The sequence below is a fragment of the Onychomys torridus genome, chromosome 2 (assembly GCF_903995425.1).
Source record: "Onychomys torridus chromosome 2, mOncTor1.1, whole genome shotgun sequence".
NCBI classification, from domain to species: domain Eukaryota; kingdom Metazoa; phylum Chordata; class Mammalia; order Rodentia; family Cricetidae; genus Onychomys; species Onychomys torridus.
Genome location: NC_050444.1, coordinates 66,129,746 through 66,271,642, shown reverse-complemented (window position 1 = coordinate 66,271,642; position 141,897 = coordinate 66,129,746). Strand labels below are relative to the sequence as shown.

Below are 141,897 nucleotides of genomic sequence, written 5' to 3'. Positions count from 1 at the left end.
CTTTGGAGCCCTGCCCGGTGGGCTTTTACGGATCTTATGGTGGGAACTGGAGGGAGGCTGAGGCAATCTCTGCTAGGACCGGTTGTGTTGAGCACATCTTGAGTGATTCACTAAGGACTCCACACGTTTTGTGCACACTCTCTTGGCCCAACCAGAGAGCTGCTCGTCTATTTCTGGGAGGGGCCCCAAGTGCTATGTGCTTAGCTTCCAAAGATCCATCATGGGATCTGTCTGTACTGCCTGAGGGAAGCAAGCTCCCTAGGTCTCTAGATCCAGGGCAAGATCTGCCATGGTTCATGTGAAAATGTAGGTAGGTCCCCATCCAGCTACATTGAGCCAGCTTCCTTGGAGTGGTTTAAGGACCTCTGACCTACACTGTGGCTGAGGTAAATATACTACTTTATAGAATAGCAAAACTGGTTTGTTGGGAAAGCAAATTCCTGAGATCAGTGCCTAATAATAACATAAAAAGGCTATCCCCACCACAAAAGTGTCTGCAAATAGGAGCAAGTGGAAAGAGCCTGGGAGTTTACATGATAATAAAAGCCTGGGGCTTTGGAAGAAAGCAGTGCTTCAAGCTGGGCTTTGGGATATGCACTCACAGTACCAGAGCGAAATTCTGCCCAGACCTTCAGAGAAGGCACTTAGTCTTTGTTGCGCAACAGTTTCCTCCGAGATTGAAACATTCCATCCTAAGGGGAAACTCCTTAAACCAGAAGGTAAACAACTCAAAAGAGCTTCAGGAAGTCCCTGAAACTAATTGGATTCACTAGGCCCCCTCCCTGCCAGAGTAAGCAAGAAAAGCTGAGCCTCCCCCCTCAGAGGAAGTGTAGTTGAGCTGCAATGCAGACCTTCAGAGGAGAAAAGCTGCAAAGGAGACCAGGAGATCAGAGCAGCTGCTTGGAGGAAGTTTAGACCAACTGAGGCATCCAGAAAGCACACTCCAAAGTGTTGGGCTACCTAAAGGCTGTGCAAAGTGCTCCAGGTTTCCAGATTTGTGAGCTGTCATCCATGCTGGGGTGGGCCTTGATGATTCAGCTTGTCTTTGAGTCATTTCTGCTCCTGTAAGTAACTCCTCAGCCATATTCCTGGAAGTAACCCCAATAAAACTTTGGTTCACCACACTGGACTTTGATAGTATTCATAATTTGTCCTGTCATGGTTCCCAGCCTGGAGTGAGTAGGCCTGTGTAATACCTCTCTAGGAAAAGTTTTGTTACACAATGTCCAGAGACCGCAGATTGACTACTGTCTGCCTTAGGACACTCAGAATCCAAGTGGCCCTAAAACCCGAGCACTGGGGCTGGAGAGATGGCTCAGAGGTTAAGAGCACTGGCTGTTCTTGCAGAGGACACAAGCTCGGTTCCCAGCACCTACGTGGCAGTTCACAGCTGTCTAACTCCAGTTCCAGTGGATCTGACACCCTCTTCTGGCTCCATGGGCACTGCCCTCACATGGTGCACAGATACACATGCAGACAGAATACATAAAATAAAAACAAACCTTTCCAACACAATTGATAAATAAAAATAATAAAGCCCGAGAGGTTGATGGTCTCAGTGTGATTCCTGGAGCAAAGGTCAGAGGGCAGGACTGACTCCACAAAGCTGCACTTTGACCTCCACCTGTGAACCATGGCAGGAAGGCAACACACCTCCATTCTCTCCCTCCCTCCCCCCCCCCCCCCCCGTGCCTCTCTCTCCCTCTTTGTCTCACACACATGCACAATGGTAAAATGTTTAAAAATTAAAACCTGAGCTTAAGGAGTCCCTCTACTCACCATGTCTGGAAAGCCAAGTTCAAACAAGGGATCTAACAAACGCAGCCGCCTTCTCTGGACAAGCTCTCTACAGCATCTTGTAAATTCCAGCACCAGAAATTCTGATCACCCAAGATTCTCCCTCAGATCCTGGTACCCTCCCTGCCTCTCCACTCCGTGTCCAGCAGCCTCAGAGGACTCTTGGGATATACACCATGTCACATGACATTTTGATGAGGGACGATGAGGGAGATCAGCCAGCGTCTTGGCACACATGTGGTTTAGGAGATGGCTGGGCTCCACTCTCTTCCAGCCCTGGGCATCAGACCACATGGCTCAGGGAATCCTAAAAAGTAGGTTTCAGACTAACCTCTGCTCACTCACAGCAGGCATCTGTCCCCAGGGTCTGAGTTATTTTGGCTGGCTCAGCATCCAGTACTAAGCCCTAGACAGTAGAAGGGAGGGTAAATTGGGCTGTCTCCACCCACCCAGCCCACCTCCAACTGAGAAGGCCAGTAGACAGCCCTGTGAAGTTTTCACTTGCTCTGGGCCCTTTCCCCTACCCCATGTAGCAAAACCTTGAACGGCAGCACAGCTAAAAAAAAAAAAAAGAAAGAAAGAAAGAAAAGAAATTTTTCTATTCAAACAAATAGCAAAAAGTAGTGGGATAGAATCATGCATGAAAAGTGACTTTTAAATATTGTCTTTAAATAATTATGGCCAAAGAAAGAACTTGGAAATTTCATCAGAACCTGCTGCTTTAAGCCACGCTGTGGTGACGCACACCTTTGATCTCAGCACTTGGGAGACCAGACAGTAGTTCTCTATGAGTTCAAGGCCATGGTCTACAGAGTGAGTTTCAGGACAGCCAAAGCTACACAGAGAAATTCTGTCTTGGAAAAAAACAAAAACAACAAACAAACAACAACAACTTGCTTAGCTATAGCTAAACATTGAAGAAATCACTTTACCAAAGGGGTGTGGGTGTGTGTCTGTGTGCACACATATATGTGCAGATGTGCACGAATGTCTATGGAAGTCTTGTCTGGTCTTTACTGGACAGCTCTCAATCTTTATTTTATTTTTAACTATTTTTTTATTTTGTACATGTGAGTGTGTATGTGTGGGCATATGTATGCCACAGCATGAGCATAGGGATCAAGAGGATAGTTTGTGAAAGTTAGTTTGGTCCTTCCGCAGTGTGGGTGCCAGGGATCAAACACAGATCATCAAGCTGGGTGGCAAACACCTTCACTTTCCGAACCATCTGCTATTGCTAGGTTTCTGCTGTGGTGATAAAAACACTAACCAAAAACAACTTGGGGAAAAAGGATATATTTCACCTTACGGTTCCATATCACACACCATCACTCAGGGAAGTCAGGATAGGAACTCAACTCAGAAACTGAAAGGCAGGAACTGAAGCAGAGGCTGCGGAGGGGTGCTGCTTACTGGCTTGCTCCCCATGGCTTGCTCAGCCTGCTTTCTTACAGAACCCAGGACCAGCTGCCCAGGGCTGGGCCCTTGCATACCAATCATTAATCAAGAAAATACTCTCAGACTTGCCTAAAGCCAATGTGCTGGAGGCATCTTCTCAAATTTAGGATCTCTCTTCCCAAGTGACTCTAGTTTGTGTCAAGTTGACAAAAGCTAACCTGCATGCCATCTCTCTCCAGTCCTTCTCGATTAGTTTTGAGGCAGTCTTTCACAGCTATAGTGGGTAGTCAATGAGCTGCAGAGATCTCTTTCCTCCAGCGTTAGGTTATAGGTACACACCAACTCCTCCTCCCCAGATTTTTTATATGCATTTTTTTTAACCAACTGAGTCATCTTTCTAGTCCCCAAAGGCAAGTCATTTTTAAATGTTTTCAGATTTATTTATTTTATTATTTTACGTGCATAAGCATTTGTCGGCATGTATGTGTGCATTCTGTGTGCATTCTGTGTGCATGGCTGGTGCCTGTGGAGGTCAGAACAGGGTGTTGGATTACAGACAGTTGTGAGCCACTGAAGGGGTACTGGGAATCAAACCTGGGTCCTCTGCAAGAGTCACAAGTGCTCTTAACTGCCAGCTAACTTTCCAGCCTCTACTCCCAGGCAGGTCTTAAGTGTTTTGCCTTTTCCAGAAACTCGCATGCTTAGTTTAGACATGAGAAGAATCAGATTAAACTCTTCAATTGAGGATGCCTTTCTTGTATCCTAGCACATGATGTTATTCACAAGTAAATGCAGGTTTTCCATGTGTAAAATCTTTATGTCTCTTTTTGTTTGTTTATTTACATGTTTTGGATTGGGGTTTCCACCCACCACCTTCCACTTTCTCTCTCAGACAGGAACTCATGCTGCCCAGGCTTTCCCCAGTTTGCTGTGTAGCTCAGACCAGCTTTGAACTCCTTGATCTTCCTAACTCTGTCTCTCTGAGATTATAGGTGTGTGCCTAGAGACCTTTTTTAGTTGTTTCTGACAGTATGCAGGAGTAACCTTGGGGGGAAGTGGTGAGGGTCTAAATCTCGGCTACTCTGATGCTCAGATGTGGGAGGGAAGAGGAGGGAAAGGCTGCAGGGTTCTACAAGGATAAACGTCTATATGCAGAACATCTGGATTCTTGGTCATATGGTTCATTGAGGCCCAAGGTGAGAGTTCATATTTAGAAACCAAGCTTTGATGGCTCTCAATGGGATTCAATCTCACACACCATCACTCAGGGAGTTTGGCAGGCACCGAGAGAATCCCTGAGGTGGATAGAAAGGAATTGTGTGAAGTCCCCACTGCCTACCCTCCAGACAGCTCTAGAGGACAGGAGACTCACAGTCTGGGCACCTGGTATCCCCAACTAACCCATCCGTGGCTGAGACCTCACATAAGAGAACCTAACAGTGCTAATTCTATAGCTGCAGGTGTCTCTCTCAGCTGCAGAACAACGCTGTTCTGTTACAATTGCCACTCACTTCTTAGAACAAATTTATCTCTTCGTTCCCTGCTGCCACCTCCGCTGAGTACCCCGAAACGGGACAGAAGCAATGTCTGCTCCTGCCTCCTTGGCCCTGCGACTTCCGGGACTGTATTCTCTCTGCCTCTTTTGGGCCTGGTTCCTTCCTGGGCACTTTCACTTCTTGGCCCATGGGCTCCAGAGACCCTGTGCCAGCCTCTAGACTGCCTGACCCACACCCATGAACCCATGCTGGCCCTACTTCTGTTCCTTCCCAGCCCTGCTTTACTTATTCTTTATTCCCAATAAGCCTTGGATGCCCACAGTAACCTTCAAGATTGGCATGAGACTGACGTTTGGGATTGAAAAAAGCCACTTGCTCTCCGTGTATGTACAATCTCAGAGATGCCCCTGCTCCCTTTTCTTTGAGATAGGGTCTCACTGCAGCCCTGACTGGTCTGAAATGCACTACAGACCAGGCTAGCCTTGAATTCACTGAGCTCTGTCTGCCTCTGCCTCCCAAGTACTGGGATAAAAGATGTGTGCTATTCCCTGCTGATTGGCAACCTCATAGTTTCTGCTGCAGTTGTTAAGTGGTAGGGAGTTTGCTCAAAGAGAATTCTCCCTGTCAGTCCCTGCCAGTCATTTGCTTCCCCAAGGCTTCTGGGATCTGGCCCTACCTCTTCAGAAATGTGCTAATCTGTCTCAGGTTAGGAAATATGCTGGTCCAAGGCCTTCAGTTTGGAAGCCATTGTACATTCTGACCCATTTGTTTTCAAACTTGACTGTATACTGTGCTTGCTTAGGAAGTATAAAAGACACACACAGAGACAGAGACAGAGGTAGAGGCAGAGAGACAGACAGAAAGATGAGAGCAGAGGAGAGGAGAGCAGAGGAGAGGAGAGCAGGGGAGAGCAGAGGAGAGCAGAGGAGAGGAGAGGAGAGAGAGGAGAGCAGAGGAGAGGAGAGGAGAGGAGAGGAGAGGAGGAGAGGAGAGGAGAGGAGAGCAGAGGAGAGGAGAGGAGGGGAGGAGAGGAGAGCAGAGGAGAGGAGAGGAGAGGAGAGGAGAGGAGAGGAGAGGAGAGGAGAGCAGAGGAGAGGAGAGGAGAGCAGAGGAGAGAGAGGAGAGCAGAGGAGAGAAGGAGAGGAGAGGAGAGCAGAGGAGAGGAGAGGAGAGGGGAGGAGAGGAGAGGAGAGCAGAGGAGAGGAGAGGAGAGGGGAGGAGAGGAGAGGAGAGCAGAGAAGAGAGAGGAGAGGAGAGGAGAGGAGAGCAGAGCAGAGGAGTGCTGCAGACCATGAGTAGAGAGAGCAGTTGGTCTTCAGACCTGTCCCGACGTGAGACAAGAAGAGAATTGAGTAGAGGCCCCCCATCCCACCCCCAGAGCCAGGCCTGGGGGCGCAGGTTCAAAATCAGAGCCCGGCCTGGGGGCGCAGGTTCAAAATCAGAGCCCGGCCTGGGGGCGCAGGTTCGAAATCTCCACCTCAGGAGATGATGACCAAAGGTCAAGTGTTTAAGGTCATCCTTGGCTACATAGTAACTTTGAGGGTAGCCTGGGCTACATGAGATGCTATCTGAGGCAAAACAAACAAACTGCACCTGAAATAACCTGTACAAATTCTGATCCATTAGTTGGGATTAAAACTGGTTCTGGTGGTGGTGGCACACGCCTTCAATCTCAGCACTTGGGAGGCAGAGGCAGGGGGATCTCTGTGAGTTCAAGGCCAGCCTGGTCTACAGTTCAAGTTCCAGGCCAGCCAGAGCTGATACACAGAGAAACCCTGTCTCTAAAAAACAAACAAGCAAACACACTGGTTCTGGGTGCTTTCCAAGCTCTGTGGGTGACCCTAAGCCAGCCCTGGAAACCTCTGCATCTGTCTGTACCGTCAGTAGAGACCGGCAAGGGAGATGGTCTTCCCTATCCCTCAAAGTGGACCTGGAGTTGGGTCAGAAGAAAGGACAAAAACACTCAGTAAAACCTGAATTTCAGACAAACAGCAAGTACTTGGTGACCCTAAGCATGCCCCAACCAGTCCATGGAAGTCCTTTGTTGTTTGTTCTCTAACTTCCTCACCCTTACCCTGCGACTATTCTAAAACACTCAAAAAACACCTGGACCGGAGAGATGGCTCAGCCATTAAAGGCGCATACTGCTCTTACAGAGGACCCACACTGGGTGGGCTCACAACTGCCCATTAACTCTAGCTCTGGGGGATCTGATGGCTCTCTTTTGGGCTGTGAACACCTGCACAATCACACATGCATACACATAATTAAAAATGATAAAAATAAATCTAAAGAAAGACAGACATTGGCCTGTCAGCTCCCATTTTACAGACAGGAACACTAAAGTCCAGCAGTCCCATAGGAAATCAGAATAAGGATCAAGGTAAGGGCTCAGGGGTGTTGAGCCTAGCCTGGAAATGCTTTCTTTCCATTACACTTAGCAGCGTTGGGCTGCGTAGTCTTCTTCAATAGAGGGTTGCTGTCATTTAGTGGCCTGGAGGTGACTTCAAAAGGGTCAACGTGATTTATTCCTTTCTGCTGCACCCCAGGCTTCACTCGCACGCCCCTTTCTATGCCGTCTTGAGGCGTGGCCATTCGCAGGGCTGCATTACTAATGGTCCTCTCAGGGAGGGAGTGCGCAGGAAGTGGTACTGGCCAGGGGCAGCTGTGAGCGAGAGCACATAATTAGGCAACACAAGGACACGCGGGATTTGGCACCGGCAAAGCATGTTGGGAGAGGCCCACTTAATTCACAGAGACACTTGGAATTAGCTGTAAATTCTCTGGTAAGAGATCAAGGCAGCGGCATAAACAGCTCAATTAAGCTGTCGGCTCAATGCTCGATACACAGTAATGGTCAAAACACAGCCTTTAATCTAGATATAGAGGATTATCTTTGGATTCGTAATGAGATTCCTAAGATTAGCTGTACCTGATGTGGAAGAAGTGGCTGGCTCAGTGACTCCGCTAGGGACAGGCTTGCAAATCAGCAGGACTTGGACCCCCTGTGGGAGGGGCTACTTGGAAGCCACACCTTCCTAGAGCCCCCTCTGGGTGCCAGGAGGATGGGGATGAGTCACAATCTGCTTTCTCCATTTAAGAGACAGAGTCTGGGAACAGAACCTAGGAACAGACACATCTGCTTCAAAACCACAGCGAGGGACAACAGTATGGTGCTGGCATAAAAAACAGACGCATCGACCAGGGAACAGAACGGAGAGCACGGAAATCCGCCCAAGCTTCTACAGTAGCTTTCTACAAGGGCATCGAGAATACGGTGTGTAGAGGGGACAGTGTCTATAAGTGGTGTTAGGAAAACTGGATAGCTATCTGCTAAAGAATGAAATTAGACTCTTATACCAGACACAAAAAAGTCCAACTCAAAATAGATTAAAGACCTAACTGTAAGACCAGAAACTATAAAAGCTTAAGAGAAAAAGTCATTGACACTGACCTTGGTAATGAGGTCTTTGGATATCACTCTAAAACAGCAGTTCTCAACCTGTGGTCAGGGCCCCTTTGGTAAACTTCTATCTCCAAAAATAGTTACATTATGAGTCATAACAGTAACAAAATTACAGTTATGAAGTAGCAACGAAAACAATCTTATGGTTGGGGGTCACCACAACATGGGGCACTGTATTAAAGGGTCGAGGCATTAGGAAGGTCGAGAACCACTGCTCTAAAAACTCAGACCGTAGAAGCAAAAATAAACCAAAGAGATGACATCGACCTGAAAATTCAGCTGCTCCCCAGTGAGGGAAACAACATGAAAAGGCAGTGTCTGCTGTGCAAGCAGGGGGACTGAGTTCAGATCCCCAGAACCCGAGTGAGAGCCAGGAGCCGGTTTAGGTTGCATCTGTAATACTAGTGCTAGGGAAGGAGGGAGGGAGGAGACAGGGGGGTCTCGGTAGTGAGTTCCAGGTTTAGTGAGAAACCTTGTTTCAGAAATAAGGTGGAAGGCTGGGTAGGCATGGTGGCAGAGGTCCTTAACTTGGCAGATCTGTGAGTTCAAGGCCAGCTTAGTCTACATAGTGAGACTGTCAAAAAAAAAAAAAAAAAAAAGTAGATAGCAGAGGAGATGCAGATGTTGTTGTCGTTGTAGAGAACCTGAGTTTGGTTCCCAGCACTAACATGGCAGCTTATAACAATTTCAATTCCAGTTTCAGAGGATCCAATGGCCTTGTCTGGCTTCTGAGGGCACCAGGCATGCACATGGTGCACAGACTTACATGCAGGGCAACACTCATACACATTAAAATAAATAAATAAATAAATCGTTTAATCAGTAAATAAATAGATAAACAAATAAGGTACAGGCCAATTGAGGAAGACGCCCATTACCAATCTCTGGCATACATACACACACACACACACACACACACACACACACACACAAAATGGCCCATGTGAGTAGAAAAAAGTACTTAAATCACTAATCAACAAGGAAATGCAAATTAAAACAAAAGTAAGATGTCACTTCATACCTGTTTGGATGTCTATGATCAGAAATCTTAAGTATAGGTGAGGAGGGTGTGAGGAAAAGGGCTCTGAACTGTGGATAGGAATGAAATTGGTGCAGCAATTATGAAAAAACACGTTGGGGTTCTTTCAAATCTATTTTTAAAAGGACTATCAGGCCTGGAGAGATGGCTCAGGGGTTAAGAACACTGGCTGCTCTTCCATAGGACCCTGATTTGATTCCCAGCATTCACATGGCAGTCACAGCTCTCTGTAACTCCAGTTCCAGGGGATCTGATGCCTTCTTCTGGATTCTGTAGGTACTGCATACAAACCCATACACATTAAATAAATAAATAAATAAATAAAGAAAGAAAGAAAGAAAGAAAGAAAGAAAGAAAGAAAGAAAGGACTATCATATGGTCACATAATTCTTTCTGTTGATGTGTACACAAATAAGGGAAAGCCATCACTCTGTGAAGATGTCTGTACTCCAGTGCTCACTGAAGCTTTGTTCACAACAAGCTATGGTATGGACATAGCCTGAATGTATGATGATAGTGAACGTATGACACAGGGTGAGCTATTTTGCCTCAGGATGTATCAGGAGTTCAAGGCCAACTTTGACTACGTAGCAAGGGTTGAGGCTAGGCTGAGCTACATGAGATCCTGTCTCAAAAAACCAAAACAAAAGGTAGGCATGATAACATGTGCCTATAATCTGAACACCCAGGAGGTGGAGGTAGGAGGATTGTCTAGGAGCTGAAGGCCAGCCTGGTCTACATAGTGAGTTCTAGACCAGCCAGGGCTACATATGCAGACCCTGTCTCAGAGAGGTGGGGGGCAGGGAGCTCAGTCAGTAGGGTGCTTGTACGGAAACCTTGAGGACTTGAGTTGTAGATTCTCACAATCCACATAAGAAGCCAGGCCTGGCAGTGCATCCCTAAAATCCCAGCACTGAGGAGGCAGAGACAGGGTGGTCTCTGGGATTTGCTGGCCAGATGCTTTAGTTGCATTGGCTTCAGGCTCAGTGAGACACTGTTTCAAAAAATAAAATGGAGAGTGATTGAAAAAGGCACCTCATGTGGACCTCCAGCCTCCACATGTACCACACACACGTGCCCACACAGGAACATGCACACAGAGAAATACACAAAGAGCTCTTACCAGCTGTTATATAACACAGATGAATCTGGAGAACATTATAGAAATACGAATGTTACATGTTCTCACATTTATCTGAAAAAATGTAAGTAAAATACATGGAAACAACAAGATGGAGGCAGTACTTGGAGAATGAGGTCAGAGGGCATCTATAATTGCATATGAGAATAAGTCCAGGAGATCTAATGTACAGTATGAGCACTATAGCTAATATTGGAAGGTTGCGAGTTGAGGAGGCTGTCGATGCTGGATGGTGCAGGTCCATAATCCCAGTTACTCAGGGGGCCGTCGTCTTACAAGACTTTCCCCAGGGAAATACAACACACATGTCTACTCACCCCAGATAGGGAACTCATGATAGAGCAAATTATAAATACCACCAAAACCCACTTTGGTGAAGTAATGAGTTTTATTGGGGTTACTTACAGGAGCAGAACTGACTCAGAGACAGATGTATCACCAAAGCCCACCCCAGCACAGGTGACAGCACACAAAGCTGGGAACCTGGAGCACACTGAACATGTAGCCTGCAGGCAGCTCAACATATTGGAGAGTGTCCTTTCCAGGTGCCTCAGTTGGTCTAAACCTCTGCCAAGGAAGCCCAGCTGGTTTCTGAGGTTAGTCTTCTTGTTTGGCCTTAGGGTCTTCTTTGCAGCTTTTCTTTTCTTTTCTTTTTTTAATTTATTTTATTTGATGTGCATTGGTATTTTGCCATGGGTGCTGGGTCCCCTGGAACTGGAATTACAGACAGTGGTGAGCTATCATGTGGGTACTGGGAACTGAACCCTGGTCCTTTGGAAGAACAGTCAGTGCTCTTAACCACTGAGCCATCTCTCCAGCCCACTTCTTTGCAGCTTTTCAATCTGCTTCTTTGCAGCTCAGTTTCCTTCCATTTGAGGGAAACTCCTAGCTTTTATTGCTTATTCTGGCAGGGAGTGGGGCCTAGTGAACCTAGTCAATTTCAGGGACTTCCTGAAGCTACTTTGAGCTGCTTTTTTTTTTTTTTTTTTTTTTACTTTGGGCTTTTACTTTCCTGCTTAAGGAGCTTCCTTGAAGGATAGAATGTTTCAGTCTCAGAGGAAACAGTTCACACAAGAAGCAGGAGGATTACAAGCCCAAGGCCTGCCTTGGCAAGTTAGTAAAACTTAGTCTTAAAATATAAAATAAAAATAGGACTAGGCATATAGCTTAGTGATAGAGAGAAAACAAAGACGTCATGTCAAGTATCTTAAATATATCTTCCTTATCCCCCCAATCCATCAAGTTTGACATGTTTCTACCTCCAGGCCAAGAACGGCCACTAGAAGACAGAAATGCCAAACTATAGTCCTTCTGCCTTCTATGATCTCTACTGCACACACACACTCTGTCATCCAACAAACATGAACTGTTTGCCTACCTGCCACATGTCAGGCACTGTTCTGGAAATGGCAGTGAACAGAAGGGCAAAGATCCTCTAACCATGGTGGGGCAAGATCAAAAGCAAACAAGGAAAAACAAGCAAACATGCAGTGGGTGAAATGTGGTGAGCCACACTCAGACAAATTAAACAAGGACGCAGGACATCAAATGTTGGGACTACACTTGTGATAATGCTCTCAGGGGAGGCCTCACTGAGCATGTGGCATTTAAAGACCTCTGGTGGGCTGTGAAAGTAGGAAGTAAAGGGTCAAGAAGGCTGGACAGTTGTCTCAGATCTAGGCATCCAGCCCAGACTCAGGCCCCAAACTGTTGTGGGATATTTGTACACTGTGTGAAGTTGTATTGCTGTGGTTGGTGTAATAAAAAGCTGAACAGCCAATAGCTAGGCAGGAGGGATAGGCAGGACTTCCCAGCAGAGAGGGAGACTGGGAAGAAGAATCTAGGCAAGAGGGAGACTCCATTGAGTTGTGGAATGAGTTGGATGCACTGAATGGGAGAGAGATAAAAGCCACCTGGTAGAATGTAGACTAATAAAAATATGGGTTAATTTAAGTTGTAAGAACTAGTTAGGAACAAGCCTAAGCTATAGGCCAAGCTCTCATAATCATAAAAGTTTCTGTGTCATTATTTGGGAGCTGGCTGGCAGGACAGAGAAAGACTCAGTATACTAAACTTTGGGTGTTTATTGTGCAGTTGGGACTATATGTCCTTCCACAGTCTTGGGCCTTTGGACACGTAGTCTCCAGTTGGTCATGCTTCTTGGGGGATACTGGGGTGATAAGGCCTTGCTGGAGGAAGTACATCACTGGTAGCAGGCTTGAGAGTAAAAAGCCTTGCCCACTTTTGATCTGCTCTCTGCTTCAAGCTTATGGTTCAAGCTTGTGAGCTCTTAGCTTCCCGTTCCTGATGTCATGTCTGCTGCTTGCTGCCATGCCTCCTTACCTCCTCGGGAACTCTTACCATTCTGGAATTGTAAGCCAAAACAAACTATTCCCTCTATAAGTTGCCGTGGTCGAGGTGTTTTCACACGGCAACAGGAAAGTAACTAATACACGAGTGACTAAGGCCCACTTAGCCTCCCTTTCTCTTTAAATAACTCGTTTATCTTTCCTCCAGGATTACTTGTCACCAGGTAAGGGCTGGCTGCTCTTTAAGGAGTGGCCCAAGCCAGCAATCTGGGAGTTATTTGGAGTCCATTACTTAGCATTCTTCCACTACAGTGCTACTTATTCATTCAACAAAAAGGCTGGAGTACTTCTTGCGTACTAGATACCATCCTGGCACCACTTTTCTTTAATATTTAAAAGAAGGCACAGGCAAATGCAATAAGGCATAAGAAAGCAGACAAGAGATTGCTCTGCCTACCTTATGGCTCGCCCCCATGAAGTGCATCCTGCATGCTGCTCCCCAAATGATCCTTGTAAAATGCAGAAAAAAAAATTAAGTAATTTCCTTATTTTAGCAAAGATCACAGGCAGCCCGCACCCCCACCACTACTGACAGATGAAATTCCATTTTTCTTAATCTGGAAGCAGAGCTCTTTCTGACAGGCAGCCCCTCTTTGTACTGTTATCCATCATCTCTCAGCCCTCACAAATCCTCACATACTCACATTCTCAAAGTAGCCCCCACTATTGCCCCAGTGGCTCCCCCATGTCCTGCTTCTCTGCTTTTGCTAATGCCGAGTCTTCTGCCTGGAATTCCCTTGCCTCTTCTTTTTGGGGGTGGGGGTGTTGTTTTGTTTTTGTTTTGAGATGAGGTCTCAAGTAGTTTAGACAGGCCTTGAACTCACTTTATAGCCAAGGATCAACTTGAACTCTTGATCCTCCTATCTATACCTCTCAAGAGCCATTCTAGAAGCCCTGTGTGAGGTAAGAGAGAGAGAAAGACATCCATGGAAAGATGGACACAGTGCCTGGAGCTATTGTTGACAGACATTTCTTTCCCACCCTCCAATTCCCAAATAATTGACATGGAGACTTAATTGTAAGACAAATTGCTAAATGGTCTCATTAATAAAAACCTGGAGCCAGATATTGTGGTTAAAACCTGAGAGATCAGAGGAATAGGAAAAGCCATGCCAAACTCACCTTCCAGATGCCTCAGTCTCCAAAGAGACCTACTTCCTGTATACCCACACCTCTATGCCTTCCTGTTCTGCCATCTCATTTCCTCTCTCCACCCAGCTACATTACTTCCTGTTTGTCTGTACAGACCTCCAGATCTTTATGGTTAACTAGTGTTGGAATTTAAGGCATGTACCACCATGCCTGGATCTGTTTCCAGTGTGGCTTTGAACTCACAGAGATCCAGATGGATCTCTGCCTCCCAAGTGATAGGATTAAAGGCATGTGCTACCATTGCCTGACTCTATGTTAACTATAGTAGCTGGCTTCTTCCTTGATCCTCAGAGAAACTTCATCATGGTGCACGATATTGGGGGGACACAATACATCACCACACTTAATATTAATTACAAATGCTCAGCCAATAGCTCAGACTTGCTACAAACCTTACATTTAAATTAACCCATATTCTTATCTGTGCTTTACCATGTGGCTTGGTACCTTTTTCTCAGTACAGCACACCATCTTGCTTTTCTCTGTCCTGTAGCCATTTCCAAATGATCACTCAGAAGTTTATATTAATTATAAATGCTTGGCCAGTAGTTCAGGCTTAATAATAACTAGTTCTTCTACTTAAATGAACCCATTTCTATTAATCTATGTATCACCACATGGCCTATGGCTTACTGGTCCTTTCATATCTTGCTTCTTGGACAGCTCATAGCATCTGCCCTGACTCTGTCCTTCTTCATCTCCATCTTCAGTTGAGTGTATTGCCTAACCTTATTCTGCCTTGCCATTGGCCAAACAGCTTTATTTACCAACCAATAAGAGCAACACATATTCATTCACAGCATACAGAAAGACATCCCACAGTAGCCTTCTTCCTCCCAGCATTCTCAGTTTGGCTCTCCCACCTAACCTCATCCTGTTCAGCTACTGGCCAGTTGGCTTCTTTATCACGCCAATCACTGCGACATATATTCACATAGTGTAAAGAAATATTCCACAGCATTATTTGAGAACTGGCGGGTAGGAGAGAAAAGTCTGCCTACAAATGGCATTCTAACCTGGGGCCAGAATTCCCACATAAAACCTAACAAAGCTAAAATAAATTAAAAAATTAAAATTAAAAAAAGATTCTAAGCACACAAAAATGAAGCCAGGTGTGGCTTCCTAGTCTCGTGCCTCTCATGTCAGCTGTGATTAGGAGGTACATCTCGTGGGCCATGCCTCCAGGCTTGAGTTGCCAGCACACCAAGAGACAGGCCTCATGGTAGGTTCCTACAGTCTGCCATGCTGGCTGCAATACAGAAAAATATCTCCTGGCAGCTTCCAGCCGCAAAAACAGAGGCGGAGGTCCTAGCCAAGCTGCTTAGCAGTTTAAAGGCTTGGGAGAGAGAAAAGAAAGAGTATATACAGTCATAGATTTAAAAATATAGCTTTAAAATAATAAAATCCTTAAAAGGCATAAAGTAATATAAAAGAAAACAGCCACATAAAGATGGGAAATACACAGAGAGTATGGATTCTGTATGTTATTGTGTTGTCTTTAGATTTTCTGATTGCCAATGAAGGATTGGATTATGAAAACTGCTGGATTAAACCAACCTATATGTTCAAAAAAATTTCTTGCCCGGGGGGGGGGGGGGTTGGGGGGGTGAGGCATGCCTGTAATCACAGCACTCGGGAGGCAGTGGCAGGCGGATCTCTGTGAATTCGAGGCCAGCCTGGGTTACCAAGTGAGTTCCAGGAAAGGCACAAAGCTACAAAGAGAAACCCTGTCTCAAAAAACAAAACAAACAAACAAAAAAACCAAAAAAAACAAAAACAACAAAACAAAACAAAAAACAAAACAAAAAAAATTCTTGACTTCAAAATGGAAGTTAAAAAAAAAAAAGTTACTTTGGCAAAGAGGTTATGCTTTTATTTCCACAGGAAATGAGAGGCTGTAAATTCATTCAAGGTTAAAGATGATCAGGTTTGATCAAGGAAGACCTTCTGAAATCCTGGCTACAGACACAAAGAAATAAACCTAGAAAAACTACAAAACACATAATGTATATTTTACCTGCTCAAACATAAATCAAAATAATCATCTTTGGCTGACTTGTGTACATATAAGGCACAGTCTATATTTGTATTAATGCAGATATATATGTTACCTTTAAAAGTGAGACACCAATGAAAACAGATGACCCAGGTGATTCAGTATCTCAAAATGCCTTTGTTACAGTCTCCTCAAAATTCTTCATCCAGAATAGCTTCAAGGCTGCTGAGATGATCCAGCCTTACAGAATACTCCAGTCAAAACTTAACAATTATCCTGATTTTCTCAAGGTTCTCCCAAAGATACCAGTGCCCACAAACAGCAGGAAGCAGTCTAGAAAAAACAACACCTACATTCTCAAAAGATGGGTTATGGATATTTATCATTGTTTAAGGGGGTTGGTTACAAGTTGTTATTGATAATGATCAGGAAAAAAAGCTAAACAAATGAGATTAGATTCAGGGATCTTGTTTGGAAAAGAAGTGGGGGGGACATAGAAATGATAGGATATAAAGGTAGATTACTGAATCTACTTTAATCCAAAAAAACGACTATTAATCTCAAAATATTTTTACGTTGGTATGGATTTTGGTTTATTAATAGAAATTTAAAGTTATTTTTACTATATGTTTCTACTCTTGTTTGGGGTATTGTGCTTATGCAACTCATTTAAACATTTTTTTTTTCAAGACAGGGTTTCTCTGTGTAGTTTTGATGCCTGTCCTGGATCTCACTCTGTAGACCAGGCTGGCCTCGAACTCACAGAGATCTGCCTGGCTCTGTCTCCCAAGTGCTGGGATTAAAGGTGTGTACCACCGCTGCCTGGCTGCAACTCATTTAAAAATGTAACCTATAATTAAGAAATACAGATTAATAGTTAGTCATCTATAATAGTCAAACTTATAGTCTTGTTAGGTATGTTTTCAAGGTCATACAACAGATACATTTAGATAGATGAATAGATGATCTTCAAACACTTTAAAGACCTATAGGATTTGACTTTTAATATGTTTAATAATGTAAGGCTTTTCATGACAGTGAGACATGTCTGCTCCTAACAGCACCCATTTACTTCAAAAGAAGATGATGGGCATCAAAGAACCTCCATATGGAGTTTGCTTTCTTTATGGCAAAAGCTAGCCATGTGGGCAAAGAAATGTCCTTGCCTCAAGTGCTGATAGTATGCTGTTGAAACTGAACCAGCAGGATGCAAAACAAAGTGACTGTCAAACTTTGTCAAGACAAGGTAGGATAGTTCTTCAAAATTTCCTGTTTCTCAGCAAAGTCTGTCAGATATGGTAGACCTGGAGGCCAAAGATGGATGCCCCAATGTTACAAAAGAACTTTGGGTGACTATCTAGGCAGCCAGATGTCCCTATCTTTAGATAATATTACACCCTTTTGGGGTCTTTGATGCAGTTAAAGACTAAATAATTAGATTCAATGTTTTAAGGTAAATTAGGCATAAAACTTTAGACTCACAAAGATATTATCTTATAAGAAAATATTTTTTCTGATTTTGCCAAATACAAATGGACTGGATATTGTAACTGTAATTCTTACTTGGTAACTGTTTTGTTGCATATAATTTTACTATGTGAAAGACAAAACCTTCCTTTTTTATTTAGATAAAAAAGGGGAAAATGGACTATTTCTTTATACTGTGTTAATATATGTTGCTGTGATTGGTTTGATAAAGGAGCTGACTGGCCAATAGCTGAACAGGATAAGGTTAGGCAGGAGAGCCAAACCTCGAATGCTGGGAGGAAGAAGGGTGGAGTCGGAGGAGTCTCCAGCAGATGCAGAGAGAAGCAAGATGGGCATGCCATACTGAGAAAAGCTACCAACCCACGTGGCGAAGCATAGATAAGAAATATGAGTTAATTTAAATGTAAGAGTTGAGCTATTGGCTGAGCATTTATAATTTTAAGCCTCTGTGTGGTTACTTGGGTGTGGCTTGTGGGACAGAAACTTCTGTCTACAAGAAACAGAAACATAGCTATCTAAACACAATACCTCTCTCCCCATAACAAATTAAAGCAGGGCAGAGAGGAGGGATATAAACAGCACAAATACCAAGTCAGGGGTTAGGAGTACAGCTTGGTAGTAGAACCCTCCCTCATCTAGTAAAGACCTGTGTTGGATCTCCCGCATCTGGGGGAAAAAAGAGCCAAGAGAGATGGGCATACTTTATTTACAACATTACTTCATAGGGTTGGGTTTGTGGTGTCAAGAGAATGGTCATCAACTGCAGCTGTGCCTCTCGACTCAGTTTCTCTCTGTGACTGGTCCCAGTGTCTCCTCTGTAAAACCCATATAGCTGTAACTGCAAAGAGAGTGTGTCCACCTCCTTGGTGCCCTGATGACTGTCCTACAGGCATCTGGCTCCCAGAAACCCTGGGCATGATGCTTCTCCACCATCTTTCTTAATGTTTTCTTGTTTCTTTTGAGAATTGTTATTCCTCACTTCATCTCTGAAGGTGTGTCTCTCTATAGGTTCCCAAGGAAAACACCCATAGACTTTTTGCTTGTATCAAGTAAATACCATTTTAGGCCAGCCACCCCATCTGTAACCAGGAATAACATCAGATTGCAGGGATACTGACTGGGGTTAATTATATACAATGTTTAGGGGCCGGGCAGTTACACAGGGACTCTGGAAGTTCTTGGCATAATACTATAGCATTACAATAATTCTGGCTTACAAATTATAGCTCAGAAGGAGCATTACAGGCAAAAGCATCTCTGACTCCAGGGCCATCCGAAAGCAGAATGTAAAAAATAAGTTGTGAAATACAACTTCTCTTCCTGAACCTTCAGAAAAGCAAAGATAATGTTTCCATGTGCAGCCCACATGCAGGGAGCAGGGAACAGGCGTCCAGATTCTGGGGAGGACTTTCTTGGCCCAGGTGGCCTGGCCTACTGCCAAGATCTGGCTTCCTTTCCTTCCTGAGCCTCGAAGCTGAAGTGAGGGAGCTGAATGGAGGTGGGGCTTAAAATAAGGATGCCCTGGCCTTTCAGGTTTTTTCCCCCTTAATTGGGGCCTCCCTCCATGCTGGATGATTAAGTGCTTATGCAGCAGAGCAAGGCTTTAAAGGGTAATTTGAGACATTTAAGACTAGGGATACCCAAAATAAACATCTTAGCATCAACTTCTGGGGCCTCTTCCTATGCCCCAGACACCACACATGCAACCTTGTGGTGTGTGCACACTTTAGGACTATTTGCTAGGGATGCTAAGTGAATAAGTCTCAGGTAAGATTAAGTGTTATCTGAGATTGTTGGGATGTGGGTAACAGTGGGGTTTGGAAAATTCAACTAGCCACAGGGAATGAGAGAGGCAAATAGCTTGACTGTGTGACTGAGTAGATAGAGCATAGCCTCCAGAGTCCTGGGCCTGCCTGTTCAAGGTGGTCTCAGGCATGAATCTGGGTAGAGGGAGAGCTTGGAAGGATGACACTGTGGCCCACCATGTCCCAAAGTCTCAGAATGGGAGCCTGACCTCTTGCTCCGGAACATCCCTGGACTTGCTGCTTAGTTTAAAAGGTTACTATTCCTACAGGACACAGGACAAACAGTGTGCCAAACTCATATAAACAAACTCATAATACAGATGGCAGATGGGGATTATGGACACAGGGTTCTACTTTGGCAAATAACCATTCCTAAGGAATGGCTCAGCTCCCAGGCACTCACATCTTAGCCTTAAGCTATATTCCGGGGGTTGCCTAACCAAATTTCATATAGAATTAAGGTCGAGAAGGCAGGTGCCTTATTTTCAGGCAAGATTTTGGTCTTGAGGAGGATCATGCTTACCCCCCGCTGAGTGTAGACTCCAAGAAAAGCTACCCCACTCGGTTTCCTCACATTTGGGTAATAACCACATTGTTTTAAGTCACATCATTAAGAAGCCACCAGATCCCAGGGCTGGTCTCCAAGTCCACCCGTGTGATCGACCTCGGGGCCTCAGTTTCTCCACCTGTAAAATCGTCTCTGGATTAAATAGAGCCTCGCCAGCTCCTGCAACCTTAAGCGTTAAATGTTTACATAGCTGGTTCCACTAGGTTGGCAGTGAACAGGGTTAAAGCCCCACTTCCTGCAAGGTGAAAAGGTAAGCAAACATTTCGACCTCCCCTTAGCCTTGCTCCCGGATTGGTGCCCCGCCGGGTCCCAGCCGCCTATCGCGTCTGCATCCGTCATCTGGATTGCTAATACACTCATTAGCATAAAGAGTCTTTCGAAGACCCGGCGCCGGAAAACCTGAACCGGAGTCTCTGTCCCTTTAAAGAGAAAAGGGACCTGCACTCTTTGGTTAAGGGCATCTCCTCCGCACGGTCCTCACGGTCAAATAGAGAAGTCGTACGGTAGTCTACCCAGCCGACTACCCCGACGGTGGGCATCTATCCCTGGGGTGCACGGCGCGCGGGCCCCCGGGAACTGCGCAGACACCTTTGGTCTCGGAGCTGGGCAGTCTCAGTCGGAAGGAGGCAGGGCCGGGCAAGCAGCAGGACTCGGGAGCCCTCGGGCACGACCCGGGGGCTGGCGCCCAGGCGGCCGCGGGAGGTGGCTCTTGCGGCAGGGGTTGGGGGGTGTGGGGGGGAGGTAACCGAGTGCACGCGTGGGGCGGGGTCTTGGTGGAAGGGGCGGGGCCTACGGGGCCGGACCGCGGCGCAGGGCGGGCTCTGGCGGCCGAGTGTCACACACGCGGCGGCTCGGGAGGCGGCGGCAGAGGCAGCGGCAGCGGTAGCCGTAGCGGCAGGCGCCGCCGGGACGGGCAGGGGCGCGCGGGCTCCGCCGGGCGCGGGCCTCCTCCTCCCTCCGTCGCTCGCTTGCTCTCCGACCCGCGGAGGGGCCGGGCTTGCCCCGGCGTACTGGAGAAGCCCGCAGGCAGCCGCGGCTGGCACGGGGCAGGGGCGCGCTCCGCGGGGGGGTGCGCTCGGTGCGGGCGTGAGCGGCGGGGGGCGCCCGGCCTTCCGCTCTTCGAGGCCGGGGACCCTATGAGACGCGCCCGTGAGGGGCGCGAGATCCGAAGCTCGGGCGGCGCGCAGCGCGGGCGGAGGGCTGTGCGGCAGCGGCCGGAGCCGGGCGGCGGCCCGCAGGAGGCGGCGGCTGCGAGAACTTGAACTTGGCGACGGGTACCCCGCACGCCCCCCACCGGGGCCGGGGCGTTGCGGGACTGGGCGGCAGCGCTGCCCCCCGAATGGCTGCGGCGGCGGACGGGGCTCGCGCGCCGCGGCCCTAGGCGGCCTCTCGCCATGGCCAAGTGGCTGAACAAGTACTTTAGCTTGGGCAACAGCAAGACCAAGAGTCCGCCGCAGCCGCCGAGGCCCGACTACCGCGAGCAGCGGCGCCGGGGCGAGCGGCGCGAGCAACCCCCGCAGGCCTTACCGCAGGCCTGCTCGGCTTCCTCGGCGTCCTGTGGGTCGGCCGCCGCCTGCTTCTCGGCCTCGTCGGGCTCTCTGCCCGACGACAGCGGCAGCACGAGTGACCTCATCCGCGCCTACCGTGCGCAGAAGGAGCGCGACTTCGAGGACCCGTACAACGGGCCGGGCTCGTCGCTGCGCAAACTGCGCGCCATGTGCCGCCTGGACTACTGCGGCGGCGGAGGCAGCGGCGGCGGGGAGCCCGGCGGGAGCCAGCGCGCCTTCTCGGCGGCGGCGGGCGCTGCGGGTTGCTGTTGCGCGGCGTCGGGGCCGGGCGCCGCCGCCTCCTCGTCCTCATCCTCCGGCTCCCCGCACCTCTACCGCAGCAGCAGCGAGCGGAGGTCCGCCACGCCAGCCGAGGTGCGCTACATCTCCCCTAAGCACCGGCTCATCAAAGTGGAGAGTGCGGGTGCTGCGGGGGATCCCCCGGGAGGCGTGTGCTCCGGCGGCCGCACCTGGAGCCCGACGACCTGCGGAGGCAAAAAGCTGCTCAACAAGTGCGCCGCCGAGGAGACCGGAGCCGGCCAGAAAGACAAGGTAAGACCCCCAAACTACTGGTGCGCATGGGAAACTGAGGCACCGCCAGTCAACTTTGCTCTGGCACCCTGGAGCCTAGGCCACGGCGCGCACTCTGGTCCGACTCTGTCTCTTTGGCTTCTCCTCCCCATACGCCTCCTTACAGAGCCCACAGCCTGAGCGAGAGCACCCCGCCTAGCTTTGCCCAGAAGACAGACTCAGCCAGCCCTGCCTGCTCCCCAAGTAACGTCAGCTTCGGCGGGCCTAAAAGAGCATTTGCTCTTGTTTGCCCCGGGGTTGTGTGGTGGTCCTCCTCCTAGATGTGGCTGGGAACTGAGGTCCAGAGCGGGAAAGGGACTCTCCGGGGCATGCTTTTCCTTACTGGCTGTCCCTGAATGTGTGTATGTAAATGCTTCTAAACCTCGCACTCTGCGTGCCAGGTTTCCGAAGCCAAGCCAAGCGGCCTGTTGTACTGGAGCGGTATTGGGAACCCCCACGCAGGCTTTTCCGGTCTAAATGTCCGTCCTCCCAGGGAACTCACCGATCTGGTACTTCCTACCTCCTCTCCCCAGCTCCGGAGGCGGTCTGCTGAAAGGAGACCTACTTCTGCCTCCCCATTCTCTTACCTCATTCCACCCCTTACAGTACTACCTCGGGGATCGGGGACGAGAAGCCTTTGTGGCAACCCCCTGCCAGTCAGGCCTTTTAGTGGTCTCCTGCTTCGTAGCAAGAGTTAATTACAGCCAGGCTCCTCTGCTCCTTCTCTTCACTCTCCGGGGTTGCCCTCCCTTCCCCCATGAAATACTTGCTCTGTCTACTTGTAGTGGAGGCAGTGTTTTGATTAAATCTGGGGCCCAGTGAGAGATCTCGATCCTTAGGGCAGGGTTGCCTGGCTGTCGGGCCCCTGCTCTGGGTTCTCCCCCACATTCTTCTTGCAAGCTCAAACTTTTGCCCGGACTGATAGAGACTGGATCTCCAAACAGGGAGACATTTTTTTACCTGTCAGCTGGTGCTTGGCTAGGCTTCTTTTTATTTTAAGGGAGAGATGAGTAAGGGGATGCCCTCCTTTAATTTTCCTGCCTGGTTTTCTCCCTGGGGTCACCCTCTCCCCTGCTTTGTCTGCCCAGGATGGATGGTGCGTGCAGTCTGAAGGAGCCTGGTGCTTACTGAAACGGGGTGGGCACACGCCTTGGAAGCTTGTACTCTGGGCTTCCCAAGCATCCAAGATACCACACTTGGATGACAGCTGGAAGCCATGGTGATTGCACACCTAACAAGGGGGCAAGAGAGAGAGATGTCTTTGATGAGAACTGAGCGCTGTTGAGGCTTGTGGTTGATGTTTTAGGAAAGATGAGACTCTTACAGCTTCATATATGGTCAAGCTTGGTTTGGTGTGCCCACTGGGAGGACCTGGAGGCTTTTGTATATGAAAGTTATGAGAAAGCTTTCCAGAGAGGTTTGCAGCTCACTGCACTTGGACTCCTGTTACCATTGATGCCCAAGACCACCCCCCAGGGGGCAGACTTTCTTTGTCCCACTTAGTAGTTCAGCCTGCTCACTAAAGTTGTTTTTTTTCCTGGTGGCTTTCAAAACTGTAAGAAACATTTTTTTCCTAATTAGAGTTAAGACTTTGAAATGCTTAGTAATGATACTTTGTAGCTGGAATGTTAAGTGTGTCTAAGACTTGGCTTCATTGTCACCAGACATTTCCCATGGGTCTTAGTTCTCTCCTGCTGGCGCAGGCAGGGGAATCGTGTGCTGTGCCTGTCGGTATTGAGTGCTGTGACAGGTCATCCTGTGATGGGGCCTGGTGTTGAATGGGGGCCCCTGGAGGGCACCTCTGAGGCAAGGCCATTGTTGAATTGGAGCCACTAGTGATTGTGGGTGGCTGGAGAAGGGTCTGGTCCTTCAGAGGACTTCAGGCCGAGTCTTCTGTGGCTGGGAACGGAGAGGTTCGAGTTGGACAGGACCAGGATCCTAGAGGGGCTGCAGGGCCTGGTCAAGGGCTTGTAAACAGAGTTGTGTGGTGGTAGGGGTTACCGTTTTTAAGAAACTGTCTCTCTGGGCCGGTTTTCCTCTCAAACATTGTAGCTTTGATCTTTGAAGAGTTGTCTCTCTTGGGAGACAAGGGAGGAAATTCCCAGATGCTCCTATCAGGAGGAAAGAGGGCGGGCCGCAAGGGAGTGGTGGCAAGACAGTAGACTAGCTAGCACAGTGGTACTGAGTGTCCCTGGAAGCTGGCTAAAACACTATGGGAATGTAGGCCTGGATTTTTTTTTTTTTTCCTGAGACAAGGCTCAAAGAATGCTGACCTTAAACTCACGAGGTAGCCAAGGGTGGGCTTGCATTTCTTTTTTTCTGGTTCTCTGTGTAGACCTGGTTGTCTTGTAACGTGCCCTGTAGACCAGGCTGGCCTCGAACTTAACCTCTGCCTCCCGGAGTGCTGGGATTAAAGGCGTGTACCACTGCCATGCAAGCTTGAGTTTCTGATGCTCCTACTTCTCCCGCCCATACCTGTGAGGACTACGGGTATGGACCACCTGGTTTTATGCAGTACTGGAGATTGAAACCCAGTCCTTGGTACATGCTAAACAACCAATTCTACCTAGGGAGCTGCATCCATCCTCAGCTCCTCCTCTATAGTTTCTTCAGAAAAACAAAACTCACACATTGGTTTTATTGATTCTTTGACAATTTCATACGTATGTACAAATGTACCTTGATCACATCCGCTTCTAACTTCTCACTCCCCCTCAATTCCCCCCCCCTCCAACAATTGCTGCTCCTACCTTAATCTCCTATTTTAAAAAATTTCCTACTGAATCCAGTCAGTGCTGTCTGTGTGGACATGAGCAGATTACCAGGGCCACCCCGAATCTCAACAGCTATCAGTTTGCCAATAGCTCCTCAGCCAGCCGTGGAGCCTCATGAGTCCCTCGCCCACCCATGGTAGGATTATTGATTGGCTTGCTCTTGTACGGATCTTGTGTGGGTAACCGCAGTTACTGTGAGTTGATGAGTTCACAGCAGACGACATTTTAAACTGCATTCCTCCCCAGCCTCTGTCTCTGAACTATTCCAGCTCAGTCCCTGAAGCTTGTGACTTGACAGTTCTGGCCGGAGCCTTGAGAGTGCATTTTGACAAGAAGATCCCATGATGATGGTTCTCTACCCAACTCTCAAGTCTTGTGGCCAAGACCACTTTGGATGTAGGCTGCAGGTGCACATCTCTAGCTTAGTATGTGGCCAGTACCTCCCATCTAGCAGTCAGAAGGCAGTCTGGTTTTCACATTATTTCTAGCAGAGAGCATTTGGAAAGCCAGACCTACTGTGATCCAGCCTGAACATCCCCTGTACATCCCTGAACCTGTCTTCGGTCCCCACGGGTGGCTGCAGGGAAATCCCCCTTAGCCCGGGGCAGCATTGCCTCCTGTTGTAGACCTTAGCAAAGTGGCCTGTGCCAGCGTCCAGTTTTAACCCCAGACCTGAGTTGAGAGTTCTGTGCCGCGCAGTGGAGCTGGTGGTCCGTGCAGCCATGTTTCTGTGCTGCTCACACCATGGTTCAGATTTGGGGTCCCTTCCTGTCCTTCAACACTTATCCCTTGTTCTTTTGTTCATTCTGTCATCCCCCTGTTCTCCCAGGTGACTGAGTCCTGGGGCACATCCCTCAGCCACAGCCCCGCCCACCAGCACCACATCTGTTTTCCTTATAGACTCACCTTGGGAAAGAGACTTCACTGTTCCAGATGCTCCCCTAACATAAATTAGCTGACCAGCATCTTGTGCTGAGATGGGGTAGGAGAGTGAGTTGAGTGGGAAGGAGGCAGAGGTTAAGGGTGTAGTGATCTTTGGTCTGAGTTTCTGGAGGAAGTGGATGTGTTTTTTCATCATCCCCCCCCCCCCCCCCATGGTGCTTTTGGCAGACATGGGATTGAAGTAGGATGGGACCACTGTAGGCTGTAAGGGGGTTTGTATGTCAGACTGAGTGTGTGCCTACATGTTCACCACCATAAGACCGCCTTGTAGGATGTGTTCTTGGAAGCCAGAGCACATACACAGTGGGTCTTCTTGGGAAATGAGAGGTGACAATAGAGGAGACGTGATGGGGGTGTGTGATACCAGGTGGGGGCCTCAGGTTAGGTCTCCCAGGTGAGTTTGTTACATAGGGTAGGGGAGGAGGGGGTTGTTGTTAGAGCGTTGGCTCTGAACCTTCCTAATGTTGTCCTCATGTTGTGGTGAGCCCAACCATAAAATTATTCTGTTGCAACGTCATAACTGTAATTATGCTACTGATCCCATTGTAAGTATCTGATATGTAACCCCCCACCCCCCATGGAGTCGTAACCCACAGGTTGAGAACCACTGGCTTAGAGCCTTTAGGCATGTCTGGAGGAGATAGCCTAGAATTAGGGGCACTCGTAATTATTTCGGGTGAGAGGTAGTAAGGGTCTGAGCTCCTGGGAGAGAAAAGAAATTGTAGGGTGAAGTGGGTAGAGCTAATCTGCCTTCAGGAGGCAGAGGCCGGAGGATCTCTGTTGAGTTCAAGGCCAGCCTGGTCTACAGAGCTAGGACTACACAGAGAAACCTTGTTGGAGGTGAGGGCAGGGAGAAGCCAGTTACTTTGTGGGTCTCCTTCCATGCAGCTAAACCGGTCTCATCCAGTTAGGTTTTGTGCTGGTGTTTCTGTTGTCATAATTAAATGGTGTTTCCAGTACACCTGGGAAAGTCAAGATGCATCATGACATCAGTTTGCCAGAGTTGAAATACATGCTAGTGTGTACCAACACTTGGTATTTTGTCAGCATCCACAGAGTTGAGGTTTACAGAATAAATAATAATAATTTTTAACTTGAAAAACACCTACCAGTTAGTTTCTGAGCTCTTTGCTAGGTGGGAGGAATTTAGAGAGAAGTGTGGCTGAGGAGGTGTGCCAGGGTATAGAAGAAGGCTGTGTGTCCTGGGCTTTGCACCTGCCTGTGGACTTGATCATAACCCTCTGGCGCTCAGTGGGGAGAGAGGGAAAACCAGGTCTGTATTCCCAGCTACTCTGGAAGTTGAGGCAGAAGGATTATAAAATCAAAACCTATCTGGGTGGCTACAGAGTGAGGCCAGCCTGGTCAACTTAGATTTTGTCTCAAAGTAACAAGACTGGGTCTGGAGAGATGGCTTAGTGGTTTAGAGTACTCCCTGCTCTCCAGAAGACCTGGGTTTAATTCTTAGTACCCACGTGGTACTCATGTATAAACTCACAACCATCTGTAACTCCAGTTAGGGGGTCCAATGCCCTCTCTTGATCTCTGCGGGCACCAGGCACATACATGATGCACAGATAGCATGCAGGCAAAACATAAAAATAAAAAGTGGAAAAAAAAAAGTTCAGTACAGAGAGGGCTGAGGTGTTGCTTAGTGGTAACATGTTTGTCTAGCATGCACTAATGTGTGACGAAACTTTCCCGGGGAGACAAACACAAGTCTTGGCAGTTTTCTCCTCTGAGAATCTTTGCAGCTCCGCTTCCTTCCTTCTGAGGAGACTCAGGTTTTCTTGTTTACTCTGGCCGGGAGGGGCCTAGTGAATCTGGTCAGTTTCAGGGACTTCAGGAAGCTATTTTGAATTGTTTACCTTCCTGCTCAAGTTGCTTCCTGAAGGGTGGAAGGTTTCAGTCTCGAGGAAGGTTTTGCACAACCACCAGGCCCTGGATTCAATTCCCAGTACCTTGAATTCCCTCCACCCCCAAATTGAAACAAAATTATTGACCTTACGTGGACTTGTGTTTTCTTACTTCCTAAACCATAAACAGTTGTGTAGCCATGTATGTAGTATTACTTTGTATTAGGCCTTATGAGTCAGCTAGACAGGGCTTCATATACCCAAAAGGCAAATATCACTGTGCCTTTTTTCTTATTTTGTTTATTCTTTAGAGACAGAGTCTCTATGTAGATCAGGCTGCCCTTGAACTCACAGAGAGCCTCCTGCCTTTGTCTCCTGAGTGCTGGCTTAAAGATGTGCGCCTCCATGCCTGGTCTTCTACATTTTATATAGGAGCCTTAAGCATCCTTGGTTTGTGGTATCTGAGGAAAGTTCTGGAGACAACATCCCCTGGGTATCAAGAAATGAACATGCACACTAGGTTCTCAAGCCCGAGACGGTATCGAACCTAAGGAAAGGCTGACAGGTGTGCAGAGGGCTGGACAGGCCTGAATGCTGGCAGTGAAGGTGGGTGCCAGGTGAGCTGACTCTTGAGGGATGAATGGGAATGCCTGAGCTGCTGCTTGTGTGGAGGATGGTGGGCCTGTAGGCAGGTGCAGAGAGGACTCAGAGTTGGCAGAACTGGTCTCGTGGGCCTTGCTGCAGGGGAGTTGACCTGCTGCTTGGTCTTTTCACATAAAATCACTAGTCAGGATCAATGGAAGCCAGGGTCAAAATGTCAGCCATTTCTATTTGATTGACAGTCATCTTCTCCAGTCCTTACAAAGTCCTTTTGGGGGCAGGGGGAGCGGGGGAGGAGTCCTTTTTGGAAAAGGTTAGGACCAAAGTTTATTGCTATAGTTTGAGGACAGGTTCCCCATTCATGTCCCAACCCTTGAAAGCAGCGTGAGAGAAATGCTGGCTACCAAAGCTGTTTCCAGTGTTAATTCTGCAGGTCAGAGTCCTCCCAGTCATTCTAGGTACTAGGTCCAAATACTGTGACAGCTGTTGCTCCATCACAGGTCACTGCAGCCTCCTGGCTTTTAAACTAGAAGTCAGCCACCCTTTTTTTTTAAGGGCCGGAGCCAGGTAGAGCTAGATGGTCTGGTCTCCCTCGCAGCTGGTTGGCTTGGCCATTGCAGCTAAAAGCCGCCTTAGAGAATATATTAGTATGCATACTTGTGTTCGGTACAACTTTATGTTCAAAGCCAGGCAGCTGGCCCCTGGGTTATAGTTTTCTGCCTAGGCATCAGACACTGAGTATCATTTCCGGTCTTGATGGGGCTCACTGATTCCCCTGCAGTACATGCTCTTACGACAGGGTGGGGTTCCTTGAGGTTTTCTTGAAGTCGGAATCTGGGACAGTGTCCCTTCTGCTGAATGCTGTTTACCAAAGCCAGTCACAACGCAAGGCCAGGATTCAGAGAGGCAAGCTGCAGGGATGCAGGCAAGCCGGCAAGCCGTTCTCCCGGCTTTCTTTCGGTACTGTCAGCCCATCTTACAGATAAAGACGATGAGGTAGAGAAGTGTCACAACTTCCGAGTATCAGGACACGGTGCACACCTGTGCATTCTGAGTCGGCTGCCCACGGATTAGGCCCACGGTTTCCAGTTAAGTGGCCGTGGGAAGGCCCTGCTGGTCTGTGATGGTTGTCTTGTTCCTCTGCCCTTCCACTAATGTTCTCCTTCTTAGCTCCCCTCCTTGCTTTTACCCCAGCTGGATTCTCTCTCCCCATCTCTCCACTGCTGAATTCCACAAAGGAGATGCCAATGCTGCACTTGAGTTATTTTATAGAGAAATTCGGCACACAGAGTAGGCGCATCCCAGAGGAGAGCTGCACAACACAACGCGTGTCTTGTAACTGTCATGGCCTCTCACTCTGACACGAGACCTCCCCTCCCCCAAAGGATTGGCTAGGCTGTGTGTGCTCTGCTGTGAGATGAAAGCTGGTGGCACCTCTCTGACCACATCAAGAAAGAACTTAAGTTTCCTAAAAGGAGATCAGGTGGCCGTCTTCTCTAATTACACACTCTCAGGAACAAGACTGATTAGGGCTTAACCCCAGGCTTGATCCTATCCTCTCTCTGCTCCCAAAGCATTGCTGTTCTCTAACCTTGGCTTTAAAAGGCAAATCTGAAGCAGGTGTGGTTTCCTCTGGTCTTGCAGCCAAGCCCTCCTCTGGTGAGTTTAACTTGTGTTGTAGAAGCAGAGGTCAGCTTTGGTCATTGAAAAAAAACCTGGACTTGGGGCCCAAGAGATGGCTCCGCAACCTGAGTTTGATCCCTGAAACCCACATGGTGAAAGGAGAGGACCAACCTTTTGAGGTTGTTGTGTGGCCTCCACATGGGTGCCTACACACACACACACACACACACACACACAAAAAAACGAACCAGAAGGCTGGGGCTGCTGACTGGTTGATGGCACCCCATTGGGTTAGGAGTGCATTGATAGAAACAGATTGCAGTGGTCTGATTTCTCAACTTCTGTTGGTCCTGTATCGTCTGAGGACTTGCTATATGCAAGTCATTGTCCAGAGCCGGGGACATGAGGATGGGGCAGGAGCTAGCTAGCCAGTGCCTGCACTTAAGGAACTCCCCGTTGGGGACACAGATCTGTCTGCAGGACAGGAGTGATGTGTAAACAGTCTGTGGGTGAGCTGAGAGCGATCCTGCAGAGGCTGGTCTGGGCAGCACTGTGGAGCTGAAGGAGGGGAAATGCCTTCACCATTGGGAAGCCAGGAAGGTGCCTCTGAGGAGGAGATGCTTGGGCAGGGAAAGAGTACTTACTGGTGGTTCAGGGAGTTTGCACGGGCGTGCCAGCTGGTTGTCCTGCATGTGTTCCGAGCCAGCCGCCGTTCTGTGGGCTTAATATGTAGTTCCTCTCACTGCCTGCCTTTGATGTGTGGGCTGCTATCATTTCCATTTTATTTATTTTGCTTGTATAAGGCAGAGATGAGATTTGAAGCTGGGGCCAGAGGCTGTTTCTAAGCACGGTGCTGTATCACCTCAAATTGCATAATCTCACACTTGAGTTTTTCTGCTTTGTTTGTGGTTTATTTTACTCTGTAATTTCCCTAGACGTAAGAGCGACTGGTACTGTGATCTTGTAATTATTCCACAGCCTGATGGTCACTTTTTTTCCCTGTAACTCATTGGCTTCTCAGACCCACTTTGAGGAAAGTGTGGCGTTCCCCATTAGCCGATGGAGTGTTGGAGCAGAACCTGTCCTGCCTCTCTGCAGGTTCTAGCTGGACTGGCAGCCTTCTCTTCTGAGGCCAGTGCCCTCTGAGCCAGGATGGGGAGGCGACTTGGCCAGAGCTTGAGTTGGCAGGAAGGGTGACAGTCTGATTGAGTTCCGTTTCTTCCTATGTTTTGATTCTGAACCGCGCTGCTGAGACCATTGAGGCGCATGGACGGAGGGCCTTGCTTCCACAATGGAATTTTCCTTTGCTTCCTGTTTGGTATTTTCCAGTAATATTTCTATTAATGTTTCACTTTCAGAGGTGCTTACTTCCTGAGAAGCGAGAGCTTTCTCAGTGCTGAGCCAGGAAGGACTGACTTTTCCTCTTGGTCATTCAGTTCCTTTCTGTTCTCTCCAAGGAGTCCTCTGGATTTCCCATCATGCTGGAATGGAAAGGGGTGGGGGCGGGGGTGCTCTGGTGATGGAGAAAGGGTTAGTCAGGACCCTGGGGGTGTGACTCAGCCCTTGCTGGTGAGGCACTTACAGTAACTAATGGTCAGAAAGTGGCTTCCCGAGGCCTGGAAGGAAGAAATGGCTTGACAGGTGTAGGGTGTGTGTGTGTGTGTGTGTGTGTGTGTGTGTGTGTGTGTTGGAGAGTGGAGGTCCTCTAAGTAGGACTTGCTGGCTGAACCCAAAGTCTCCAGTTGGAATGACTTTGTTTATGTATTCTTTTTTATTCAGTATCTCTTGCTTAGAAGTGCTACATGCTGGGTGCTGTTCTGTGTAGGTGGTACGGTAGAGCTTTGCACCGGACATGAATAGCTCACTCTCCCTGGAGTAGATAGAACTTAGAAGGGACTTTACTGAAGGGCCAGGTAGTGTGAGCTGTACCTCTCCAAGAGAGAATTGCACACAAGAGAAGGACCAGGCAAGAGGGGGAGGCAGGAGCTGGCAGGGTGATTGAAGGGGCAGTGCAGAGGTCAGCACCCTTGGGCAGGGCAGGTTGAGACTGGGGCATGTGGAACAGGCAGAGCTCTTGAGCCTTATGTGTAGAAGTCTTTCACTTGAACTCCAGTTCCATAGGAAGCCAGAAGAAGTTCTGAGCAGAGTTGTTGCATGGTCTGGTGCAGGTTTAAAGAGGATTGCTTCAGGGCTGGCATGTAGCTCGGTGCTAGAGCACTTGGCTTATTGAGTGAGAGGCCTTGGTTAGAGAACAGAGTGGAAGGCACAGGCAGGCCATTGGAACTGGGGTGCCCAGCAGCAGGTGATGAGAAGAGGTCCAGGTCTCGAGAAGAGACCCATGGTTTCCTGACAGATGACTAGCAAGACAAAAGTCAATGTGTTTGCTAGTTTGGGCTGCATGCTAGCTGGGAAGATGAATGGCTACTGGCTTTGTTAGGGGTTCCCGAGGAGACAGGAGGCAGGGATGGCCTCTGTCTGGGACTGCAAAAGAAAGTGGGAATGCAGGAAGAAGAGGAGGCCATGTGAAGGATGGCTACAGAGAGGGGGTAAGATGGGCATCCAGACAGAAGGAGCCATCTCCGACTGTGGGACTGGAAGCTGAGCCTGCTGTGTGCATTCAGCTGTGGTCAGAGCTTAAGAGGCCCTGCAGGGTGCTACTACAGGGTCCTGAGAAAGGGGACAAGAGGTCCATTGCTTTGGGGAGAAGAGGTGCTGGTCTGTGGTCAGAGCCTCTCTCCTGGAGAGGGTGGGTGGGGTCAGGGCTCCACCAGGGCTGCAGCTGCTCCTGTGCACTGAGGAGAGTGCCCTGCTGCTGACCACTTCTGATAAGGCCCATGGGGTGCAGGGAGGAGGCCATCAGTGAGGTGTGGAGTAGGACTCCCCAGTTTATAACATACTGTAAACATAAAGATGACCAGAAAGTTCCCGATGGTGAAACTTGACCATCTCGGCAGCCATGCATTCTCAGAAGGCCAAACAGCCCCAAAATCCGGATCTCTGGTTCATTCTAAGCCACAGCATGTGATTTGGGAGTGCATAGTATTCTGGGAATGGTGGAGCCCCTACCTGCCCTTCTGTATGTGGTATTGTGAGCTAGCTCTGCCCAGAGGCAGGACTTGGCAATCAGTATGTGGTGTATCAGTGTTGGTGGTAACTTTATCTTTTATAAGAAGATTGAAGTTTGATACAGAAACATAAAACTAAAACAGAAGCCAACTCTGACTGCAGAATTCAGAGAAAACCACTACTGTTCCCTACCTGTTAGTGTTCTGTGACTCACCATCTTCAGTATATCTATCAGTCTGCTTTTCTTCCATGTCAGTTACTTCTTTCTGCCTTGTCTGTTCATGGAATGGTGTCTTCATTGTCTCAAATGTGCAACAGCAGTGGTTTTTGCCTCTCTCTTGCTTGCCAGTTTTCGCTAACTTAGCAGGTCTGTGATGGTGTCCCTGGTTAAAGGAGAGTTGTTGGGTACTATGGTAACATGCTTGGCTGCTCAGAGTGTTCTGGAAAGGCGTTTTCACTTCAGGTCCTGTTCACTCTTCTCCACACAATGGGGAGTTGGATGCAGTTTGGTTTGGTTTGTGGTTTCTTGGTTACTGATGCATGTGCACATTAGCTATTGGTTGCCTTTCTAAAGTTGTTTATTTACCTCTGTCTTCTGCCCATCCACGCCCACTGCCCCACTGCAGGCTGATCTTCCTGTTGGCGTGTAAGAACTCTGCAGTAAGGATGGCAGCCTGCTTGTTTTGTAGAACGCTTTTTTAATTTTGGCAGTTCAGGTTCTATGTCTGACGCTTGTGTTTTCTTACAGTGAATTATTTTCTGTGGTCATATGGGGCTCAGTGCTCCTCGTGGTGTCTTACCCCTTACTCCAGTACTCACCTGTACTGATCCCATGGTTTGCTGTGGTCTTTTTTCCTTTTTTTATGACTAACTAGAGGTGTGACTCTGGGCACCCTCTCATGCTTGCCCCAAATCTGCCTCTTTTCCTTCAGGTGCCTTTTTAAACTAAAGTGTCTTGGCTTTTCTTGTCCTAACAGTGTGTTAGTTCACAGGTGATTACAGTGACTTTTATATAAAATACCTTTTATCTGCAGATACCCTGGCACGTAGTACAGTTGTGACTTGTGACACCAAGGGAAGTAACCCAGTATTAGTTCTTAATTTTATGCCAGACCTGTTGCGTGTGCGTGCATGCATAAGCAAGCAGGAGAGCTACTCTATCTCTGGTTGTGTTGTGTGGGTGTCCCTTCTACACTACGGGACTGAACTGGCTAGGTATGTTTGGGGCAGTCACCCACAGTGGTTTGCTCTGCCTCTGTGACCTTAACCTGAGAAATCTGCTTCACTTTTGGACAGTGAGTTGGTCAAGGAAGAGATGAGTTGTTCATTTGTCTGAGGAGCTGACTTTACGAGGCCAGTCATTGTTCCAGCCCTTAGCTGATCCTTGTAGGAGAATCACACTCTATGGGTGAAGCCTAGGTGCTGTCAGAGCCTGGGACAGTTGGATGCTGTATAGAGATGCAGTTAAATGACTTGCAGAGCAGCAAAGAGGCCTTTACAGACAGTGTGGGTTCAGGCAGTGGTGAAGTAGCCTGTGGGTAGGATCATTTGCATGTGAAGGATGGATGAGACCTTGGAAGGTGTAGGAACTACAGGTCACTTACACTTTTTAACACTTTAACGAAATCCAACGCAAATAGTATTCCCACATTTCTCTCGCTTCCCTCATTTTCTCTCCCAGGTGTTTGCATCCTTGTCAGAGGCCTGTCTCACTCCTGGCTTCAGCTAGGTCTAGTACATCCTACCATGTCTGCTATGAGGACTGTGACAGTAATGAATTCATGCTGGAGTGCCAGATTAAGACCAGATGTGTTTGGGGGTGGGGGGATAAACCTGGGGAAGGACAGATGTTTGAATGCTTGTAGCTTGAAGAGGCCATGGAATGTCTGTCTCATCCGTACACTTACCCTGTGTAATACTGTGCCATTCAGCTAGGTACCAGCCTGGTAGCCGTTAGGACCAACGGGAACACAGATTTGTAAAGTTTAATTTGCTCAGCTCACACCTTAGTAACTATGCCACAATTCCTCTTAATTATGTGTGTATATGCATGCTCACATGTGTGTGAATGTATATGCACATGTTAGCATGTGTGTGTGGCTCTGTGCACACATGTGCTCATGGGTATGAGCATGTGCCCATATTTGCTTACATGTGTGAGTGTGTATGCATGGGTGTGTGCATGCATGTCTGCGTGTGTGTTGTATGCTGTGTTTTTGTTTCCTTTCTCCCTTCTACTATATGCTCCTCCGCTTTCTTTTCTTCTCTTCCTCCTCTCTTGAAACGGGTCTTGCTATGATGTCTTAGCAGGCCTGGAACACACGATGTAGATCGGGTTGGCCTTAAACTTTTGAGAGCTTCCTGTTTCAGCTTCCCAAGTGCTAGGATTATAGGTGTGTACGGTGCCTGGTTTCTAAGCCTGAATGTCAGTAGTTTTTAAGAATCCCATGGTGGTTGATTGTGTGACCTGCTCTCCCAGATCCATAGTCCCCTGGGAGTGCCTGGGGATCTCTTAGTCTGACCATCACCCCATCCATCCCAGAAAATGTCAGCGATAAGTACATTTGTCCCTTACCACCCAGGTCAGCCTTTTGCACAACTTGGATTGAGTTTTTTTTTTTTTTTCTTTGTAATTTATTTTTATTTTATGCTTATGGGTGTTTTGCCTACGTGGTATGTATGTGCACCATGTGCATGCCTTGGTACCTTTGGCAATCAGAAGAGGGTGTGGGATCCCCTACCTCAGTCCTGTGCAAGATCAGTGAGTGCACTCAACTCTGAGCTGTCTCTCCCCTCTCTCTGAAGAGGGTGGTGTCTTCGTGCCATCCTGTCGTGTGTCCCCCCCCCCCCCCCCCCCCCCCCCCACCTGTGATTGTATCTGCTGAAGCTCTGCTGGCCAGATTCCTTTTCCTCCTCTGTGGCACATAGTACAGCTTGCTAAAACCAGTCTGACCTTGCCCCTTCCACATGAAGACCTGTGGATGTATGATGATGATATCGCAAGCTCAAGTGCTAAGGACAGGGACTTCAAGATTACAATGGAGGGCTTTGATGAAGCCCAAACTCAGGAGCTTGCTATAAAGTAGAAGGACTGGTCAGAGCAGGTTCCAAGTTGGTGGGCCAAGATAAGTGCTAAGAAGTTCTCTTGGGAAAAACAACAACAACATCCCAATGATTGGATGAGGAGCAAGGCCTTAGGGGTGAACTGGTAAGGATTCAGAAATAGAGGGGAGCCACAGGCCTAGATTCCAGAGGAGCAGAGGAGAGACTTCAGCACTTAGCAGGCAGCAAGTGAGGAGGAGATTGCCTGGCTGAGTGCACGGTTGTTAGGAGCTGCACATTCTCTGTCTTTGCCCTCCCGGCTAGCCAGCAAGGCCATAACATGGGAACTCAAAACTGTTGATCCAAACACTGCAGGACCCTATTGGTGGTCCATTGATTGTGCCATGAAACCAGCCTTGGCTTTGGGAACAGAAGCCTGATCTCACATGCTATGCCTGGACTTACGTAACTTAGAATACATAATTAGCTTTTCCAGGCCTGGAATGGCCCACTGTTACATGGGGTTAAAGAGATGACATTGCCTGACCACTCACTGTATGGTATGCTTTTGCCACATGGAGCTTCATGATTGGTCTTTGTGAGGGGGTACCATGAAGATCCCCACTTCACAGGTGGCAATATGAGATGTTTAGGGGAGGTGAGCCAGGCACTGTAAAGGTTAAAGCCATTGCTTTCTGTGGCAGAGCACAGGGCCTGGCCTGTGGAAAGAGCCGTATGACTTTTGTATTACTTTGACTGTGCTTGTCCTGGTGCTTAGCCCAGCTTTAAACTTAGGGCTTCTTAAAGCCACAGCAAAGCCAAGCATGGTTTTGCTTTCCAGCCCCCGGCTGTCCTCAGAAAGGACCCTGTCCTTTTCCTTCCCTGAAAGTGGAGAGCAGAAGGAAACGCTTTCCTGGGACCAGCCCTGAGTTCTAGGGCTGTGTGTGCTGCTTGCAAGTCCCCACACATGCTTTATGTATGAGGCCCCATTTTTTTGAGGAGGAAACTGAGGCTTACAGGTGGTGCAGCTAGTAGTGGGCAGAGCTGGACCTGGGGCTGTGTCCACCCCTCACCTCCTCCTCTGTGCTGCTTAGGGGCAGGGGATATTGAGAGGACAACTCTGTGTCAGCTCTGGTAGTCTCAGTACTGTGAGGCCGGCCAAAGCCCACTAGTCTTTCCATGGTGGGTGATGGAAGACACTGGAGCAGGAACCTGACAGGGTCAGAGCTGTGCTTTGGAAAACCTGTGTGTCTGCAAGCCCAGGGGGATGAGCTAGAGAGGCAGGCCTCGGTGGAGCCCTGAGGTGGAGACCTCAGTTAAGCGAATGTCAGATCTGTCGGCAGGGGCAGCAAGGATCTGACCCCAAGTTTGCCCCTTAAGCCATGAAACACGTGCCTGGCCTTTCGGGCAGCTCTTAGAACAGCACTGGTCAATGGAGGGGAATCGATCAGGCACTTGTCAAGGTATAGGCTTTTCTGGATCACTGTTGTCCATAGCCCAATGCTCTCTGTGGAAATCTGTAAGTTACTTCATCTTCAGAACAGCTGTCCACATCTGTCAGGATCCCAAAGTCTAGGTGAGAGTGGAAACACATCACACCTTGATACTGCTGACTGCTCACCTCTGAAGGACATAGAGCAAAAAGGGCAGAGCAGCTGATTGGCTCATCTACATGGGGCTCAGGAGCTGGTGGAAACAGCCACGTGTGTTCTGAGGATGGATGGAGCCGGCCATTGAGGCTTGGTTTGGAGGCTCTGCTATTGGTGAAATTATTAAGGCCACTCCACATAGTTAAAAGGGAGGTTTATTTTGCGGGGTAACTTACAAATAAAGGGATAGGTTGCAGGGTCTGGGAAAGGGATGGCGCAGTCCGGCGGTGTTCTCTGGAGAACTCTGCTCGGTCTACCTCCTGCGTCCAGGGTCCCGGAACTAAGAAGAGCCTCTCCTCTCGATCCTGGGTCTTCAGCATCCTCCCTCAGCCCTGCCTTGTGGGTGTGACCATTACTGAAGCCTCAATGGGGGTTGGAACTTCCAGGCCAAGGCTGGGATGGCTACCCACTACACTCTGCTGTCCCATCTGACACCACATGGAGTTGGAAGCATTCTCATGTGTCAGGACCAATGATGACTGCTAGAAGGGAGCCACAGGGAAGTCACCCCATGGTCCTTGATGTCCTCTGAAGAGGAGAATGCAAAGGGAACACGTAGCATGGGATGCTAAGCTGATGCTGACCTGTTACCTGTGGACACTGTCCTCCCAGGGGAATGAGGACTTTGAGAAACAATAAGTGCTCAGAGCCTTTGGGTCACCAGGGGAAGCAGCAGCCTCTGGAGGTGCCTGCTGGTCTCGGAGACACCCTGAGGATTCCCCAGCCAGTTCTCTCTGCCTTTCCAGTTCTGTCCCTGGCTAGTCTGTCCAGCAAGGGGCCAGAAGGAAGACTTCAAAGATGGAGGTATTCTCCAGCTTCTTATCAGGCTTCCACAGGGCCAGATCCACTCGAAACCCATCTGTGGTGATTGTGAAGTGACAGGGTGGTGGGAGTCAGTGGCATCACCTGCCAGTCAACTGCAGGACAGCTGAAAACGCTGTGACAGCCTGGATTCCATCGCCAGAACTTGGGCTGAAGCTTGTCCAAGTGCGGAACACTGAACTCGGGTGTGTGACTGGGTTTGCCTACTGTCATGGCACGGTCTGACTGGGTCCCTGTGGGGTAAGGTGGCTGTGGGCCTGATTCTGAGACAGGAAACTATCCAGGCACGCCTTTTGTTTGGAGTTCTCTGAAGGTTTTAGCCATGACGCCTCTGGTGGTAGCAGAAACGTCTGGTAGTGACAGCCCACAGTGCGCTGCTGCTGAAGTAGTTTGGTCAGTTTGTAGTCCATAGATGGAGACTGTTCATTTTTTGAGCTCCATTCATTGCATCCCCTCCCCCATCTCCTTAGTAGAGTTGCTTTATTTGATTTGTACTTTTTTGTGCCTTCCTGACCTGGTCTCAGACACCTAGACCCTTTCTTTTTGGTAGCACCTCCACCCTCGTGGTGCTGGCTCCTCCGCCTGTATGAAGTGCTAGCGGGCGCTTTGGAGGCTCCGGTTCCTCCCTGCAGTTCAGCAGCCTGTGGCTCGTTGGCACTACAGCCTTTTGTGCCAGGGAAGTAAATGTCGGTGGCATGCTCTCTCTCCTGTTTAGAGCTATTTTATACCTGTGTGGTAGAAGTATACTGAAACGGGACACCAGGTTCACACATTCTTGTGCCTTCCGTAGACTTTTACAAAATTCAGACAGGAATCAGCTGCTCTGGCTGAGACCTGCCTTCCTCTGAGATCTATATATTTGACTCTCAAAGGCTTGTGTGAATAGGACACGGAAGTGCCCTTACATTCAATCTAGAAGTCAGAGACCCGTGAGTAAGATTGTCACCCTTAGTCTGTCCCTGTGGCTGTGGAGTGACACCCTGCTCCTTAAGGAAAGACTTTTGAAAGGACTTGTGGCATTTACCAGCCGTGGTCCGGAGATGTTCAGACATTGACTGGCATCTGTGGGTGGCTCAAAATCATGCGTTTGACTTAGGGATTTATACTGTATCAGGCTGTGTGTGTTGCAGATTGTCATGTGTCATATTTGATTTGAAAACTCCCCTGCAGGACTGTAGAGAGTTTGATCCCAGGACCTATGTGGTGTAATGGTATGTTCTTGTAGTCTCCGCACTAAGGAGGCAGAGGTGGGCAGATCCCTGGGGCTCCATGGCCGGCCAGCCTAGCTTACTTGACAAGCTCCTGCCAATGTAAGATCCTGTCTCAAAAAGCAAGGTGGACAGCCATGGAGGAATGACCCCTTTAGCCTTCACCCACGTTCCTGCATACATGTGAACAACATGTGCACATACAATATATATATGTAGTATAAAGCCATGGGTTCACTCTGCAGCGGGGATAAACTGGGTGTGGTAGTGCACAAATGTATTAAATTTTAGGACACACAAGACTTTGTCACAGAGAAACAAATAAAAAGTTGTTGGTTTGGTATAAGGTCAGTAAGAGCGGCCACAGACAATGAGGACATGGTGACAGGGTGAGAGGGAGGCACTGTAAGAGTCTGAGGACTTTATTTAAGATTAGAATGAGGAAAGCCTGAATGATTTAGTGACGGTCGCCCAGAGCATTGGGGAAAAATAAAACCCCGGGAATTCCCCAGCACCCAGGAGTCGGCCAGTGGGAGGGGCGTGCCTGTGATGAAAAAGGAGCAGCCAGTTAAGTGATGCTGTGGGACTGTGGAGAAGCTCGAGATGAAATGCTGAAGCAAGATAGAAAAAGCCGGATGTTGCCAGACAGTGGTGGCACACGCCTTGAATCCCAGCACTCGGGAGGCAGAGCCAGGCGGATCTCTGAGTTCCAGGACAGCCAGGGCTGTTACACAGAGAAACCCTGTCTTGAACCCTCACACACTCCCCAGAAAAAAAAAAAAGAAAAGAAAAAAAAAGTCACGTGTTTGTATTCCCCTGCCTTTCCCCGATTCCCACCCGCACTTGTAGGCAAAGAGCTGGAAGCAAATAGGCCAAAAGGTCAACAATGGTTGTCACAGGAAAGTTGGATTATTTTGCACTTTCAAAAACAAATGCAGATTATTTAATCACAAAAGCCAATTAAAAAAACAAATTAAAATAGAACATACATACAAACAAACAAACAAACAAGCCCAGTGCGGTCTCAAGCGCCCTATGAGAGAGAAGTGAGAAGGTCAGGAAGTGTAGGCAGCCCCAGCTGCTGAGGCTGGCTGAACGAGTTGCTGAACTTCAAAGCCAGGGCTGAGCGTGTCTCACTGTGTTGGAATGCTGGTGATCACAGGAAGTGGTGACAAGCCCTTTGTTATATAAGCTCACCAGGCTTGCTCATCCACGCCAGTGCTAGCTAGCCCTTGGTGCTGGACATGGACTGACATCTGTCTCCGATCTGTGGCCTCAGCCTGTGCTTTGCACTGTATGGGAACTGCACCGTCAGGCCCTGGAAGGTGGGGTTTACACCCTCCCTTGCCTGACCCCTTCAGGCGCAGTGGGCCGTGAGAGGAGGGAAGCCACAGCGGAGGGGTCCACTCCTGACCCAGGAAGGGGTGGAGATTATCTTGGCTACTTGCCAAATCAAGAGCCTGCTTTTTGATCTCTTCTGTTTCTCAAGTCCTATGTGTCTGTCCTGCCGTGACACCTGTGGTCATGCTGTGGAATGTTGCTGCTCCAGAGACGGGGTACAGTGTACAGTTTTCCCCTTCTCAGCAGGAGGCAGGCAGAAGCACATGGCAGGTGCCTAATGAAGTTCCCTCTACGCCTCAGTGTTTTCTGTGCTACAGGTGTGTCTGCACAGGTAGATGGGAGAACCCATCTCAGAGGGAGAAGACATTTCAGCTTGCGCCCCGGTTTTCAGTTGCTTCCTGGGGTCCTCAGGGCATGACACACTCTGCTTCTTGAGTTCTCTGCATTGCCCTGTGGTGATCCACACAGAACTGTGGGAGGAAGGGACCTCCATTTTTCTTCTATGCAAAGTGTTTTGGAAGGTCAAGGGCCAAGCCTGAGGCCTGCCAGGCTTCTCTTTCTTATTGACATGCCTGCGTTATCTAGACTCCAGGATTGGGCTCCTTGAGAGTACATACTTATTTTGGGTTGACCCCTTACAGCTGGTACGGAACCTTGAATTTGGTAGCTACTTTGGGTGAGATGAACGTTGAACTTCCAGGGCCAGGTGACTTGGAGCAGGCCCCGCCCTCTCAGGGCCACTGCTCCTGCATTTGTAAAATGGACAGGTGTTAGGCTTGTTCACAACTCTTTCCTTCGGCCATTCCAGACCACGGGTTCCTATGGAATGCAGTTGGTTTTGTAAGAGGGGGTTTCGAACCTCAAGCCAGTGAGGGTTTCTTACTCTCAGGCCAAGGCCCAAACACCAGATGACTGTTGTGCATGTTAATGAGACCCAGAAGGAAAGTTTCACAACTGCATAAGGAAGCCGTGTTTGCCACTGTGATTGCCAGTCCTCCTGGGTGGAGGGCACACGCCCTGCTCCTGGAAGCCTGTGTATTAGTTAGCCATCACCCATCTTTCCAACTGAACAGACTGGGAAAAGCCTTAGGCACTTACCTTCTAAAATGGCAGAGGATGAAATTTCACCAAGGCAAGACCTTCAAAGGAATGTGAGGCTGCCTTGGGGAGGTGCTCGGATAGGAAGAACCGACAGGGTCTTTAGGTGTGAGTCTCTTGCCCTGAGGGTGAAAACGTGTTGACAGGTGTTACTTTCTCATCTATGTGACACGGAGGTCGGCAAACTTGTTGTACAAGGCTAAAGATGAAGAATTGTAGGGTTTCTGTTGTAGCCGTTCAGATCTGCCCTGGCCCGTGCAGAGGGGGCTGTAATGTAAATGAGTAGGTGTGACCGGGCTCCAAAACACACTGCTGAACCAAAGTGTTGCTCATCCCAGGTTGTATTAGTTACCCCTTTGTAATCACAGCCCATATTGTCTTGTTCTTGCTAGGTTTTGTCCAGGCCCATTTGACCTTCTGAGGAGGACATGGAGAACCCCACCCACTCCACCCCTCAGTTCTTTGCAAGGCACCTCTGGTCCAGACATGCAGAAGGTCTTTGATCTCTCCTGAGTTGCACCTAAGTTAGCCACATTCTCATGTCAAAAATGTTTTTTAAAGAGCTACATCATTTGGTCTTTTAAAAATGCTGTTCTCTTGGCATACAGTCGGACGTATTGTAAAGGGCTAGGAAACAGATGTAGTAACAGATTGCTTATTGTTGCGGCTTTTCATTAAATGGTGTCAGAAGAAAAGCCCTATGCTTGATAGCCCTTGTTGCTTTTGTAAAAATTCACTATTGGTATGCACCAGTGTGCATGTGTGTGCTCACGCAGGCAGGTGCATGCATGCTGTGGCACACATGTGGGAGTCAGAGGACGGTTTTCAGGACTTTGTTCTCTCCTTCCATGTGACATCCAGGAATTGAACTCAGATCATCACACTTGCCCAGCAGGAAAGCACCTTCACTGTTGAGCCATCTCATTGACCTGTTTGTTGATTTTTCTGGTTAGGCCTTCGTTCGGTCTTCTGAAAGTGACTCTAGGTAATGTCATTGCTTAATATTCTCCATGACTTCGGTTAGTCCAGCCTCCTAGTGTGACACCTAGCTGCCCTTTGCCTCTTGGAAAGGCTTCCTGTTGCCTCATTGCTTTCTGGGCCAGACAGCGGGAGACCTCTTGCCTTGCCTAGAGTTACAGTGCTCTCCTGCATGCCTCTGCACCACATTGATGCCCCTTAGCCTGCATGTCCACTCGGCTGCCATGTCACTCAGGCAGCTTCCCGTCTCCTTTCTCTGTGTGCATGTCTGCATCTCTGGGTTCTGGAAAGAGGCAGCGAGAGCTCCACACCTCATGCAAGTTGACCCTAGAGAGGACCGAGGGCTCCTTGTCAGAAAGTGCCCTCCGACCAGTGAGCTCTGTGATTTTCTCAGTCCCCAGATTTCCCGTAACTCCAGCCCAGGAAAACACCTAAAAACCCAGAGTCCTGTCCAGGAGCCAAGACACGCCCCATCGTAGGCATCTCTGGCTCAACAGGCTGAGTAGCCAGCTTGGGCTGCCTGCTTTTCTGGTGTGGTGCAGAGACTTGGTGAGTGTGTCAGGTAGGCGTCTGGGGAGAGCGGCTTTCTTCTTCAGCAGTAGGTGGGAGAGGAGCTAACAGCTGCCAACCACGGAGACGCCCAGACCCCGAGTGGGGGAAAACATGTTGAGCTAGGGATTTGGCCCTGATCTGCTCAGGGTTCCAGGTGGGTGGGATGTAGGTGCCCTTCAGTTGTTAAACACAGTACCCAGCACATCAGAGGCACTCAGCAAATATTTTGTGAATGAACTAGGCTAGAGATTTTTTTTTTTTCTTGCGTCGGGGGGAGCTATGTTGTGGTCAGATTGAAGGAATTAATTGAGCCTTTGCCACATAGGAAATGGGGACTCAAGGACCGGTTTGTGCAGGGAGGGACCTCACAGTGCAGTGTGTGTCATTCTTAGCCCATTATTTGCCCTTTCCGGTGTGACAGAGATGCCAGATAATGAGGCGTTGGACTCCATAAAGTGCTTCCTTGTGCCGGAGAGAGGCAGGGCCAGTCTGAAGCCAGTTGGCCACCAGCCTCCTCCCTGTAATTTATGTGTGGTGGCAGGTTGGAGTAGGCCGTCAGGCAGAGCCAGGGCTTGCCTGCCTCCCCTGATTATACCACTCAGTTTGCTGGCTCCAGCCCCAGGGATGGATGTGGCCCTGACTGAGGCCTGTGCTTCAGTTTTCCTTGCTGTCCATGCACCCTGGAGGGTTGAAGACGGTGCTGGTTCTTCCGGGCCTGGCTACACAGTGGGTAGTTCCTGTTGCAGGTGGAGGGCAGGTACCACTGACCCTTGACTTCTTTTCCTCCTGAACCCCATGCCCCAGGCTCAGAAACCTCAGGCTTTTCCCACCTAAAGATACAGGTCTGCTGTTTTCAGTCCCCAGAATCTGAGAGGAAGTCACTGGCGGAGGAAGGCTCATCTATCTGCTTTGGTGCTGATGTAGAGTACAGGACCAGGCCCTGTGGCCCAGGCAGAGAGATGATGGTTTTGGGGTAGTGGCAAGAGAAATGGAGTGTTAGATGGACATCAGATTCTGGGAGGGAAGTCCAGGCAGGGAATTGGGGTGGGGTGGGCACTCCTTGAAAGAAGTGGAGCTAGGTTTCAGTTTGACCCTGGAAAGTGGCTGGGGGGGGGGGGGGGGGGGGATGAAAGCGTGCTAAGCACAGGGCCCAGCTATGGAGTTGGCAAAGGCAGGTTGAATCTGGGGCCTGGCTGAGGGGAGCATATAAATGGCTTCTAGAGCTGGTCAGCCATGTGGTGATGATGCGTGTGAGTGTCCTCTGCTTGGGCCTCTGTCCCTGCAGGATTCAAGGAAAACCCAGGGGTGGGTGGGCATTTGGCGAGAGCTAACAGGAATTCAACTACTAGGCCGGGTCCAGCAGCACCGGTGCTTGGCCAGACTGGAGTTGTGCCCCTGTTGTTCCTGCTGCTGCCCTGCTGTTCTCTTGGCTTGGCCTTCCAAGAGTCCTCCTAAGTGAGCTCTGTGGGATGCTGACAGATGGGCAGGTTGGAGCTGGCTCTCCTGTGCAGGCAGAATGCACATGGACCTGGAAGGGCACTTTACACTTTGCCCTGAGCTCCCTAATGTCCCAGCTGCCTCAAAGGGCAGAGAGAAGGATCTTTTCCCTCCCCTTCCCATGCTACTTTGTGGGTGCAGAAGTGAATTGGTTCAAGTTACCCCAAAGTCAGGGGAACTCCAGGCAAGGTTGTGACTGCCAGCCCAGTGTATTATTCACAGAGCACTGCCCCTCAGTAATGAAAGGGCGTGTGCACACTTTGGAGGTAAGGTTTGTAATTAAGTGACAACCCAAGACAGTGGGTGATACCTGGAGTCTGCCCTCCTCCCCTTTTAATACAAGGGCTCCCGTAACACAGCCTGCTTTGGAACTTGATATGTAGCTAAGAATGACCTTGAACACCTGATCCTCCCTCTTGATTACAGTCACCATCTCCAGGCCTGCTTTATGCAGTGCTGAAGATTGAACCTAGGGCTTCTACATGCTAGGCATACACTACCAGTAGCCACACGCGCGCGAACGCACACGCACACACACACACACACACACACACACACGCACGCACGCACGCACACACACACACACACACACACACACGCACGCACGCACACACACGCACGCACACACACACATCCCTGCCCCATGACTAGGTTTTCTAATGCATACTAAGCCTGCCTGGCACTGTGCTAAGAACGTCCCTTCATTCTCATGACAACCTTGGTAGGTGGTGATTTTGTTTTCCTGATGAGACCCAGGCGTGGAGGGTTTAAGGGACTCCCTCAGAAGCCATACTCAGGGACAGACCCAGTGTCTGATTCTTACCCAGGGCCTGAGCTCTTTGCCCAGATGCTCCAGTGTCTTTCGAGAGCCAGGTGCATGCACAGCCCCGTCAGCCCTGCTGCTCCTAGGATGCTTCCGTTCGAGCAGACTGCAGTTCTAGCTAATGACGTCACCGTGGGATTAATATTCAGAAATTCAGGAGGAGACTGAAGAAGAAAAGAAATGGGCAGGTTGGGTGGTTTGTACTAGAGCATCATTAAAAGAATTCATGAAAGCTGACTTAGTGTTTTGGTCATTCAAAGGCCCCCACTGTGGCTCCCTCTGCTGCTTCTGTTTGTGCTCGGGAACTTAGTCCTGCTCAGGCCATGAGTCTTTACCGCGGACAGCACGTCTCATATCCCTCCCGGAAAGCACAACACTGCACCAGCCATTTGGCTTCCCGGGAGCTTCTCCTGGGCCACATTTGCCATGGACTGTCGGAGTTGCTTTAATCTGGCTTTCGGTGACCTTTCTCTCTGCTGCCTCACCAAAGAACAGCCCTTTGTGAATTTAGTGAATTTTGGCCTCTCCATCTGCTCCCATTCCCAAAGGAGGCAGGGCCGTCCTCCCAGCTGCCTGCCTAGTGAATCTTGTTCTTCACATTTTGCCCCTTAGTAACACTGGGTCCCCCCACCCTCACACACCTGTAGGCCTTGCTGGAGTCTCCAGATGCAAGCTATTCCCTAATGCCTGTCTGGCTGTTCCCTAGCTGTCAGACTGGCCGTGTGGGCTGGTTCTGGGCATAGCACCTAGAGTGAAGAAAGGTTCGCTACTAGGAAAGGGTTTGTGTGGGTCTCAGGCAAAAACAGTGCCTTCCCCCTAGGTACTAGGCCCCCTAAAGTGACTTCCCTGCTAAGAACTCCAGAACTGTTTTCTACCTGCCAGTCCATTCCACAGGTTGACTGTGGGCCCAACCTACATTATGCCTTCTCTTCAGCTGTTTGCCACTGTATCTTCTAAAGTCCTAAAAATAAAAGCCAGACATGCTGGCATGCACTTGTGACCTCAGTGTTGGGGGGGGAGGTGAAGAGGAGGATCCCAAGAGCTCACTGTCTATCCTAAACAGTGAGCTCCTGGCCAACAGGAGAATGTTAAAACAAAAAAAACAAGGTGGTTTTTTTGTTCGTTTGTTTTTTGTTTTTAGGAGCAACACCTGAGGTTGATCTCTGCCTCCACACACACGTGTACTTGCGTATACATGCATCCATACAAATATGCATGCATATACATGAACACTAAGCCCTAAAAGGTCTGGTATGCAGGGTCTTAAAACCTATAATAAGCCCTTGGCATCACACACTGGTCTCTTCCATCCAAACACTCATCACCATAGGCCTTAGTGCTGCTAGAGGGAGCAGCCCAAGCCACCTCTGCAGGAAGGCCTTGGACTTCTCTAGCACAGCCCACCACTGGCATTCAGCAGCAGGTCTAGCAGTGGTTCTTGACCTCCATTAGCGTGGTACAGCCTGTGGGTTGGGCCCAGTTCCCCTCTGCATCCCATCCTGCACCTCTCTGCACAGGTGAGGAGCCTGGCTTTAGTGGTTACAGTTGCTCTTTGGTGAGATCACTTTGCACACGTTGTCTCATTTCCTCTCAGTGGACCATCCCCTCTTTGACGTAAGGCAGCTGAGACTTGTCCAGATTAGACACATTCCAGCTGGTGGCTCAGACAGGACCACAAGTGGCCTTACTTCATCCAGTCTTGTGTCCTTTGTGCTTCTCTTAGCCTGATTGCCCCCACCCCCACCCCTCGCACCCCCACCCCACCCCACCCCACCCCGGTGTCCCCAGAGCTAGTCCCCAGATTCTGAGGAAGGGGCTTTTCCCTGCAGCCCAGGTCTGCCCACCCCTCAGGCCTGTGCATTTCTGAGAAATATGACCAGGCTCGTCCTTTGCAAATAGCCGCAGTGTGAGAATTAAGCAGCTGTGAACACTGCAGCTCAGAAACGTGGCCTGGTTTGAAGCAGTGATCCCACGAGTAAAGCTGCGGCTGAGGGATTTGTGGAGTGCAGAGCCCGCCTGTCAGGCTCCCATCCAGAGCTGCCCAGAGGGATCTTCCTGTCACCCTCTAATGCTGAGTGTCCCTGGGGAGGTCTTGTTGTCCTCGGGGTTGTGCATGGCTGAAGTCAAGACCAGCAAGGTCAGGAAAGACACATGGTGGACTTGGGAGGGAGCTGAGCTTCCAGGAGGAGGCATTGCTTACGTCTGAGCTGCATCATGGAGCAGTGCGTTCCACCTTTAACTGGTTGTATGTTAAAAGGGTTAGAAAGCTAACGTGGCATCATCGGGAAGTAGGCTTGCGGAGTACCCTGCAGTGGCCTTGTGACCTCTGTTGGTCAGAGGACAGTAAAACCCAGGAATCCTGGGCGGTAAAGGTGTGCATCCAGGAGCCATGACCCCGTCTTTCTATTTCTCATTCCGAGGCAGCACAAATCAGTAAAGGAGAGCAGTGCCCACCTGTATAAAGTTTTTCAGTGACTTGTTTTGTGACAGAGCTCTGTCACAAAAGCCCATTTTATCTGTTTTCTTTTGATGGAGCTGCATTGGTAAGTCAGGAAAGGGCTGGGATTGTTGAAGATTTCAGTTTGTCCCAGGGACAGTGTTGGAGGCTTGAAGGCCAGACAGCAGTGTGTGACAGAGGAGCTCAGAATGTTCTTGTCACCCCACTGTTCTCAAGAAAACAGCGCAGTCTGGGGTGGACCCTTCTCTGCACCAGGCTGTCGTGCCAGCCCTGCGTGATAAGCCCTGTCTTCTTCACAGTCGACAATCCAGCTCAGAAACTTCCATCCCCTCACTTCCTCTGCCTCCCATCCTGCCCACCCCAGCCCTGCCTTTGTTGGGTCCTTAGCAGACTCCAAGGCGTATCTGTCCTTTCCCACTCCTCCCTGTCACTCACTTTCCAGCCAACTCCCTGATGGGTAGCCCTGCTCTCTGGGCCTCTCATGCCCACGCAGGTCACAGGTTGACTTGGGCTGGCTAATAAATTACCCAGTGGGGTAGCAGTGGCCACAGTGTCCCCTGTGTGGGAGGGCAGGCAGTAGATTGAGGCAAGAAGGAGTCTAGGGACCAGGTAGGCCTGCTGCTTTTCTTTGTGACCCTGGGTGTGCCTCCCTGAGCCCATTTCTTCTCTTAACAGAATTCAGTTTTTCATGTTCTGTATGTCAGGCCTGGCATTAGATGCAGAGATCATAGAGATGAATGGACTCTGCCCTGGAATATACACTTGAAGGAGTCTTAATGAGCATAGTAAGGTGGATAGTCAGTGGGTGTTTGGGAAAGCACCTTAGACATAGAAATGACTTAACTGTTCAGTGCTGTACACCTGAAAAGCGTTTGCTTGTGGCCCTTGCTGGAACATTGTTTTTATGGTATAACAAGGTGGGTTTTCTTTGCACTCGTGCCTAGAGGTCTCCTCACATATGGTGCCTGTGTGCATACCCTGTCTTATGGCCGGCCACCAGTCTCGGGTTAGTAAAACTCCTAGGGCAAGGCCTGCGTGTCTGAGACTGTGGAGTTGGAGAACACAGGAGCCAGCCTGGCCCAGGCTGCAAAGAAAGACAGACAGAAAAAAAAAATGCTATGAAGTTTCCCATTGTAGTTTATTTGATTTAAAAACAAACAAACTTGTACAGCTTGTCAGGAGTTAGTGATGGTGCTTTTCATTAGTGAGGAAAGAGCCAGACTTTTAAATAAAAAATCTGTTAGAATGTGACAGAATGTGAACAATCACCTTTTTTTTTTTTGTCTTTGCCTTTTTTTGAGTGGGGTGGGGGTGAGACAGGGTTTCTCTGTGTATCCCTAGCTGTCCTGGAACTCACTTTGTAGACCAGGCTGGCCTCAAACTCACAGAGATCCGCCTGTCTCTGCCTCCGTAGGGCTGGGATTAAGGCTTGTGCCACCACGCCTGGCTGAAAAATCTCTTCCTAACCCCTCTGTCTGCGGTACCTCGTGTCCCTGCCATTTGTGAACTCATGTCTGTCCCCTGACTAGCCTGGGAACTACTGCAGGCCCACAATTGTGTCTCACTCCGCTCTGTGTCTAGGGCATGAACCGTGTTTGGGGAGGCAGCCTGGAGCAGCAGATAAAGCTGTGGGCTCCCTTGAGTGTGTGTGCTGGTGGGGTCCTCAGGAAACGTACTGGGCAAGATGGCAGCCACAGTCAAACCCTTATCGTTGCCTAGCACTGAAAGTGGGCACTCTGCTTACCCTGGCTTGGTGGTGAAGAAACTGAGGCCCTGAGAGAAATCTCAAAGTGATGGGGCCAGGATTTTAACTCGGCTGTGGGGGACCAGGTAGGTGTTGAATGTGTAATAATGTGAGCAGACATCATCCTAAGAGAGTACAATGTGGACAGAAAGGCACGGGAAGAAGCTAGGGGCTGGTGTGAATGAGATGGGGCAGCAGGAGGGGGATACTGTTCCAGAGTCCCAGGAAGACAACACTTCCAAATGGCACTGGGCCCTTAGCAGTTGGTGTATAATACAACCTAAGGGGTCCTGGGAGCTGGCTGTTTCCTGTTCGCAGGCTCTTAGGCCTCCTGTTTGAGCCCATTGCAAGGTGTCAGGAGGTATTAGGAATTGTTTGCAGAATAGTTTGGCCTGGCTGAGACAATGTGCAGTTCAGTTTCCCTGTCTCTGAATTGTGTGGCCCACACTTCTCTTTACCCTCTCTGGGTCTCTTCTGCCATCCTGGTGGCTCGGTGGAATCAGGCTCTTTGGCCATGATGGAGTCCTCTTGGGTAGGACCCCATGATTTTCCTGTCTGCTGGAACTCCTTGCTCGGCAGACATTGAGGTCATCATTTTAGAGACCGCCCAGCCTTGGCCGAGCTCTTGCAACATTTCCAAGGCCCTGGGGCTTCCTTGTGCTGAGTCCTGCGTGGGCAGAGCTCTGGGCAGGCAGCACGTTTTGGCAGGTCTGTGGTGGTGTCATTGGAGAAAAGCTTCCTATGGCTGTGTGCTCATTAGGACTGAAGAGACCTAGTTTTTACAGCCTCCTTTGTTCCTCCCAGATGCTAATAAACACTTACAAACTGGTTAAATGCTGCTTCTGGAAAGAAAGAAGGGTGTTTGGGAGAATTCTGTTCCCATGGTAGTTCTAGGTCGTGGAGGTTTAGTCTGGGACAGGGGAGTGGGGTGGGGCAAACATGGCTGGCATTTTTCTGGGGTCCTCAGTTTCCTAGGGCAGAGGGACATGACCAGGAAGGCTCTTTTGTTCCAAGCTCTGCCTAGCTATCTGCATCTGCCCTGTGCAAGGTGAAGGTCCAGACTGCCATTTCTGCAGGTCCAGATTCCCTGGCTCTTGACTCATTGTGCAGATCATTTCCTCTGGGTGTGTGAAATCATGGGATTAATAGCGAGGTCTTTGCTCACATCTGTTACTCCTGGGGTTTCTCAATCTTGGGTCTTTGTGTCCAAGCTTCTAGAGAGCTTTTAGAAAATGTGGGTTTCAGGTCCCACCTGGTAGCACTTAAGTCAGAATGTCTGGTGGAAGACTTCAGGGGATAATGGTGGTGCTAGACCAGCAGTGGTTAAATCTGGGGCTGCTTCTGCCCATGTTTTGTTGTGTCCTGTTGTATATGGTTACTTTCACAAGACTGGTAACTGAGGAGTCTAGCAGAGTGTGTGGGAACCTCTCACATTACCCATTTCAGTTCTTCAGGGAACTCCCTCCTGGAGGAGACACTGAGCTGTCTGCTTTCTCTGCACTGTGGATATCACAAAATTCCAGAACATGGGAGACTTGGGTGCATCTATACCTCTCCCATGGCACCCAACCTTTCTGATGCTTCTGGGAAACCCCCCTCCCCATTCCACCTTACCCCCTCTCCCCACCCCCATCCCCACCCCCACCCCCACCCCCAGCTACCCTAGAGACACCAGGCTCGGTCCCTGTCTCGTCTTAACCTGGAGCCGTGAACCTGTCCCCAGTACCATGCTTTGCAGTGCTGTGGAGCTCACAGGAACATAGAGCTTCCAGTGTATGAAGATAAGATAGCTGTTGAGATGGTGTACCAGTCCTAGCCACTCTGCTTGGAGTCGTCTGTGGTAGAGAGCTCACTGCCTCGCAAAGCACCCTGTTCTGTGTGCAACAGCCATTAGGTCCTCTTGAAATTAAGTCAAAATATTTTCCATAACTTCTGCTTCTTGGTGACTGTTCTATCCTTTCTGACCCCACAGAACATTTTTTGTGTCCTGCTCTAGGGATTAGCTATTCATCCGGCAGCCCCCACACACCCAGTCCTCTTCAGAACACATTCCTTGGTTCCTCCTCCACTGGTGAAGTGAAACAGAATCCAGACGCCATATTCATGTGATGGCTCCTAAAGAAAGAACACGTCCAGAGTGGAGAGTGCTTCTTCCATGGAGCCCCCTATTCTGTGCAGAGAATTGAGGGGGCTACTCCCCGGGGGTAGAAGTCCCCAAGTGAACACACCTGAGGTCATGGCAGCTTTGGAGAACATCTTTTAGACTACATGTGTGCAACGTCACTTTGATACGGGTCTCAGGCACGGTTGTGTAGCACACGTGAGGTAACTCTTGTCCACCAAAGGGCCCTAGGTCCTCTTGGCTTGCTACCAGGGAAGAAGTAAGTACTTGAATCCCTCCCATAGCAGCTGGGGAGTGTGGCCATGAGAGAGCTTCCTGGGCCTTGGTTTTATGACATCATTGGGAACAAGGTTAATGTTTAATGGCGCAGGGTGAGCCCTGTTATTACCGGAGCTCATTCATCAGCAGCAGAACTTGTTCTGCCTGTTGGTGTCTTGGTGTTGGGAGTTCATGAATGGGAATCCAGGTCTCTCTTTAAAGCCTGAACCACCACTCCCTTGTTGAGAGCAGGAGGTAGTGCAGGAGGGTGCCAGGACTTCACAGTGGACTCTTCCAGGGGAACAGGCCCTTCCTGCTTCACCCAACAAGCAAGCCCACCCAAGCCAGGCCACAGGCTAGGGGGCTGAGGCTGTGTTTAGCGGTTTGAGCCATCTTTTAATCTCATAGCCCACAGATTGGTGGATGGCTGACAGAAATGTTGCCGGGAGATTTGTCGATAAATCACTGAGTTGTCTGAGCCCCTCCAAAATGGCTGAGTGTCTACAAGAAGACCAATGGGCACTCCAGGTCACCCGTATCGTCCCCAGGAAATGGGAAAGCAGGCTAGCCATCCGGGTGTTGGGGCTCCTTTGTCTTTTAGGAGGGTGCTGCTTCGAGTCATTGCTTGGCCCTCTCCGGCCCACCTCTGAACTCCCATTGGGCTGACACCTCTCCCATCTAACAGTCCCCACTGCAAATATGGCTACTTAGCCTTTTTAATCCAGCTGGGTTAGCTCTTCGCTTCAGGAAAAGTGAGCTGACACTACCTTAACTTGTTCCCTTTGCTTGGTAGCTCTAACAAGAAAATGTAGTTCGTTTATCCCTTCCTTCTACCTCTCATTAAAAACACAGAATATCAAGAATGAGTGTGTTCACTGGGTACCTGGCACTACGGAAGAATGCCTTTCCAGCAGGTTGTGGTGCCTAGGATGCCCTGGGTGTGTGTGTAAGGAAGGAATGAAGTCTCTTGCAATGCCACTCACCAGCCTCCTGCCTGAGGCAGCCAGGGAGCAGAGGAACAGACAGACCTTTCCGTAGGAAAACTGGGGTCGGGTGGGCCTTTCTGGCTCTGGAGCAGCACCAAGTCCCCAAGAACCAGGAACCCGAGAGCTTTTGTTTCCTGCAGCGCTGGGGGAGGCGCCTCTCCATAGGAGGTCCCTGTGAGAGCAGTCTAGGCTGCAGTGTCCTGTCCCTTGTCCCCGTCCTCCCCCCCACCCCAGGAGAAACCTTGAGGTTACTAGTTTTTGCACACACTGACAACAAGAAGGGTTTGCCATCCCCATGAGTCTGCAGCATTGGGGTCACACAGTGCACACCCACTCAGGACTTCACCCTCTGTGTACACTCAGCAGGAAGGGAGGCAAGTTCTCCGTTTCCCCCTGGCTTCTGTTCCCTCCTCTGTTTTTATGTTTGGGGATGAGGAGAGGGGTCCTAGGGCCTCTTTGACAGGGTTCTGTGAGTGGCTTCAGAGCAGTGCTGGCTGGCATCCATTAGCTCTGTGGAGGAGGACTGTGCCACAGTGTTGCTTTGGGTGGAGCTGTGGGGTTCCTAGGCAGGATGAGCTTAGGGAATGGAGGGAGGTAAGAGCTAGAAGCCAGTGACCTGTTAGCACAGGCCATCTGAGGAAGCATTGCTTCCTCAGGTGTGGCCCTGGCAGGTGGCAGGTGTGTGGAGTCAGTCACAAGGGTGTCAGTCTGAGGAAGAGAGACTTCCAGTACTGACTGACTGAGGGAGTGTCAGGCTGCCCTTGCCCAGGGTTGGCACATCTGAGCCAAATTGGCAAGGTCTCTTCCTCTTCCTGTCAAACCTTCCTTTGGAGATTTCCTGTTGCTGGGAAGAAGTGGGTGGCATGGGAGAGCCAGCGCTGGGGTTGACTGACACATTGGGATATCTCAGAGCCCAGAGCCTGGCTTGTGTCAGGTGTCCCTCAGCACTACCTCCGTGGTCACCTAAGCCTGAGCCACTTCTCACCCTCTAGAATGTGCAGGCTCCTTCAGGGTCTAGTCTGAGGTTCTTCTGTGTAGGGGCACTATGGGTTTGGAGGTTCCAGGACTCCGAACCCTGTGAGTCACACCTGCTCTCAGCAGAGAGGAAGTGGGTGGTGGGTGGATCAGTGACATCTTAGGGACAGCTCCCTTATCAGCAGCTCCCAGTTTACCTATCAACGGTGCTTTTTTTTTTTTTTTTTTTGGTTTTTCAAGACAGGGTTTCTCTGTGTAGCTTTGCGCCTTTCCTGGAACTCACTTTGGAGACCAGGCTGGCCACTTTTTTATAAAATTGATTAATCTGGTATTCAGTTCAAGATAGCTTTAAGGATGAGGTGTTTCCTGTGGCTGGTGAATTATGACCTGTTTGGAGGGAGACACGATGTGCATTAGTAAATAAGAGCTCCTCGGGTCTGGCCTGTGGGACTCCTGCCTGAGCAGTGAGCACTGTGCTCTTTCCTAGAGATAGTTCAGAGGGAGTCTAGGAGAAGCCCTGGGGGCGGGGCGGGCACAGGGCAGCACATTGGGGGGGGGGGGGGGGGGCACAGGGCAGCACATTCAGCAGGCAGACGGGACACCATCATATTGTTGAAATGCTTCCCAAAGGCTTGGTGCTGTTGGTGGAACCAGGGAAATGAAGACTTGGGGAGATTTATTTTGTGTTTTGTTTCTGTTTATTTTTGTTTTGTGTTTATTTATTTGTGTTTTGTTTTTGTGTTTTTAATAGCATCTGTCCCACAGATAGGGAAACTGAGGCAGTGAAAATGCAATTTAGCAAATGCTGCCAAGCTGGGGAGAAGAGGGTATTAAGAATTTGAGCTGGGCGGTGGTGGCACATGCCTTTAATCCCAGCACTCGGGAGGCAGAGCCAGGCGGATCTCTGTGAGTTCGAGGCCAGTCTGATCTGCAGAGCAAATTCTAGGACAGCCAGGACTACACAGAGAGACCCTGTCTTGAAAAACAAAACCAAACAAACAAAAAGAATTTGATGGAATGATACAGAGAAAATTAGCATGGCCCCTGCACAAGGATGACACGCAAATTCGTGAAGCATTCCGTATTTAAAAAAAAAAAAAGAAAGAAAGAAAGAAGAAAAGAAAGAAAGAATTTGAGCCTTAAGTGCTCCGTGAAGACCTCTGGGTATGGAAACCAATTAGAATCAGCAATATCATTTGCAGGGCCAACCCCCCCTCCCCCCAAGAAAGTAAATTCCATAATGTAAATCCCATTATTCCCATTATTCAAAAATTACTGAAAACTGGGAATATAGCTGAGAAATACAACACCTGCTTAACGCTTTGGAGGCTCAGGTTTCAGTCCCTCAGCTAGAAGAAAAGAATTTTCAAATTGGTGACAGTGAGACCATAAACCAAGTACAGGGCCTGTGTGACTTGCCCAGGCCACACATATCATGAAGCTGGCCCTGGGGACATACATGTCAAAGTCCCCGATAAATAAAATCCTGTAGTACTTAACCCAGGAAATGGAGTGCATTGAGCCAAGCTTTTTAGACACCCAAGATCCCCCAGAGAGCATTTTCTCTGCTCCCTGTAGACCTCTTATGTGCAGCTCGAGATTAGAAAGAAGGGAAGGGAAGGGAAGGCCTGGCAGCTCCGCACGGAGGAGGCGGGCTCTCCATGGTCCCTGGCCTGCGGTTGTCTGGGGATGACTGGTGTGCATTGTTCAGGCTGTGCAGGCCTCTGCAGGGACTGCAGAGGCCCACCAGGTCCTGAGGGATTTTGTCCAGATGCTTATTTGAAGGGCAAAGTGATGCCTGAGATTTTCTTGGAGAAGCTGCCTGCTGTAGGGAAGGCAGCAGCTTCTGGGGAGACCTGACTCCTGTTTCTGGGCAGTCTATAGAATTTGCTCAGAACCCCAGAGGGAAGTTGCTCGTGGATATTGGTCTCCCCTTTTCACAGTGAAGAAGTAGAAATGGTGAGATCAGGGATGTGACCAGAGCAAGGGACAAGCAAATTGGAGCTCAGGGAGGGAGGTAGCCCTAGTGCTCTTCTGCTTCCACTGGGACAGACTGACTGGCTCCTGTCAGTCTCTCCAGGGGACCTTTCCTGCTTCCCTTCTGATGCTTCAAGATCTCTGCTTGAGGGATTTTATTGTTCTTGCTTTCTTGCTTGCTTGCTTTCTTCTTCTTCTCCTTCCTCCTCCACTTCCTCCTCCTCTTCCTTCTTCTCCTTCCTCTTCCTCCTTTTTTTTTTCCTGAGACAGGGTTTCTCTGTTGTATCCCTGGCTATCCTGAAACTCTCTGTAGACCAGGCTGGCCTCGAACTCACAGAGATCACCTGCCTCTGCCTCCCGAATGCTGGGATTGATTGTTGTTTGCTTTCTTAGAACACTGCCAGTCACCTGGCCTGAGCCATTGACCCCCCCAGCAAGCCTCTGGTTCCAAAGGGTGGGCCATGCCTACTTTGGATAGCTGGCCTAGCAGCCTGGGTTTCCCCAGCTGTCCTCCCTCCCCAGGCTTATTTCCCTAACAGTCCACTTGCATGGCAGCCCCTGATGAAAGGCCTGTAACCCGGGAAGTTCACATACACAGGGCTATGGCCTGTGGGCTGAAGGGAAGCGGGTGGCATCCTTCTGTATCCTCCGGTGCCCTTGCTATGCCAGTGCAATGTGCTGGGTGTTATGTTGTCCTGTAGTTCACTCACCCAGTCTCCTCCATACACAGGAGGAAGGTGTGTTCATAGGGAGTTAGCACTCAGGCTGAGAAAAGGTGCAAGACATGTCCAGAGCCCACAGCTGGCACAAACCTGGAAACACAGAAGCCCAGGCCACAGTCCAGCACCACCTGCAATATCCGCCATACTTGTCTCTTGCCCAGAATACCTTGCCAACTAGGGACTGTGCTAGGGTGAACTAAGGGGCATTCTCCAGGGTCTCCTAGAAGAAGTAGGAAAAAACAAGCCTATTAAAGCTTGTGGACCAAGGCCTGTGGGCAGAGCTTTTTTTACACTTACTCTGTGTGCCTGGGACAGATACCTCTCTCCTGCCTTACGTGAGTTCTCCTGGTTTGGGCAAACAGATTGCTGCCATCCTTCCTAAGGCCTTGGACGCTTCCTGAGAGCAGACTTTCTTCAGTTTTCCCAGAGCTTGTTATGTGTTTAGTATTCAGTGAGTTGGATTGAACAGCCTTCAGCCCAGGCCTGTGTGACCAAATTCTGCTACCAGGTGCCAAGGGCATGTAAGACACAGCATTCTAGACATAAGGACAGTTTGTTAACCTATAGCTGTACATGAAAAAGTTGGTCCAGGATTGGCATGACAGGAAGATAGCATTAATTTTAAAAGTAAATCAACATTTATTGGGCATTCGCTATTAAGCTGAACATAATTGGGAACCTCAAATGGTAGTGGTAGTTGTGGCTGATGCCGTGTGTCGTCAATAAAAAGAAAGTGTCCGTTGGGGGAGGGCAGCTCTTTATTGCTGCTTGTGTCTTAACGATGCCCTGGTCTGCCTCTGGGCTCGGAGAGGAGCTGTGCATGAATCATCCTAATGGGCCCCATTCGGAGAGAAATGACCCTTCACTTAGTACAGTGTGCTGCTGCTGCTGCCTATTGAAATGTACTGGGTGCCCAGGAGCCGCACCGCGCCAGCAGCCTCCCCCTTTCCTGGTAGCTTCAGCACAGAGAGGGCCACTGGAGGAACAGGCTCTGCTTAGTGACTTCCCTCAACTCCTGGGGGTGTGGGAAATGGACGCCTGGTTTCTGAAGGTCCTACCTTGCTAGGGATAGTCCCTTAGCTTCCATGCACTGCTGTTTCTGCTGTGTGTACCTTCCCGTGAGCACACTGAGAGTTACAGCTTCCATGGGGTGGGGGGGCTGCTCTCACCATGAGAAAGCCTCACTGGCATTCCTGATCTTCCCTTGTGAGGGAGAAGTAGTAGGTGGTCCATGCTTATCAGGAACAGGAACATACCCTGAAGATGGGGTAGCGTAAACTACATTTTGGGAGTAGACAGTTTATAAACACCCTGACTAACAGATGACTTTATGTCTCTTGTCCTTCAGGTTTAGGGAATCGGGTTTTGTCACCTTATGAGAGTTTTGCTTGTCTCCCTCTGGCTGCTCCTGGTCAGTGTGGCCAGGGCCTGCTCTGGTGTCAGGTAACCTTGGTAAAGTTCTTTGCCCTGCACATTGTCTTTTTATGGAAGGAGGTTAAGGCAGAGGGGAGCCATCCAGTCCCTGCATCCCTCCCTTCCCAACCTTAGTTCTGTGGGTCCAAAGTGATGACCCCACTTTTGATTTTGTGGGCCAGGGCATGGCTGTGTTTGCTCCCCCATTCAACACCCCCCTCACCCCCAACCCCCCAGCCAGTAGGCTGGCCCAGCATGGTGGAGGCTGCTGGGGGAATAAGCTGCAGTAGTCAGACAAAGCCACACAGAGCGCCAGCCCTGGCTGTGGGTGGTGCTCCTAGCCCAAGAAGCAGGGTAGGGGGTAGGGGCCTCTTCCAGAAAGGTGGCTGTGGTGGGAATTCTTTGAAAAGTTTTATTGATGACTTTAAAAGACAGAATGAACTATGGGGATTGCAGAAACAGTGTGGACCTGAAAGGTCGAAAGAGGTTTGGTTACCTGTTTCTGGAGTGACGTTGGTTAGTTCATCTTCTCTCTGGGCCTCGCATCTTCGGTGGATCCCTAGTTGCCAGACTGGGCAGTAGCCTTCTTTCTTCAATGAGTGGCTTGTGTGAACCTGTGAGGTTTCCTTTGTGCAAATCTTACAAGAGTTGAGATCTAGCAGACTGACTCTCAGGGCCCTCCCATGGTGTGAATCCCCGCTGGTGCTCGGGGCATCTGTCCCTAGTCTCTGTGCAGAGACCCTGCAGACAGCAGTTGGGAAGCTCTAGGCTTGATTACATCTGAGTTCAAACTGGAAGCTCTCACCGCTGTGACAACGCTGACAGCCTGTCCCCTAACATTCGACAGTAAATTCTGGGTGGACAGAGTTGGGCCAGGCCATGCTCCAGCCTCCTACCCAGATTCAGCCTGTGGAGTGTGGAGTGGGTGCAGGAGAGAAGCTGTGAGTGGGGCCTGACGGGAGCCAACAGAGGCTGGTTTGGAATGTCTTCATGACAAGCTGGAACCTGCAGGTATTTGGGCAGGCCGCTGTGGCTATGTAAGAGACATGACTAGGAAATGCGGGCTGGGGGCTGCGTCTGTCCCCCTGACCACCTGGGAGGACAGGTGTAGACAGTCAGTAAAGGGGCATCGTGGCAGAATGCCAACTGAAAGGTCACATGGGCTGTGGGGAGGCAGAGCTCAGCTCAGCGTACATGGTAGATCACTTTAAGCTGTGCAGGGCGGTGGTGGAGCATGCCTTTAATCCCCGCACTTGGGAGGCAGAGGCAGGAGGATCTCTGTGAGTTCAAGGCCAGCCTGGTCTACAAAGCAAGTTTCAGGACAGCCAGGCCTACACACAGAGAAAGCCTGTCTCAAAACAAACAAAATAGTCCTCCCATATGACAGTCCTGAACTCTCTTCTCCTAGAGTTTTGGGGCTGAGTACTTGGCAGGTACCCTTCTCTGAGGAAAGGGGGACTTTGGGTTTGGAGTGGCTTGAGACTGAGTCAGATCTTGAGAGGAGAAAGGGAGCTCATTTCTAAGTCCAAAGTCCGAGGTGAAGCGTGCCCTCCCACCCTCCTCTCCAGAAGCCGAGGCTGATTGCGTGAATGCAGCTAATTAATCTTTCCCAAATTAATTTCCTTACTGTGTCAGAAATGATTTATTGGTGTGCCTGTATCGGGGTTGGTCTATGCTGGTCAAAACCCAAGAGGCCAGGGAGAGGCAAGGAGGGCTCCTGTATATCTACGGAGGGTGTCACAGCTGGGTCTGTGGACACCTCTGAGCCTTGTGCACTAGAAGTAGGAAGCACGCGGTTATCTCCCAGTGTACAGCCACGGGTGGCCTCGAACCTCTGGAGTCTGCTACAGATGTAGGGAGTGTGTCCTGCTCTAAGTGCAGAAGGAGAGAGGAGGGCTGTTCCTAGAGACTCTTGGGGGGGGGGCAGACTAGGAACCATGACAGCTGTTGTCATGCTTAATTGCGGTCATTTCCTCTATAATTACTGGGGCTCTAAATGAGGGGTGGTGGTGGAGGGGTCCCCAAGCCTTTGTTTTCACCTTTAGGGTTTGGCTTTTCTTGGGCAGAGGTTCTGTCATGAGGTTTTTGTACCCCACAGTATTTATGGGGCCTTGGCACACAGGAGGTGTGTCCTGCTTTGGGACAAGCTCTCAGCCTGTTTGTCATAAACACTGATATCCAGAATCATCTTACTTGCTCCTTACAACCTCTCTGAAGGTGAGACACAAACCATTGTGCCCCAGCTCCCAGGGGAACTCCAGAGAAATAAAGCAGGTTGCCTAGAGCTCCCCAGAGCTGGTTAGCAGCCTCTGTTCCAGAGTGATGCTTAGCTGCACTGTCGCTGCTCACCCACGACCTTTGTGCAGTGCCGTCCCTCTCTAGGCATCTATCTGGGTGGCTCCACAAAGGTGCTTTCCAGCCCCACTGCCTGGGCGGGGCTCCTAGGACAGCCGCTCAGTTGATCAGCCCTTAAAGCTGGGCTGCTCGTGTCTTGCACTGTCCGGAGCGCCATGTCCAAGTCTGGAGACCCACCAAGAGCAGTGGCCTGTGGCAGTCAGTTAGCTGACCTTCCTCTCACCCAGAGCCTCCAACTGGACAGCACCAGGAAAGGGCTTCCTTTCCCAGACAGTGTGCTCGCTCCTTTGTTGCTGAGCAGCTTCCTGGTGTGCATGAAACATCTGTCCACTGCTGCTTCCCCACAGCCTCCCTGTCTCCACTCCCACAGCCCCGTCTCCTTAACACCATCTCTTTCGGTATAGCAACAGTCTCCATCCAGTGGATACCCGGCCTGCCCGGTCCTGTGTCCCAACGGGTCCTCGTAAGGGGACAGGCACAGAGCTGCCTTGTTGCAGTGAGGATGTAATGCTCCCACATGCTTGGTGGAACCCTCCTGAGCCCCAAGTGACAGAAGGGGTCATGGCCCCTGAACTTCAAACTAGCAAGTAAGATAAAGAGCCCAGGGCCATAATGCTTGTGGTGCCCCCCCACCACCATCCACCAGTGAGTGACAGGCCCTTTCACACTATGCACTTTTTGTTGTCGAGACGGGGTTTCTCTGTGTGTCTGTGTAACAGCCCTGGCTGTCCTAGAACTCGATTTGTAGACCAGGCTGGCCTCGAACTCGCAGAGATCCGCCTGCCTCTGCCTCCCGAGGGCTGGGACTAAAGGTGTGTATCACACGCTTGGCTGTCTATACTTTCCATTTTTGGCCAGGTGAATTACCATGGAGCCAGCTCTGATGGCCCTCCACCTTCCACCTCGGCACAGCAAACAGCATGTTTGTTTTCACTGTTGTTAAAATGGTTCTAATGGGAGAGGTCTGGTGTGGAATGAATCTGGGGATCACCGTGTACCTAAAATATACCCTCTGGGTGTGTGTAAACACGGGGGGGGGGGATTATCGAGAGATTCATGGCTTCAGACTGTTAATGAAGCTAAGGTCAGCATTACTATGAGTCAGTGAGAAATGCTGACTGGACCTCAAGGTTTACGCAGGTGTCTTCAGCTGGAATAAACAGAAAAATGGCATGCATGGCCTGGCAAGTCTGAACCTTCATGGGGCGCCTCCTTCTCACTTCCCAGGGATGGAAAGGCATTTTAGAGACCCCTATCCTGCAAGGCCACGCTGAACTGGGACTGCTGTCCCAGTTCCCAGGAGCAGCAGGTACTCAGAGACTGGCAGTCAAGAGGTGCCTGCGGAGTAGTGGGCTTGGGGTGGCGCATGCGCCCTGTTCTTAGAAGATTGGCTCTAGATCTTGTAGGAGTCTCTGCAGTGGCTCCTCTTGGCAGTGCCACAAGTCCTTCCAGGAGCTGGTGTGCGTGTGCGTGTGCGTGTGCGTGTGCGTGTGTGTGTGTGTGTGTGTGTGTGCGCGCGCGCGCGCCACGAGCCTGGTAAACAAGGCCTGAAAGCACCTCAATGAGCCCTGTGGTTTCCTGGACTGGGAACCTCCTTGGTCCCTGGTTCCCCGGGTGGGGACGGGACAGGACAGGGCAGGGCAGGGAGCTTCCCTGGGGAACACTCCTCCTGCACAAGCCCTGTTGCTCAGTGAGAGCCAGCTCTCAAGGGTGCAGAGGATGCCCTGCCTCCTGCATCTAAGGTAGAGTCTCAGCCGGTGGACCAAGGTGTGCTAGGTCAGAGAAAAGTGAAAGTCCAGAACAGTGACTGGAGGTCTGCCTTCAGACTTGTGGCAGAGGGGACCGACTCTTGCTTTTATTCCTGATAAGAATCATCTGGGATGCTTGTTAAGTACACAGACGATTGAGGCCAGGCGCCTGTTGTCTTAACAATCATTCCAGGCCATTTCTGTCTTCAGACAGGTTTGGGAAGCAGTCTGTCTGCTGTTCCAAAGCTAGCCTGTGGTGGAAGGGTTTGCTTGCAGCAGGTGTGGGTTTGCATGTCACACAGTAAGTGATAAATAGTCGTCGCCCCCCACCCCCCCCCCACCCCCACCCCCCCCCCCCGTTTGCACTCTGACTCTACCCACAGTCTGGGCACTAGCTCTGTGCCGACTGTTTTTCCAGCTGATCAGTTCGGGTTCCTGTTTTGTTTCTCATGAGTAGGTATGTTGCATTTAGCATCCCTGTTATGACCCTTTCTGTTCAGAGCAAGCAACTCATTGAAAAAGCAGTTAGTTAGCACCGTGGATATTAACTTGCTGGATAATAGTCCACAGTGTGGGATGAGGTGGCATGCTCAGCAGTTCCCCTGTTGATGAATATAGAGGCTGTGTGGGATTCCCCAGTATTACTTCAGTGAGCATCTTCGCCCGTGCTCCCTTGTGTAGTTAGGAGTAAATACTGAGCTGTGAAATTGCTGAGTCAGACTGTGTGCATTTGGAGATTTCCATTAATTCTGCTAAGTTACCTCACAGTGTCCCTAACGATTTCCCACGATGGGCAGCTATCTTACAAGAGCAATGAAAACACTCACCCAGGCATATGGAAGGGTAGCCAAGTGGCTACACCCACCTTCCTCTGGCACTTCCCTTGGGGATGGACAGGAAGACTGCTTCCTATCACACAGCTAATCCCCAGGGTAAACACAGCAAGCCTTGACGCTGGAGCCTTGACGCTGGTAGGGACTGAGTTCCACCCACAGCATGTGGGCTACAGAGTAACCTCTAGAGCCTGCCCTCACCCTATAGGCAGCCCAGAAAGCCACAGAGGATGAGTTTTAGGGTATAGTGGAATCCCAGGGTCAGGCTTCCTGACCTAGAGGGCCTACTGCTGGGCTGCTCTGGGGATGTTTTGGGAGCCGTGAAAATCCTTTAGGGGCTGTAGGCTGAGCTGGGGTCGCCCATGTTGTTTGAAAGTTCCCCTCGGAGAAGAGAGAGAGCCAAGGAAGAGATGGCCTGGATCCCTGTCCTGAGGCTACCTTGGAGCCCCTTAGTGCAGGGACGTGACCTTGCTTCCTAAAGAAAGCTGCTTGTGCAGTCAGGTGGCCTGCAGAGACTTCATGGCTGGTCCCATGGTTGAACTGTTGGTTAAGATTTAAGGACTGTCTGCTAACAGGGGCGTTCTACAGCAAAGCAACCCCAGCAGACCCCCATCTGTGGAAAGCCACTCACTTCACTGGAACGCATGGCAGCCTACAAGCACACCTTCTGCCGAGTCCTAGGTGACCAGGACAACTCTGCTAAGTTGACCTACCACCCAGTCTCTGTGGCCAGGGCCTGTGGCTGTTCACAAGGGGCTCTGCCACCCCTCTGCCCCACTTCCTACCACCTGGTTAAAATTTTACTTCCAACTAGGACGTGATTTGCGTAAGGTTGGACCGTTGAGTGCCGTGTTTGCCAAGTCTCAGGTTGCTTAAACCTCCATTCCCTCCCCTCCACCAACTTCGCTTTGAAGTTCAAAAGCAAATTGATTGAATATACGTTTTAGGAACTTTCCGATTTGCTTCTTAAACTAACAGAATTCTAAACTTTTTTTTTTTTAAACGGAAGGATTTCCAGCTGTCAGCAGGTATAACTGGAACCACATGTCATCAGAGACCAGGGGGTTTTCCTGGTTTTAGGATTAGTAAATTCGTAGTGAAAAGGAAGTAAGCAAGGCAGGCAGGCAGCTGGGGGCCTATGGCAGCTTGAGCTCAAGCCTCGTTTTAATTAGAAAGTATAGCTAGTGCCTGCTTTATCGCAGGCCTCCCAGCGCTCCTATCCCAAGGCGAACGAAGATTTGGCTTAGGTCCTGCAAGTCCCCGTGTTTGCAAATCACAGAGCACTTCCGAAAGGGGCTGATGCTGATGCTGGGTCACTTGGAGACCATAGCCAGGCTAGGCACCACCTCACCACCCATGGGCCCCAGCAGAAAACCCAAATAATTTTACCCCCTGGGGGGAAACACTTCCTCCCCTCCTCACTGTAGACCAGAGAAGGATTTTCAAATGGCAGAGACAGTGATGGAGTGTGGCCTGGGCCAGTGGAGTTCGGTGTTACCTACGGCAGTCTCCATTGGGATGTCTGGTTCCTTGAGCTCAAAACCCTGCCCACGAGACCCACCTACATCTGAACGGTTCTGGCTGACAGTGCTTCACAGACGTGACTCGTAATGTATCCTGCAGATGGTGGAGTGCCAATATCAAACAAAAGACAAAGGCAAGCCTCCCCTCCCCAGCCCCCTGGTTTCCTGGCCTGGTGTCATCTGAGTCTCCTGAAAGGCGGGGATTACCACATGGGCATCTGGAGGAGCCCCTGGGACCTAGAGTCTGACCTGGTTTGTCTGCCAGGTTTCTCGGTGTTCTGGGCCTGGGTCTTCTCTGATGGGTGTGGTCCAGTTAATGACCGGGGACTATTGCCTGCCGTCCCTCTTCGGGCTTCACATTTTAGGTAGCTGGCAGTCACTTATGCTCATTCACCAAGAGCTACGGGTCTCTTTCCCTTTTCTTGGTTTACAGGCCTTTGCAGATGCCTTACATTCCTGGAGCTCAGAGAAAAGAGCGGCTCCCGTGGTTTCTAATTAAACTCACAATTTAAATAACAATTCATCAAGGGGGATGCTAGCCTCCTCCCTCCCTGGGGCAGCAGCTGGGAGATTGAGGGCTTATTTGCCCATTGCTAGATACCTGACCTGGAGGGGGAAGGGCTCTCGGTTGGGGTGAGGCTGACGTGTAATAAAGTGTGGGTTGAGAGGGCTATTGTCTGTCTCTGGTTAGGACAGAAAGGGGCGAAGAAGTGCTGTGCTTTGAAGCCTTCGGTTGGATATTGTCACCCTTCACCAGGGAAATGTGGAACTTCCGCTCTAGGGCGATAGAATTCTAGATACTGAATTCTCCAGAGTCCTTGCCCAGCCCGAGACCTGCCCCAGTGACTCATTCTTCTGTTGTTAGTCAAAGGGCTGGCAGGGCAGGGCTACTGCCAAGCAAGGGCACTAGGATTGGTCTGTGAGTGAGGATCTGGGGACGCTCCTGCCCACCGTGTCCCTCAATGGTGCGTCAGTTAAAGAAGGGTCTTCTGGCCTCTGGGCTCCCGAGCCGTTTATTTTCACCCTGGTATTTGTAGATCGCTGAGTTTAGTGTTTTCGTTTGGCTTGTCTAGCGCCACACTCATCTTTTATAGTGTGTTGATCTCACCAGATTGTTGTGTGATGACCCACAGCATGATCGTGTTCCAGATTTGGAGAAAAGTGGAATGCTGTGTGCAGCTATCCTTGGCTGCCAGCATTTCTAAGCGTTCTATGGTCTCCCAACTTTCTCTGTCTCTGTTGCTGTTCAGTTCAACCTAGTAACACACTCTCTATATTTTGTGTGCACCTGACCTCTACCCAGCTGCTCTTCCATTCCCCCAGGTTGGGCTCATGTTTCTGGTTCCCCTTCCCCTCCATGCTAAGCTAGCCCAGGAGCCGGTTCTGTTGGCTGAGGCAGTGCCTGGCTGTGAACAGTAGTGAGACAAAGCCAAAGATGGCCTCACGCTCTCTTCCTCCCTGCAGGTGACCATAGCTGATGACTACTCAGATCCTTTTGATGCCAAGAATGACCTCAAGAGCAAAACAGGAAAAGGGGAGAGCGCCGGCTACATGGAGCCCTATGAAGCGCAGAGGATCATGACGGGTAAGTGCAGGTGGAGTTGGCTTTCAGTTGCTGTAACAGAATGCCCGAGACGAGTGATTTACAAAGAATGTGTAATTTAAAAAGGTGTGCTTTCTGATTCTAGAGGTAGGTACATTGACGATCAGGTGGACACACTGTCCAGGGCCTCACACTACATCATAGTATGGCAGAAAGCAGAAGAAGCAAACTGTGTAGACGAGACAGGAAGCAGAAGAAGCAAACTGTGTAGACGAGACAGGTGAGCTCTTGCCTGCCCTCATAGTGACTAGCCCAGCCCTACAAAGGAAGAACCCACCCACTTCCCCAAGTCGGCAGCGTTAGTCTATTGATGAAGACTCCATCCCCACTATTCAAACACTGTCCATTAAATCCCAACACTGCTGTGTGGAGCAGCTAGTGAACACCCCACCAGTTCTGGGGGGACAGAGCACATTTAAACCATAACACACAGGACTTCCACAGCTCAACAAGAAGAAAGGAGCAGCTTCTGCTGCACATCTTGCTACCTTCCTATGGAAGAGTGCTCCTTCACAGAGATAGCTGAGGGGCAGTGAGCTATTTCATCGCATACTTCAAAAAAATATTTTGAGCGTGTGCAAAACCTATGGCACATGCGCATATGGAGGCTAGATTGACAGGAACTGATGGTTTAACCACGTGAGTCCCGGGGTCATTAGGCTTGGTGGCAGGTGCCTCCGCTTCCTGGGCACTTCACTCACTCCTCCCCCACATCTTCCTGGCTTGTGTTTCGTCAACATCAGAGAAAGACTTTCAGGTCAGAACACAGTTACAGTTAACCAGAGAGACCAAGGGGGTACAGGAGAAACCCCTGAGTGCAGAGAGGTGGGCATAAAACCTTACTTGGAACGAGCTCCCTCCCAGCCAGGGCAAAAGTGGAAGCAGGTCATTTCATGAAAAGTAGGACAATCTGAAACTACCTTGTAATCACAGCAGATGATTCTGTGGCGGCCAGAACAGCTGGCCGCCATGCCGAGTACCTAATGTTTGCTGCCCTGTCCTCTTCCTCACTTGGAGACCATGACTCACTTTACCCACATTTTTTATTTTTTATTTTAGAATACAGACTTCTAAGGGGCAATTTCTGGTTGTGAGGATCTTGCCAAGGCTGCTTGTGTCTTCTGGAGGCTTTGTGTGTACCATCACCATGGCTATACTATGGGTGTGGCCCGGGCTAAGCTATCAGAATATAAATGCTCCAGGAAGGGATTCAGATTGATGAACAGACTCAAAACTTGCTTGGCGGGGAGAATCAGGAGTGGTTGGTTAGTGCCTCGGTACCGACTGTGTCTCTAGTCCAGACTGGCCTTGAACTGTGTAGCCAAGCATGACCTTGAACTTGTAATCGTCCTCTTCTAGGTGCTAGAATGACAAGGATGAGCTACCACGTTGAGTTACACGGTGCTGGGAATCAGATTTTGGGCTAGGGGAAGGAACTCTCTACCAACCTTGCCGCATTTCAGCCCATCAATTTAAACTTTTGAAAGTGACCCTTTTAGGGATACTATTGGAACTTCTGTGCTGTATGTACAGGACCTAGTACAAGAAGGGCTCGGGGCAAGCACATCTGGAATGAATACATGCCACCCAAACAACCTCTGGAATTCAGTTTTTCCTGTGTAGTAAGAACTCTAATTGCAGTGTGCAAGGCTGTCTTGGGCTGCTCACTAGTGGAACTGAGGCAGCACATTCTGTGCCTCTGGTTTTTCCTGTGTCTGTAACAGTAACGATGACTGTGGAAGTTGACAACAAATTCTCTAGTCCTCATTTGTTGATGTGGGAACCAGGTGGAGGGCCTGTTTTTACCAGTGGAGAGCAGAAGCTCCAAGCACCCCAGCTGCTTGGTTGGGAGGGAGCTTCCTGTCTGTGTCAGGACCATCTAGCCCCTTCTCTGCAAGGCTGGGTGCTGTGGTTTGCTTTTCAGTTTCTAGGCAACATTGCCAGCTTCACTGATGGCGTTTGCTGATGGCGTTTGCCCCTCTGCAGCCCTAGCTCCAGGTGGTTGGTGATGGGGAGCTCTTGTGAACAGGCAACTGGCTCCAGCCCTGTGGAGAAGTGAGCACTGTGGCCTCCTCTGACCGCCTCAGCTCACTGTCTCCACAGGTTCTACTGTATCACCTGTAAGAACCAAGGTCCAGACCAACACAGGTCAGTGGGGCAGCATTGGTCTTGCTGAGTGAAGACCCAGCTGAAGAGGCAGAGACCTCCAGCCACTCGCTTTGGGGAATTGGGAAATTGAGACTAGAGAAAACAAACAAGTTAATCCTTCTGAGATTTATTTTAGCCCCCTGATGAAATGTGAGCTCCTTTATGAATCAGTCACCAGTCTGTCCTCGGTGGTATCGAAGCGAAGAACATTGGGAGACGGTGTGAAGGGTTGTTAAATTTCCTATGGGTGATTGGCTCCCAGTGACCTCTGAGGTCCATGTTCACCCTGAAGCCTTAGGATGCCATGATTCATTGTGACTGCCTTTCACACACACAGATTGTCCTATTTTTCAGAACTGGCCCCCTGAAGGGAAGGGGTGAGGACAGGTCTTCCTTGACTCAACTCTCAGATTCAGACCTTGGTTCCTTCTCTGCCCTGCTGCCTGTCTGGGCCTCTGTTTCTTCGTGTGTAATTAGAAAGAAAGAGGAGAATATTCCTAGGTTTCCTTCCTGCTCACACACGTATCTGATGTCCTTAGACCAAATCTGCTATGGGGCCAACGCTTGGACTGCTTCAGAGCCGAGGAGTTTGTTACTTGTTTTTTTTTTTTGCTGCAGTGGTGGAGTTGAACCTAGGACCCGATACCATTCTAGACTAAGGCTCCACACTGAGCAGCTGTATCCTAAGTCCTCTTCTTACGTCTTATTTTGTGGTCGTCTTGGTAAGTTGCCAGGCTGACTTTGAACTCGCCCCATAGCTCAGGTAGATTTCAGCTTCCGGAGTAGCTAGGATTACAGGCCTGTGCCACCAGGCCCGGCTACAGCCCAGTTTTTCCCTTTCCCCAAATCTCTGTCCTGGACTGCAAGCCCCTGGCTCCCAGCTATTTATAACTCTAGCTCCAGCGGACCTGACAGCCTCTTCTGGTCTCTGTGGATACATGCATTCACATGCATTATGCCCCTCCCCATACATGCCCAATTAAAAGTAATAAAAACAATATTAAAAAATAAGAATGCAAAAGGGCTGGGACTGTAGCTCAGTGTGGGTCAGTTACGGGGAACTACTTGAGCACAGCCCTGATGGGGACCTTTTGGCTGGAGAGGGGCTTTGGATGAGATGATGTGGGTGACGTTCAGTTCGTCATTAGCTTTGCAGAGGACTGTCCACTCCAAGGCCTCCCTCATTCAGCCCCTGTGGAGCCTGTGAGGTACAAGCACTCTCCTGCCCGTTTACAGAGCACATTGAGGCTTGGGCCAGTGAAGGAAGCAGCGGTACCAGGATCCAGCTCCAGAGTCCTTAATTACACATTAAAAACGCCTTAGCCACCATTATTACTAAATCAGCTTTACGGCCTAATAGACTAAGAGAGGTAGGTCTGGGTTGGGGAATTAGCTCAGTGGTAGAGCGCTTACAGCCCTGGGTTCGATCCTTAGCGAGCGAGAGAGAGAGAGAGAGAGAGAGAGAGAGAGAGAGAGAGAGAGAAGAAGGAGGAGGAGGAGGAGGAGGAGGAGGAGGAGGAGGAGGTCCTGCTAGACCCCCTGATACTTCTGAATCTCCTGGCCTTCCTTATGAAATACCCGCAAGTCTCTAGCGGGTGGTAAATGCTGTCCTCTGCTCCCAGACAGGAAGAACACCCTCTGGCCCTGCTATTCTGTTGTCTGCTTCTGGCCTAAAGTCCAGCAGATACCTCTCAGAGAAGGGCCCTGGGCCTTGCCTGAGATTCCCATCTCTGTGTTTGCTGTCATCTCTGCTGTTTTGGACAGCTGGTCTTGTTTCTGGAGAGTGCAGTGCCTTCCTGTGTGGAGGTCAGGCCTCTTGTCTCCCTTCTCTGAGCTGTACAATGCTGTGGACTCAGTTTCCAGCATGTCCCCCTCATCCTCACCCACTCTACCCTATACAACTCTACTTTCCAAAATGTCCCTGCACCTGCTTGTGTCCCTCCTTTCCAGCTGCCCCCAGGTGGGTTCATGCTTTAACCTGCCCTGGTGGTCACAATGCTCCCTCAGTAGTGACAAGATGAAGAACATTCTTTCTGCCTGAGACCCAGACAGGCAGCCACTGGCCAAGACTACAGCAGGCCTCTGAGCAGAGCTGGTCTCCGGACTTGCCATGCAAGACTCCTGGGCCTTGTTTTGAAATGCTTTGAAACCTGTCCTGGCCTCCTTCCATCTGGCAGGCAAGAGGGTTCGTCAGGGATGGTGCAGTTCCCTGGTTGGTCTGTCATTTACTGGAATAGCGTACCTACTGGACAGGAAGGAGATGATCAAGTGTAAATAGATTCTGGCTTAGTCAGCGATGACTTCCCTGTTCTTGAAAAAGAGTAGAGCTCACACACCCAGCCCAGTACTGCTCACCTGCCCAGCTACAGGGTGAGTGGAGAGGTGGGAGGCTGAGTTTACATGGGGATGGACCCCTAGAGTTGTTTCTCTGTTCTCTCCCACACCAGCCTTTCCCCTAGAACCCCTGACTCTGAGTATATCCAGGTTTTGCAGGAAAGATGCAGCAAGATCAGAACAGAGCCAGATGTGTAGATTTGTAACTCGAACATCCAGAGGTCAAGACAGAAGAATCACAAGTGTGAGCGCAGCCCTGGTTTTCTGTGGGCAGTAAGTGTTCCTGCCTGCAAGCACATGACCACCTTTAGTACAACACAGGTCAAAAATGACATTGGAGAGATAACCTGGTCTCAGAAGGACACAGGGTGGGTGAAAGCCAGGGTGGGAGCTGGCCACACAGTGGTGCTGGGGGGAAGCTCCGGTCTCTGGGCTCCGCTGACATTCTGGCTGATGTTTTATCCGTCCTTTGCTTGATCTTAACTCAATACTTAGCATGACTGAGCGTTCTCCTTTTTTCTTTTCCTCTTTTTATTTATTTGTTCATAGACATAGGCACCTCAAGGGTGGAGCTGTCTGTGTTCCCTGTTGGAACCTCAGTACCCGTGCAGTGTATGGCACCAAGTAGGTGCTTGGTGTGTGCTGGTTGAATGAGTGAGTGTGCTAATTTACCTAGGGCTGGTCTGCAGAGTGCCGGGTGCCCCTCAGGCTGAGAGATCTATCTTCTTCCGAGGAGCGCCAAGCCTACCAACTCTTGAGTTTCAGACCTTGCTAAACACAGGGCTGGGAGTGGCTTCAGCTCTGGGTGGGAGGTGAGCGGAGCCCCTTGGTGCCTCCTGGCCAGTTCTGTCTCTGTATCTGGCAGACTATACCAGGTCTGAATACACCTCTTCTCCTTCTCAGAAATTCCCTTCCTTGGGGGAAGAGGTCTAAACCATCTTCGTTTCTCATCTGAATTTGGTAAACAGTCACTAATTAAATGAATGGAGCCAGGTGGTGGTGGTGCACACCTTTAATCCCAGCACTTGAGAGCTTTGCAGGCAGATCTCTGAGTTCAGGGCAACGCAGAGAAATGCTGTCTTTTGAGGGTGTGTGTGTTTAAAAACAAAGAGAAGGATAGAATGTTGGCGAATAAATGAAAGAACAGGAAACAAAAACTCCCTGAGAACAACTTTTCCCATTTGGTAAAGACTTGATTGTCCTTAACCACAGGGCCAGGGGTTTCAAATACTGCTGTGTGCTTACATTATCGGTGAGCAAAGCTCCTGTTCTCCAGGAGCGTGGAGTCAGGTCAGGACCACGGGAGGGCAGTGTCACCTGGCCATGGTTCCCGGGACCTGGAACTCAGGGTCTGTCTTAACTAAGAGCAGAATGGAGACTTCAGTTCTCACATAGGCTCAGGAACTCAGGTCCATTGCAGCCCGGTTCCTGCTATCCTTGGCACACCCTGCAGGGGCCAGACATAATTCGGAAGTTGTTTAGGATAATGTGTCTGCCTGGGTATGGGGTGGGTTAGAGCAGCAAGGAACAGTGGCTGGCAGACTGGTTCTGTGGCTCTGTGGCCAAGACACTCACTTATCTAGGTCAGAGAGTTGAGGCCTGGCAATGGCTGGGCGGGTAGGTGACTTGGGAAACCTTGCCAGCCAGTGCGGTGCATAAGGCAGGGCCAGGAGAAGCCGGATGCCTAAAGTGGGGTCCTCGGTGAGTAGGAGGATGGGGCAGCAGTTACCTGTCAGGGATATCCTGGCTATAGAGGAGGGAGGGAGGAAGGGAGGCTCCTGGCAGGAGTCACTGAGTTCAGATGTGGATGCCTTTGGGGCCGCAGAGACCAGATCATGTTGGTGTCTTGGAGCAGGAGCTGGGGTCAGTTCAGGGCAGGTCCCAGGGTGCCCCAGAAGCCTAGGCCAAGAGAGAGAGAGAGGGTTGTGTTTCTGGTTTGAGAAACCAGAACACCAAGGATACCACTGTCTGCTTCTGTCCCTCCAAAGCCTGAAGAAGGGCTTGGTGACTACTCTGAACCCTGTCATTTGACTAATTATTGCCCCCTTCTCTTCCTAAGTAGGGCTCAAGTGGCCTTTCTGAAAACTTAGAGGTGATAGGTCTGTATTTAATGGGTGCCTTTTGTAGATTTAGCCTGGAACCTCCCTAGGGCTCTGGAAGGAAGCTGGGGGATTATTTCTATCTTATGGATGAGAAAGCTGGGTGCCTGGAGAGCTCTACCCCTCCAGGCCTCTCTCTCATGGAGGGCTCTCTTGTGTGGTGATGCCCATGGGGTGGTTGCTGAGGGTGGCAAGTGTGGCTCTTTTGATACTCTGGCACTGCAGGTGCCTCAGGTTCCGGCTTCCCCTCCACTGTGTTACTCTGTGGCACACTGCCTCTGGACCTTTCTGAAGCAAGCCGCCTGAACATGAACACAGAAAAGGAAGCTTCTTTTTTTCTTCTTGGCCTCCCTGACTGCTTGTTACCTCAGGCATTTGAATGCTGAGAAGGGACGTCCTCACAGTGGGTTGCATTGCTGATGTTTTGGTTTGTCTGTTTGAAATGTGTGTAGGCGTGTTCCTGCTGCCCATATGGAGGTCAGATGACAACTTTGGAGTCATTTCTCACATTCTACCTTTACACGGGTTCTGAGGCTTGAATTCAAGTGTATAGGCAAGTGCTTTGCATACTGAGTCATCTCACAGCATCCTCCCTCTTAATAACCTGGCCCGCCTCTTGGGGGCCGCCCTGCATCCTGAGGTAGAAGCCTCTTCCTAGGGAAAACTCCACCCTTTCCTCTCCCTCCGGTGCGACGAGGTGTACACCCTTGACCCTTCTTCCCTTTTTCTCCCTTCTTTGCTATCTTCTCTCCGTCTCTCTCTTATCATAAACCATTTCCATGCAGATGCAGCCTCTGGGTTGTGAATGTCCACCCACCTCCATGCCCGCATGGTCGCCCGCCATTGCATCTGCCCAGCATGCCAGCATGTTTCCCTGCACGAGTGGGATACCCTAGCCTGGCAAACTGGGGGTTTCCCACGTGTACATAATAATTCATAACACCCCCCCCCCATTGCAGGCACTTGATGGCACTTCATTACCGCCCCACCCCTTTCCATTTCCATGTACACACACGTGTGAATGCGTGCAAGGCCTGAGGTTGATCCTGGGATTCCTCTCCACTTCATTCAGTGAAGTGGGATCTTAGTCAAACCCAGAGTTCGTCGATGTGGCTGGCTAGTCTCAATATGGCCATTTTTGCTAGCCAGCTTGCTCTGGGGAATACATCTCTCCCTCCTGAGGCTAAAATCACAGACTGGCCACCATGCGCATTCAGCATTTACATTCTGGGGATCTGAACTTCAGCCATCATGCTTGACACAGCAAACACTTTAACCCTGAGCCATGTCCCCAGCCATCCTGTTCTGTGCCACACTGAGGTGAGACCCGGGAGTGGGCAGAGCCGAGATCACCGTCCCTCCGATTGGCAGTGTCAGGGTTTGAGGCTTGCTTGCGACAAACAACTCCTGGTCAAAAAAGCGGCTGGTTTATGTGGACTTCATGGGAATGATGAATAAGTGGACTGTCCTGGGAGGAGGCCTCGTGGTCTCCTAGCTCCCTCACCTCTGCCACTGTCTACTCGGATTTCCCTGAGGCTGCCTTGTGGCTCTGGAGGGCCCTCCATTCTACCAGGTCTTAATATATGTATGGGGACTGCCACGCATGCCTTCATATCCCCAGTTTGCCAGTGGCGCACCCCCTCCATGAAGCCACCCTGTCTAGTCTCCCTAACCATGGGTCTGGGTCGTCATCATCCTCTTGTGAACAGTCTCACGCTTTCTGGCCCTTCCAAGCACCTCCCATATGAGACTCAGCACGTTGGGGGCTGGGGGAGAATCTGCTGCCTCAGCAGATGTGCAGATACCTGTCTTGGCCCTTCACTCTGAACATGAGTTTGGGGGTGGCATTCCTGGCTCAGCTAGCTTAGGCTCACTGCCCCTTGAAACCCTCCCCCTGCCAAACTGCAGCTCCATAGATTTCCACGGTCTTTCAGGTCTGCTGACGGCTCTGTGATAGTTCCTGCTCTGGGTACTCACTGAGTTAACCTGTGCCCTCCCTCCTCTGCCCCCCTGCCCCCCAAGGCCAAGCTGTTTCTCTTTTGAGAGCCAGGAGTAGAGAGTACAGTGACTCCTGGAGTCCAGGGTTGTGCCAAAGCAAGTCAGAGGCATCACAGTGAGCCAAGGAAGTCATGTGGTCCTGGGAGTTAGGGGGTGACAGGGCTGGGCCACTGCAAAGTCAGCCTAAGTGGACCCTTGGGGACAGCCCCTTTTCTCCCCTGTTTAAAAAAAAAAAACAAGATGACAGGAGCAGAGGGATCTACTTAATGCCATCCAGCAGGACTGGTAGACACCAGAGTGCCCTTGTCACCCTCACCCCCACGTCACGAACACACGCACATGCACACGCACACGCACACACGGCCTGACAGGTACCTGTCTTGTGTGTAGTACTAGCGATTGAACACAAAGCCACATGCTTGTCAGGCAGAGCACTCTACCACTGAGCTGTATCCCACCCCTGTTTGTAAATTTTGAGAAAGCATCTCACTGCATTATCCTGGGTAGCCTTGAACTCGGGGTCCCCTTCCTGAGCCTCGAAGCATCTGGCTCCCAGACTTGTGCACCAGGCTTGCTGCCTTCTCTGTTTCTGTCCCATTTCCCATTCGCTACTTAGGTGCTTCTCCCAAGAGTCTGCTGAAAGGCTTGCAGTGTTGCCTGGGAACCTAGAGCTGCTGTTGGGACGGGACAGTGGAACGCTGTCAGAGTAAAGTAAGCTAGAGGACAGGCTGCCTGCAGCTCCTGGCCCACTTGTCACAGGAGAGCATTCCCCTGTCTCAGAACTGCAGCAAGCACGGGGCTGCTAGATGGAGCCTACCTGGGCCCTGCCTGAAAACAGTCCATTAGTGGGTGAATGACCTGGAGTTGTATCTAGTGTGCACATAGACTTCTACCTTGTTTAAATGAGGCCTGCAGGACCGGATGGGTCCATTCTCTTCATTGGTAGATGCTAGTTGCCCACAACAGACTTTTTCCTCTGATGACAGTGAGAAAGACGTTGGACTCAGGCAAGTGATACTTCCGTCTTTTGGATGGAAGAGTTGCCAGAGGGTCTGTCCTGCAGAGCAACCCCGGAAGAATCTTATGCAGTGTCTGTCTGCCTAGGCCCCACCCTCATCCCCAGCACACCCCAGGCTGCCACACCAGTGCAAACTAAGTGGTGTGGTTTCTTACTCTCATAATTTATGCCCAGATGTTAAGAGCAAGGGTCTGATGTTAGTAATGTATGCAGCCTGTTTGCTCCCCAGACTTGCAGCCTTTTCATCTTGAGTAGGACTCCCTGTGCTCCCGGGCCTCCCGTGCTGGGGAAGCTCTTGGCTGCCTTATGGCCCCTACCCTGTGCTCTGGCTCAATCCAGGACCTTGGAGGAAGTATATGATGTCTCAGGGCAGAGCCTCACCTTTTAAAATCTGGAGCCCTTGTTATTTCTGCTGTGGGAGACTTGGTCTAGCACCCTGGAGTCGTGGGGACCTGGCACTGGAACTATAGTCTGGTTTAGCCAACTTGGACCTGAGCTGTCAGATGTTACTGGCAACTGCACCTTGTCTTCTGGAGATCTTCCTTCACAGTGAGCACATCAGAGCTGACTAGTCTGGGACCCTTGTTGGATGATCCCGTGTTTTTAGGGTGAAGACAAAAGGCAGGAATGTCCCACTATACCCCACTGGTGGAGGTATAGTCCCAGGCTAGGCTGCAAGACTTGCCTGTGCACTTTGATAATTGCAGCCCAAGGCCCTCCACAGCCCAGGTCTCTTGGTGTCTGGGAACTTGTTACCTGTGAACGGCAGGTGGCTTCTCTATGGTCTGTGTGTGCCCCTTAGGTATCTCCTCTGTCTAGTGTGGTAGGTGGTCAGACAAGTCCTCCTGTGCCTTGTGGGGCCAGCCAGAGTCCCCACCCAACCCCAGTTCTACAGCCAGTGATTTCTTTTCCTCTCATAGGTTAAGGGTCTGAGGGCAAACTGCTTGTTTCAGGAAGTCTGTGGTTTTGGTAAAACTCCTCAAATTGACCTCTAATTTCCTCCAGGAGGAAGCACCCAGTTCTTTGAGGGATGGGGTAATCCTTTTATTTTACCGACTACAAAACATTTTAATGCATTATCTCATTTTGTTCTTAAAACAACCCTGAAGGCATCCCTTGCTATTCTCCTTTCTAAGAAAGGAGTTGAACCCCAGAGCGCCTAGACGCAAGCAGGAACCTGAACAAGGGTCTCTGTGCTGTATCATCTCAATCCCTGTGACTTCCCCTCGGACAACTGAGAGAGCCTGTATTCAGGCAGGTCCTGTGTTGAGGGTCTCTTATCCTCAACTCCTGTCCTCCAGACCTTGAGGCCGTGGGGGAGACAGATGGTCTTCTGTTCTTTGTCCCCTCCCACCTCTTGTCCTCAAGGCTGCAGAAGTAAGTATGGACAGGAAGGCTGGAAGCAGCAAGCTGGGCCCAGTGTGCAGGCCCAGGAATATGTGGCTTTCACTTCAGTTAACTCGACTCCAGCTATGGGGACCGCAGCTCAGGAGCATGCAGCCCAGCCCATATGGGTGAATTCATGAGTGAGAGCATTCAAAGGGCAGAAGTCACAGCACAAAGCAGCCAGGCTCCCCAGCCCCCAGAACCTGCATGCCAGTGCACTCAGGGAGAGGGGAGGCATAGTCGTGGCTGGAAAGAGCCCTGGCCTTGACACTAGACACAGGGCTGTAATTACCATCTTTAATTACCCAATGTTGCTGTGCCAGGGAGACAGGCTTGGCAGTCACCTCTCCTGACAGGGTGGCTCCAGCTCCTGTGTGTGCACTGAGACAAACACGTGCTCACTTGAGGGTTCGCTGGCATAAAAAGGGACCCTCAGAGTCGTCCTCCCAAGGGCTCCTGTCTTCCTTGTTGGCGAAAGGGCTGAGCCACAGAAGCCAAGCAAGTGCATTCTTGCTGCAGCTGCTGCTGTGGAATGCTAGCGTACCTTGAGCTGACTCAGTCTAAGAAGCTGAGAGAAAAGAAGGAGCTTTTTTCTGATACTTAAAAAGAAAAGAAAGAAAGATGTGTGCAGAAAGCCCCTTGGTGTCTCCATGTTGAACCCATCTTACCACTACAGGAACACTGTCCCTCTATATAGGTAGGGCTTGAAGGCTCAGAGAAGCCAAAGAACTTTCTGGAAGTCACACAGGAAAATGAAACTGGAACCCAGCCCAGGTCATAAGCAAGGCTACTGTAGGCCAGGCTGGGCTGGGTGAGTGGGTTCCCGAACTCTTGTGACAAATAAAGCCCCTGAGCCCCAAGCTGCTGAGGGCCAGGTGCCGAATACTTTCTAGAGTTGTGAGGAGGAGCATTCCACAAAGCTTAGGGCTGCTGCATGCTGTAAAGAGGCGCTCTGTGGAAGACCACCCAGGTTCCCTGCCCATCACTCCAGGTCATATTGAGGGGCAAGCCACCCTGAAGTCACACACACAGGTCTTTCCCATGTCTGTTTGAAAAAGCAAGGTGGTCTCAGGTTGTATTGATAATGTATAGTCTAAGGCCTTGTCCCTCACAGACCCCTATTGGAACCCAAGAATCTGCATTGTATAGTGCATGGCTCTGGTTCTCAGACCAGGATTCCATGTTCAGAGGGTCTCCTGAAATATCTCGGTTCTGCTGTGGTCTGCCAGCACCTTGGGTTTCTCCCTGACTTCCTCCTCCTCTTCCTTTCTGTTTTTCTAGCTATTGCAGGTGGGGTATGTGTCTGTTTTAATGTCACCTTGCCATCCCCATGCAAGTCTTGAGGCCTGGTCCTGCTGAAAGAACAATGGATGCCACCCACTGTAGCATGGTGGTGCCAGCCGTGCGTGAGCCTCGTAGGCTTATGGTTCTGATGAGGAGAACCTTGCAGCCTGGGAAGAGAGCAGGGCCACAGGTGACTGGGGGTGAACTATGAATGGAGGACTGGAGCGTCAGTCCCATCCCCTTCTGGTCTGATGTGTACAATGCTTGTCTTGGGGTCTCAGTTCTCCCTGTCTCTCCAGGCTAAGCTCTGACCTGACCTGAGGGAACTTCACTGGTAGGAGACCCATGCCATGCTAGATGACACAGTAGATGCATGCGGATCCTGCCACGCTCAGAAACCCCCATCTCCCACACAAAAGCCTTCTTCCTGGTGCTGGCTCTCGGTCTCCAGGGTGACCTCCATGTAATGTGTGGTCTTGGTATCAGTGGCTTCCCCTCAGCACCTCAGAAACCAGCTTGTGAACAGAAGTCAACATTTGCTTCCCTGGGGGATGTTTTTCAGTGGAAGCCTACTTCCAAATGGGGCCTAATTTAACCATGCCTGCCTTTTAAAGAAAATGTTTTTCCCCTTTTGAAATTGAGTTTCATTACTTAGCCCTGGCTAGCCTGGAACTCACAGAGATCCATCTGCCTCTGCCTTCCCAGTGTTGAGATTAAAGACATATACCATGCCCAGATTCTTTAAAAAATATTTCTTAGTTGTACTTAATTGCACACACATGCACAGCATCAGAGAGAGGTAAAAGGTGAAGCTGTTGGGGTCAGGCTGCCCTGCACTGTCTCCCAGATCCGGGAGAGATCTTGGGAAGGAAGGAGTGAGGGCTGAGTAACCTGACTCAGATTGTTAGTCTGGGCTTCCAGTTTCTTCTCTTCACTGTCCTCTGATGAGTTTCCCAGGTCTGGCTGATCTCATGGATCATGTTACTCACTTGCCAGAAACCTTTGCTTTGTCTCATGGAGCCACAGACTTCCAGGTCTTCCTCCAGCAGTGCCCCCCACCATCCTCCACCACACTTCCCTGCCCAGACTCTGCTCTGCCTCTCTCAGAGCTCCTCCAGCAGCACAGCACAAGGCCTAAGACTTACTGAGGCATGATGAGTATGGGCCTTTTCTCTCAGCCGCCCAGGCCTTGCTTTGAAGTCTCCTACATTGCTACAAACAGAATAACTAGTTGAACTGTGTGATCTCTTTTTCTGTCCTGAAAACTGAGCATCCCAAAACTGTCTGGGGACTATCCAAGCACGTGCTCTTCTGGGTTTGAAAACAGGCCATGCTGAGACCGTTTGTCTGGCTCTGAGGGATGTCCTGAGTCTCTGGGGCGTCTGCGGTTCAGGGGAGTTTACAGCAATGGAGCCAGTTGTGGTGAGGAACCCAGAGCCAGAGGATCATGGTCGAACTTGTAAGGGTTCCTGGTTCCCACCATCTCTCCCACAGAACCGCCCTGCCACTGGTCATTATTGCTCCTGTTGCCTTGGAATTATAGGAGATCAACAGGGATGTTTAATCTCCACTGTGGTCCCCTTTATGAGGGCAAATGAGCCAGCCAGACAACTGCTTCATAGTCCAAGCAGCTCCACCACCCCAGAAGAGTCCCTCACGACCTGTTCCGTCGTCCCCAGAGGTGCTGTAGCCCGGCTCCTCCTCTCCTCCTTTTCCAAAGCCTTTCTCCTAGCAGGGATTGCTGTGAGGGACTCAGACCCCAAGGTATGTTGTCCATTCGTCCCCCATTGCTTTTGTCCAGCTGGTGGATGCTGCTGTCTACCTGAACAGCTGCTGTTGGACAGCCTGGCTGCCTGGCCTGGCGTGGAGGGAGGACTGCTCAGGTTGAAAGCCACAGAGAGGGTCTGGGTTGGGGTGGCAGCTCTTAAAAGTGGGTGTTGTTCATCCAGCAGTAATACTGCACTTGGGCAACCAGGGACTGGTATTAAAATGAGACACAGGCCACTGTGTGGGCAAAGCATGGCCCTAGGTTTGGTTTTCTAACATGGAGCCCTGCAGGGATGCTGTGTGGTCACTAAATTTCCAGGAAAGAGGGAACATGAAAGCCTTTTGAGTGGTCAGAATTTGAGTTGAACCCCAGAAGATGAACAGGCAAAAGGGAAGGGTCTTCTGGGTAGCAGAGGAGTTGACCAGCATGATGGCCCTCAGGACTTACCAGTGCCTTCAGAGGAACTGAACTGATATCAGAGCTGAGTCCAGAGGATATGGGAGTTGTGTTAGGAAGAAGAAGAGGGAGAGGGAGAGGGAGAAGAGGAAGAAGAGGGAAGAAGAAGAGGAAGAAGAGGAAGAAGAGGAAGAAGAGGAAGAAGAGGAAGAAGAAGAAGAAGAAGAAGAGGAAGAAGAAGAAGAAGAAGAAGAAGAAGAAGAAGAAGAAGAAGAGGAAGAAGAAGAAGAGGAAGAGGAGGATAGATTTATAAGAATGGCAGCAGCCTAGCCATATCAGAGGTTGGTGAGCCACCAGAGGAGCCAGCTTGGCCATATTGGCACAGGTTTGTGAGAATATGTGGCTGCCAGCATGTCCAGTGACTTTCCAAACCCACTTACAGGAAGGAGTTTGGGCTTTACCCTGGTGTAGTCTGGAATTACAGAACCTTCACCTTTCTGCCCCGCCTCCTCCAGCATTCAGCTAATCTTTCCCCTGGATTGCATTATTAAGCTCTTTGGAATCCTGCTGATAGCAGGTGGGCACTGGGCCACATGGCACAGTCATCACATAGAGCCTCCACTCCCAAAGACTGAGGCTAGGTGGAGACTAGAAGTCACATATACAGTCACATGGCAGTTTTTGTTTGTTAGGTTGGTTTTCGTTTTGGTTTGGTTGTCATTGTTTTTCAAGGCAGGATATAGCCAAGCTGGCTCCTCTGGTGGCTCACTCCTAGATCTCACTCTGTAGCCCAGGCTGGCCTCAAACTCACAGAGATCCACCTGGCTCTCTGCCTTGCAAGTGCTGGGATTAAAGGTGTGCACCACCACCACCTGGCTCACATGACAGTTCTGAAAGCCAGCACTGGAAATACCGTGGAGCCTTGGGAGATTAATGTTAAAACAGAATAGTGCTGTCAGTGTTCATCCTGGAACCAAAGTGACAGTTGGAGTCCCCAAAAGGGTCAGGGAGGGCCCTTTTAGGAGGTAAAGGCTAAGCTGGCCTTGGGAAATAGGAACTGAAAGGGAAAGCCATTGTTGTGGGTAGGGCAGATGCTGACCTTGACTTAGAGCGGCTGCCCTGAGGCTGTCACTGTGAATCTCTCCAGGGTTTGAGGGCTGGGCTGGCTGAGGGCTGGGGAGCCAGCTGATATCCTGGAGATAAGGAGATAAGGGTTGTAGATTCACATGTAAGTGTTCACTGACTTTACATTTCTTTTCAACCAGCTGCCACCTTATATAAGTTACACAGGCCCCTGCAGTCTGGCCATGGATTCTACATGCTTTTTGGCTTGGGATCTGGTAATTAGACGTGTGTGAATTGGACAGGCTTCAAGACCATTGTCCATAGGAACTGACTCTCCCTCATGAGCAGACTTCTACATGAGCTCAGCTGAGCCTGCACAACTCAGAAAGCTTCACAGGGGATCAGTCTTGTGGAAGTCCAAATGTTCAAAGCCCTGTGAACAGGTAGCCTGTGGTTGCTTCAGGTGGCTAACCTTCCTAATCCCACCTGCAGCCCCTAGCTAGCATTGGGCGTACAGCAGGCCAGCTGGACACTTTTCAAAACAGCCATTTCAGGTTGTCAGGATGTGTAGACAGTCCCCAAGCAGCATGGGGATAGGTTCTGTTTTAAACAGCAGGAGCTTCATGCTGAGCCCGTAAGAGGAATTAGTTGCAAATTAAAGCCCAGGAAGCAGAATGATTGGACCTGTTGAATGGAATTGATGGATGGGACCCAACTGGGTGTAGAAAGACATCTACAGGAGATGATGATTTGGGTCTCAGAGTAATTGATCCTAAGCTGTTCCTTCTGGAAGGTAGAGTGGAGTACACTCAAGGACCCTAGTGGCAGTGCCCTCCTGTGGAGTTGGGTAGGGGTGGTGGAGCACTGGGCAGCTCAGTCAGCCTGTGATGTGGGCTCCTTAGGGGTTTGTGGGTTCTGGATTCCTTCCCACTTTTTGGCTCTCTGTCTCCTCATGTGATGCCTTCTTTCATTAATGTGTTTGACATTGTCAGTGGTAAAAGCAGACTGGATGAGAGCCTCCTCAGCTAAGGAGGGATGTGGGAGACTGCCCAGCAAGATCTCTGTGGCCCTGTCATCCCTCAGGCTTGGCACATGCTGTGACTGCTGACTTTTTGCAGGCTGACTAGTGCCCAACCAGCTCTGATAGAGTTGGAGGAAGATTTGGAAAAGCAGAGGAACTTTAGTCAAGAGCAGGGGGCAGATGGTTGAGCTGGGGGGTCTGGTAGCAGTGGGCACCCTCCATAAAAGGCATGCTGCACCAGGCATTTCAAGAGGCTGTCTCACCTCTTTGTCTCTGCAGCAGGAGGAAGATGAACCAGAGCCCCTGGTGATGTGGCCTGTGGCCGGTGCCTCCTTGTCAGGAGGACATGAGTGAGATCTGAAGTGTGAGTCTGTGAGTGTCTGTGAGGTGCCAGCTGTACCATGACAGCTGCCGCCCTCCCCTCGGGCTCCGGCCAGCCCTTGCCTCCCCAGTGCTGAGTGAGGAAGCTTGCCTGGCAGCGGCACTCAGCTGTCATAGCACATCAGTGGTTGTAGTTCCCAGCTCAGGGAAACATGCCAAACGCCAGCAGATGATGTACTTAACGAAGCACTCAGGAGAGAGCCTTGGCTCCAGACTGCAGCAGGTTTGAGATGCAGCGCCAAGGTGCTCCTTTCCCAGGGGCTTGGTGGGTGCTTTGGTGCAAATCCGTCAAACTTTTGAACCCACGGAACCAGATTGCGTCTTCCCAGAACCTTGTTAGGATCCTGCAGAGTTGCCTTTTGGGGGGAGGCAGATATGGAAAATACCAAATTGGGGGTTGAAGTCGACTTTATCGAAAAAGCTGTCCAATATAAAATGGCATGCCTTCTCCTGTGGACTTGAACCAACCCGACTGGCTGTGAGTCATATGTGCCAGATGTCAGTTCGGAACGAGGTTGTGGGACTCTTGCCTGTGTGTGAATATCCCTCCCTAATGTGTAACATCTGCACAGGGGTTTATGGTTTACAAGCCTCTTTTATATCCTTTGTCTGGTTTTATTTTATAACAGCCCCGTGAAGTCGATATTAATTTTCTCCCCACTCCACAACTGAGCTTACAGGACTCCTCAGGCAGGCCCCTTGAGTCATGAGCTAGTGTATTGTAGAGACGGGTTGAACCCAGCTCCAGAGTGTGCCCACAGATTCATAGGGTCACCTCCATACTCCATGACTGAAATCAAAGAAAATACTTAATTGTATGAATTATATTTGCATTTATTCTATCATGAACAGGGTTGAAAGTCGACTGAGAGGTGGGATGGAGTAGACAGCTTGCCCAGCATGCACAACCTTCCTTGGGTTAAATTCCCCAGCACAGTACAAACCCACTGAGGATGCAGGGCAGAAGAGAATGATGCCCACGTGCCTCTTGTGCCTTATTTCTTACCCACTGAGGCCTGCTGATGCCATCTAGCTGTGGAGCTCCTGGAAGCTCAGAAAGGTTGGAGGGCTTGCCAGGGTCATCAGCTAGAAGGTGGCTGGCCAAGAAGTCAGTCCACGTGTCCAGGGTGCCTTCAACTTGCTCGCATTGTAGCATTGCTGTGGTCACATAGAACAGTGTGTGAAAGTACTCTTCAGTAAATGAGTGAGCGGTGATGTGAGCAGGCCACTGAGTTTGGCCACTGTGAAGATAAGGAAGCTGCCAGAGGGAAAGGTGCTGCCTAGTCTGCAGGTGGAGCTGGACCAGACTCCTGACCTCCAGCCCATCCTCCGCCCACTGGTTCTCAGCCTCCGACGAGCCTCCCCGTGGTGTGAGGTTCCCGTAAGTTTGGGGATGCTCTGAGAGTTGACCCCGGCTCTCCATCATCAGGAAGCTGGAAGGGAACTAGAGGTTGCAGAGTATAAGAACACCGTTTGCTACCATGATGACTGCCACCCCAGGTCCACAGCTGAAATGCCTCATGTCTCAGTGTTGAGTCCACATCCAGCCACCCCGTTATTTTTAGGTGGGAACTTCCTAGTCTGTGTTCCATCTCACTCTGCCCCTGCCCAAGCTGAGAGTATGTTTTCTGTCTGGCACTGGTGCTGGAGCTGCCTTATTTTTAGCATGGCTTGTTTTTCTTCCTGCCTTTCCTTTTCTTCTAATTTAGTACACACACACACACACACACACACTCTCTCTCTCTCTCTCTCTCACTGAAATAGGTGTTCTTCCCCATCCCACCCTTAGTTCTTATTCTAGGTCACGCAACTCAATCCATGAGGCAAGTGCTCCAGAAGAAAGGAAGAGGCTGTAGCTTGAGCAAATCTTGAGGCTTTGCTTGTAGCACATAGTGCTCGTCGTTTTATTAAAGTCTCTTCACCTACCAATCATTTCTTCTGTCTCTAGTTCTGGTGTGAGACATGCACATGTACATACCTGATTAGAAAGGCAAACGGTGGCTACTAGAGAACCTAGGGACAGTGAGCCTGTGTGTGCATGTGTGTATAGACACCGACGCTCGCAGGCCCTAATTCTGTCTGTGGTGGTGTTCGTGACATTTGATTCTGGCCAGAGGCATTCCACAGTTGACACATGCCATTAGACCACAGTTGATGAATTAATCACATTGTGTCATTTAGTTGATCTGTATGTGGGGCTGGCTATAGTGGCGCATGCTGCCATCCTACAGCATGATGTAGGCTGAGGCATAGAAAGGTAAGGTTGGCAGCTGTTGTAGTTTCTGTGTGTGTGTGTGTGTGTGTGTGTGTGTGTGTGTGTGTGTGTGTGTGTGTGTACGTGCATGCATACATGTGTGCGTGCACCCACATACGCATGTGCACATATGTAGGTCAGAGGACAACTTAGAGGAGATTTTCTCCTACCTTGTGGGTCCTGGGACTCAAACACCAGTTGTCAGGCTTGGAGGCAATCCTTTTTACCTGCTGAGCCATCTCACCAGCCCAGTTCACACATTCCTTTGGCCCTTTCCTCTTTGCTTACACTAGGCACTTGTTCATCTGTGCAGAGACATTCTTTTCTGCATAAATGCTGGCTGGTCACAGCTTGTCTGGGCTCATTGGTTCCTGTAGACAACTCTCAGGTGACTGGAGCCCATGGCTTCCCGTCATTCAGCTCGCAGGGAACATCCAAGTCCATTTATTTCTGCCTGTGGGACTAGATATTCTTAGAAAGAAACTCCGGGCCATGTGGTGTTGAATTCTTGTTAGATCTATGAAGTTTACCTCTGAAAAGGCCATCCTCAGTTTATAGTCCCTCTAGCAATCTGTTAGTACCATTTCTTTTGTAGAGTAGACAAGTGTGTTAAAAATATGTTTTCTGTGCTAAATTCTGAATTTGTAGCAGACTTGTTTATGTTGTTCCTTCAGCTAGAGTATTTTTGGAGCATCTGGAGAACAAGAGTCTGTTAGGCTTCGTGGGTGTGTATTGAGATGGGTTAGACTTGAACCCAGTCCTCAAAAGCAGAAGGGGAGCTTCTGCATTGCTAGAAGGTGGTGGCAGTTTCAGCCTCCCCTCCCCCATGAATGGAGCAAAGACTCCACTGCCTCTGTTGGATTCATCTTTGAATCCCTCAGGTTTCAGTTCTTTGTGTCCAAAACTAAACAGGAACTTGCATTTGACCCCAGGGGTCAGGTCATTAGGCTGGGTCAGTGCAGGCAGTGTAATTGAAAGTGGAGGGAAGGCTGCCTCTGCTTGGGCCGCTGCTCTTGGGTTCCAGAAATGGGTGATAGTTTTCAGTGTTGAATCTCTCTGCAGGACACTTTTTTGGGACCCCATGGAGGGGCTGCTGTTTGGTTTTTCTACTTCATTTCTGCCAGGTGCTCCCCCCCACCCCAATAGTTCTTAGGATGGCTGTGTGCATGGAGTGGTCTGTGAGAGCTGTGGCTGGAGGGAGCCCACTGGAATAACCTGGGCAATGGCAGCTTTCAGGTCCTGGCTCCTCGGGTCCACCTTCCTGCCCCCCCTCTCCTTGCCGGTTCTGTTGTGCTGTGACACTGAGAAATACCAGAGGTGACAGCAGAGCCGGAGGAGCTCAGGGAAGAAATAATAAAAGCCCTTACTCAGGAACCGACCTACCTTACCATAACTTTGGCAGCTCCTTTTCATCAGATTTTCCCATTTCCCCAGTAAGTGTGCACGGCAACTTTGCTTGCCAGAATCCTTGTGTGGTTGGGGCTGTAAGAACCCAGCAGTACAGAGGGTGTTCTGAGCCGTGGGGTGCTCTGTATAGCCTGTCCTTTTTGCTAGGCTTGGCTTGGAAGTTGGCTGGCATCGTTCTTGAGCTGGGTGAGGATCCTCACTGGATGATGGGCTGGTGGTCTGGGCTGAAGCCACAGCTCTAGAATAGAAATTGCCATATGATCCTCCAGGGTAGCCCGAGAAACCAGGCTGAGGACTCCCAAGATTGATCCGTCTGCTCAACCTTCTTGTCTTGCCTGAGAGGAATCTCCCCTCCAAAGGCCTGGGCACATGGTTGCATAGCTGGTGAGCAGGCTTCTGTCCAGAAGGCTGGGGTTGTCTGTCAGTCCCAAGAGGGACTAATTCCTCTCTCATGAGGAAGGCCAGGCAGTTTTTGCCAGTTCTTACCAGGTCGCTTCCACTGGACAGCTGCACTGGGCATGGGGCATGATGCCAGCAATGCTCCCTCAGCATGAGGCAGTGACCGATTAAAGAGCCTCTGGACAGTTGGGGTTTGACCAGTGTGCCTGGGAAGCTTGGCAGGGTGCCTCAGTTAGGTGATGGAGATCACCAGCCAGAAAAGGTTCCTGGCAGCCCTGGGAATGAGGCCTCTGCCTGCTGTCAGTTCATGGTTTTCAGCTTAGGGCTGCAGGACTGGGGACGACACATGGGTTGACTGCCTATGTAGCATCCAGAACATCCTGAATGACTCCCTGGTAGACCCAGGACACTGCCCTTGCTTTCCTCAAAGGCTGACTCTAATGATGCCTGTAGGCACCTGCATGTGGCCTTGCCAGATAGTCCTCAGGGCTGGGTGGGACCTGTTGAGATAGCCCCAGTCGCCTTGACTGATAGACTGTCAGCCAAAGGCAGGAAAGTAGCTTGCCTGGTCACTGAGCTTGGCATGACCTGGCCCTTCCAGGGCTTATGACCCTTGCTGACCTCAGTCCATGTTCTTTTTGTGCCTAGTGGACTGACTGACTGGAAGGGTGGTACAGATGGCCAAGTGTTGAGAATGTGAACTCTGGAGCCAAAATGGCCAGGGCTGTGAGTTACTACCTCCTAGTTGTCAGAATTCAAAGAGAAAGGGGTGGGGTGGGGTGGGGTTGGGGATTTAGCTCAGTGATAGACCCTGGGTTTGGTCCTGAGCTCTGGAAAAAGAACAACAACAACAAAAGACAAAGTAGAAACTAGATGTACTGTGCTCAACACTCCTGGTACCCAGTACTCAGAATGGTGCTACTGCATAATTGCACATTGTCTTCCATACTCAGCCCTACTGCTCCAGAGTTTAAGCTCTAGACTAGTCAGTTCAGGAGAGTCCTGTGGCTCCTCCAAGCTGGCTCTGAGCCTCCCTGAGGACTTGTGAGGACCTGCTCAGTAAGGATGAGGACTGTAGCTCTGGCTGGTCTGGCATTAAAGCCCATCCCCCATGGCTTTATCACATTAGAGTGGTCCTAGGTCTCTCTGGAAACCAGACTTCATTGTGTTCAGCAGACTGGAAGATTGCCCCAGAGGGGCACAGGCCCTCTGCACCAGGACAGTCCTGATGGACTTGTGTCTGGCTCTATTTGCAGAGACTGATGAGTCCCTGCTGGGCGCTGGCCTCTTTCTGCAGCATGGGGAGCCTGGGAATGCTCAGCTCACCCTCTCAGGGTTGGCCTGAGGATGCTGGCAACCCATCAACCTGACTCTGGACCTTGTATCTTGTATCTGTCTGAGACTCCATTTCTGCATTATACAGTGCAGTACAGGTTGAGTATTGAAAATACTTGGGAGTGGAAAGTTTTCAGATTTGGGATGTGTTCTGATTTGGGGATATTTCTATGTATTGGGACCCAAGTATAAACATGAAAGTTATATATGTTGTACACAGTTACTGGCAATAGCCTAAAGATAGTTGTATATGATATTTCAGCTTGCCTGCATTCTGACTGCAGCCTATATATAACATGTGGCCCACTGTGGAGTTTCCTTCTTATGAGGTCATGTCAGAACTCAAAAGGTTTTAGGTTTTGAATTTTTAGATGTATTAATCCTCTCTGGGTCTTGGGATGAAGAACACTTAGCTCCCAATTCCCAGGATATAGTACCTGGCGTAACAGCAGGTGCTAGAAGCCAATCACTGTTATTAAATTAAATTGATGGTAGATGGTGATTCTTGATTCTCCTGCTGAACCATGAGTTCACCAAGAGCTGCGTCTTAATACCTTTCTGGTGTAGGGACCAGTGTTGTGCATAATGGGGCATCAGTGAGTGCTTGGAGAAGAAAAGTAGGCAGGCTCATCGCTTGCCTGAGAACTCACAAGAGACTTTGTTGGCTGGGCTGATGGCTCACTAGTTGAATTTTTGGTGCACAATTGTGAGGACTATAGTTTGGATCCCAGTATCCATGCAACATCTCTGGCATTCCACAGATGTAGTCAGAAGATTTCTCCGGTCCTGCCAAGCCCCCACAGTCCTGTGGCCCGCTTATAAAATAATCATTCAGATGCTTATATTAATTATAACTGCCATTAGTTCAGGCTTATTATTGACTAGCTCTTACATTTAAATTAATCCATAATTCTTATCTATGTTTAGCCACCTGGCTTGGCACCTTTTCTCATCTTGCTTCCTGTGCATCTGGCTGGAGACTCCTGACTCTGCCCTTCCTCTTCCTGTCTCTCTCCTGGATTTCCTGCCTGGCTATAACCTGACTCGCCATAGGCCAAAGCAGCTTCTATATTAACCAATCATAGCAACACATTTCACAGTGTACAGAAAGACATCCCACAGCACACAGACACCTGTAACTCTAACTCAGAGACATCCAACACCCTTTTCTGTGTATTTACCCACAAACACATCATGTGCACATACACTCATCCATGCAGGTAGGCACATAGCACACACATGTGCAAACACACAAATAAATCTTTTTTTTTTTAAAGTGCCCTCTTTAAAAGGAAACCCATCCCCTTATTTCCCTTCACCCCAGTGAGTCTCTACAGAGTGCCCCCCTCAAGGCATTCAGTCATTAGATGATGCAGATCGATGGCCTGGGTTCCAAGGACACAGCATAAATGACATAAAACACATAACAGCCCTTTGATAAGGCTCATGTGGGCTTGTAAAGGGGGGGGCATGTTGGTACACAGGCTTTGTCTACTCTGGTACTTCAGGCTGGAGGGGCTCAAGAGAAGGCCCTATCATTGGACAGATAGCCAAGGAAGGGGAGCAGACTGGACCTCCTGGCTTCAGACTGAGCCATTTTGTCTTCCCAGGGATGAGCACAAAAGAACAAGTGTAAGCTTGCCGAGTACATGGAAATTATTGTTTGGGGTCCACGCCCCTGCTTTGCAAAGCCCAGCCTCTGCTGATTGGGTATTTCTATGCACACCTATGAAAGAGATGCCAGAAGTCTTAATTAGTTTTCAGCTTCCTGGCTCTATGCAACTCTGGAAATGGAACTAGATAGAGGAGGAGGATATGGGACCTGTGTGTAGGGTCAGATTGTCTCCAGGTCCTGTCTCTGAGCTGGTCTGCCCTATCTGACTCACACCCCAAAAGACTCAGACTGCTCACCTGCAACCTCCAAGGAACACCTGAACTCTAAATGCCTGGGCAAGTGCCTCAGTTAGGAAGGAGGGCCTTTCACTGGCAGGTGTTACACAGTTCAGAGGAGGAAGATGCTTCTGTCCCTTTGATGTGGTACCCTGGCACCAGGCTGGGTTTCAGCTGTGTGTCTAATTAGGAACAGCTGCCTGCCACTCACATGGAGCCACTCACTTGGTCGAGGTGCTGGCTGTGCTTTTAACACCTCAAAGGCCTGACATGCTTCCCAGAGATTAGAACAAGACAAGTTGATGAAAGAGATGTCAGAAAGCATCTGGGAGAGGCAGGAAGAACCCTGGTCCAGGAGTACAGGTCTTCAGGCCTCTTCCCTGCTTCCCTAGGCCTCAGATTCCCCATGTGTGCACAGTGAGGATTGAACATACTGAGACTTGCCTGTGTATGTTTCACATCACTCACGGCGGAATGAGAGCCTGGCTCTCACATGGGGTGTCAGGCCGCCAAGGTAGCTGCTGAACTCAGAGGTTGTGGAGTCGGAAATGGAAATGGGTTTTGAGGGTGGTGTGAAGCCTATCTTTAAAGCTTCCATAGGAGGACTCACCTGTCCAGTTGCAGCAAGCAGGTGGCCAAGGCTGCGAGGAGAAAAGGGCTGTCTCAGAGAAGAGGTCTTGTCGGGTTCCAAAGAAGCCTCGGGGAACTGAAACCGGGACACTCCTGGGGTGCTTGCTTTGCACCAGGCATCAGTTGACATGCGTAGCTTCCTCAGCTCATGACATCTCTCCTAAACTGTGCACTTGTCTCACACAGTGATAAGGAAACTGAGGCAGCTTGCCTCAAGTCAAGCAAGTGCCCAAACAAGTCCTCTGTCAGTTCAAGCATTCTGCAGTGGTTTTGTCTTCCAGCCTTCGTGGTTGACCTCCCCACTGCTAGACCCAAGTTTTCCTCTCTCCACGGTCTCTTTGTGGGGCAGCTTGGTCCATAGCAGCTACATCATTCTCGTAATGCAGCCTTTCCTAACCTTACCTGACCCTCGGTCTCACCCACCTGCAGCTCCAGCATCTCAGGCATGCTGGCCCCATGGCTACTCTGCCTGGAAGAGAGGTCAGAAATGGTGGGGATGCTGGTGACGTGGTCTGGAAGAGGAAAGGTTTCTTAGGCTAAGAGTGACAGCAAGACTTGGGAGTGGAGGCCTCTAAGGACCTTGTCCCCGCTGAGCCTGCCATCCTGTGACTTGAGAATTGTGTATTCTCAAGGAGGCCTGGGTGGAAAGGTTAGCCATTCCCAGGAAGGCTGCTGCACACCTGTGCCCCTCCACCCAGCCCGCCTTGCACACCTGTGCCCCTCCACCCAGCCCGCCTTGCACACCTGTGCCCCTCCACCCAGCCCACCTTGCACACCTGTGCCACACCACCCAGCCCACCTTGCACACCTGTGTCACGCCACCCAGCCCACCTTGCACACCTGTGCCACGCCACCCAGCCCTCCTTGCACACCTGTGCCACGCCACTCAGCCCGCCTTGCACACCTGTGCCACACCACCCAGCCCGCCTTGCACACCTGTGCCCCGCCACCCAGCCCGCCTTGCACACCTGTGCCACGCCACTCAGCCCGCCTTGCACACCTGTGCCACACCACCCAGCCCACCTTGTCCAGAGGCTCCAGGAAGTGTCTGCTTTCAGAATCCACCCCACCTTTTCTTCAGCTTCATCTACCCTTGCGTGTCTGTAGACCCTCCAGTCCCCTGGGCTCGTCTCTTCTATTCTGTGCCCATTTCCTCTCCAACACCATTGTGCATGAGCCCAGGTCTGAATTCTTCAAGGCCTTCACAGATTGTCCCAGCTAAAAGCTGCATCCTTGTTCTTAGGTTGCAGCATAAAGTCTCACTAGGGACCTGGGCCATGCCTCTATGTCTTGGGCCTCTGGCCCTCCCTTGTTGAAGGGCACTGCCTTCTCCCTTACTGGGAGTCTAGGGACAAGGACTGAGTGACACTGAGGACAGGTGGGTGCTGGAGAAGGGAGGATGCCTGAGATGGGAGGGAGCTCACAAGTCAAGCTACTTAATCTTTTGAAGGGTAGGGAGAAGGTAAGGAAGAGAATTATTTTAGGCCTGGTATGGTGGTATTAATCACAGCACTTGAGAGGCAGAGGCACGTGGGTCTCTGAGATCCAGGCCTGCCAGGGCTACTTTGTCCCCCCAAACAAAAGAATTACTTTATTCTAGTCTTGTAACAGACAAGTTATTTTTCAGAAAGTATATTGTATTTTTTAAACTTAGATATGACTACTTTCGATACACCGGTTAAAAGAAAGAAATGTATGTATCAAGAGTTTTCTGGAAATCAAATCTGTAGAGAAAAGCTGAGCAGTCCTGCTCATCACCTAAGTTGACATAGCTGTTGAGGTCATACATCCAGATTGCCTGTGTCTGCTCCTGTCTGCACCCAGCTTGGCCTGTCCCAGTCCCACCTCTAACCTCCTCCCCTTGCCTTCCCCGTTTCTTTATCTCTATGACTTTGACTTCTTCAGCCCTTCAGTAGCATCCAAGCAAAAAGGAAGATAGGTGCATCAGAAGTCTAGGTGATACAGCACAAAATGCTGTAGCTACTTTGGAAGATAGTTTGGCAGTTTCCCCCAAAAGTAAACATACTCTCACATAGTCTAGAAACCATATTACCTAGTACTTACCCAGAGAAGTTGCACAAGACTATTTAAAACTTTATTATAATTGCCAAAGCCCAGAAGCAGGCAAACTATCCTTTAGTAGGAAACTGGATGAACTCCAGCACACTCAGACATGGAGTATTGCTGACATACTAAGAAGTCAGAGGCTGGAGAGATGACCTGGCAGCTAAGAGTACTTGCTGCTTATACAGAGGACCCGAGTTCAGTTCCTAGCACCCATATCTAGTAGCTCACAGCTGCCTGTAACTCCAACTCTAGGGGACCCAGTACCCTCTTCTGACCTCTACAGGCAACTGCACTCATGTGCGCGCGCGCGCGCGCACACACACACACACACACACACACACACACACTTTTTTTTAAAGAGACAAGCTATAATTGAGCTATCAAAAGAGGGAAGACATAAAGGAAATTAAAATGTGTTTCAGAGAAGGAAACTGATTCGAGGAGTCGACATACTGCCTGATTCCAGGCATACGTAATTCTGGAAAAGGTAAAATTATGGAAATGGAGCCAGGTGGTGGTGGTGGCGGCAGCGGTGCACGCCTTTAATCACACACTCCAGAGGCAGAAGCAGGTGAATCTCTGAGTTCAAGGTCAGCCTGCTCTACAAAGTGAGATCCAGGACAAGCTCCAAAGCTACACAGAGAAACCCTGTCTTGAAATGGGGAAATTGGCAGAAGTCTGCCACCAGGGGTGACCCTCACACGATAGGCCTTTGCCTGATGATGGTGTGACATCAGTGTAGGATCATCAGCTATAACAAGCTGCAGTGGTAGGGTCTGCTGATAATGGGGAAGGCTGTGTGTGATTAGGGGCACAGGATGGATACATGATGCAGCTCTCCATCTTCAGTTCAGGTCTCTGCAAACAACCGCTTTAAAAACAGTTATTTTTAACGGTGGGGAGCAGAGTTGGTAAGTACAGGGCAAAGCGTAGCTTGTCTCTTGTCTGTCAAGATCTAACCCCCCCCCCCCCACACACACACACACACATCCATTCTGGGAGGCTTCTGGTTTGCAGCAAGCTCAGCCTGTCCTGGTTGTCTCTCTCTTTTCCTTGACTATCAGTTAAGACCTTGGCTTTTTCAGCCCTCTGGTAAATGCTACAGGCGAGTTTTTAGGGTCCTTTCCAAATCGAACATTCTCTGGTTCTATGGAATGGAGGGTGTGTTCGTTTTCATTTTTTTTTTTTTTTCCTCATCTGCTTGAAAACCTTTCTACTCCAGGAGTCAAGAGAAATCCCCACACTGTCAATTTAATGTTTCTGCTTGCTGCCTACGAGGCATGAAATCACAGCCTGCCACCCAGTGCTGAAGGTCCTTTTCCTTTAAGGAGTGGATGGTGATGTCTAGAGCACTTGTGGCTTAGAACATATGGCCACCGACTCCCCATTAGATCCCCTGGGGACTGTCACTGATGGGCCTGGCTTATAAAGGGGATGTGCCATGGCCATTAGGCAGGAAACCCAGTGTCCTGCCAGGTGGCCTGGCCTGGTGGCCCTTGACTCGCTGGCACTCTTGGCAGCCTCTGAGGACAGGAACTGCTCCCTGTGCTCCCATTCCCAGGGGTGCGGGCTGGTGGCTGCTCCTGAGACAGACAGCCCAGCCTGTCTGCTTAACGCATCCGTGGCTGCTCTCATGCGTTCCTGTCTTAATTACATCTTCTTCTTTACAAGAATCTTTGTTCATTATTCACAGCGACTTCGAAAACAATTAAGCAGTGGTCTCTTCCCTCTCCACAGCAGCTATTTGCCTTCCTTGGTAGGTTTTTTAGCTCTTTATTCCTGTGTGTCTGTATTTGGGACATTACTGTCACCTCAGCTAAAAAGTGCCATGTTGGTTTTGAGCAATTCTAAGCAGGGAGCGAATTTCCTTTGCAGGTGTTCACCTTGCCAGGAATTGTTTAGGAAGTTCAGTTATACTCTGGCTCTCAACACATAAACATTTCTGTATTTTACTTTTTAGCTCAACATAATTTCATGTGCGTGTTCCCATGTAGCTACATTATCTTCCTGTTTGTCATTTTAATGACTGCTTAATATTCCATCCAGTTAACATGCCATAATTCACTTAACTATTCCCTATTGTTGAGCCCTAATGAAAATTTAAATCCATCGTGTAATACAGAGAGAAGCTGGTTTTAATAACCACAATGGCATCCCGACAGCCTTAGCTGCCATTGCAGACCCAGCTTTCTCAAGGAGCGATCAATCCTGCATGAGAGGTGTCATGGAAGTCCCTCTGATTGAATAGCTAATCTGTTCTCAGCACGTTCTCCTTCAGGCTGGTGTTTATGTGGCATGCCAGTTTCTTCTCAGTGTTGCTTGACAAGCTGTGTGCACGTGGCATTTCCAGGCACTTCATCACTGGTATCTGGGATTTTAACAGTTAACGGGAATTGAGGGTCTAGAATGGTATCTGGCTATCAGTTCTTGTTCACCTACCTCCTCCATTCACTTGAAAGTCTGCAGTGGTTTCTGAAGGGAGGAGCGAGGTGCTTCCCTCAGAAGCGAGTCTGTGAGCTGCTTTATGTCCTTCGAGCAGCAATTCTCAACCTGTAGGTCATGACCCTTGGGGGAGGCAGATGTTGAACAAGCCTTTCACAGGGGTCACCTAAGACCGTTGGAGAACACAGGTATTTACGATTCATAACAGTAGCAAAATTAGTTATAAAAGTAGCAATGAAAATAATTTTATGGTGGGGGGTCACCACACCGTGAAGAACTGTATCAAAGGGTCTCAGCGTTAGCAAGGTTGAGAACCACCGCCTTAGAGTAAGTGGCCATTCACACGGGCCGTGTGAGTGAGTGAAGAAGAGGGTGGTTTTCCAGGTCAGCTTTATCAGCTGCATCCCAGTGTCCCCGGGCTCTTGTGTCCTCCTCAGAACCAATAGGGAGATGTCAAGGACCCCCACAAAGCAGTAAGTAGCCTCGATAGTTGAGTTCATGGAGGGATTTACAAAGTCAGACATGGTGCCTCAGGCAGACATGGTGCTTTACCGTTGGTGCCCCCTTACCGTTGGTGCCCTTAACAGTTCTCACAGAACCCATAAAAGCCATGTTTTACCAAAGTATGGGGCCATCTCTTGGGAGATATCTTGACATGGTTACAACCACAGTCAAGAGTGTTTCCCTGTTCGTTCTCCCCCTTTCTAGAGAATGAAAATTCTTATTTTCAGTAGTTCGTGCTGCATCCCCTCCAGCTCCCTAACACTTGCAGATCTCTCTTTTCCATGGAGAGAAAGCTAGCCTTGGGCTCCCTCCGCACGACACTGCAGTGGTGCCAGTCAGTTGGCCAGTCAGTGGGCCTGTCTGTCCTTCAGTCTGTGTATGTTTAGACACTGTTTGGGGGCAGGATGACTGCTTCTGGGATAGCTACAGAAACTTCCTTTTTGTTTTGTTTGTTTGTTTGTTTTGAGACAGGGTTTCCCTGTGTAGTTTTGGAGCCTGTCCTGGACCTTGCTTTGTAGACCAGGTTGGCTTCGAACTCACAGAGATCCGCCTGGCTCTGCCTCCAGAGTGCTGGGATTAAAGGCGTGCGCCACCACCGCCTGGCCAGAAACTTCCTTTTTAAAATTTAACAATAAATACAGTGATGCTCTGGAAGCCATCAAGTCAGCGTGAGACTTGGCAAAGTTTGGTAAAGACTGGCATAAGAGTTAATGCAGTCCTGAAGGGCAGTGTGCAGCCATTGGCCTGTTTCATCAGGACACAGGAGGACAGGCTTTGTTTTGTGGTAAGGTGCCCTTGGCTTGTAGAGCAGAGGTCAGATCTTGCTTGGGAAGGCACCCGTCATCCATGTGTTCCAGCGGCTGTCCTGCCAGGCCTGTGGCCTCTGCCGTGTCTGCATCCAACATCTGGTTTGGAAAGTGTGTCACACACACCTTGACACACATCCCTGCCTCCCTCGCCCTTTGTGGTCGGCTGAACTGCCCCTCCCTCCTGGAACCTGGGACCACAGTACACGGGGACAGCAAATGTCGGTGTCGTGAGACATCACTTAGCCTTGAGGACAAGTGAGGTTCTGCCACACGGGCCTGCCTTGGAAACGCAATGCCATGTGTAGTAAGCCAGCCACAGAAGGACAGATGCCGCCTCTCCTGCGGGAAGTGGCCGGCCAGAGTGGGCAGAATGAGAGAGGGTGGCGTAGACAAGGGCTGGGCACGGAAGGGGAGCCCTGTTTGATGGGCACAGAGTTGAGTTGAGAAGATGAGGAAGTTTAGGGATGGATGGTCGTGGTGCCTGCACAAGGGTGCTTGTACTGAATGCCACTGAACTGTCTAGGTAACGATGGCCAAAGTGGAGAGGTTTTATATCTGTTGTTATCTACAATGAAAAACTAAAGTTGGAGCCAAGTGTGGTGGCCCTTGGTACTCCAGTCACTGGGGAGGTTGAGGCAGAGGAATCATGAATTCCAGGCTAGTCTGGACCACATAAAAGTTCCATGGACTACATTGTGAGACCTTCAAAAAGAAAAACAAACAAACTGTGAGCTTGTTCTTTACGTGATGGAGCCTTGGCTCACCCTGGTCCTACCTCAGGGGATGCCATCCTTTTCTGCTTCCACTTACCAGAGCTGTCAATTCCAATGCAGGTTCTTTTCTCCTGCCCTACCCAGTCCAGGCCTCCGTGCCCACCTCTTCTCACTTCAAGTCAGTGTCATGATGTGTGTTAGCTCCTAACAGCCTTCCCTGAGAAGCGTAGACAGCAAAGGTCTTGCGTAAACAGCAGGTGTTCACGATGTAGAAGCCAGTCAAGTTTCCTTGCTTGGCCAGGAAGGCAGGCCTGAGTTCAGAATCCCAGCAGCATCATGGTAACTCTGTTCTCTTTTCTGGTTACGCATCTGAGATGTCTGTCTGCTGCCAGGGGTGACTAGTCGGTCACCCATGTCACTCTCCCAGAAGAAGCCACCTCCTGTTCCCACAACTTTCAAATCCCCAGCATGGGGCTAAAGAGATGGCTCAGAGGTTAAGAGCACTGGCTGCTCTTCCAGAGGTCCTGAGTTCAATTCCCAGCAACCACATGGTGGCTCACAACCATCTGTAATGAGATCTGGCGCCCTCTTCTGGCCTGCAGGGATACATGCAGGCAGAGCACTGTATGCATAATAAACAGATCTTTAAAAAAAAAAAAAAAAATTCCCCAGCATGTTCAGTTGGGCTAGATGAGCGGGCTCGGGAGTACGGAATTGCAGGGAGGCATCACTCAGCTTCACAGCGTTGAAGAGTAGCCTGGCCAGGTCCTCTCCAGGAGAATCTTCGCATGTTGAGCTGGGTGGGAACAGGAGGGTCCTTTGGCCCAATGTGGCTCTGCGGGAATGGGATTGAAAGGCTCCAGTGGTGAGATTGCCAGGTAAAAGCAGAATACACAGCTGGCCCCTGTCCTTGAAGACAGAAACGACAGTGGAGAGAGCTGTTGTTAGGTTGTCAGTTAGGGTCTTGGGAAGCAGGCCCTCACCCAGACAGAGCTGAGAAGACACTTCCTCGGGGCAGAGCAGCCAGGAATGGAAAGGGCCGTCTCTGCCGGCCCCACCTCTCTGGCTGGCAGCTCTGACATCAGATGTGTTTCCTGGTTGGGGACTGCACACCTGTGACGTCTGTTTTCTTTCCTTTTTGCCTGCAGAATTCCAGAGGCAGGAGAGTGTCCGGTCCCAACACAAAGGCATCCAGTTATATGACACCCCTTATGAGCCCGAAGGCCAGAACGTGGACTCCGACTCGGAGAGCACTGTGAGCCTTCGGCTACGGGAGAGCAAGCTACCCCAGGATGATGACAGGCCCGCTGATGAGTACGACCAGCCTTGGGAATGGAACCGGGTCACCATCCCCGCCCTGGCAGGTAGGAGTAATGTCCCTGCTTGGGAGGCAGGTGCTGAAGTAAACAAAACACAAGGGAGTCAGCTTGCTGGGCAAACACCAGGTGAGTTACGCTGTTCTTTTTCCTGGTACCCATTGATCCTTCAAAGATGATCCAGGTTCCTGAGGGAAAAGAGGACAAGCCAGAGAGAAACTCCAGTCTGGCACTGCCGGGTTCCAGTTCAGTCTTCCCATCTGTAGCTGTGGCGTGAGCCCGCTCAGAGCCCAGGCTTCTCTCGACTGTTTCCCCACTGCGGCCCTTCTATGAAGTGGTGTGGCCACATGTCACAAGTCAGACACACATGCCCATGCCCTTTGATTTCAGGCCCACTCCGGAGACTGTATGCCAATGCTGATGTCTAAAATCGAGAAAAGACAGTTTACGCTCGTGAGAAATCGGGCCAGCTGGCACAGGCATTACTTAGAGGAATCTTGTGTCTCCATGTGGTGGAATATGTACAGTCAAGAGTGAGCGAGGTTTAGAGTAAGTTTCTAACCAAGCGCAACACTTTTGTGTAACATTAAAAAGTATAAACCAGATGCCCAGCCTCACACCCCAGTACTCCTCCTGAAGTACCCATCCATCACAGCCTACCTGGAAAGATCCTCAACTCCCAACACCCTGCTCAAATAGCCGTGTGTCTGTGAGCGCGCACGCACACACACACACACACACACACACACACACACACACACACACACACACACACCCATACCTAGCCATGCATCAACAGACATCCTTGCCTGCCCTCCAGGCCCGTCAGGCTTCTAACACCATCACAGAGCTGCTTCTGTAGACCCAGGGGAACCAGAGGGCCAGGTTCCAGCAAGAGTGGGAGGAGTTGGTGCCATCCATAACTCTTTGCAAACACTAACTTGATTGGAAGGGCAGCTCTCCCAGACGCCATCTGCCCAAGCATGAGTCAACACCACAGGCAGGCGCTAGGTTCCCCTGTCGCATACTGGCTCCTCAGAGGGACCGCGGGAGGGCTATTGGTGCTTGTGATGCTCTTGTCTAGCCTGGCACCTCGCTCTTTGTGGTCTCTGACCCCCAGTGTTGGCATTGCCTATGAGCTGCTCAGAAATCTAGCATCTTGGGCCGGTGAGATGGCTCAGTGAGTACAGGCGCTTGCCACCAAGCCCATTGACCACGGATCAATCCCTGGGACCCACATAATGGGAAACAAGAATTCTTGCAGGTTGTTCTCTGATCTCCACATACATGCCTTGGTGCATGCACATGTATGAATGCACGCACGCACGTGCAGCAGGCTTCTTTGTCTTGGGCTTTATATACCAGGCATACAGTTGGAGTATATTCTACCAGATCCTAGGTGATCTGTGTTGAAGTACGAGTGAGGTAACACTTAAAGCGGAGAACATCATCTCTCAGAAGACTGTCTCTCTGGAACCTGCCCACTCATGCTTGGAGACTCTTTTAGATAGAGCCGGTTGGCAGTAAGTTTCAGGACCCGAAGTATCCATTCTGCTCTTGGTTTGGGTCACTGATTTATTATCTCAGGTGTCACCATCACTCAGCAAGTCTCTTGGCTCTACATGCCCTACTCCAGAGCAGATGCCGGCTGTGCTTGTCCCAGACAGCTCTGGGCTCCCTCCTTATTTCCTGGGATGAAGGAGGAGGTGGATCCATCACTCCTGGGCTGGAGGATGCAGTGAACGCCAGCCTCCAGTCTGTTTCCTCTATTTAGGCAGCAGTGGGTAGAGGCCAGTAGGCTGCCTCTCAGGTAATGATGATGCTTTGTGGCAACTTGATTGGATTGCTGAGTGTCATCATGGTCCCATTTCCCAGCCCTGATATGTGGCTGCTTGGAATGAAGGACACCGTTTCCTACTGAGTGGCTGTTACATGTTGTGTGAGTATGCATGCACACGGGGAGTGCGTGTACAGGTATGCATGTGCAAGTGTGTGCACTCAGCGCTTCAGTGAGTTCCTGGAGTGTTCGGAGACTGGCAGTGCTCTAGGTCCTGTCCTTACTATGGTGCCGCCTAAAATCAACCACAGTTGTTTTCAGGTCTTGACCTTGCTAGGGAGCAGCTGTGTGAGATAAAGTTTGCTGGGCACAACTGCCCCTTCCTCTCTTCACTGCTCTGTTTTTGTAACTGTGTGCTCAGCCTGGTTGGAGAAACCTGAGTGAGGATGCTTTTCCACACTTTCAAATTCCCGGAAGGCATAGAACAGGGCCCTTGGAGGGGAAGACCCAGCCTAGGATCCAGAGAGGGGTAGGCATTTTGGAGGAACTTGAGTGTGTAGATGTATTTTCCAGCCTCAGAGGCTGCTGTAGCAGCTGCATTGAGGAAGGTGGGTGGCAGAGAGTCACTCAGCAGCAATGGGGACTGTAGGCAGTTCTGGGCACATGCCCGTTCCCCCAGAACCCCAGCATGCCGGTGAAAGTGGAGGGAGACTGCAGGTCTCAGTCTGTAGAAGAGAGGTGCTATAGCTTGCAGGATGCTGCCCTGCTCTGAGCTGGTGACAAGAGGCCCCTTTCAGCCAAGACCCAGCATGCAAGGGGCGGGGGGGGGGGTGAGAGAGAGACAGACAGACAGACAGACAGAGATGGATCCTCTTGTCCATGTCTCACTGGGAACTTAAGCCACAGGAAGATTCGATGGTCACTCTGCATCTATGAAGAGGGTATTGTGAGAGGATGAGGTAGCCCTAGCTCCATGGAAATGACTGTGCTTGTCCCAGACAGCTCCCCTTCACTCAGAATTCTGCAGTGCATACTTTGTTAAGGATAAAGACTTGGGGAGTTAGGTGAGAAATCTCACCCTTGGTTCTTTTCAAGTGGTGTAAGGTGGTGACGGTTGGTGTAACAGCTTGCAAGACGAACAGGTTCTGCACAGAACTTGGCCTGTGACTGGGACCAAGGATTGGGGATGAGGAGGCACTCAGCTTGGATGGCAGGCACCTGCTGCTATCAGGTTTCTGAAGAGATTGTACCTGTTCTGGGGATTTTGACTGCCTCCCTGGCAGAGGATCCCAACAGCCCTGCTGAAGCCTTGGTGAACTTGCTTCCCATCTGGAAAGTGTGGGCTCACAGCTAAATCAGCTATGCACCTTCTGCATGCATTGTCTCATTGTGTCCTTGTGACCACCCTCTGCATGGGAACAGAGGGGCCCTGCCTGGCCAGCAGCAAAGCTAGTCTAACTGCAGAGCCTGTACCTGAGCCTCCCCTGTGTCACATGAATTATGTTTGGGGACCTGTACCTGCTGCAGCTCCAGCCTCACATGCCAACATGAGGTTCCAGACAGCTCCAGCTAGGATTCCACCTTCCAACACAAGGAGGACCCTGCATACTGTACAGTCCTACTCCCTCTGTCATGGAGAAACTGAGGCAGAGAGGAAGAGAACCATACATGACCTTGTGGCAGAGCCAGTCAGGCCCTCTGTGGATGTGGGGATCTGCAGGCGGGTCTGAGAAATAATCAAAGCACTTGAGAGTGTGGTGTGGACCTGAGAAGGCTCTGCTGGGCCTTCAGGAGACACTTACTTCTTTTGTGGCTCACTATCTCAAGATTGTCCCCCTCAAGGTACTTTCAGACAGTGTCCTGGGCTCCGCCAGAGGCAGGGATGGAGAACAGACACATGACTCAGATGGCCATATCACTCAGCAGTTACTTGGGGCCCTTGTCTATGCCCCATACCAGCTCCTTAGCATGTTGATCTGCCTTTGAAAGTTTAGGACAGTGTGTCTCATCTGTTAAGACCAAGGGCAGGAATCAGACTGTCCCGTGTTTGCTTGCCAGCTCAGCCATTCATCAGCTTAGACCTCAGGCAGAATGCTCATCTCCCTGACCCTCAGTTTTCCCATCTAAAGAGAGGTAACGGTCCTGAGTTCAATTCCCAGAAACCACAGGGTGGCTTACCATCATCTATATATAATACAATCTGATGCCTTCTTCTGGCGTGCAGGCATGCATGCAGACAGAACACTGTATGCGTAATAAGTAAATAATCTTTAAAAACCTCTAAAGGGCTGTGCCTATGAAGTTTATTACTGGAGTTCAGGATGGCTTGCTAAATTAAATAAAGCTTAATATAAAAACAGTGCTGCGTGAAGAGGCCTCATTCACAACCTTGTTCCTAGTTATGCCTGGCAGTGGGAGCAGGGATGAGGTCCCCGAGAGCGGTTCTGCAGTGGGGACCCTCCACTCCAGTGTCACCTGCCCCTACGTGGCCCCACTCCCTGTGCACCCCTCCTGAGGCTCAGCCCGGTGTCCAGGTGAGAGCGAGAGGGTCCTCTGCCCTTCCCTCTTCTAGAGATGATGTGCATGGTCTTCCTAGAAGAGGCATTTTGAACTTGAGTTGCAAGTAAGCCACCACAGAGTGTCACAGCACCCGTAGCCACCTGAGTCCTGACTGAGTGTGGCAAGATGGGACAACTCACAAGTTCTCGGGGGACCCCACACGGAGAACCTCCAGCTTGCTGATTACATCCTGTGCTTAGGTGTGGTGCTGAGGGGGCCTGGGAGGGGGAGCACAGCTCTTCTCAGGCGACACCAGTTGCAGCCCTTCTAGGGAGCCCCCCTAACATGACGGTCCCTTGTCACCCTCCCTGGTGGGCCTCCTGTCACATTCCAGGAATGGGCTGTTCTGGATCGCCAGGTACATACTTGTCGCTCTGATCTCATGGGTGCTGGTGCTGTGCCAGCTCCATAGGTGGCCCTCTGAAGTTCTGACACCTTGTCAACATCCTGAAGGGCATCTGACAGGACTGAGGAGGAGAGAGTGATGTTTTAGGTATGGCTGCTGCCTGAACAGTTGAGTCACCTGAGCCAGCTCAGTTGGCTGATTTAAAGGACCTGGGTATGGTAAATGGAGGAGGAGGAGGAGGAGGGGGGGGATGGACAGGAAGCTAGCTTTTATTGAGCAGCAATTACAAACCTTGTTTCAATTAACCCTATAAAGCCCTGCCAGGTAGGTGTTGTGTCACTGGGACAACGTAAATGACAACCCTGAAGCTCAGAGAGTAAGCGGCTCCGCGGCGGTCACATGGCAGTGTGGGTCCATCTGAAGGAAAGTGCTGTCCCTGCCGCTGTCACATTGGCTTCATCCGGAAAGGTGTGCCTCGTCGGGGGCTCAGGGTAAACAGGCCCCGAGTCTGCAGAGTCCCACAGGGAGTCTCAGACCTGGTCACAGGCTGCCACACAACAGGCATCCCTCCATCCCAGAAAGCCTCCAGTCTCCTTCCTGGCCTCCCAGAATGCCTTGGGCCTGTGAGGAAATTAACAATTGTGTTTGTATGGGAAGCTTTTTGCTTTGTAATGAGTAACAGCCGAAATTAATGTTTAACATGCGCGTGAACAGCAGGTCTACCAAGGGGGTGGGGGGGCTCAGTGAGAGCTGTGGGATCGCTCACTTCGTTGGCTAAGTGTTACTGAGGGACAGGGTTCTCTGGTTGGTTTTTCTATCTGACACATTAATGAGTTCATTTAGTAATCTTTTAAAAAAAGAAAACAAAAACATCAGCATGTCGTAGCTTCGAGTCCTCTCTTTATTGTGCTGATAGAAATGTTCCTGTAAATACCTTTTTTCCTGTGTGGAATTCGGGGAGTAGCCTTGCCCTTCTGCTTGGCAGGTCAGAGCTCACCCCGGGGATGGAGACTATAAGCTGCCTGAGGTCAAAGCCCTGACTGCCCTGTGTACAGCTGGGTCCCCACCCAGCTCCGTGCCCCGTGCCCACTGAGTGCTGAGTCAGGCCTGGCCACACAAGTGTCGTGTCGTGTCTCCCCCCCCCCCCCCCCCGCCCCCTCTCTCTCAGGCTGGGCTCGGACACCTGTGTCTTAGCCACGTGAGGCCAGTCTTCAGTAGGAGGACACTTTTGTGTGGCTGCTGACCTGACCTCCTCCCTTCCTGCCTGTGACTGAATTCCCTCTGAGAAACTGAAAGTGTGTCTGTCCTTCCTGTCTGAGGAGGAAGCCGGCAGCCCTGTGAGAGCTGTGATCATGACCACTGGCTTCTCTGCTCACTCTCACTGCCTCATTGTCTGCAGCGGGCAGTGGCATAAACGTGCACAGTGGGGCTGGAGCTTGGGCTTGTGGACTGACTTCTTCCAGTGCCCAGCCTGTGCTTGCAGAGGGAGGAGGAGGAATAATCCTTTTCCCCAGGCTCTGGGAGCCTTGTGTCTGCAAGTGAAAAGGTTACAGATCACACAGGTCCTTAGCCTTGAGCGATTCCTGGTGACAGGTGACGGGTGAACCCAGCTCAGGAAGGAATGGGTGCTGGGGCCGTGGTGTGCATTTAAAGCTGCCATTTGCTCTCAGTGACAGGTTGTCTGTTGCCTCATCTGTAGGATGCTAAGACTAAGATGGAGGAGACAATCCTGTTTCAAGTACACGGTCAGGGCAGTTAACTGGAGGAGCTGGTCCCATTTCTAGCCCCGTGTTTCCCATCTGTGGAGTGAACTGTGGTGGAGAAGAAGGCTGCCCTCAGCTGAGGAGGCCTTGTGCTTCATTGGTCCAATCCATAGGTCTTCTGCAGCCAGCACTCAGCTCTGGCATCCATGTTTGCTTTGGGGGGGAACAGTCACAAATCAGAGGACAGAGGTGAGTCCCTTTTGCCATCCTGTATCTACCTTCCCAGGCCCAGCACAGCTGTGTGATGGTGTCCTGGAACCTCTGAACCTTTCAGAGTCACCAGCCCTGACTCTGACATTGGTCTTCACACAACCCAGTGAGGGTGGCGGTAGTGTCCCAGGGCCTGTATGCATGTCCTCAAGGTGAATTCTTCATGATCCTGGAAATGCAAACCTTATATAGCCCTCCTAGAGGAGGGCTTGAGGGTGACCAGGCTCACTCTGCATGGGAGGGTAGAAGGGGCCTTTCCTCTGTCTCTCCACCTTATTATCTGTGAAGTGAGAATTCTCAGGTATCTGGCTGTGTGTTGATCGGGGTCCGTGACATAATGTGGTGTGCAGGTTTGGAACGCTGTGGCTGCAGAGGCCTGCTATCACAGAAGCAAGGTTTTAGTTGTGCACACGTGTTGATTCAGTGTCTGTGCGAATGTTCATAGCCCTGGGGTAGGTAGCCCAACCCACCTGCGAAACCAGTGTGCAGTCTCCCTCCTCCCCTGGAACCAGTGTGCAGTCTCCGTCCTCCCCTGGAACCAGTGTGCAGTCTCCCTCCTCCCCTGGATCCAGTGTGCAGTCTCCCTCCTCCCCTGGATCCAGTGTGCAGTCTCCCTCCTCCCCTGGAACCAGTGTGCAGTCTCCCTCCTCCCCTGGATCCAGTGTGCAGTCTCCGTCCTCCCCTGGATCCAGTGTGCAGTCTCCGTCCTCCCCTGGAACCAGTGTGCAGTCTCCCTCCTCCCCTGAAACCAGAGTGCAGTCTCCGTCCTCCCCTGGAACCAGAGTGCAGTCTCCCTCCTCCCTGGATCCAGTGTGCAGTCTCCGTCCTCCCCTGGAACCAGTGTGCAGTCTCCCTCCTCCCTGGATCCAGTGTGCAGTCTCCCTCCTCCCTGGATCCAGTGTGCAGTCTCCGTCCTCCCCTGGAACCAGAGTGCAGTCTCCGTCCTCCCCTGGAACCAGAGTGCAGTCTCCCTCCTCCCCTGGAACCAGTGTGCAGTCTCCCTCCTCCCTGGATCCAGTGTGCAGTCTCCCTCCTCCCCTGGAACCAGTGTGCAGTCTCCCTCCTCCCTGGATCCAGTGTGCAGTCTCCCTCCTCCCCTGGATCCAGTGTGCAGTCTCCGTCCTCCCCTGGAACCAGTGTGCAGTCTCCCTCCTCCCTGGATCCAGTGTGCAGTCTCCCTCCTCCCTGGATCCAGTGTGCAGTCTCCGTCCTCCCCTGGAACCAGTGTGCAGTCTCCCTCCTCCCTGGATCCAGTGTGCAGTCTCCGTCCTCCCCTGGCTCTCGGTGCCATTCAGGATTGTATTCAGAGCACTGTATGGAAGAGGCGCTGGGCACCTTGACTCCCCTCTGTCTTCTTGAGAGCAGTAGACATCAGTAAACAAGTGCAGGCCCAGAGCAGCCCCAGAGCAGCCCCAGCTCCTCCTGAGAGGTTGACGGGGCCTGTGGCAGCCAGCATCCCTTCACACTGTCTCCTTCCTCTTCAGCCTTGCTGTCTCTGCTGTAGTGACTCAGTCCTGTGCTGGAGAGCAGAGAGCCGGAGGCTGCAGGCTGGCTAGCAGGGCAGTGCCAACACCGCCTCTGGGTAACACTAGGTTGGAGGAGGCCCCAAGGCTGCCCGGCAGAGAGCTCAAGGGCTGAGGCCCAGCCAGTAGCCTGGCATGGCAGCCTGCCTCATTAGCTGGGCCAAGTTCTGCAGGCCACACAGGCCTTGTTTGTAAAACATGGGCACAGTAGTACCAATCTCACAGATTCTCTCTGGCTAGAGGAAAATGTGTTCCTACCGTCTGTAGAAATACTAACTGGAAGAATAAAACTGTTTTCAAGAGGGTCCTAAGATAACTTGGTAGAGGCTGGCAAGGTGGTTTGGTGGTTAATGGCACTGCCTCCAAGCCTGAGGTCCCCAGAACCTGTTAGCACAGAGCTAGCAGAGAAAGTCCAACGTGAAGGGGTGAATGGAGGTCTCACAGCTCTGCAGAGCTAGGCTGAGACTTAGTGAGTATCGATCATCGCCTATACAGCAGATCCTGTTCTGGGAACTGGAGAGTTTTCACTGAAGACTACAAAGTAAGATGGCCTGCCCTCTTGGAACTCCTTGAGATGTCTGAAGAAGTCAGTTGTGATACAAGTGACTTTATCTTTGTGCATATATGAACACACGCCCCTTGTGAGTGTGGCCGTGGAGAGGGGTCTGCCGCTGATGGGGGACCTGCCTGAACCATTTTCACAGCCCTCCCCTACTTAGTAGGTTGTTACCAGCCCAGGTTAACAGATGAGGCAGCTGAGCTCAGGGAAATGTAATACTTGCCAGTGTCACGATGAGTAATGGTGCCCGGGGATGAAAGGCAGGTGTTCCTGACTCTCAAGTTGGGATGCAGAGAGCTGCTGGTCTTCCTAGTCTGAGACTTCAGTCTGTGGGCCATTCCCTGGAGCCAGCTGCATGGTGCTGTGGAGATGGCTCCAGTCTTTCCTATAGTAGGCAGATGCTAGGATAGCTGTGTAGACGGAGCACGTCAGGGTTAAGGAGGCTCAAGGAATCCTACCCAGGGGCCTCTAGGGCAAAGCTACTCCAGGAGGTAACACCTTCAGGCTGTACTTCATGGAATAGCTAGGATTTCTGAAGCGTTAAGAAGAAAGACATTCCAAGGCTAGACAGAGACAAAGCAAAGGCCCAAAGGCAGGTGGCAGGTGATGTTAGGGACCAACTAGCCCATGACTAGGGCATGAGGTGAAGGAGGAGGTCAGGCAGCCTCCATCTTACCAAGGACCTCGAGGACTAGGTAGGATGAGAAGTTTTTGCCTTTGAACCCAGGCCGCTGGGGTGCCAGTCAAGGGCTCTGCTGTGGGGGCTGCCATCTGCTCTAAACAGTGGACAGGAAGGAGCTGACATTGAGGAACATACAGGTTTTATGTGAGCACCATCGTCTCCTCACCCCTTCATTTTATTACAGTGTTGGGAGTGGAACCCATGGCCTCGTGTACGCTGCTCAAGGACTCCCAACCAAGCTGCACCAGCTCCTGCTTTTCTAAGGTCCTCTCTAGGCTGGGCTGTAGAATAAGTTGAGCCGACAAGAGACTGGAGGAGGCTGAAGGAAAACCTTCCCAGGTGCTGCTCCATACAACCCTAGAGAGCTGGGAAGAGTGACCCGATGGCCCTGGAGCACAGACACACTCCCAAGGTCTAGAACATGGGGAGAGGCCAGCTCCCCTAGGAAGTTGTGGGCAGCCTTCATGCCAGTCCTGGGAAGCCCGTAGATTCCACTGAGATGGAGCAGCTGGCCAATGAGGGAGACCACAGCTCCCGCCCACCTGGACCCTGGCTGTTGTTGGGGAAAGTCTGGCCCTGTGGACAGAGTCCTGGGCTTAACCTGGCCCTGCTGCTGTGCTCCAGGACCCTACAGTTTATTCTTGTTTATTCTTCCATGCTTTCACCATGGCAGGAGTGTTATGGAGGTACCGTGCACACATCTTCTGTTAGTAGAAGGGACCCAATTTGAGTACACATGCGTACTGGGTTTCTAATCCAGAGAGAAGGGACACCGCCAGCCTTGAGACAGTCCAGAAAGGCTGGTGAAGGAAGTGGGAGCATGGCCGCAGTGAGCCCCGATCCCTGGCCACACCTCTCGGGTAGACATCTCGGGCCAAGCTAAGGTGCTGACTGGCTGGCCCTGAAGACCCTGGCCTGGGCCACCTTCCTTCAACCACAGGGCTAGACTCCATCCTGGGAAGTGAGGTCATGTTCAGTGTCTACACCACCCTGAGTGGCCCTCCCTCCCACAGGATTCCAGCCCACGCTTTAATTGCCTATCGGTGGGACTCATTAAGTTCTGTCATTTGAACAACTCACGGGGGCAGCGTATTTTCCTCTAAATGCAGATATTCTTTTGAGAATTGCATCTTTATCTCTCACAGAAAAATCACTAAATTAAAAGAATTGCCATTTAAAATTGCAGATTAAAGAGAAACTTAATTAGAAGGGTTGGAAGCAGTTGTATTTGGAGCTTTTGTTCTGGGCCCCCTCCCCCTTTGGCTGTCGAATCACGGCACTTGGAGTTTGTGTATTTGTGTTTTAGGTGAAATGATTTGCCTAATTAAGCTTGTCATTCATCACCACCTGTTCCTACGAAAATATATGGCTGCAGTATTAAGCATGCCAAAGGATGTATAAATTAATTCAGCGGGGAATTACAGCGTTGACTAGGACATTCTTAGATTTTATCCAATTTATCTGGTAGGAAAACCGATACTTTTTCTCCCAACAAAGCAAAACATCAGCTCATTACATTTTTCATTTAGTCATGCATTGAGCACCTGTTACCTTGCAGGTACTGTATGGGGGAGGGGCAAGTGGTACCTAGGCTACAGCCCGTCCTCAGTGGTTCTTGGGAGCCAGGCAGGGAGACTGGTGATTTGGATGCCATGGCTGAGGGAGTTCTGAGGTTTCCTGAGAGAAGTAGCTTCTGAAGGGTGATGGAGTTGGCGAAACGTGAACCTGAGCGGCAGCTAGCTGTCAGAAGGCCTTATCGACTGTGCCCAAGAGCTTGAGTTCCAGGGCTGGAGAGATGGCTCAGTGGTTAAGAACACTTGGCTGCTTCCAGAGGACTCAAGTTGAGTTCTAGCCCCATACTAGGCAGCTTACAACTGCTTATAACTCCAGCTTACTTCTGTCTTCCATAGGCACGCGCGTGCAGACAGACACACACAGACACACACACACACACACATCTTCTTTTCTCTTTACAGAGCTTGGGTTCCTCTATAGCCTTGGTACATGGGTCTACATAGGGGACCTGCCTTACCGTGCAGCATTCTGTTTGCTGGGCCTTCACTTTTGACAGTATCTAAATGAAGAGGAACAGACTCAGGAAGCAGTGCGGAACCCACATGGAGCTAAATAGGGTTTGCCAATGAAGAAGGGGTCAGATGTGGCCAGAGTGGCCCTGGGGAGGAGGGGAGGAGTCACCTGAAGGCAGGGTTTGCACTCTATGAGGAGCTTTCCCCACCTCCGCCCCAACCATTTAGAGGACAGAGGCCCTTTAGGAGTGCTGTGAGCCTGGCTAAAAAAGTTCAGGAAGATTCAACCAGCCCCTGAAATTCATAGCCTGACTTTGAGCTTCTCTATGTCCTGCCTTGGGAAGCTATCTTACCCTGTGTTATGCTATAACTAAACACTTGAGTCTAGGTAATTTAAAAAGCCAAGTAGGCTATTTGAGATTAGGGTCCTGGATGTTGGCAACTCTGGGGCCTGATGCAGGAAGAGGTAGGCTGAACTGGAATTTGTGGAAGGGAAAAACAAGGTGTTCTGGGGCATTCCTCTTGCTCATGGTAGCTGATCCAGTTTAAGAACTCAGCATTCATTCCTGAGGTGCCCACAATTCAAATACTTCCCTTAAGGTCCTGCGGTCCAACATTGACTCATCCAGCATAGGAACTAGTGGGGATGCATTTAAGCCATAGCAAAGCCAGCATTTTTTGAGTCTCTCTTGCTCTTGGAAAGTGTCAAGTGCCAAGCAGACTCTCGCCCCCCTGTGTGCTGCCTGGGCCCCCGGTGACGATAAAGCTTTCTCTCCTCTCTGTTCTCACAGCCCAGTTCAACGGCAGTGAGAAGCAACAGTCCTCCCCGTCGCCTTCCCGGGACCGACGGCGCCAGCTCCGTGCTCCTGGAGGGGGTTTCAAGCCCATCAAACACGGGAGCCCCGAGTTCTGTGGCATCCTGGGAGAGAGAGTGGATCCCACTGTCCCACTGGAGAAGCAAATGTAAGTTCACTGATGCGAGGTCGGGGCCACCCCTGCTCCCACTACGTTCTGCACCCTCCTCCACGTCTTTATCGTACGAACACAGTTGGTCACTGGCCCTTGTGACAGGCTCTGGAGAGGTCAAAGCTGACTCCTGGCCAGGCCTGGTCTCGTCACTGTGTTGACACCCTGACCCTCAGTGGCTGGCGGGAGGGATTTGCAAAATCTTGAGCTGTCTCTTTCTTTCGTTTTTTCATCCTGGTTGCTAAGTGTGAACTAAACCCACCTCTCTGTAAAGTAGATTTCTTCTTTAGCCGTTAGGTCGCTTTCCGGCTCCATCTGCTTGCTGTTCGTCAACCCGGGCCTTTGCACGTCTGGTTTGGTTTCTTCAATCCCTCTCTCCAGAGACTTCTCGCTCCTTGTTACAGTATGAGGTCCACCCGTGCTGTCCTGCCCCTCTTCGGAGTACTGGGCCAGAAGTGGCCCTTTCACTGACCTTCCCTTGACCTTGATGACACCTTCCATTCACGCCAAAGAAGCTACCTCCCACCACAGTAGTCAGTGCTTCATCACAGCCTTGCATTCCTGTGGAACACTTGTGCTGTGCAGACTGACTTCTGTATGCCTTTGTTACCCTCCCTCCCCAAGTCAGCTCCGTGAGATCAGGGGTATAGTGAGTAAATACTGAAGAAACCAGTTGCTACTGGATGGGCTGAATGGCAGTGGCTGAGTCTCCCTGACCCCTTGAGTCTGACCTGGCTGGCCATCTCCACAGGCTCCAGAGTGTTCCCATGTGATCTCTTGCTCAGGCTCAACAACAGTAGGCCGGACCGCCCAAGACAGCCTGTGGTCTACAGCCTCCTACTGGCAGGCTGCCTGCTGGCCTCTGGCTACTGATCCAGTGCCCTTTGCCCCTTTTTTGATCCTCTACTCCTGGCCCCTCCTGTCTTTGAACATAAAGTAGCCAGGGCAGGACCTGGCAGCTTATCCTGTTTGCCACCAGGGACTACCCTTAACGAGGCCCCTGGGAGGCCCTTCTCTGTCTTTCTTCCAGTCCTTGTGCTCAGGGAGGGCAGACAGCGGGCAGCAGTTCCCTGGGGACCCTTTCCTGCCTTCCCTGCCTTCCCTGAGGACCGCTCAGTTTCAACTGGCTGGAAATTGTGGTCCTAATAAAATGCCTTTGTCAGCTTGCTGGAGGTGTGTCAGTCACTCAGGCCACCTCTCCTGAGCCTGGTCTCACCAGGTCTGTGACTGCTTATTTGTGAAGCCAGCTTTGTTTTTGTTTGCCTGTGTCTTCCCATGACTGCCTTGGGCCCTGGCATCCCTGGAAACTTTCTCATCATGACAGCCTAAACATCCCCAACCTGTGGTTCTGTGTTCTCGTTCTCTCTCTCTCTCTCTCTCTCTCTCTCTCTCTCTCTCTCTGTGTGTGTGTGTGTGTGTCCACCCCCACCACCCCCAGCATCCTGCTACATAGTCATTTCTCTGCCCTTCTGCCCCGTTCCTTTCATGGGCCCAGCCCAGCCACAGAGGAGGTTTGGGAAGTCCCTCCTCCCTGTCAGTGAAGGCCTTTGCTGTCCCATTGAGATTTTGTCTCCAGCTTCCCCAGTCACAGAAACATGGTTTTCATCTCATCCTGTGGCCAGGTGGGTCCATATGCCCCCTGCACCACATGTACCCCCTCCTTCTCTGGCTCATGTAGGATTCTCGTTGGCCCAGCTAGTTCCAGGACCATTCTGCAGGAACAGGATCCAGCCAGTCTCTTTAGGTTAGTGAGCTGCCCTCTACTTTGCCCACCTCAGGCTTCCTATAGGCATGTTCTAGGAGTATTTCATTGAAACAAATGCCCTGGCTCACCTCGGGACCCCCTGGGCCACACTGCCTGCTCCTGTTCCTACCACTCCCACCCTGTTCTCTCTCTGGCTGCTCCAGCCCATGGCTCTTTCCACCCCCTTTCCAGACTAGTCCCGTGCCCTCACTCGGCTGCCACAGCAGGCTCTTTCTAGCTGCCGTTCTTCCTGGCGTCCTTTCTCACCTCTTCAGGTCTGCGCTGATCCGCCCCTCTCTCCACAGGCTTTCCTGGTCACCCTGCCTAAAATAGCCCAGCCATGTGACCCAGCCTCACTTTCAGTCTCCTTAGCACCTGTCACCACAGGAAAACTTGAGGACCACAGAGTAGCTGGCGTTGGACTGCCTGTGTGGAATGTGAGCCCTCCATGGGAAGGGACCCACCCAGGACTTTGTTCACTCTTCTCCTCAGAATCTGACATGTGGCAGGCACTGGCAGAACAGCTGTTGAACCTTCTCACGGGAGGCTGGAGCCAGCAGCTGCCCTCTGAGGGCACTGAGCCTCCTTGGAGGTCACTCTGGGGACCCTGTCCCCACCCGGTTCTGACTCCCCTTTGTGCTCTCCCCAGATGGTATCATGGAGCCATCAGCAGAAGTGATGCCGAGAGCCTGCTGCGACTCTGTAAGGAGTGTAGCTACCTTGTCCGGAACAGCCAGACCAGCAAGCATGACTACTCCCTCTCCCTGAAGTGAGTACTCTGCACCCTCCGCCTGCCCCGGCACAGTGGAGTGGGCCTGCATGGGTCTAGTGAAGAAAGGGAGCATTCAGTTTCCCCAAGACACTTGTCCACACAACTTACTCCAGCCCTGGGTTTCAGTTGAGTTCCATTCTGGGGACCCGGAGGCGCGGTGGTGGATGCTGCTGCTCCTTTCCCAGGGAGGAAAGGCTGGTTCTCGGGAGGATAGCCAGGAATAGCTCTCGTGTGCGGTGAGCGCAGACCTGTACTTGGCTTTTAGCACGTCTTGCCTGTCTTCATCTTCATACTAGTTCTTTGATGAGGACTGTGTTCCCTCTCTGTAGATTGAGAAACTGAGGCTCACAGAGAGTAGGTGACTGATGAGCATCTCTCTGACCCTCCATGGTGCTGGGTAGCTGCTGTGAGAACCCTTTCTGGTTGTCCAGGTTGTCTTCTGGGTAGAGCTGCTTTTCATATGCGCCACAGATGGGAGGGAATGCTGTGAGCCAGACAGAACCCCACTGGGGTTATCACCTGTGGCTGCTTTGCAGGTGGCCAGGTCTTTTTTGACCCATAGGCTATAGAAATGAACAGGGTTAGAAATAAGAAAAGAGGTTAATTGAATTTTCTTTTCCTTCCAAATGAATGTTCCATTGTTCAATGATACTTCCAGGCAAGACCCAAGAGAAGATCTTGAATCCATTTTATAGATAGGAAACTTGAGGCTCAGAGGAAGAGAAATTCTCTAAGGACACAGAATTAGTGACATAAAATGGGATGTGAACCAGGTCCTGCATGCAGACATACTGGGTACCTTGTCTCCTCTCTGCCCTAGGTCATTGCCAGAGGCTCACGATAGAGAGTGGGCTTGGTTGGCACTTCTCTCAGGAAAGCCTGCGTCCATGCTGGCAGGGTGGACCCATGCCTGTCATGTGGCCGGTCTTCTCCCCAGAGTCCCAGACAGCCTGCTGCTATCAAGGGCACTGGGGCTGCCGACCTGTTGCTCCTTTTTATCTGCCTCAGTGTTCATTCCTCAGGAGTCACATTCCTCCTAGAATCTCCGTTGTCTGGGCACTGTGGAGGGGCCTCTGCAAAAGACCTGCTTGGGTGCTCCGGAGGAGGAACAGAAGCCCTGTGTGCCAGGGCCAGGGCAGACAAAGTATCAGCCTTCACATTTGGTGCATGGAGACATGCGTACCCCTAAACCAAGCAGTGTGGTCGAGTGTTATGACCCTGTGGGATTCAGTACAGCTCTGCCTGTGGAAAACAGTTTACTGAGAACCTGTGATGTTTTTAAGTGTTTAAGGAGTCTGCAGCCAGTTGGTGAAGAAATTACCCCAGTGAATCTAGTATCGTCCATGTTTCCACCCCCTCCCTATCACCCGACATGCATAGAAACCAAGTCACAGTTGGTTCTAGAGGCCAAAGGCTTGGCAATCCTTTATCCTTGCCCTGTGTTATTCTTTGGATTGGGGCCCTTTCGGGGTTGGGGAGGAGTTGTACCTTGGTTCTGCTTTTATGGTGATAGGCTTGTCATTCAGGTGGTCTGGGTGCTATGGGAGCCCACCTCCCTCCTTGACTGTGGCCTTCACGATTCTGAGCCTCCCTGTCCTTGTCTGTGCACTGGGATGATGACCTGTTCCTAAGCAACAAGCATCTAGTCCAATCAGCATCACCCATGTGACCTAGAGTAGTTCCCACCCTGTCCCTGCTTCCTGCCTTAAAGATTGCTTGTAGTCCAGTTAAGAAACCTGTGGTTGGACTGTGGTGACACACACCTGTAATCCTAGCACATGTGATGCAGAAACAGGTGGGTCTCTGTGAGTTCCGAGGCCAGCCTGGTCTACTAGCAGGTTGTAGACCAGCTGGGATTATGTCATGAGACTTTGTGGTCCAGGATTATAGAAGGTGTTCTGTCCTGCCTCTCACTGCTTGGCAAGTGCTTCCCTTATTGTCACGTCACCAGCATGTGACCAGCAGAAGTCAGACTTCCACAGTCACCATAGACACCGCTGTGTCTGGCTCCCCATGTGTCCTTGTCTGGATTCAGCCCCTACTTTTTGCCTGATGTGCATTCTCAATCAGCTGCATTTCCCCAGCCTGAGGTCTCTCTTGTTGTACCTGCCCTGTCTGGTCTAACCACCAGGTCTGCTGTGGAGCGACTGCTCTTCTAGCACGAGGAGCTGCAGCTGGAGGGTCGGCTCTATCCAGAGCCGTTCTAGTACCACGCTGGTGGTTGGAGGGGTGTGCTCAACTGGGCATTCTTTCCTTGAGAAAAGGAGAACTGGGAGAGGTGCTTCCTGGGACAGCCGTGTTCTGGGACCCTTGACCACGAGCAGAACAGCCCTGGTGCTATGGGTACTGGCTGCTTTGGGCCTGCTGCCAGTGGCCAGGTGCAGAGTGGCAGCCCCCCACCACACAGACACAGGTTGCAAGCTGACATTGGAATTCCAGCAATGTGTCTTCTCAGCCTCTGGCCATTTTCATGTGGGTCTTGGGTGAGAAAGGTCTGTGGAGAAGAATGTACTTGGGAGAGCCTAGTCCCCTAGAACAGGGCCCTCTCTACCTGTTCCGTCCTTCCGTCCTTCTCTCGAAAGAGTTGTTGGAACTCTCTGTACCTGGGGTCTGGAGAGAGAGAGAGCCAAGGCAGACAGCCAGACCCAGCTGCAAACTCACAACCCTGCTCACTCTGACTGCCTTGCTGCGTGTGGGTAGCACAAAGGGCTTTGGGTGCCCAGAGGTGGCCTGTAGGGAGTGGTCACCACCACCAGGGGCCAGAAGCTACAGGGCAAAAGCTGCATATGACCCTTAAGAGACTAGATTGTTCCTCAGGAAACAAGGACATCAGTAGAGAGAGAGAAGGTAAAGGTGTATGTTGTTGAGGAGCCTCCTAGAGGAGCTTGTCAGATTCTTAATGACAGGGTCACTGGCCAGCAGGTCCTGCTCAGAGTTCTGCCCCTCATCCATCAGCAGATAGATGTCTGTGGCCTGCATGTTTGTGCTAGGGTGGCTTCATGCAGGGGCTAGGGCAGATTCCTGGATCTTCATTGAGATCAGAGGTCTGAATGACCTGTTAAGGTCTCTAGCAAAGCTGAGGTTGGAGCTGTGGTGCGTACGCGCACGCGCGCGCGCGCGCGCGCACACACACACACACACACACACACACACACACCCCTTTCTGTTTGCTCAGAAGGCCTTGTGGTGTCAGCTGTGGAAATGACTTTAGGGTCTATCTAAGGGGGGAAGTAGCCCCAGTAGAGAGTCACAGCAGACAGAACTCTGCCCTTGAGTGTATATTTGACTACTCCACAGTGAAGAGTGACTTGCTTCTGTGGGGACCAGCGGCACCCCGGATCTGATGACACTGTCCCCCTCCAGCTCCCTGTGCCCGTGGTCAATGTCTAGACCCCGTCCTCCATCACATCTCAGATGTCTCTGTCACTCCTCCTGTCATGGCCAACACCCCGTCTTTGAAGCTAGTTCAGACATCTTCAGATGGCCTGTATATCACTCTCCAGTCTTCTCTCGCTGCATATGTCTCTGTGGCCACTTCAGTGTGACAGCATATATTAGCCAGCCTCGTGCCCACCACTGGTCCTGGGTGTGCTGGGTACATTCTCTCCAGCCAGGCAAGCAAAAGGTTGGGCCTTTAGCAGCTGGTGAGAAACTGTCAAAAGCTGATGCCCTCTCTCTCCTCTCCCTGGAAAGGCAGTCAGCCTGGATTAACGAGAGTGAGGAGCAGTCTCGTTAACAGGGTTCTTCAGGCACTTTGAACTGTGAAGCCCCTTGACTTTTAGTTTTGCAAGATTTTGTGAAAGAATCTGGACAAGATGGGGGAAACAGGACTTCAAAGACAGCCAAGTTTTAGTCTAGGGACATTGTGAGTCCTGCTGGGGGATGGGGCGGCTTTAGGGTCTATTCTCTCCCTCCCTCCCCCCCAGAGCTGAGGATCGAACCCAGGGCCTTGCGCTTGCTAGGCAAGTGCTCAACCACTGAGCTAAATCCCCAACTCCTAGGGCCTGGGATGGGTACCCAAAATCACAGTTCTGAAGCCCCAGCTCTTTCCCACTGCACTGGGGCAAGAGGCCCCCTTAGGGCCCTCACAAAAGAGACCATTGGCTTTCAAGTCCCCAGAGATCAACTGCCAGCTTACAGGGACTGACCTGTTTCCGTCATGTCTCCTACTCCAATCTGAGCATCCGCTGCATTCCTCAACCTGCGTGATTGGTCCCATATCGGCACAGTTACTTCCTGGTCCAGCCCTGCAGGGCTTCACAGCCTAGCATGGAACCGCAGACACCTAGGAAATACACTAAGAATGTTAGGAGCCGACAGGTCAAAAAGCGCCCTGGGCCACACATGAGGAAGGGGCCAGAGAGAGATTTGAAGGACAAGAGATCTGAAGTGGTGGGCAGTAGAGTCGGAACGGGCACAGAACACGCGCAGAACAACAGATCCCGCGTTGATGTATGCCCAGGAGTGGTGCAGCCTGTCCCCTGGCTACAGGATGGGGCTTTATCTCACAGAGTCAAGGAGTCCCTGCAGGCAGGGTGTATACAGGGAACAGTGTTGCTCTCTGAGCCTTGTTCTAGGATCATCAGTAAACGTGAGTGTTGCCAAAGAGAAAGGCCACAGCTTTGGCCCCCCTGTCCCACGTGCCATACCTATGTGACCTGAGTCTGCACAGTCAGGGTACTGGCGGGGACCTACTGTGAAAGGGTGGGAAGGAGGCAAGTTGAGAGCATCCTGGGGTAGAGTGAAACCAGAGGAACAACCCTGGCTGCTCAGTCAGAGGCACTTTGGGTGGAATTCTGGTTCAGTCTTTACCAGCATCAATATGACGCTAGGCAAGTGGATGCCCCCAGCTGTGGAGCAGACATGAGGGTCTGGGTTCAGTCCCCACACTGCAAACAGATGATAGGATGAGGGTCTGGGTTCAGTCCCCACACTGCAAACAAATGATAGGACGAGGGTCTGGGTTCTGCCGTGACACTTGCTTCCAGCTTTGTGGCTCTGCAGTGAGTCCACAGAGACTTGCCTTGAGTCTGAGGACAGAGGAGGGACCACGTCCACCCTGTCTGTGGTGTGGGGTGGTCAGTTTATGAAGAAAGACCTCCGTTTGCTTAGGGACATCCCTTTGCATCTGCCTGGAGCAGCAGATTGTGTCGGCTGCTGGATACCCAGTATCAACCAGCAAATGCCCCCTGGTTTATAGGGGAGGGTCGGTAGGTGTCATGGGTCTGGAAGAGCTTAGGGGAGTCATTTCAGTTAGGGGTGTTTTTCTTTCCTCTCTCCCTTCATTGATTCATATGGTGAAGGAGAGAGTTTTCAAACAGTAGGCAGGTCCGGGTCCAGCCAGGCAGGCGAGTGATTAATCTTGGTTTGTTGCTGCTGACAGCCAGGAGCAAGAAATAATAAATGTTCGCAGAGGGAGGGGGTGAGGAGAGGCTGAGCATCCAACAGTGGGGAGTGTAGCCTTCACTACCTTCTGTGGAGTCAGCATCAAAGTCTAGGGCCAGGGCTCCAGTGCCGTAGATCCTGCCGAGTGTGGTCAATCCCCAGGGCCCTAAAACAAAACCAAAAAAGAACCGTGCGAGGCTCCAAAAGCCCCGCTGCTCTGAAGAGGAGTCCTGCTCGGCCACCCCTCCAGGGCTCCTCATCAGCTGTTGAACTCGCTTGAGCTGAGTGACTTCAGTCTAGCCAGCCATCTCCCTGGTCCCCAGCAGGCCTCGTGAGAACATGATGAGCCCCCCGTAAGGGCACACCTTCAAAGACGGTGGGGTGTACGCAGTGTCCAGCTTGAGCACGGCCACTGCTTGTCTGGGGACCCCACATTACCCAGCTCTGACCATAGCATAGGGCTTTGGGCTTGTCTGTGTGTCCTGTGGAGGAGAGGGGATGCAGGAGATAGTGGTGATGGTTCTTTCTCCCTGCCTAGGGAGGGAGAGGAACTCCTGTCCTTGGTGAATGCAGAGAATTAGGGCAATTGAGGGTCAAAAGGGGTTACAGCAGGCAGGAGCCTGGGAGGGGAGGAAGTTGCCCCCTCCCCAGCATAGATGCAGCCCTCCCCTGTCGTCGTCGTCGTCATCTCCCCCCCCCCCCCCTCGTGCAGGCCAGGTGCTCTAGCTCTGGATCAAGCTGGCTCAGGGCTCTTGACCAGCTCCCCAAAGCAGCACCTGCATCGCAGAATGTCTGAGCCTCGGTGTTCTCTCATCCAGGCATTTGAATAAAGAGACCATGAACTAGGTGTGGCTCACACAGTACTCCTTGTTACTGATTGTTCGGCTGTCTTGTAAACCCTGGGAGAGCCACGGGTTATAAGGAAAGGGACTCTGCCCCGAGCCACACTCCGTTACAGTGGTGGCAGACTTCATGTTGGGGCTGGAGAGAAGGCTAAGAGTCGGTCCAGCACCCATGTAGCAGTTGACAGTCCTTTGTAACCCCAGTTCCGGTGGATCTGATGCCCTCTTCTGACCTCTGTGGGACCAGACATGCACATGGTGTTCGGGTGGACATGCAGGCAGAGCATCCATACACATAAAATGAAAATAGATCAGTCTTTAAAAGAAAAAGGGTTTGTGTGGCTGCAGCCAGAGCAAACCCTCCATTCTCGTGACAGAACGAGGGACAGTTGGGGCTGCCCTCTTGGAGTGTGACATCTTGGAGACACTACCTGACTCTGACCTGTACTCCTCGGTGGCTCTAGGTGATGGCTGTCTTAGGAGGTTGCCTTTCCTTTTCCTGCCCTCCAGCTCTCCCTCTGTGTCCTGACACTTAGTGAATGACAGGCTTCTTCTCACCGGAATCTCATCTGGCTCCCCTGTCCCGCGCAGCACGCCAGGGCAGGGGGTGCTGAAGATGTCATAGCAGAAATCTTGTGGTCTAGGGACAAATGAAACCACGGCTCAGAGACAGGAAGTCGTTCCCCACCCCCACCCTGAGCCGCAATCGGCATTTGAGACAGGTGGGCTTGGGCTGGGGTTGAGAATGGGGCTCCCGATCCGAGAAGGATCCCTGTGCTTTCAGGGCTGCTGAAGGAAAAGATGAATGATCTGCTCAATTAGTGTGCTTTGTGTTTTCTCCTCCTGGAAGGTTAAAGGAGGTGCGATAATTAAGAACTGCGGCTTTAGGCAAAGGGACCCTCCACACTCTTTCGCAGGGGGTTGGGAGAAGGGTGGGTTTGAAGTGTGCCGATGCCGACAGAATGAAAGGATTCGTGGGCAGTTGTGGTTCAGAAGGAATGAGATGTGTCTGCCAGCCAGCAGACACTTGCCAGGACCTAGAGCCTGTGTGTCAGCAGTCTGGGGGTAGTGAGGTAGCCAGTATAGCAAAGTCCAAGCAAGTTCAAAACACATGGGTATGTGGGCATCCGGTACCAGTCCTGGCTCTTCCTTTGGGAAAGGATTCAGGCGGAGCCCAGTTTGAGTGTCCCAGCCGGGAACAGCTTGGATTACTAAAATACCACTGTGAGGTGGGACTGTGGGGACACCCTGCAGGGGCTGGGCACTTAAGTGCAGCTCTCCCTCTGAGACAGCGGGAAGAAGGGCCGGAACTGTGCTTTCATTATTGCAGATAGCAGAGTCATGGGATGCCACAGCTGTGAGTGAAACTCAGATTCTAGTACAACTGACATCCTTTTTGCCTTGTGGGGTCCGTCTGAGCAGAAGGCATCCCTTCCTTACCACCAGGACTGTACCAGATGTTCCTAAAAACAGGACCCATGTCATGGATCCTCTAGCAGCCTTTCCCAGTCAGTGGTGACGTGTCAAAAGCCTGCAGACGTAAAGGCCCTGGGATTTAAGGTGGATTTAAGCCCCTGAAAATGGGGCTCCTCTGTCTGCTTCTTAGCCAACGGGGTTTCTGCCTTCTTCTCTGAGTCCAGTCTCTAAGCCACCAGTGGGGAAGTGCACCCCATGTTCTGGAGGAGGAAACCTAGGTTCAGAGAAGCTAGGAACCTGCTCCAGGCTGTGGAGCAGGGGAAGGAAAGGCAGTCTCCTGACCTCAGGTTCCTTCCTTCCAGACCCCCCTTAGCTATTTGCTCTGGGAGATCGAGTAGCAGGCAGAAGCTGATGCCCGCTCATAGGCTGAGGTACCTCCATGGGTGGTTTTTTTGTTTTGTTTTTTCAGAAGCCCTTCTGCCCATTCTAGGTTGGGAGTGAAGAGCTGGCCACTTGGGAGGCAGCTGCACCAGCTCTATGAAGGACAAGGACAGGTGGTGGGTGGCAACAGGGAGGGAGGGAGAGAAGTAGCAACCATAGTTGAGGACTGTGTCCAGTTTCTGAGCAGCTAGGGGATCAGAACAGCTGGCTTTGAAAAGAGCTGGGAACTGTCTCCCCAGCCTCGGCTCCCTGCTTCCCTCCAGGTGCGCAGCCCTGGGAGGTAGTGCCTGCGATGCTGATGCTGATGCTGATGCTGCCTCACACTGCCAGTCCATGCCCTTTGTGCCGGAAGGTGATGGTTGTCCTCTCCCAGCCTGCTCCGTCCCCCCTCCACCACACACACAGTACTGTCTTTTGTTCCTCCCAGGTCCTCCGCAGCGTCTGAACCACCCCGATTACATTTCCAGCAGGTTTTTAATTATCTCCTATCAGCCTACCTCCATCTGCCAATGTAGCTCAGTCACCAGGGGAGGCATTCCAACCACCCATCCGTCACCAGGAAGCCTCTGTGGCCTGGACACTTCCCTTTGGAGGTGCTGGCCAATCTCTCCAAACCAGAACATTTCTTTCCAATCACCCTTACACCAGCTTGTTAATATAATGTATTTAATGAAATTTTTGCCAGAGCCATCCAGGAAATGTTTGCTTGGGGCCTACAGGGAGATCCCATGGGATGCTGTAGGAAGAGAGGCCGTGAGGGCAGCTGCAGAGCATGTATGTATGAGAAAGAAGTGCCTTGGAGCCAGAATATCGGGGGTCCCTACAAGTGGCTTCCCACCTCTGTGCCTCTGAGGCCTTGCATAAGGACACAGGACTTGATGGCATTGTACTCACCTGTGACCTTGAGAGGTTGCGCAGGTGCAGTGGGGTTACTGCAGTCTTGGTGCTGACCTCAGAGAAGGGTGTGGTGGAGAGTTTGGTTTTTCTCAGAGCTTGGTAAACAATTCAAAGCTTCCAGAGCAAACCCCATCAACCTCAGCTAGAGGCATTCGGTGGATCTCACAGCCACTGTTCCATACGGTGAAATCGCAGATCATACACAGGATTTAACTGTCCCCTAGATCACCTGGTAGTTAGAGCCAAAGGGGCTTTGCTTTCCCTGGGTCAAGACTATGACAAGCTGCCGGCTGAACCTCCATAAGGTTATGACCCTGCTGAGCCCGTGAGCATTGTCTTTCCTCCTTCTCTCTTCCTCAGAGACCTTCTTGGTATTTGAGGCCGATTTAAAAGATCAGACATCAGGTTTACAGCCCTCACCTTGGCTCCCAAAGCTCAAACGCTAAAGCTGTAAAAGCACCGTTTGGCTCTGTGGAGGGTGTGGTATGAGTGAGGACCCCCGCCCCATGCATGCACATCCTGGCACCTGCTCATGTCCAGACAGGTCCCCAGTGAGCAGTCCTCAAAAAAGAGCATTTGCCACTTTTAATCATGCATGTGCTTTTTCCTTTGTTTCTTTCTTTTTAAGATTACTTCACCCTAGAGGAATAGCAGAGACGGTTGGATTTGGCAAGGCTGACTTATTAGAAATGCTTTAAATAGAATGTCTTTCCCGCCCCTTTTGAAAGTTTTCCTTTTTAAAATCCACATGTGGCTGATGGCCTCCGGGTGTGGGGTTCACCCTGCCACACTCTCAGATGCTCGGGCATTAGGAGGCAGGCGTCCTGGAGGTGGTAACATGTGGACCGGGCCTTAGAGGCTGTACGGAGCTTGCATCAACCACCCCGGTGCTGGGACCAGTGTCTAAAAGGAATAACTGCAGACGAGGCGGCTGAGTGGCTCACTGTGTGGTGGGAGAGTGTGGTGGAGACTGCTCACATCATTGTAGGTTAGGAAACAGCCGGGTAGACCAAGGCAGGTCTAAGCCTCAAGATTCACTGCCAGTGACCTCCCTCCCCAGCTCAGACCCACCCCTAAGGTTCTTGTAGCTCCTCCCAAAACGAGCACCAGCAGCTAGGAGCAGTTGTTCACAGCATGAGCCTGTGGGGGACCTCGGTCCAGACTCTGCACCATAATATAACATAACATTTGAAAGGAGGGCACTGGGGACACTGTCTCTTGTGGAAGCATGACAAACAAAGATGCTTAGGTTGGGGATGGGTGAGAGGCCCCAGCCGTGTCTCCTCACCCATCATGTGGATGGACTGGCTCTTGTAAAATGTCACCCAAAGTTTGTTCCCACATTTAAACTGGGCTGTCTAAACTTGGGGACCCTACTTTCTATGTTGCCTTCTTAGTGAAGGCTGCTGACCCCTAAGTCATGTACTGAGTTGACCCTGCATCTCTCTGGGTCTAGATCTCTCTGTGGCTAGAGGCTCTGATCGTCTTCCCCAGGGTGACCATGAGGCCACCAGAGAGATTGTGATCAGGAGTGTATCTTGTAAGTTTAGAACCCTGGGCACTCCTGCCCAGTGGTGGCCACTCACTCCCCACAGCATCCCACTTTGCATCTCAAGATGAGGGTCTCGGGGAAGTCAGGGATTACTCACCTAGCTATGCTAGCCACCAGTAATCATAGTCCTGCGTCCTTTACACAGTTCTCCACCACATCTTGGCTTGCACAGAGCAAGCAGTGTGCTAGACATAGCCTTCCGTGAGGTGTGAGGCATCTGCCCTCCACCCTGAAGCCTCGTGGAGTACCTGGTCACTGGTGTTAAGAACCAACTTAAAAAGGCTGTGAACAGTGTCCTCTGAGGCAGGTGGAGTGGTGCCAGGGACAATGACAAGCTTGGGACAAGAGACTTGGACACCTGGACTTTGAGACCTGAGCACCTAGACTGAATGTTCCACCTCCGCAGAGCAGCATACCCCTTCTGAGTTCTAATGTTCAGGCTGTGGAGGTAATCATTTCTGTCCAGAATGGTTCCAAATCCAAAACACCATCCAGGGTTGACACTGTGGGGTTCACACTTTTAACAGTCAGTTCTGATGGTGAGTAACTGTAACTAATTACTTGCAGCCATGCTGGGGAAAAAAAAAAACATAATTAATGTGGCCAAACCCTGGCCAAATAATAAAATGGAGGCTTTGTTGTGTATCAAGGCAGAAATCAATTTCATTAGGGAGCAAGGAGCCAGAGATTTAATTTTGAGAAAATTCTCTACCGTGTGGAAAGAGGATGTTGGTGAGCTGCCAGAACGAACGTCCAGCATGAGTAGGTTTGCCCTCCAGAAGCCCAGACAACTGAGAAGTGATTGTGACCTTTTGGAATTGTCGATCTTCTAAGTGTGGTCTAAGCTGTGGCTTTTGCTTGTTAGCTATCTTGAACACGTGTCCTTTGGTTTGGAAGAGAGGCGAGAACTTTCTGCACCTAATGGCCATGGGGAGTCAGTAGAGTCCTGTTCTTTCAGACAGGGAGGAGGGAGAGGAAAAAGGTGCCCTCAGGAGGTCAGCAGATACACACCATTAATGATGGAGTTGTGTACATACGGCCTAGCTAGGCAAGCCCACCAGCGACACCAGCCAGGCCAATTGGGTTGTGAACCCGAGTGTCTATGGTGGGAAGGGCAGGACATGGTGCCCCGGAGGACAGTTGGAGAGGAGTTGCCCCTGGCACTCCTCTTTGGCCTTCCCAGGATGAATGGAATGCCCAGGACCTGTGGGAATCAGAGCTTGGCGCTGCAGCTACCAGCTGCCCACTGTGATGAGTGAATTTCAGCTCAGTGGGGACCCAGTAGTGGGGTATTTGGCTGGAGACTGAGCTCCCCAGTGCTGCAGGGGAGCAGCGAGAACATGCAGTGCTCACACAAAACATCTGGATATCAGGCATTTTCCTCCTCAGATGCAACTAGAAAGATGCTTCTCAAGTTTCAACAGGTCAGAACCCTCTGCAAAACACACCAAAGGTAGATTCTGGCCCAAAGAGGCCTGGGGAGCAGCAAGTCTGGGAAGTGTCTTCAAGGAAACATCCTAAGGAACAGTTTTTTGAGAACTCTGCTCCTTCAGACATCGGGCTTCAAGGTTTGAGTGGTTGGGACCTCCATGATCATCTAGTCCCCTGTCTTCATTGTATATACATGGGGAAACTGAGGCCTTGAAGGAGGAAGCAGGCCAGGACCCTGAACTCTGAACCCTGAGCTCAGAGAGACTACTGCCTGATTTCCTGAAGACAGCTGGGATTTTTCCCACTGGGAATCACTGTTATGTGTCTGGGCAGTTGGCAGTCCACCATACACCTTTGAACTTCCAGGGAGGAGAAAACCAGCCTGGGGTTAGAGGACTGTTAAGCCCAGCCTAACCTCAGAGACCATAGATGGTGTTGGAAGGTAGCCGCTTCCTCTCCTGCCCTCTTGACCTCATAGAGCTCTGTGGCATGGACAGATCACAGAGGGAGTAGAGGATTCAGCCCTGCCCCTTGCTGGGCCTCTCTGTGACTCTGCTTTCTGAGAAGCTCTGAATACATTGGGTTCCAGCCCCCACCTTTGGAGGGTTTTTAGGAGGAGGAGAGAGGAATGATGAAATACCAGATAGAAAGAGAAACCTAGCCGACAAGAAGAAAGAGATAAACACAGGATAGCTTCGGGAAGGCCTGGATCAATACCCCACAGCCCCATCCTTTAGTTGAAGAGGGCTTTTTATAATATGCCAAGAGAAGAGGGAAAAGAACTCCCCCTTGCAAGATCAAAGCACACTGTACAGCCAAGTGTAGATAGACCCTTCCAAACACCTGGTAAACACGCCCATGACCAAATCATCTTGTTATGCAGCCCTGTTGGGTAAAGCAAGCCCAGGCCCTGAGAAAGCCCTCACTAGAAAGCCTCTGTGGGCACCCACACTAGAGGTCGTGCTTACTGATAGACTGTGTTTATTAATAGAGAGACTTCTCCACTTTGGCTTTTTGAAACAGGATTTTAAGTCACAGGGGTTGGCCTTAAACTTACTGACTAGCCCAGGCTAGCCTCAAACTCCAGATCCTCCTGCCTCTGCTCCCCAAATGTTGGGGTTCTAGGAGTTCCCACCACACCCTACTTTCTTCCTCCAATCCTCATGGGGGACCCCTCACATGTGGGTTTGGTTGTTTTTGCAGTATGGGAGGCTGAACCTCAGTCCTCATGCATACAAGGCAGGTGCTCTACAACTGAACTGCACCCTTTTGTTTATATTTTCACACAGGCTCTTGAAGTTACCCAGGGTGACCTTAAACTCACTCTTTAACCCAGGCTGTCCTTGAACTTGCAGTTCTCTTGTCTCAACCTACCAGACAGCTGGGATTACAGGCCTGAGATACCAGCTGGGTGGAAATGGTATACTTTAGAGTCCCATGAAATATTGCTGGGTGTGGGGAAGTGAATCTCAGGCCAGTGTCACCTGCTCTGCCCACTGATACTCAGTGACAAAGCTGGGTCCATTACCCAGGCTTCCTCCTAAGTAGGGGACTGCGGCCGGAGGGCAACTTGGCCATCGTGAGTTTGAGGTTGCCAGTTTGGCCATGAACAGCAGACCAGACAGGCTTGGAGGGGACATGCTGGTTCTGGGCCCAGATAGACGAGCCAGCAGACACAGCAGATGGGCAGCAGTTGTGTGGCAGTTTCTGCCCAGCAGGGGAAGTGAGGCCCATATTGGGGGGCCGGCCCTGGGCCCTACTTTTGCACCAGAAGAGACCCTGCCTGCTCAGACCTCAAAACCTCAGAACAGCCCTTAAACAGGTAGTGAGAACCCCTTTGCTCAGATCAAGTAGTGATTGTAAAGGGATATGGCTTGGGGTAGCATGAGCCTCAGACCCAGGGCGGTCTGGCCTAGGACCCTGGGTTGTATCTATCCTTGTCTCCCAAGTACAGTAGCTCTCACGCCCAGGAGTGTCCTCCTCCTGTGAGATATGGGCTCCGCAATTTGGTTCTGGGAATAGGGATAGGCGCCAGGCTTGGTCTTGGAAGTCATCTAGAAGCCCTGGGAACCAAGCCGTTTGGCCAGTCCTGTGTTATGTTTTGAGCCTTTACCAAGGAGCCAGATGGCCTTGCCTTAACCAAGCGGTCACATTTGTTTATCCTGAAAGTGTCTGGGAGGACAGCTAGGTGTGATTCCTGAACTGGTAACTAAGGAGGAGGAGTGTGGCTTTGCACTTGACACTATTGACATTCTAGGCTGGGTTCTGTTTTGTGTGTTACTATCCACTTAGAGTCATCCTTGGCTCCCGACTAGATGCAAAGCCCTGGACTGCCCAGACGTTGCCAACTCCCTCTCGGGGCAGCTGGGGTGACGGGCCCAGTTGAGAGTCTCCATCTCCTAAGGAGAATGTGGTCTGAGAGAGGCCTGTCCAGTTGTCTTGAGTGGGTTCTGTCCATCTCATTTGGCCCAGGTTCATGACTCCTGCTTTAGGCTGTGTCTGCCTCCAAGCCCAGTGTCCCTATTCCTCACTGCCCCACCCCCCTCCCCCGGGGCAGCATGTCTCTCACTGGCTTGAGAACATTGGTGGAAAAATGTCCTCCACCTTTTGCAGAGGGCCCCTGAAGCCCAGAGACAGAGGATGTCCTATGGCGTCAGTTGGGATCAGACTGAACCACGATCTGGGACTTCAGTCAGTGCAGGGACTGGCGCTGGCCGCCACTGCCAGCCCTCCTGCAGGTTTTGTGTGTTCACACATGAATCAGGATGGATGGGAACACTGACCCAGGATAGACACTTGCCAAACCTACCACGCTGTTTGCATAGCTCAGCACACGTGAGGCTCACTTCCTGCCCAAGTCTTGTCCTTCACGGCTGCTAGCCTGACGCTTCATGTGGATTTTTCCCTAAGAAAATTGTCCTGGATGGTCTCGTCTTGCTCTGCCTCCTCTCTGCGTCTGAGAGCAAGCCTTCACCTCTCTCTGTCTACCTGCCTGCCTGTCTGTCCTGAGGATGGGTCTGCATTGATACATTATGATTTACAGAAGGCCCGCACCCTGGGCTGTGGCTGAGAGCTTGAGGAAGGCTGGTCCCTGCTAGTTCCTTTACCGAAAATGTAATAATTTGGCTATAAATCACACTGTTGGGCTCAGCAGGGATTACATGTAGACATTGTTCACCGCTTGTCACTGTGAAGGCCTTTGGAGGTGGTGGCTGCAGGGGTCACCCTACAGTCCTCTCAGCCTGTTCTGTCCCACCAGCTCTTGGGGACACCAGCTCTTGGGGACAGCACCATCCGTAGCAAAGGACACCTGTTCTGCTCACACAGCTTGGGGAGCTCCCAGGTCCGTGCCCTGTGACCCAGAAGATGGCTTCTCTGTCACATTGGCATTTGTTTTTCACATCTGTGCAGCGGGCATCTACAGTTAGTGCCAGTCCACCTACCTACCTTTGTCACGAATCCAGAGAACAGTCCAGAGCTTCTCAGGCATCTCAGGTGGTCAGGCCCTGGGCAGCACCGCCTGCTATGGTGACCACACCTCTAATTCCCAGCACTGTTCAAATTTGAGGTGAGCCTAGGCTACATAACAAGACCCTGTCTTGGGGCGGGGTTCTAAACAGGGTTTCTCTGGGTACCTTGGCTGTTTTGGAACTCGCTCTGTAGATCCAGCTGGCCTTGAACTCAGAGATCTGCCTGCCTCTGCCTACCAAGTGCTGGGATTAAACATGTGCATCACCACCACCCAGCTGTTTTTTTATTTTTATGTGCATTGGTGTTTTGCCTGCCTGTGTGTCTGTGTGAGGGTGTCAGATTCCCTGGAACTGGAGTTACAGACAGTTGTGGGCCACCATGTGGGTGCTAGGAATTGAACCTGGGTCCTCTGAAAGAATAGCCAGTTCTCCTAACCGCTGAGCCATCTCTCCAGCCCCATGACCCTGTTCCCCACCTAACTTCCCCCCCTTCATCCCCCGACAGGGTTTCTCTGTGTAACAGTTCTGGCTGCCCTGGATCTTACTTTGTAGGACCAGGCTGGCCTCAAATTCACAGAGATCCACCTGCCTCTACCTCCTGAGTGCTGGGATTACAGTTTGAGTCACCTCTACCTAGCAAAGACCCTATCTTTTTAAAAAACAAAAAGGTGTCCATAGAGAAATTACCTAGTGATCACTGTGGCTCCCCATGGAGTAGAACTCTTCCTCCTCTCAAAACCTGAGGCTGTACCTACTGAATGCTATCTGATTGTCTCGTCACAAGGGCCAGTCCAAAGTGTCACCAGGAGAGATAAAAGGCTCACTCCTTCTTAGGCAGTTCCGTCAACTGGCTTTCTCCACCCAGAAGTTAAGGCTAGGGGGGCCTGTCTTTTGGTTGCTGTGAGGTTGTATAAACCCCCACAGAGCAGCCATGCAGTGGATGGTGGTGATACTGTACTCTCAGGTCACCTGCTGGAACATGTACCCTGCTGGAACACCTGCTTCCCAGATGTGAGGAGAGTTTCCCTAGGGATGCAGTCCCAGCACCATGTCCCTCAAGGTCCAACTAGGTAGGGATATCTGAGTTTACCTTCATAAAATCCAAGCACTTTGGGAGGCAGGAAGATCATGAGTTCAAAGCCAGCCTGGGCTCCATAGCAAGACTTTGTTTGGAAGGGTGAAGGGGAGTAGAGGTCTGAGTTGTAAAGCCAGCTGAAAGGTAGGGTTATGCCAGAGACTGCCTGTTTTGCAGCTGCTGTGTGGCTGTGGAGGGACTTGGCCATGGTTATCTTTCAAACCAGTCTTGTCTCTCAGCATCACAGAGGCTTGTCTTTAGAGCAGGACCTTGCTCCCCATCAGCTTAGCACAAATGTACTTGTCCGTCGTGGGCAGATGGTCTGCCCTGTATGCTGAACACAGAGCCTGTCCTCTGAGGCCTCAAAGCATAGCCCTTCCTCTGTAGTGGAGGACAGACTAGGCACCCTCCACCTCCCTCAGTTGCCGAGTGTATTTCAGATGCATGGCTACACCCTCAGGAAGACAGAATTTAGGGACGAAACTGGTCTTAGATTTGTGGTTTATGCATATGCATGTGAGCCCATGGAAAGGGCAGTGGGCAGCTCAGGGATCCCAGGGGTGAGTCTGAACGCCAAGGAAGGAGTCTGACCTACTGTAAAAATGTCATGCTTTGAAAGGCGTGGACCGTTGTACCCACCCTACAGGATTGTCCTCTGAGAGCACCTCCCCACTCCCCACCCCCGCCCCAGCCTTTCTGGGCTCACTCCCCAACCTGCCCTCCAGAGTTTACAGCTGGCAAGGAGTCAGGGCCTCAGTTCCTTGCTCTAAGCAGACCCTGACTAGGCAGCCAGTGGAGAAAGGATGGCATGCCTGGAATGCCTTGGCGGGTGCTGGGAAGTGTCAAGAGTGAGCAGAGATAGGCTTGCCAAGTGGGTTCTACAAAGCTTAGGGCAAACACCCACCTCACCCATCCGATTGGGCCACTGGTCAGAGAAGATGAGATCACAGTAGAAGCCGCAGGTCCTGGGTGCCAGGCTGAGAAGGGCGCTCACGCTGCTGAGTCCAAGAGACAGAGGTGTGAGGCCAGCATGGTTGAAGACATCTATTTAGCAGTTGAGAGTTGGGATCAGGAGCCCAAGGCCATTTTTAACTACATAGCAAGCTTGAGGCCAGCCTGGGGGTATGTCCCTGGAGGAAGAGAGAAAGGAAGGATTCAGATCTAGATCCTGGCCCCATCTTTCCTGAGCCTCAGTTTCCCCATCTGCGAGTGATGCTAGATATGGAAGCTTAGCTCTGTGTCTGGTGGGGGTTTAAGCGAGTCCCCTGAGTCCGAATGGCCATTGGGAGCTGAAGGACAGTGTAAAGAAGCACTTGGCCCAGGGAAGCAGCTTTCAGGGCGGGGTGGGGCAGAAACCCCTTCTGTGCGGCCAGTCTTGCCGTGCTAATCCCACGGGGCTATTTTCTCCTTCCTCCCACATAAATATTATATGCAAGTGTTTTTAAGTCATTTCATCATGAAAAGAAACGATTTAACATAACTATTACCCAGGATTCTTCATGAAATATGCATCAAGCAATTAGGTCTAAAAGCGAGAGGTGAGGCCTCGTACCCTGGCTCAGCGGCGGGCAGCTGTGGGCTGAGTGATGTTTTATTAAAGCTCATGATTAGGAGGCGAGGTGGGGCCTGTTATTAGGCCAGCACACACCAGGCATGCTTGCTAATCCTGGGGACAGTGACAAGGAGGTGCTTTTTGTGATGGTAATGAGCGATCTAAGTGCCCTGACAGCCCCAGCACCCCACCTCCCTGGGCCTTACAAGACTCATTAGACAGGTCACCCAGCAGAAACACCCCTAATTGTGACTTGGCTCTCACAAGATGTCCTATCAAAGGAGACAGAGCCAACAAAGAAACAGTTGGCAGGAGCCTGTCAGAGCTCCCTGGGAAAGGTGCCATCCCGGAGCCACCATGCCTTGAAGAGGAGGCTAGGACAGGCTCTGCCTAGAGCCCACTCACCTGGCCCCGAACGTAAGCACAGAGCTCTGGTGCATCTGAAGCCCCTTGCTGGGTGCCTCTCTGGCCTGTTTGCTCCAGGGTATCAAAGGGGTGAGTGTACAGTGGCTACAGGCTGTTTTCACTAACCCATCTCGTTACGAGCAGCCACAGCCTCCCTGTGCGTACCCTTGATCTGATGCACCCCTCTGCTCCCCACAGAGGTTTGATGGTCGCCCTTCTGTTATAGCTTGATTTCTGTTGCTGTGATAACACCCTGCCCGGGCTGGGTTTGTTGGTACATACCTTTGATCCCACCATGAGGAAGACAAAGACGGACAGATCTCTGTGAGTTCGAGGCCATCCTTGCCTTCATAGCAAGCTCAAAGCCAGCCAGGGCTACACAGTAAGAACCTTCTGCAAAAGAGGATAAAAGAAACCCAGACAAGAGCAGCTTGGGAAGGAGCGTTTATCTGATTAACAACTCTGGGTTCCAGTTCATCATTGAGGGAATCTCCAGGCAGGAACTCGAGACCGCTGATCATACCACATCCACAGTCAAGAGCAGAGAACCAGTAAACAATCCAGACGCACACCTGACCTGCCTAAAGGCCAACCTGATCCAGACAATTCTCCCAATGAAACATCCCTGGTGATTCCAGGTTATGTCAAGGAGACAGTAAAAACACACCCGAACACCTGCTGCCTGTTTGTGTAGTGTTGCAAGTGGTAAAACCACCCCTAATTGGCACCCTTAAATCTCTTAGGACCAGCCAGGTTGTAATGCCACCCTGTACTTCTTTGGAGGGTTGGGGGGGGTGTCACATGACCTTGAAGAGACTGAAGAGCCAAGAACCCCTTGGGGTCGGGTCACCATCCTGTCCTCATTTCCAGGAGCTTCACTGGTGGGGACAGGCCATTCCCCGTTCCTGGGACAGTTTTATGTGTGGTCTTCCACTGCCCCTCTGGTCTCTGACCTGCCATTGCTTGGACACTCTGTATGGAGAGGGCATCACTTAGGCCTTCCTGCCGCTCCTGCTACCATGCCTGGCTTCATGTGCAGCACTAAAGTCTGGAGAGGATTCTGGGAGAGGCCCCCCAGAGAGAAGTGGGCCTTGCTACTGATTGCTGTGGGTACCTCAAGGCCCCTATGTGCATAGGAAGCGCAGGGGCCAGTTCCCCTGTCTACTGCCTGGGAATGGGCATAACTTCCTCCACCTGTCACTGTTAAAGCTGTTACCACCCTGGCTGCCTGCTAGATGGCACAAGGATCCAGTGTGGAAATCTCGTCCTAATCCCCAACCTTATGCGCTCCCTGCCCTGCTCTGACCCCTGGAAGTGTGGGGAGCTGTGATGTCAGCCTGTAAGAGCTACTGCTGCCCTCTGTCTTAGAGGTCCTCTGCCCTGCTCCCTCGGGTGTGAGTGTGGAAGTTCACACCCCCAGAGGAGAGTGGTGACTCCTGGTCACACATCCTTGCATACCGGCCAGGCTGGGCAGGCCTCGTGGACATCTTCCGTGTGTCACTGCAGCTCCATGTCCTTTCCAAGCTGGCTGGTATTTGCAGGCTCTACATCATGCTGGGGCACAAGTCCTTGGCCACACTGGGCTTTGTTTTCTGTGTGACATCTGGCTGGCTTTTCCAGGTGTCTGAGTTAGCACTCCACACAGCACCTCCTCTAGCACGGAGGTGATTCTCGGGTGTGGTGACCCTTCGCTTCGGAGCAGAGCTTGCCACAGGCTGTGTAATTAGAGCATCACAGCCTTAAAACGCTTGATTTAAATTTCAGTTCTTCTCAAGACTATTCTCTCTCGAAATGTAATTGCTCTCTGAACGATTTCCTTTAAGCCCAGGGTGACATCTCTAAATACATTATTATGCGCAGATGTATCGCTAGGTGCCTGCGCGTCATTAAATATTTCTTCTACCCATTTGGAGAAAATAGCAGGTTTTGGGGGGTCCGTTCTACCCAGAGGACAGATCGGGTTTAAGGCCCCCATTGGAATAGAAACCGGAAAGGGAACTGGGACTCAGGAAGGCCACAGCCCCCAGAGTCCACATGGGGCTCTTGGCTCCCCTAAGTGGCCCTGGCTGCTGGGTCCCTAGGGCCGTTCACAAGTTGCCAGGCCCTAACGTAGTGGCACATTCCCAGTCAGAAACCTTAGGTGTCTTAACAGATGATAGACACTGGGTGTAAATTGCACAGTGCCACAGGAATGGGCACAGGTCAGGTTTGGGTGAATGAACAGGAAGTGGCAGCCTGCACACGGGGTGATGGAGGCCTGTGTGAGCCAGAGTATGACTAGAGCCTGGGACCTCTAATGGGAGAGGTCTTCTGGGACGCAGTATGCCAACAGTTGAGACAGTGGCCTTCGTCCTCCAAGAGCTGTACCCACCTGGCATGCTGATAGAGTGCAGGCTGGGATGGACCAGGGCACGTGGGCTCCCAGCAGTGGAAAACTGCCATTGCTTCTCTTTCAGTTTCTTCAAGATGTTCTGGACAGATCTGAAGTGGGGGGCGGGGGCAGGGCACTGAGACGGCCCTGCTCTTCCTTAGGCTCTTGGGGAAACTGAGTCTTGAAGGGGGCTGGGGGTGGGCATATGTTGCCACAGCTTAGAAAGTCAAGTGCAGATAGAGTCAGCATTGTCTTCAGGCCATTGGTGTGAACGAAGGAACTCTGACTTGGGGTGCCTGGGAGACTGCTGGCAAAGAGCAGTTACCTAAACCATGCTTGGTAGAGAGCAAACATTCCGCCCACATTCCATTGCTATATAGCTTGTCATGAGCTAACTAACTGTGCCCTAGGGAAGCTGGGAAGTGTAGTTTCTGACTGAGTTGCTCCTTCCCTGAGACAGTTACCCTCTAAGATCTAAGAGAAGAACAGTTTGTCTGCTGTTGGCTACATACCACACTGGCCAAGGCTGCTCTCAGTTTGGGACATCTTGTATACTTACAAGGTTTAAACAGGTCCCTGTAGACAGGCTGGGCTTTTACCCACCCCCAGATGCAATCTTTACATAAGCAAGCGGCTCCCTGGCACCGGGCACACCCTCTGACATCTGTGTTTCCTTCACAGGAGCAACCAGGGCTTTATGCACATGAAACTGGCCAAGACCAAAGAGAAGTATGTTCTGGGTCAGAACAGTCCCCCTTTCGACAGTGTCCCGGAAGTCATCCACTACTACACCACCAGGAAGCTACCCATCAAAGGAGCGGAGCACTTGTCCCTCCTTTACCCAGTGGCTGTGCGGACTCTGTGAAAGGACCAGCCTCACCCTGCTCTGTGACCAAGCCTGATACTTGGAGGAGCTGGCAGGGCACCGGCCAGCTCTCTGTGTTGCCATCGGTGTCCCCTGTGTGTCGTGTGTATGGTACTAGCACACCACTGCATGTCTTAGAATGCTGTTGTCACTTACAGGGTTGGAGAGGCCTGGATGAAGAGGGACTGGCCTGCTGCCACACCGCCCTAGCCCTTGCCCCACCCCCTCCTTGCGTTTCTGTGAATTAAAATATTTGCAATCCAAAGAGATGCCTTCCAGGGTGAACAAAGGTGGAGCTGCTCCAGTGGTGGGTGGGGCCCAGCAGTGGGCGGGGCCGAGCCCTGGCCTGCATCTCTTTGTTCTCCAGGTGTCCTGAACTCACCTGTGTGTGGACGAGGTCTTCCCGATGGTGCTGGGAGCCCAGGAGGCCCTGGGAGCCAACCCTCTGGTACATGTCTGCGTCTCTGGGTATGCATATGGAGTGGAAACACACTGGAGACCATGTTATAAACCGGAGGAAGCTCTATCTACTTTTAGATGTACACTCTGTAATCGTTTTAGATGTCAAGGAACCATGTGCAGTCGAAGAGGATGCAATTATTTATGAATAGGGTGTGTAAATAAAATAGTCATTTAATATATATTACTAGCCCTTTTTTTAATTTTTTTAAACATATCTCAGAGGATCTCTGCAGAGAGAAATGTTGGCCTGCTGGTTTTAATTCCCAAGCAAGATGTGTTTCCTGAACTTGGCTTGCTGGCATGGCACGCTCTGTGGAGGAGAATGGAGAGCTCCAGCCTGGTCTTGTCAACTTTCTGGGCACCGGAGTAACCACTGTAGGAACTGCACCTCAGCAGGAGAAACGGTGGCCAGAGGAATGGGTCAGCCTGTGCGAACGTGCAGCCAGACCCTGCATTGAGTCTAGCCATGGACAGAGGCCTCCGAGTTGACCCAGCTCCCCTCCTACCCATGGTGCTGATGGCAAAGCTGAGTTAACCCGTCAGGTTCACCCCAGGAGTCTCCAAAGGGCTTTCTCCCCATTATCAAGTCAGTCACACTGTGCCCTGAAAAGTGTTTAACATGTGGAGGAAAGACAGGCTGGAGTTTGGGGGGGCAGGTGACCTCCCAAGGTCACACAGCTCATGAACAGCCCAGCAGGCTCCGCAGCTGGTGCTGCCATCGGCTCTGAATAGCCTCACTGTCACCTTGTCCTAGGGGAGCGTGAATTCCTGTCAAGGAACATGGAACTCTCTCGGTCACCACGTGGATAAAAGTACCTCTGTGCGTGTTCATACATACAGACCTTTCTTGCTGTGACAAGATGGACACAGGTGATATAAGGAAAGAGTTTATCAGCTCACAGTTTAGGGGTCCAGTCCGAGGTGGCGAGAGTGTGGCCTCAGTCAGAAGGCAGAGTGCTCATGTGGTCTCCTGTAGTCCTCCTGGGACAGCCCATGTTTTTATTATCTCTTATTTTCTGAGATTATCATTGTATTGTTTCCCCATCAAACCTTCCCATATACACACCTTGCTCTTTTTCAAATTCCTGGCCAGGAAGCATGCCCACAGACACGTGCAGAGGTGTGTCCCCTAGCTGACTCTAAATCCAGTCAAGTTATTCTTGAAGATGAACCACCACACCTGCCTCTGTTCTGTCCGTGGGCAGCGTGAGAGGCATGGCTGCCCTGGCTGACCAAGAAGGTTCCAGAGCCTCTTCCAAAGTCGTGTCCTAGCCACCGGGGTGGTCTAACTGGACGGGAAGGTTGATGACCATTGCCCCCAGTACGTGTGGAACGAGCACAGCCGGGAACAGTTTGGTCATCTCCAGTGAGCCCACACACTTAAGCTGGTCAAGGCCCACAGCTACCTTGGATGGATTCAGGCCCAGTATGCAGAGGCCTGAGGTAGATCTAGACCTGCCACAGCTGCCGTCAGGTTGGGGCAGAACAGAACTGGAAGCCACCTTTGGGCAGCTGCCATCGATTGCAGCAGCTTGAAGCCAAGCCATTTCCTTGCCATCTCTTCTTCCACGGACGACCCCCATCCTGCATCATCTTCCTAGGCCCTTTGTCCATTCAGTGGCCCCCGCCCCTCGGTCATTGCCCTGTGGCCTGTAGTGGGAGTCTGGCCTCCACTACTGTCCTTTTCCCAAAATGCCCTTCAGGGGACTTGCTGAGAGGAGGGCCTGAAGTGATGACCTGTGTCCCCTCATGGAGGAGGAAGAAGAAAATGAGCTAGCAGCTGCCGGGGCCTGACTCTCCCGGAGAGCCACTGGGGCTTGGGAGATGTGGGGAGACAGGCCTGGGGTCCTTCTGTTTGCTTCCTTCACCTGGGTAAGTTCAGAGTCAGGCCTGCAGGGCATTTCCTGAAGTGCGCTGAGCCACAGGGCCCTCCCTGGAGGCGTGTCCCAGTGAGTGCGGCTGCTGACACAGAGTAGGGTTCCATACCCTCTGCCTTTGCTCCTGTAAGGGACTCCTGGCCTCCTTCCCGACGCTGCCTTGTCTTCCTGAAGCCCCACCCCCAACCCCCCAGGCCCGGTCTCCCACTCTCCTTAGGAACTGGAGCATACAAAGGAGCCGGCCTACAGGATGGGAGATGCTAAAAGGAATTTTCCCTGTTTCATGGACCCCTCCCTCTTCCTCTAACTGTGGCCAGTTTCCTCTGTCAGCATGCGTTCATGTTTTCTTGGACATCTAACAATCGAAAGGGCTTTTTCATTTCAGAAACCCTCACACTCAGGGTACCAGCGGCGTGGATGTGGTTTTTGTTTTGGCTTTTTCTTTTTTTTTTAATCTGCCAATTGATGGGGGGAGGGGAGTGGGCTGGAGTTCTGTAAGGAGGAAAAGAGCCACTGCTACACGGTCTCAGCGTTTTGTTTGAGAACACAACCTCCAGTCACCACAGGCCCTCAGTGCTCAGAGCCACGGGACTGGTTTCCTTTTCTTTTTGCTGGCTTCATTATTGGCCACAATGTCCCGGCCACTTCAGCAGCTCATCCTGGATTACTGTGGAGTCAAGGGCCCTTTTGGCAGCCCAGGTGGGAAGGGCCCATCTGCTAGTCTTCCAGAATATTCTGGAGTGGCTCTCTGAGCAACCCTTTGTAGGGAAGTTGTGAAAGGCCTGAGTCTTGGGGCCATCTGGGCGACTCTGGCTGGTGGGTGGCCTTTGGTGACCAGAGTGTGAGCAGGAAGGTCACAAGCAGACACCCACCCTCAGGCTCTGCTACAGCAGTGGTCAGGGGACCAGGATTTGGAGTGTTAAGACCCTTAGATGTTTGGTGTCACTTGACCAAGGGTCTGGGAATGACAAGTGCTCTCAAGCCTGGGATCAGCTCATCAGAAACACTGGGACAAGCAGGCTGGCTTTTGGAATGACCCTTGGATGCCCCTGCAGGGGCCCCAGGTGATTCAGTCAGAACTGTCACATCTGCTCTTGGCACTTCCTGAGAAGGTATGTTCAAATCTCAAAGGCACCTCTGAGACCCCATGGCTCCCTTCCAGCTGAAAGGTGCCCCGCTGAGTTCTGACTGGGTGATAAACCACCTTGTGAGGTCCATTTTATGTGTTACTTTGAATGTGCAAGTGCCCTGTTCCCAAACGTCCTGTACCCCATGTTCCATGTTTAGTTCCTCTCAGATGCAACCATGGGCCCCAGGAATGTTGGCAGATCTGCCTGCCAAAGCTGAGCTGCGCCATCCCTCAAAGGAGGCAGTTCCAGGAGAGTTGAGAGTTGGCTCCCCTCAGGATGGGGAAGTTGAGTCCCAGATGAGCTGCTGCTTTTTTTTTTTTTTTTTTTTTTTTGAGAAAGAGTTTCTCTGTGTAGTTTTGGAGCCTGTCCTGGACTCGCTTTATAGACTAGGCTGGCCTGGAACTCAGAGATCCGCCTGCCTCTGCCTCTCAAGTGCTGGGATTAAAGGTGTGCGTCACCACTGTCCAGTTCCTAATGAGCTGCTTAAATGGAAACAAATTAATTGGTTCAGCAGATACAGTATTTCCTGGTGGATATCGAGGAGAGTGGACCCCGCCTCCAGCCTTAGGAGGTGCCAATGGGAACAACTGTGAAATTACTCATGACAGAACAAGTCATACATAGCGGGCGTTCTGGGGGCAGGGATGAGTGGGTGACTGAATCTGCTTACAGCAGTCAGGACAGGGTGGGCCTTGGAAAAGAAGCAAGAGTTCACCAGGGAACTTAGAGGGGCATGGCTGTCCCAGGTAAAGGTATCAGGTGTTGGGGTCATCCAGAGACTTGGACAGGCCGGTGTGGTGTCATAGCAATACTCCATGTCTCCCAGGGTAACATTGGAAGTGTGTGTGTGTGTGTGTGTGTGTGTGTGTGTGTGCGCGCGCGATGAAACCCAGGGCTTTGAGTGTGCTAGGTAAGTGCTCTGCCACTGAGCCTCTTATGGTTTCCCATTGTTTGACCTGACACCACCATCGTCACAATGACGTCATCCTGCAGCAAGGAATCTCCTGAAGCAAGGAAGCCCCTCCATCACATACAGAGCAGCACAGAGGACCCTAGCATGACGAGGACCCTCACCTCCCAGGAGAAGAACCCACCGGCTTTTCCTACTCAAGAGAAAACCTTCCTTAGGACTTACTCTCTCGCGGCACAGTGGTGGTCCCCAAGCACCCACAGGACATGCTGGTCTGGAACCTGAAGACAGAGTATGTTCTTGGGCTGAACCAGGACCCAAGTGCCACTGGTCTGCAACCAGGAAGTCCTAAGAGGGAGGAAAGCACCTCATCTGATTGACTTTTTTGTCTGGAGGGTTTGATTTGTTTTGTTTTTGGTGTGTGTGTGTGTGTGTGTGTGTGTGTGTGTGTGTGTGTGTGTGTGTGTGTGTGTGTGTGTGTAACAAAACATGGAACATGAACTAGATGTGGACCAGTGGGGCCAGCTGGGGAGGGAGATGAGCGCCTTCCTTGAGGAAGCAGTGGACAGAGGGAAATAGAGGACCAGAGAGGCAGAGGCTTTCTGAAAGCCACACAGCAAGTGGATGTTGCAGAATCCTTGAGCCAACAGCTTGGAGGATCTCTTTGGCCAGTGCTGTTCTAGGAAACTGGGGTGGGATTAGAGGAATCCTCTGAGCGTGTGAGCCATTTTTACCCCACTGTCTCCCTCTTGAATGGGAACACTTCTGGCCTGCCGCGGCCCCTATGACCTCCCTCTGCTTTGGAGGACCGTCCGTAGAAGGGTAACTGGGTGGAGGTACCAGCATGGCTCTGGTGCCCTCGTGTGGCTTGCGTTTGCATTACAGCTGAGCCTTGGAAAAGGCAAATAGCAAGACAAAAAGCAAAATGGAGGTGAGATTAAAATCCCCTGGGAGGAAGGAAGAGGCGGCAGAGTTGAGTGGCAGGCAGTGTCCAGAGGAGAGACGGGAACAGCATCTGAGCTGGCTCTTTGGTGATGGCATCCCAGGCAGAGGAAATGGTGAGTGGAGCTGGGAGGCTGTGGCTCCCACCTCAGCCGCGCCCCCACCCCCACACACTGCACCCCGACAAAGCTTTGCAGATGCACTTACAGAGAAGAAAGGGGGGGAAGGGCAAGCAGCCTGAGAGCAGTTCAGCTCAGAGCGACTTCATGCAGCACTTCTCCCAAGTTCCCAATCTTCTGATTAGAAAACTCAAATGTTCTTACCAATACATTTGTATTTCAGAAAAATATAAAGACAGAAATTACCGTCAGCAGTTCAGTTCATGTTCTGAAGAACCTCCTCGGCCTTCCGCGTGCACACCTGGTTATTTTATTTCTTTAGTCTATCTGCGCTTGAGGCTTCATCCCTTTCCCTTCCCACTCTCCGTTAGTAACTGCCCGAAGGTCTGGGCTTCTTTTCCATAGGCCTGTGACACACTGTTTTAATTTAGTTAACTTATATTCAAGTTTTTGTGTAACTGGCCCTGTGGGGAAATATCTTCATTCAGAAATCACCATCCGTAATTCTGGTTGGCTTTTTTGTTTGTTGTTTGGTTTTGGGTTTGTTTGTTTGTTTGGTTGGTTGGTTGGTTTTGGTTGTTTGTTGTTTTATGTCCCCCCCCCCCCCCCTCCTCCGAGAGAAATGTATAAAAGAGCATTTTGAGATCCAAGAGCAGACCATCTCCAAGTGTCTGTCCTCCTGAGAGGCACCAGTTTGTCCTCCACTGGATGTCTGGAAATGCTCCCAAACGAAAGCTACATGGTTA

The 141,897-nt window shown here is 50.9% G+C and overlaps 1 protein-coding gene and 1 pseudogene across 1 annotated transcript; both read left to right on the top strand.

Annotated features, from left to right (window-relative positions):
* The first annotated feature begins 20,533 nt into the window (after positions 1-20,533).
* On the top strand, positions 20,534-136,354 carry Shb (SH2 domain containing adaptor protein B). Its single transcript, XM_036178564.1, has 6 exons — positions 20,534-21,814; positions 66,279-66,399; positions 98,914-99,129; positions 111,319-111,490; positions 113,887-114,006; positions 135,528-136,354. The coding sequence occupies exons 1-6, from the start codon at positions 21,110-21,112 to the stop codon at positions 135,709-135,711; spliced, it is 1,518 nt and encodes a 505-aa protein (XP_036034457.1). The 5' UTR covers positions 20,534-21,109; the 3' UTR covers positions 135,712-136,354.
* LOC118578950 lies at positions 55,219-55,332 on the top strand (annotated as a pseudogene).
* Positions 136,355-141,897: the final 5,543 nt, after the last annotated feature.

Bases quoted from the DNA above. Each gene is read 5' to 3' on its own strand.
- Shb (XM_036178564.1), top strand. From the start codon at position 21,110: ATGGCCAAGTGGCTGAACAAGTACTTTAGCTTGGGCAACAGCAAGACC. The intron at 21,815-66,278 runs GTAAGACCCCCA...TCCTCCCTGCAG, and splicing joins GAGCCGGCCAGAAAGACAAG to GTGACCATAGCTGATGACTA. The intron at 99,130-111,318 runs GTAGGAGTAATG...CTGTTCTCACAG, and splicing joins CACCATCCCCGCCCTGGCAG to CCCAGTTCAACGGCAGTGAG.